The sequence below is a fragment of the Lemur catta genome, chromosome 18 (genome assembly GCF_020740605.2).
Source record: "Lemur catta isolate mLemCat1 chromosome 18, mLemCat1.pri, whole genome shotgun sequence".
Classification (NCBI taxonomy): Eukaryota; Metazoa; Chordata; class Mammalia; order Primates; family Lemuridae; genus Lemur; species Lemur catta.
The window spans coordinates 31980450-32114738 of NC_059145.1; the positions used below are offsets into that span (position 1 = coordinate 31980450).

Consider the following 134289-nt stretch of genomic DNA (forward strand, 5'->3'; position numbering starts at 1 on the left):
CTCAAGTAGCTGGGACTACAGGCACACGCCACCACTCACACCTGATTTTTCTATTTTTTATAGAGACAGGGTCTTGCTCTGTTGCCCAGGCTGATCTCAAACTCCTGGCCTCAAGTGATCCTCTCACCTTGGCCACCCAAAGGACTGGGATTACAGGCTTGAGCCACCATACCTGGCCTCAGTCAGTCTTCATGAGCCTCCATCTCTTCACCTGGGGCAACCTTGGCCCTCAGGAGATGGTCAGTCAGGTTTACAGAGAAGAGAAATGAAAGAGCAACGAACAGAAAAGTAAACAAGATGGGGAAAGGAATCAGCAAATGAAATACTGCCTGAAAAGCAAAAAGCAAAAGCAGAATGAGTCTCTAGGTTGATTACTTACAATGCAAAGTGCCCACCCCCACCCCCGCCTCCATTCTGTGGACAAAGTCCTCCCCACCACCCCAGCCTGAGGGAATGCAGAAAGAAACCAGTCTGTGTCCCTCTAGGGGCTTCCAAAACAATTTCTTGAGCACTTAAACGGGAGGCCCTACAGGTGAGCAAGGGGGACTCCATGCTTCAGCCACATGGAGGGAAGCTGTGAGGGTACCCCGGGCAGAGGTGCCCCCAAAGAGAGGACTGCTCAACCGCTATTGGAGTTCAAGCAGGTCACCTGGGCACTCAACCTATATACTCAGTGGCCATTCCAATCACCTCCCACAGCCTGGGCAACATAGCGAGACCCCATCTGGACAAAAATAAAAAAATTAACTGGGTGTTGTGGTACAGCTACTCAGGAGGCTGAGGCAAGAGGATCACTTGAGCCCAGGAGATCAAGGCTGCAGAGAGCTATGATCACGCCACTGCACTGCACCCTGGGAGACAGAGCAAGACCCTGTCTCTAAAAAAAATTACCCTCCACATACTCTTCCCAAGCTGGGGGTGGTCCCCTAGGTCCCAGGAGGTGAGGGACCCTAAAGCAGCTAATTACATTGATTATCTGGACCCAAGGCTTTGATTGCTGACCTCCTTCCAACTAACCCTTGTGGAGTATTCTACATAGCCAAGGAACTGGCCAGTGGGGAAACCAACTCCATTCTGCCTCTCTTGGTAGTGGGTTCCGTCTCTCGTGTGTGTGTGTGTGTGTGTGTGTGTGTGTGTGTGTGTGTGTGTGTGTGTGTGTGTCCCTGTCTCCCCCTTTTGTCTTTGGTCCTTGTGTCACTGGTTCACCAGCTGAGGTTTTCTTGGGACTTGGAAATGGCCTTTCTTAGCTTTTTCCTCACTGGGTGCCCCAACTCAGAAATAAATTCCAAAACAGCCTCCTCTCCCTCCCTGTAGTAGGGACTGACCCCAGTCTGTCTCCAGGCCACCCACTGCTACAAGTGACCCTGCAGCCAGCAGTTTCCAACACCTCCCTCACTTCCAGCCATGGAGACTCTTTGGTAAGTTTGATAAGCGCATTTTCCTTTCTGTAAGTTTTCTAATTACCTGTTATTGCTGACCTACTCTTTAATCAGCTTCCAAAACTCTGCTGGGAGCTACAGAACCAGAGAAAGGAATCTGGTTCTCGCCAGTGTCAAGAGAGGCCCTGTGGTAGGCCTTGGATGTCACGGTCCTCTTCACCATGATGACTCTAATTATAGAGAGTGGATCTTACCTCAGCCGGGGACTCAGAAGCTCCGGCTTCTGCTTCTAGCCCCATGAGCATCTCCGTGTGCCACCTCTGAAAAGTTTACTGGCCTGGAGACCCCTCCTAGGTCAAATGGGAATAAATCTGTCTGGCCATAGTGTCACCAGCTGGTGTGCAAAAGGCTCGTAAAACAACTCCAGAGTCTGAGTTCTTATCCTCCCTGACAGCTCAGTGCCAAAAACACTTGTCAATACACATTCAGGTCTTGGTTTATCCTCCCACACTTTTCCTAATCCAAACCGCTTCCTCTGCATGTGTTTGCTTGTTTAGCAAGAGCAGAATCCTTTGCAAAGTCTCACTCCTGCCCTTTTGGTCCAGTCCCTCCCAGGTTGGGTCCCTCCAGGTCCGAGGGCCTCTCTTTCCACACTTCTTCCTGGGTGCGCACTCCCTCCCTCAACCTGTGAGGGGGTACCCATGCACTACCCCCACCTTAAATTCATTGCTGTGTCAAGGAGTTCTACGTGACTCGGTCTGAGATATGGTTGTATTTTGACAGGGATCAGGACATGCTACCCCAAAATATGGCAACTTGTCACATTGGATATTTTAAGCTAAAGCGATTTGAGAAACAGCAGGTGCAGGAAGGAATCTCTGACCTTCCCCTGAAACCAGTCATAAGCCCCTCATATGAGAGGCACCCTCCTTATTCCCAAGGGGAAGGAGCATCCGTATCTCTGCAGATGGAGGGACACGCTGGGAAGAATCTGAAGGAACAGGCCTTGGTAAGTTCCCCAGTTTGCTGCATTTAGCTCATAGCACTTTGTGTATCACATTTTTTCATGACTTTCCACATTTCAGCACATCTAGGATAAAAACACTCAGGTTTAACCATTTCTTCAAGTCTTCATTTCCTTATGAAGGCCCCCACATCCCATAAAACCTATATTAAATAAATTTGTATGTTTTTCTCGTGTTAATCTGTCTTTTGCTACAGAGGGGCAGAAAGAAAAGGATGTTTTCCCTCCCCTACAGTTACCTTTATAGAGCTCCTATGTTTTACACAAGATGCAATTAATAATGTTTGTAAAGCTGCTGTAGTACGTGATCTGTGAATGTTCCAGGAGCTTCTGAAATGAAAGGTATGATTAGAAGCCAAGAGCGATATTTTAACCCTATTAAAATGTCCCTCGAGTTTCACAGGCAGGGGTTCAACACCTCAGTGGCTAACAGTGGGTCCATTGTCACCTCAGCAAAAAATGAGAGCATGATGTAGAGCAGTAACTATAGCAACCATGTGAAGAGCGTGTGCTGGGATTCAGAACTGTCTTACATGTGTCACTTATTCCCCATTACTGACGTCAGATCCCGAGATGACTTGGTTGGGACCCCAGCTTGCTCTCTGGCTCTGTCACTTACCAGCAATTCGGGCTTGGAGCCACTCAGAAGCCTCTTAGCCTCAGTTTCCTCAATTGTAAAATGGAATAACCAACTCATTTACAGGGCTGTTGTAACAATAAAATGAGACAATTAAAGTATAAAAGGCTCCAGCGATGCCGTACCTGGCAAGAAGTCTGCACACAATAAATTGGTAGCTCTTATTACAATAACTAATTGCCATACTGCTGATTTGAAGAGATAAATATAGAATCGAAACTCTGGCAAGCAGCAGGAGAACTGGGCTGAGAGAGAGGGGACTTTTTGAGACTGATGATTTGATTGTTCCAACAAGATCTCTTAAAACATCCATTTATTTTGGTCACAAGTTGAATACTGTCCACATTGATAATTGCTATGAATAATTAAAGAATAATGACTGCCACTGACGTTCTTTTAGCACTTGTGTGATTAGTTAAATATATCTTTTTATAACCCTTTCTGTAATAAGACACACAAACATCATAAAACTAAGTTGGCAGAGTGATGTAATTATACAAAATAATAAATGGGAAAGTAATAACTTTAAGGATCATCAGATACTTAAGTAATAACTGGGAAGAAGCAGCATCCTCATCTTGGCTGAATTTTTTTTTTAGTAAATGTTGTTACTGGTGTATAACATCCATATAGAAATATGCACAAAGTGCCTGGGCAAGGTAGTTCATGCCTGTAATCCTAGCACTTTGGGAGGCCCAGGTGGGAGAATTGTTTGAGGCCAGGAGTTCAAGACCACCTGAGCAAATATAGTGAGACCCCATCTCTGCAAAAAAAAAAAAAAAGGAAAGAAAGAAAGAAAGAAAAAATTAGCTGAGCATGGTGCCATGCACCTGTAGTCCCAGCTACTGGGGAGGCTGAGGCAGGAGGATCATTTGAGCCCAGGAGTTTGAGGTTGCAGTGAGCTATGATGATGCCACTGTACTCTACCCCTGGCAGTAAGAGTGAGACCTTGTCAAAAAGAAAAAAGGAAAGAAAGAGAGAGAGAGGAGAGAGTGAAAGAAAGCAAGAAAGAAAGAAAAGAAGAAGGAGGAGGAGGAGGACAAGGGGGAGGAGGAGGAGGAGAAGGAAAGGAAGGAAGGAAGGAAGGAAGGAAGGAAGGAAGGAAGGAAGGAAGGAAGGAAGGAAGGAAGGAAGATGGATACACAAAGCATAAATGGGCAACTTGATGATTTTTCACAAAGTAAACATATCCTTGTAACCAACACACAGATCAAGAAACAGAACATTACCAGTACTCCAGAAGCCCCCTCATGCCCCTTCCTGGCTAATATTTCCTCTCCCCTCCCCTCCCTTCCTCTCCCCTCCTCTCCTTTCCTTCTTTTCTTTCCTCTTACTTCTGCTCCTCCTTCTTTCTCTTTGAGATCTAATTTACAAGCCATAAAATGTATCCATTGTAAACATACCATTTTATGATATTTTATAAATTTATATAGTTGTGCAAACATCACCACCATCCAGTTTTAGAATCCTTCCATCCTTCCAAAAAGTTCCCTTGTTCAAGGCCAGTCCCTGTTGAAGGTCAATCCCCACTCCCATCCTCAGCTCCAGGCAACTATTGATCTGCTCTCTGTCTCTAGAGTTTTGCTTTTACTAAAATTTATGTAAAAGTGGAAGCATAATATAGTAGACATATAATAATATTATTTTGTATTATGATTGGTTTTTTTAATCATAAAATGTGTAAATATCAGTATGGCCAGCTTAGAGTTTCCCAAGTTTGGAATATGAAACAACTTTAGGTCCTCAACAAAATACTAGCAAACAGAATCCAACACATTAAAAAGATAACTCACCATGATCAAGTGGGATTCATTCTAGGGATGCAAAAATGGTTTGACATATGCAAATAATAAATGTGATACATCACATCAACAGAATCAAGGACAAAAACCACATGTTCATTTCAATAGAAACTGAAAAAGCATTCAATAAAATTCAACATCCCTTCATAATAAAAATCCTCAACAAATTGGATATGGAAGACACACAACACAATTAAGTCCATATATGACAAGCCTACAACTAATATTATAGGGAATGTGAAAAAAAATTGAAAGCCTTTCCAGTATGATCTGGAACAAGACAAAGGTGTGCACATTCACACTGTTATTCAACATAGTACTGGAAGTCCTTGCCAGAGCAATTAAGTAAGAGAAAGAAATAAAGGGCATCCAAGTTGGAAAGGATGAAATCAAATTAGCCTTGTTTGTAGATAACGTGATCTTATATTTACAAAAACCTAAAGACTCCACTAAAAACTCTTAGAACTAATAAATGAATTTAGTAAAGTTGCAGGATAGAAAAATCAACATGCAAAACCCAGTAGTGTTTATATACACTAACATTGATCAATCTGAAAAAGAAATCAAGAAAGCAATCCCATTTACAATAGCTACAAAAAATAAAATACCTTAGAAATAAATTTAACCAAAGAAGTGAAAGATCTCCACAAGGAAAATTATAAAACACTGATGAAAAAAATTGAAGAGGATGCAAAAAAATGGAAAGATTCCCCATGTTCATGGATTGGAAGAATTCATATTGTTAAAAGGTCTATACTACCCAAATCAATCTACAGATTCAATGCAATCGCTATCATAATAACAATGACATTCTTCACTGAAATAGAAAAAACAATCCTAAAATTTATATGGAATCACAAAAGACCCTAAATAGCTCAAGCAATCCTTAGCAAAAAGAACAAAGCTGGAGGCATCACACTGCCTGATTTCAAATTAAGCTACAAAACTATAGTAAACAAAACAGCATGGCACCCATCAATATATGAGTGGATTAATAAAATGTGGCATATGTATACCATGGAGTTCTACTCAGCCACAAAAAACAATGGTGATATAGCACCTCTTATATTATCCTGGGTAGAGCTGGAACCCATTCTACTAAATGAAGTATCCCAAGAATGGAAGAACAAGTTCCACATGTACTCACCATCAAATTGGTATTAACTGATCAACAGTTAAGTGCACATATAGTAATAGCATTCATCGGGTGTCAGGCAGGTGGGACAGGGGACGAGGGGATGGGTATATACACACCTAATATGTGCACACCGTCTAGGGGATGGACATGCTTGAAGCTCTGACTTGGGTGGGGCAAGGACAATATATGTAACCTAAACATTTGTACCCCCATAATATGTTGAAATTTTTAAAAAATTTAAAAATAAATTTTTAACTCACAAAATTAAAAAAAAAAAACAGCATGGTACTGGCAAAAAAAAAAAAAAAAACAAAATACAGACATAGACCAATGGAACAGAATAGAGAACACAGAAATAAATCTGCACACTAGTAGCCAACTCATTTTCAACAAAGGCACCAAGAACATACATTGGGGAAAGAACAGTCTCTTTAATAAATGGTGCTGGGAAAACTAGATATCCACATACAGAAAAATGAAACTAGATCCCCATCTTTCACCATATACAAAAATCAACTCAAAATAGATCAAGGACTTACATGTAAAACCTAGAACTATGAAACTATTAGAAGAAAAAAATTGGGAAATTCTATAGGACATTGATCTGGGCAAAGGTTGTTTTGGGTAAAACCTCAAAAACACAGGTAACAAAAGCAAAAATAGACCAATGGGATTACATCAAGTGAAAATGCTTCTGGAAAGCAAAGGAAACAATCAACAAAGTGAAGAGATAAACTACAGAATAGGAGAAAATATTTGCAAACTATCCATCTGATAAGGGATTAATAACCAGAATATATAAGAAACTCAAACAACTCAATAACAACAACAACAACAAAACAAATAATCTGACTGTAAAATGGGCAAAAAAGCTAGATGCAGTGGTTTGCACCCATAGTCCCAGCTACTTGGGAGGCTGAGGATCTCTTGAACCCAGGAGTTCAAGACCAGCCTGGGCAACATAGTGAGACTCCATCTCAAAAAAAGTGGGATGGGGCAAAGACCTGACTAGACATTTCTCAAAGAAAGACATACAAATGGCCACTAGGTATAGGAAAAAATGTTCAACATCGCTAATCATCAGGGAAATGCAAATCAAAGCCACTATGAGATATCACCTCACCCCAATTAGAAAGGCTATTGTCAAAAAGACAAAAAATAACAAATGCTGCTGAGGATACAGAGAAGGGGGAATGCTCATACACTGTTAGTGGGAATATAAATTAGTACAGCCATTATGGAGAACAATATTGAGGTTCCTCAAAAAACTAAACATAGAACTACCATATGATCCAGCAATCCCACTGCTGGGTATGTATCCAAAGGAAAGGAAATCAATATATCAAAGAAATATCTGTACTTTCACATTTATTGCAGCACTATTCATAATAACTAAGATATGAAATCAATTGAAGTGTCCATCAATGGGTGAATAAAGAAAATGTGGTATATATACATAATGAAATACTATTCAGCCATGAAAAAGAATGAAATCCAATTATTTACAACATAGATGGAACTGGAGGTCATTCTGTTTGGTGAAATAAGCCAGGCACATAAAGACAAATACTGCATGTTTTCACTCATAGGTGGGAGTTTAAAAAGCAGATCTCATGGAGGGAGAGAGTAGGATGGTGGTTACCAGAGGCTGGGAAGGGAAGGCGGGAGGGGAGAGATGAAGAGAAAGTGGTTAATGGGTATAAACACACAGTTAGATAGACAGAATAAATTCTAGTGTTTCATAGCAAAGTAGGGAAATTATAATTAACAATAATGTATTGCATATTTCAAAAAAACTAGAAGAAAAGAATTATAATGTTCCCAATAAAAAGAAAAGATGAAAGTTTGAGGTGATGGACATCCCAATTACCCTGATTTGATCATTACACATTGTATGCATGTATCCAAATATCACATGTATCCCAAAAACATGTATAATTGTTATATATCAGTTTTAGAAAAACGACTTTGGGTTGTCTATAGACAATTATTTGATATCTTAGTTGTGTATTTTGGATAAGATATATGAAAATAACTAGCACATCAAGCCCATGATGTCACAGATACTATTGCTTAGATCTAGAATAGTGTTTAAAAGTAATTAATTTAAGGAAACATTAATAATAACACAGATAGTGCATAGATTTAAAAAATTGTGAGAATGTATGCCAATGATTGAAGCCGGTATTAATAAAATAGTAGCTTCAATTAAGAGAGAGAAATGGTTTCTGAGGCCTGAAATTCTCCATATCCATCAACAGGCAGCCTTTAAAAAATAACAATCGGGAGCTTCTTACCACTTGGTTTGAAGTCTCCAGGATCTCATTCTGTACTGTCTCTTATTGTGTGACAACAAGCTTTTAAATTTTTCCTAACTTGATCTGACTTTATTTTTGACATAGCAAAAGTTTTGCTCATAAGGCTTCTTCTCTCTGTCTTTGCTCCCCTATCTTTCTTCCTCTCCCCTTCTCACTCCTTTTTTCTCTCTCTCTTGAGGAAGGGGATAAAAATAAAACTACTACGATAAAGTAAATAAACATTTTTCAAGGCTTTAAGAAAGTAATAACAATCAGAATTTTATGGCCATTGATGTGTTTTGTTGGCCATTTCAACACCTTTTTATTGAATGCCTTGTCTGTTCTAAATGCTAGATAAATGTTCATTTAGAGATTCTACTCAAACTGCTTTTTGTATTTACATTAAAAATATTCTTAAAAGGAAGTTGAGGCCGGGCGTGGTGGCTCACGCCTGTAATCCTAGAACTCTGGGAGGCCAAGGCAGGAGGATGGCTCGAGGTCAGGAGTTCGAGACCAGCCTGAGCAAGAGAGAGAGACCCCATCTACACTAAAAATAGAAAGAAATTATCTGGACAACTAAAAATATATATAGAAAAAATTAGCCGGGCATGGTGGCACATGCCTGTAGTCCCAGCTACTCGGGAGGCTGAGGCAGGAGGATTGCTTGAGCACAGGAATTTGAGGTTGCTGTGAGCTAGGCTGATGCCACGGTACTCTAACCCGGGCAACAGAGCGAGACTGTCTTTGATTCAAACTGAGCCAGAAAATGTCTGTGGAGCCTTAGGAGCAGGGTGAGGTGCTGTGCAGTTCCTTCCCCACACCCTGCAGTGAGAGGCATGAGGATTCAGGACAGGGCCCTGGCCCTGAGAGAGTCAGTCATGAGGTTGGCAAGAAAAGATACCAAGAAGATACCAGGGATGCAGTGACACACAGTAGTGCGTGGTTACGCACTTGCATGTGGCAGCTGCCACCAAGGCTTTGAGGTGACAAGCACCAGAATTCAGGGAGCCAAGTGAAAGTGTGTTTGGATGATGAGGGATTTGGCTTAAGGGAGGGTAGAATTTAGACAGACAAAGAAGAGAGGGGTGGTTCTAGCAAAATCAGAAGTAGGGCAGAGCAAAGTACATTCCAGTGTCAATGAGTTGACCTACTGACTGGCACAGAGTTGAAAAGGGTGAAGAGTTGGCGACAGGACTAGAAGGGCTGGTTGTAATGCTGACCACCCACAGACTCCATTAAGGACGAGAGACGCAGTCAGAGCTCAGGCTGCCGCGATCCTTTGTGGAACGTACAGACGATGGATGAATGGATGGATGGGTGGATGGAAGGAAAGCAGGAAGGGAGGTGGTATGCATGTATCCCACATTCATCCCTGTCTGTGTAAGGCCTAAAGTTAAAGTTCAGTATCATGTGCTGCCTTGACATCTGTAAAATTGGGAGGGCTTCCACTAGCCTAACCACAGGTCCCCCTCCCCACTCTGCCCCCGTGAATAAGGTCCCCTGGCCAGATGACCCTTCTGATTATAGGGACTAGGTACAGTTCCTGCTTATCCCTGAGTAGCAGGCTTCATTGCCTGCCAGCCCACGGAATTATTTCAAAAGCCACTCATTCCCTCCTGCGGGACTTCAGGGGCCCTTCACCTTCTTGAAACTGTAAAGCCTGTCTCTTGGAGCCCCTGGTCATTCACTCTCCTCCCGAGTGCAACCCCCATATGGCCCTGTGTGGCATGCAGCATCCTCCTCCCCAGGCTGTGGGTGTGTGTGACCAATAAACCGCTGTCAATCTTACCTGTCCAGTGTTGGGTATCGTGTTCAGTCCCTGCAACCCTGGGTAGGAATCCTGCCCTCACTAACGGGATGAAAAGGAGACAATCAAAATAATCCTCCCCATTTTTCTTTCCTAATGGAACCTGGGTTTTGTTCCAGGAGCCATCCTCCCCAGCATGACTTACAAAAACGGTCTCCTCATCCCTAGCTCAGAGATAAATCCTAATTGGCTTAATTCCCTCTTAGTGATCCCATTAGACTCTAGCACGTGACCCAATTCTGCCCATTAAAACATGAGGATATATCTGATGGGAGATTGCTGGGACAGATTTCTTGGCTCCTAAGAAGGGGACACTAGATCAAAAGGCCCCTGTTCCATCTCTGTATGTTGGTTGCTGTGTCTACGGACGATGCTTTCACCTGCTGCTCCCTTTAACCTGCAACCATGGGCATAGACAGCCTATGCTAGAGGGAGCTGAAAAGAGATAGAAAGGTCTGGGTCTTCCCTTCCACCACTGAGCCACTGAATCAACCCCCATACCTTTGGATAATGTCTTTTCTTATTGTTTACGCCAGTTCCGGTCAGCATTTTTCTTCCTTACTGATAACATCAGCTTTAAGCTGTATTGGCAAACAGAATCCCTAAATCCATCCAAAGGGATGGCATCCTTTACTTAAAGAGTTTTCAGAAGGACCTTAAGTTTAAAGTTTAAATTGATAAAATACTCTGATCAGATTGATTTAATTGACAGAGGAAGGAACTAGACTTGGGAGTACCTACTATGTACCTTCACAATATCCCGGAGGCTGGTTGTATTAGTATTATTGCTCCCATTTTCAGAAGCAGGAATGGAGGCTCAGAGAGGTAGGTGACCAGCTCGGGTCACACAAATAGCAAGTGTCAGAGCCAAAACCCCACAGTGACTTAGGCTGGGAACTGACTGGGAAGCTAGAATGAAGGAAGAGTTGGAGGAGTCTCAGTAGGCAATTTTAAAAAAAAAAAAAAGCAGAATTAGAAGTACTTTTCCTACTTTTTAGAGAAGATAATGCCGCCAGCAACCTCTCCCTTTTCTGCCACATCTGAACCAGACACAAAAGTATTTGAAAATGCAAAATCGCTTATGAGATGTACAGTCAACAAGTATTTATTGAGCTCATAACATGGGCCTGGCAGCCGAGGTGCCTGCTGGGCACTGTGTTTTCTGGTCCCACTGAGAGAGGGCCAGACTATAGTACACACTCCAGGACAAGAGGAGAATAACCACAAAAATATAATTTAAAAATCCCCCGCCAGGCTTACAGGTCCAGCGTTTTTGAAGGATCTAAGACTCAGTTGAGCGCTGCTTATAAATAAGGACTTGGACTCTAGAGTCAGGAAGCTGGAGATTCAAATCCCAGCTCTCCCAGCACTTGCTGTGTGACCTCAAGCAAGTTTCTTATCTCACTGAGCCTTAGTTTCCTGATCTGTAAAATGGAAATTATAATAGTACTTCTTTGTTCAAAAGGCTATCATCCCAGGTCTAGTATACACCTAACAGATGTTAGAGAATATTACTTTTTATCACTTTATTATTCCTTTTGAAGTAGTAGACGTCTATCATCTCCCATATGGAAAACCAGAGCTGGAGGAAAAGGGAGAGCCGGCTCTGGGCCTGGATCACACCACAGGGTGTTAATCCACACGATCGGGTCTTCCTGTGTCTCCCTTTCTCCCAATCAAGAAGACAGCTGACTCCGGGAATACCGTCCAGAGTCTGGAAGCCTATGGAAAGTGGTATAACCAGCCACTGGGACACCCTCAGAAAGGACTCCAGGGTGGCAGGAAAGCGGCAGAGGACCCTGGAGCCAAGGGGGCCACGAAAGCAGGACCTAGAGACCCCCCGACCAGCCATGTGGACTGATGCCCAGAGCGGGGTTCACCCCTCCCTACCTTGGCCTCACTTCTACCCCCAGGACCGTGGGAGGCTCAGCATGTGTGCATTGCTGGGGAAGGGGTCTGTGCCCAGGGAAGACTGCAGACAGAGGGTTCACACCAGGCTAGCACGGCCAAGGCCTGGGTTCAGAGTTGAGTTCTAGAAAAGAAAGCATGATTTCCTGTCCACCTGAGTTGTTGACTGAGATTCAGACCAGCCACAGCTGGTATGAAGACTCCCAGGTTGCTTGCTCCCAGGAGATTGGGGTGGACACAAAGGCCCACAGCTGCAGCGAGGAGAGGGAAAGAAGGTAAAGCTATAGCGGAGGCCGCCGGCCCATCCGCAGCAGGAGAGCACAAGGGCAGCAAATGGCCTTTGGTGTGGGCTTGGGCACAGACAAGGAAGCAAATGAAGGAGGAAAGGAACAAATAAACTCACCTGGCAGAAAACTGCCACTGTTCGCAGCCTTTCACACCCAATTCTTTTTAAATCCAGAGATTTGGGTTTGCAGCTAGGGTTTAGCAATTAAAACTGTTAGGTTGCGACACCTTTCGGGTTTAAAGTGGTGAAGGCATAAGGCCTGTGAATTTGTGGATTTGACACCACAGCCTTCCGTGCAAACATCTGACTCACTCTGCCCCTCCAGGGGGGGAAGAAGCCAGCTCAGGTTTCACTCTTAACCCCCAAACCCTGCTGTGAATGTCAGTTCTTTCCCAGAAGCAAACTGAACAAAGCAAATCTCTTTAAATCAGTGCTGACAGCCTGAACCCAGGTTTATGAAGGTTCAGGCCACAGAGGAGCCCTGTGCTCCGGGGTTGCACGGGGAGAGGTGAGCGGCTCCGACTGAAATGAACCAGAACCTAGACTTCACTGTTTTCATCACCTTAACATTTACATTCTGAGAGCCTGGGGAAATGGATCTTTGAGATGACAGAACATTAACCTTTGCTATAGCAAAGTCGGGGCTGTCTTCAAGTGCCTAACAAAAAATAATACGCCTTATCTCCATTCCAGCCCAAGTCTCTTGGAAAGGTCAGAACAGGGGAGGGGCTCTGACAGCAGTGACGTCTCAGGGAATCTTAGAGCCCACAGGGCCTGCAGCTACCATCTAAATCCACGCTGGCGTTTTATGCATGAGTAGACTCAGGCTCAGGAGAGGTGAGGGACTGTTTGCAAAGTCACATTGCTGGGGGGGGGTCCCCGAGCTGCCCCTGGAGTCTGGTCTATTCAATCACTGCAATGAACCGCTGCTGGTGCTTGTGTGGGGAGCATGGCAGGGAGCAGGGCCCCAAATTCTCTCTCCCCAGCTCCTGCACCCGGCCAATACGACACTCCCACCGGTAATGCCTATGGGAGATCAGAATATGCCATCCCAAATATGCCTCTTAGGCGTAAGGATTGTTGAGCTGACAGCAATTGAGAAGAAGCAGATGCAGGACAGCTCTCTGCCCTCTCTCTACTTGCCTAAAAGCAGGACACAGATTGACAAAGCCAAAAGGTATCCTGCTCCACCTTCTACCAGGGAGGACAAAGGTTAACCATGGAAGACAACTTTACACCCTGTTGGGCCTGGAGATGGTGCCAGGGGAACCTGCGTGAACAGCTTTACTAGCTAGCCTTTGTCTGCCATCTGTTTGCCTTTCCACAGGTTGCTGCCCCTAGAGCAGGAGCGGGGAACCTCCTGTTGGAAGACCGTGTTAATTTAGCTGTAATCGAATAAGGCCGCGTTCAAGAAACTTCAATTAGATATACTTAAAAATGTACATTATTTTGTAAAAGTCTAACTACTGTGTACTTAATTTCAAAAAAAGGAAAACTATGTATTAATTTTAAAGTTAACTAGCCTTTTAATGACCTTGTCGTGTCTGCTTTTTGTTAGAAAGCATTTGAATATTGGGTTGCAGCGTGGAGGTCCGCAGTTTCAGCTGATCCTCTAAGACGGGTATCAGTTATTTGTGACCTTAAGAGCATCTTGATTTGGGTTAGGTAGGAGAATGTAGATTCCCAGCAATAAGTGGTTGAAAAACAAGAAAGCATTTTTCAGGCATGTTGCCGAAGGCTTGGGTATTCTACTGCATTTTTCCATATTTCAATTGGCTTTATGTCAGCATCAAATAATGACTTTAAAATGTCATCTAGGGAGAGTTCAATCAAGTCCATCTATAATTCTTTAGGTGCCTTGGTGATATCAACTCGGTGAGTCTGAAATGCTAATTTGAGTGTGATGTCATGATTCTCAAAGTCAATGAACTTTTCATTGTATTCTCCAATTAATGGATTTGTAACAGCTGTGTATTCTTCAAATGATTCACATATATCATCCTACTCATCAACGACCTCTGCTAACTGGGGAAAATGTTCATTCTAAATTTCCTTTTGAAGAAGTGTCTTGAAAAAAGATAGCTTTTTTTAAATGCTTGGATTTTTTTGCCACATAACATATATAGACTTAATTTTACCTTGCAAAGAAATATTCAAGTCATTTTCATCTGACACATCACACAGAAATGCTGCATTCCTATAGAAATCTTCTTTCAATAATTGACACTGTTGATTCCGTCTTTCATAAAATTTAACTATCTGTTCTCTGTTCTCGAAGAGATAAAATTTTGGCTAACACCTGTCCCTGAGGTAACCAATGTACTTTAGAATGATTCGGGAAATCCATACTGCATACCTCACCATTCAGCATTAACTTGTTATGAAACTGGTAATGCTGTGTTACATTTGCATGAATATAGTTAACAAGGCTTATAACTTGTAGCAAAGTGTCACTTAAAATAGTAGCTTTAGCACAGAGATTTTGCTGATGCAAGATACAATGAAAAGAAATGAGAGCATCTGGATCTGTTAATACTTTTTTAATCTGTGCAATAAACCCTTCATGTTTTCCTATCATGGAAGGTGCACCATTTGTACAGACACTCACTAAATTTACCAAATTCAGTCCAACTTCATAACATTTATCTTGAAAGTTGTTGAAGATATCTATTCCCTGTGTTCTGTTCGCAAGAGTGCCCAAAGCAAATAACTCTTTGTAGCAAAGAAAATCATCTGTTATGACTCGAATGAAGTGTAAAACCTGTGCCGAGTCCAGTAGTATCAGTTGATTCATCCAAAGTGGTAGAATAATGCATATATTCCTTTTGAAGTATTGCATGAAGTTCTGTTAAGTTGAAGGCTCATTCATGCTGCCGATCAGTTATGGTTCTCTTTGAAAAAGGCAGTTGTTTGTACTTTGAAACGTTATTAGGATCTAAGCATCCTACAACTTCGACACTGAACTCTTTCACAATTTCTGCATCACTGAATGGCTTCCCTTTTTTCTTGAGTATATAAGCTACTTTATAAGTTGCTTCAGTGGCATTATTTCCAGGTCTTATTGCTGCTTGAAGAATTGTCTTTTCTTTTGCTTTTCATCTTTTAGTTTCTGCAATACAACCTTTTGTTCCTCTCCCTCTAATTTAAAATATTTGTGGTCCCTATGAATGTTTTAAGGGCAATGAACATTGAGTTTGTTTAATGTTGATACTGGAGTATCACAAAGCAAGCAAGTCATCTTATCTTTTGCAGAAACAAGATAATATTGCCATTCCCAATCCTCATTAAAAAATCTGTTTTCTTCCTTCGACATTCTCTTGGTCTTTGACATGATGGGGTATTAAGCAGACAATTAAAAAATACTGTTGAGCTGTGCAACTATTCACAAATTCCACTTCAAACAGAAATACAGTGCACCATTGTCAAAAGCTGATAACAGACTGGCATCCTCAACCCGCATAAACTCTCGCCAACCAGCCTTGTGTGGTAGAGCTGCCAATCAGGCGGGGGAAGTTTGAACTAAATCATGAGTATAGTAGCCCCCAATATAGCCCTTATGGCTTACTAATGTTCTAATTGTGCCAGTTAGTCTGGGAGGATTATTTCATTGAAACTTACTTTATTCTTTGGTATTTTAAAAATAAAATAAAAATATAAGTGATGAAGAGAAATGTATTAATAAAAATAAAAGGATTTGCACTGTGAAATTTGGATTCAATCAAAAGGCCACACTTAAGGACCTAGAAGGCTACATGTGGCTTTAAGGCTGCAAGTTACCCACCCCTGCCCTAGAGACATAAAGTCCTTTTCCTTTGTCTTGTCACTTCTCTAAAACTCTGCTGTTCTTTGGTGAAGATGCTATATGAGGGGAATTCTTTGAGGACAACTCATTCCCTGGGTATCTCCCATGTTTGTATAAAACATACATGTTGATAAACTTGTTTTTCTCTTGTTACTCTATCTTTTGTTATAGGGGTCTGATCCAACTAAACACTTACAAAGGCTGAGGAAAAAAATCATTTTTCCTTCCCAACATGGCCAAACTGCCCATGGTTGCCATGTTTGTTTTGTCCCAGAATAGATGACTATTCTGACCACAGCCACGTATTCTACTGACAAATTTGCCTGGTGACCGTTCACCCATTGACCAACTGACATAATGAACAGTTTGCCTCAAATTCAGACCTCTTTTGAGCATTTTTGCATTTATTCAGCAGCGCTATTCTTTTTCTTTTGGCATTTTTATGGATTAAAAAATTAATTTCCTCTAAGGGTTTCCCCTGCTAAATTTTGTATTTCTGATTAAGTATTTATGAAATATGTTGTCTTTTATAAACAATGAAATTGTTCTTATTGTGTGGGAGTCTTTTGATAAAAGATCAACCTTTAAACACACTGTAAGGGACTTTTTTATGAGCTTATATAAAGACTCTTTCTTCAAAGTTGTATATTTACTGCAAGAGACCCTTACTGAGGCCAATGTACAAAATATTAAATTCAGAAATTAATCCCAGGTTTTAAGCACAAAATGAGTGCTCTTGGTGAACAACTGATCTGACTTTAGTGATGCGGTGAGACCAGCACGGCTCCTAACAATTTTCATAATTAATGTCTGACTACAATGGCTAAGAATAGACTAAGCCAAATGTGGAATACTGGTTTCACATGCCACTCAAGTCCATAAACAAGTATTGAGTTTGACTCAATAAAAACAACTAATACTTTTTAGAGGCTACCCACACGCCAAAGCCTGGGCTGAGCTGTGTACTTACACATTCTGTTCAGTGGTGCTCCCTCAGGGCAGGGCCTTGTCTTTGTTCACCACTGTCTCCTCGGCTGGCCCATAGTAGGTGCTCTACAACTATATGCAGAATAACCAAATGGCCCAATTGGCTGGGATTGTTGTTGTCTATCACCTCCAAAGTACAGGTGAGGCAATTCAGGCTCAGGTGTTGTTACTTGCCCGAGAACCTCAGAAAGGGCAGCATGACCCTGGAGCCTGCACTCCTAACACAGGTGTGTGTGACTGTGTGACCTCATCCCTGTGCTCTAACAAGTAAAGCAGGGGAAATGGGGAACGACAGATTAAAAAATAATTTCAATGGGAGGCCCAATTTTGGGGGACTGGAGGTGGTATGTGTAGGTACAGTGATCCCTCAGTGGGATGGTTCTGAAATGGCTCTCTAAGGACCATAAATGACTTTCTTATTGGAAATGTGCAAGTAGAACATTCCAGAATGAGCCAGGGCTTCACAGGGAGCCTTGGAACAGAGTGCAAGCAGAAGACAGAGGTCAAGGGTACAACCAGGTAGCCTGTGCAATGTGTTGTAGCTTTCCAAAAGGTTAGCTTGATGGTAAGGTAGGAATCATTCTGAAAACCCAAGAAGATAAACATGGGATCTGTGGACCAGCAAAAAGATTAGTCTTGACCTTTGTTTTTTCTTCCTCTAATATACATTAAATTTATTTTTTCTAGAAAATAAAAGCGTCTTAGATCCTCATGTGCCTTTGGCCTAGTGCCATTGTGCTAACAGTTATTCAATAACATTTTGTATAAAAAGAAAACTATGGTTCGGAATATAAAATGGCACAGCGCTTTGGAAAATAATCTGGCAGTTTCTCAAAAAATTAAGCATACACTTATCCTACAACCTAGCAATTATACTCCTGGGCATTTATCCCAGAAAAATGAAAACTTACATCCACACAAAAGCCTGTACATTATTGTCTATAGCAGCTTTATTTGTAATAGCACCAAACTGGAAACAACCAAAATGTCCTACAATAGGAGAATGATTAAACAAACTGATACCATGAGATACTATCCGACGATAAAAAGGAACAAATTACTGATATAGGCAAACATTTGCATGGATCTCAAGGGTGATGCTAAGGGAAAAAAACCAATCTCATGCTGGATGATTCCATCCATACAGTATTCTCAAAAGGACACAATTGTAGAGATGGAGAACCGGTTAATGATTGCCAGGGGCAGGGATAGTGGGTAGGGAGGGCAGATGTGACCATAATGGAGTTGCACCAGGGAGAGCTCTGTGGTGATGGAATAGTTATCTTGATTGTGGTGGTGGTTGTCCAGTTGTCCAGTTCCACACGTGATAAAATGGCGCAGAACTATTCACACACATTGTACCAATGTCAATTTCCTGGTTTTGATATTGTGCTATAGTTCCATGAGCTGTGACCCTTGGGAAAACTAAGTGAAAGGTACACAGGAACTCACTGTACTAAATCTTTGCAACTTCCTGTGAATATATACTTATTTCAAAATAGAACTTTTTGAAAAAAAAGTGGTTGAAAGCATCACCTGGTTTCTCAAATTTCTCTTTATACACATTCTGCATAAGTTCTGGTGAAGTTGAAAGATGGATGTGCCTTTCATACACAGAAAAGCTTCCTTATTCTTTTTACAGCTTCATAACATTCCATTTCACAACTGTACCATATATATATTTTTTTTTGCATGTCCTTCCAATGAAGTACCATATATATATATATATATATATATATATATGTTTTTTTTGGTTTTTTTTTTGAGACAGAGTCTCACTTTTTGCCCGGGCTAGAGTGAGTGCCGTGGCATCAGCCTAGCTCACAGCAACCTCAAACTCCTGGCCTTAAGCGATCCTACTGCCTCAGCCTCCCGAGTAGCTGGGACTACAGGCATGCACCACAATGCCTGGCTAATTTTTTCTATATATATTTTTAGTTGTCCAGATAATTTCTTTCTATTTTTAGTAGAGACGGGGTCTCGCTCAGGCTGGTCTCGAACTCCTGACCTCGAGCGATCCACCTGCCTCAGCCTCCCAGAGGGCTAGGATTACAGGCGTGAGCCACTGCGCCCAGCCACCATATATTTTTAACCCAGACCCTAACCCATGAATATTTAGGTTATTTTCATTTTTTTGCTATTATACTTGCCATGAATCATCTTATACATAAATCATTTCACCCATTGTTTTTGTGACTATGTTTGCAGTACAAATTCCTTGAAGTGGCAAAACTGGTTTTCTTAAATTGTTATTGTTGTTGTTGTTATTTTATAAACCTTTGTGTGGAGGGCTGACTTTCAACAGATTGCAGTGATCTATTGCAGATCCTATCTGCTACATAGGAAACCTTGACCCAGAAGTAGGTCCTGTAGAAATGGTGTAGCCCTGGTTTCCCATGAAGGTGGGTTGTGTGACTGGCGAGGGGGCAGCCACCTTTCTGACACTGCCCCGTTCCCAGGATGAGGGGCTTTCCACCCTGGGACCATCCTGGTGTGTGGCCCATCAGCAGGAACAGCAGGGGATGCTATCTGAGACCAACCAAGGCTCCGCGGTGGTTTTGTTAATGGCTATGCTATATGGTGATAGTTATGCTGCATTTTAAGCCAACATATAAATTTTTTCAAATAGTCTTAAAATTCTGAAAATAGACATTTATATCTACATTCTGTTTATTATTATTATTATTATTTTCTGTTAGAGCTGGGGTCTCTCTATATTGCCCAGGCTGGTCTCAAACTCCTGGGCTCAAGTGATCCTCCCACTTCAGCCTCCTGAGTAGCTGGGATTTCAGGCACACGCCACCGCACCTGTTCTAAATGGCAAAAAATATTTAATTTAAACTAGTCATTTATCTACTGATATTGATTTAAATATTTTTAAAAAGGAATACACTCACTATTATAACCCAGTTCATTTTTACACAGATCAAGAAACAATGTGGTAAAATCTTGTCTCTGTAAATCTTTCCTACACATGGAAATATAGAGCTACACATAGAAAAAGAATGGTGTTATTGTTAAATAAGAGAGATATCTTCTAACTCTAATGTTATAAATCAGTTCTAATGTATTTCACAAAATGGCTTTCCTTTAGTCAAAATAACTTTTTTAATCTAGTCAAGTAATCAGCATCAAAAATGTTCGAGATACTAAAAAGTATCTCTTTGGTGCCTGGAAATGGGCTTGTTATTCATCCTCTAAAAGTTCACAGTACAGTGTGTGGGTGAAGTTTTCTGGGCAACCTTTTCCCTCCTTCAGTCGTTGCCTCTTCAAAGCCAAAATGTGGGTTCTGAGCCTGAGTTTTTCAGCCCACAAAAAATGTGGCTAAGGCCAGAGAACGTAAGTATGATTAGGTTGTTAATTATGAAATGTCCAATTTCCTTAAGTACTAAGTTTGACAGTTGATATCTCTAACATTTCACTTTGACACTTCTTATTTTATGTTTATTGTGAAGGCATATCCTCAGTATTTCAAACTCATATTTTGGCTTGTGATTATCTTTCAAATATTTTTTAGAGCAATTTTTGTGAAACCATAAGTCAAAATTTGTGTTATTTTCTAATATGAGTTCCATCGTGGAACCAGTGAAATACAGACAGCTCGAAATATCAACAAAGTGTTTGGAAAGGATATGGCTAATGAACGCACAGTACATCAATGGTTTGAGAAGTTCCGTTCTAGTGATTTTAATCTTGAAAATGAGCCATGTGGGCGACCCGAGACCAAGGTGGATAATGATGAGCTGAAAGCTGTAGTGGAAGCAGATCCATCTCAACCTATGCGTGAATTAGCAGCAAGGTTTGACGTTACTATTCCAACAATATTGGACCATTTGAAACAAATCAGCAAGGTAAGGAACCTGAATAGATGGGTTCCGCATGAATTAAATGAGCGTCAGAAGAGAAATTGTCTGAAAGCTTACCTTTCTTTGCTGTCTCAACATAAAGGCAAGCTGTTTCTACACCATATTGTTACGTGTGATGAAAAATGGATTCTTTTTGTCAATTGCAAGCATTTGGCACAACGGTTAGATAAAGATAAAGCACTGAAACATAGTCCAAAACCAAATACTCATCAAAAAAAGCTACTGGTGTCTGTTTGATGGTCCAGCGCTGTAATTAACCACTACAGCTTAATGAAACTTGGTTAATCCATTACAGCGGATGTCTACTGCAACCAATTGGACAAAATGACGAGGATGCTTGTGATTAAGCAGCCGAGACTGGCCACTAGAGACAGGCCGATCCTCTTGCAAGACAATGGTTGACCACATGTTACACAAACAACGCTGCTCAAACTACAGAAGCTGGACTTGGAAACTCTGTCATCCACTGTATTCACCACGAGACCTTGCACCAACTGACTACCACTTCTTCCAGGCTTTGGACAACTTCTTGCAAGGAAAAACATTCAAGTCTCAACAAGCTATGGAAAACACTTTTTGCGACTTCATTGCCCCTGGCTCTACAGGCTTCTAGGCTGCTGGCATAAACAAGCTACTGTTAAGATGGCAAAACTGTGTCGATAGTTTATGCACACACTTTGATTAATTGTACTGCTTCTTGTTTGAGATATAATAAACTACACTTTTGATTTGAAATCAGACACTTCATATTTAATAATCTAGTAATACTTTGGGAAAGCTGCACATCTCATGAATCTGGTCCGCTGTGTGCACCTTCTGGGCTAGCTGCTACCAGTCAAGCGAACAGGGCGCCCTCTAGGGGTCAGCCTGGGTAACAAAATAGTCACCTTCACCTGGGAAAGGGAAAGTGGGAATTCACCTGAATCTCCCTTTCCTGAACAGCTACCATTCTAAAGCTTTCAAAACCGAAATATCGGTAAGGTACCATAAATAACCAACAGGACCAAAGTGTGTGCATGCACATATGTGCATGCGTGTGCACACACACATAAACCAAGTATCTGTGGTAGGATAAGCAGGAAACTAGTATCAGTGCTGGCCTGCTGGGAGGGGAACTCCAAAAAGGAGATGGGCATAGGAGGGAAGCTCACTTTCCCCTTCCCCCAATTTTTATAATGAAAAACTTTCAAACAGACACAAAAGTTGAAAGTATAGTGCAATGAACTCACCACCAAGATTCCACGACTATTACCATTTGCCTGTATTGTTTGATTCAGACTCAAATTTCACAGTAAAGTCTTCATACTCTTTCAGTTGTATACTGTGTATATATTACCTATTCAAATAAGTTTAATAATAATAATAACCACCTCTAAGAGGAGTTGTGAGGGAGGGCTAAATTAAATAAGGAGATGTGTGTAAAATACCCGGCACATTGCCAACACAGAGTACCTGCTTGATAAATGCTAACTATAGTCATTATCAGATTTCCTTTCATTTGCTTTTAGGAACTTATCACCTTTGATTTCATGACAGTCAACGCATCACCTTTGATTTCATGAAGGCTCTGACCTTGAGCTAGAAAGCACAGATGAAGGGGACAGGGCTCTAAAAAGTTGAGTGATTCAGAGTTCACCAGGTAGCAAGGGGCTCCAAGATGCGCTTGGCATCTGGGTCTTTTCCCAGTCCAGCCTCCTCTCCACTTTTCCACACCTCTCTCAATTTCTCTTTGGCTCCTGGCAGGCCTAGAGTAGAAAGGATAATTACACCCTGCAGGAAAGTGGCAGGACCTCCAGACAACTGTCAAAGACAGGCCAGTGGGCTGGAAGGAGGCTGATGCCAGCCATGACATTTAACCCTTCCCAGGCTGCTCCAAGAAAACTGCCTACAAACAGCCACCTTTTCCCATGGGCTACCTTGTAACAAGTTTGGCTATTCTCTGATAGCAAATATTCATCAAAAAAAGCTACTGGTGTCTGTTTGATGGTCCAGCGCTGTAATTAACCACTACAGCTTAATGAAACTTGGTTAATCCATTACAACGGATGTCCCTCCCCCACTTTCCCACCCTACGCTATTATTGCCTGCAGGCAGAGACAATAAAGAACAGAAAAAAAAATGGAATACTCTTCCTCCCAACACCTCGCCACCCCCCAAACCACGAACACACACACACACACACACACACACACACACACACACACACACACACACACACACACGCTCCAGATAGGAGAGCAAAGGCTTCTCTGGGAACTCTTTCCGTCTGCACCTAATGCGCACTTCCGCGTTTCCAGCAGCTGTCTTTGAGTCCGGGCTGGGCAGCAACGAAAGAAAAAAAAATTGTCAACTCCTCCCCACCACTTTGGTGAGACTTTGGTCTCTTTCCCCAAGCCACCTACTCCCGGTTGCTTTTCAGAGTCCTCGGGTAGCTGCTCCGTGCGTTCTCCAAGGATCTGTAGTTGCGCTCATGATCGGAAGGTATCGGAAAGGGCCCGGGGATGAAGGAGCTCAAAAGAGACATCCCAGAGAGCCGCGCGTGTGCCCGTGGGCTCCCTGGTGCCCGCGTGTGCGGATGCCCCGCGTCCGAACCCCGCAGGCTTCGCGCACGGCGCTGCGGGTCCCTGACTGCCCACTGGGGGGCGCACGCGCGGGCCCGCCCGAACGGCGCCGCGGCCTCTTGCAACGCCGCGCTGACTCTGCAACCACAGCCCCGACGGCAGGTTGAAACCTTCGGCCTAACCTTCACGTTCTGGATGACCTGCTAAAATTAAAAATGTCAACATTATGTAGCCAGACTGACAAGAAATATAAAGAAAAGATTCATTAGTGAATCCAGGAATGAAAGAGGGGATGCTACTACAGACCTGTCGGCCTTCAAAAAGCTCCTAGGTGAAAATTATGAACAAGATCAACGCATTCAAACCTGGCAGTTTAGCTTAGCGCGGTGGCAAGTATCGTAGCCAATGAGGTTTATCCGAGGCCCGATTATTGCTAATTGAAAACTTTTCCCAATACCCCGCCATGAGGACTCGAAATACAGTCGGCATTGGCAATTTTTGACAGTCTCTGCGGAGACTGAACAAGGAAAAAAAAAAAAGGAACAAACTTGGCAACTTAGATGAAATGGACACATACATTCCTTGAAAGATACAAACGATCACAATTTGCCCAAGAACAAATAGATACCCTAAATAGTCCTATAGCTATTAAAGAAATTGAATTTGTAGTTAAAAGGCCCCCTCCAAAGAAATCTCCAGATGGCTTCACTTGTGAGTTCTACCAGCCATTTAAAGAAGCAATAACACCAAGTCTACACAATCTCTTCCAGAAAATAAAAGAGGAGAGAAAACTCCCAACTCATTTTATGAGTCCAACATTACCCTGATACCAAAATCAGACAAGACAATACAAGAAGACTACAGACCAATTATCTTTCATGACCGTGGACATAAATCTCAACATAATATTAGCAAATTAAACCCAGCAGTGTGTGTGTGTGTGTGTGTGTGTGTGTGTGTGTATGTGTGTGTGTGTATCTCACCATCACCAAGTGGAGTTTATACCACAAATTCAACATGGTGCATTATTTGAAAATCAATTAATGTAATCATGTTAATAAACTAAAGAAGAAAAAAATCACATGATGCAATAAATTGATGCAGAAAATACTTTTGACAAAATTCAATGACCATTCATGGTAAAAGGACTCAGCAAACTAGGAACAGAAGAGAACTTCTTAGCCTGAATAAGGGCATCTATAAAAAACCTGAAACAAACATCACACTTAATGGTGGAAGATTGACTGCCTTCCCTCTGAGACTGGGAACAAGCCAAAGATGTCCATTCTCACCACTCCTATTCAATATCGTAGTAGAAGGCCAGCAATAAGGCAAGAAAAACAAATAAAAGACAACATATTAGAAAGGAAGAAATAAGTACTATTTCACAGACCACATAATTGCCTATGCAGACCATCCCATGAAATCTACAAAATATCCTAGAAATAGTAATAATAAATGAGTTTAGCAATGTTGAAGGACATAATGTAAACACAGGAAACACTCAAACTAGGAATAAAAGGAAACTACCTCAACATAATAAAGGTCATATATGAAAATCCACAGCTAACATCATACTGAATGGTAAAAGACTAAAAGCTTTTCCTCTAAGATCAGGAGGAAGACAAGAATAGCAGCTTTTGTCACCTGTATTCAACAGAGTATTGGAAGTCCTAGCCAGGGCAGTTAGGCAAGAAAAAGAAATAAAAGGTATCCAAATGGGAAAGGAAGAAGTAAAATTACCTTTTTTTCTCAGAATAACAAGATTTTATTCGTAGAAAACCCTAAGGATTATACACACACACACACACACACACACACACACTGAAACTAATAAACAAATTCAGCAAAGCTGCAGGATACAAGATCAACATACAAAAATCAGTTGTATTTCTATATATTGACAATATAGAATATACAATAGACAATATAGAAATACAACTACACATTGTATGAGCAATCCAAAATGGAAAAGAAAACAATTCAATTTATAATAGCATCAAAAGAATAAAATACCTAGGAATTAACCAATGAGGTAAAAGACTTGTATACTGAAAACTACAAGGCATTGCTGAAAGAAATTAAATAAGACACAAATAAAAGACATCCTGTGGATTAAGATATCAATACTACCAAAGCAATCTACAGAATCAATGCAATACCTATTAAAATCCAAATGCTATTTTTTGTGGAAACTGTAAAAGCCATCTTAAAATTCATATGGAATCTCAAAGGACCCCGAATAGCCAAAACAATCTTGAAAGAGAAAAACAAAGTTGAAGGTCTCACATGTCTTCATTTCAAAACTTACTACAATGCTATAGCAATCAAGACATTGTGGTACTGGCATAAAAATAGACAAATAAGCAAATGGGATAGAAAAGAGAGCTCAGAAATAAACTCTTGAATATATGGTCACAAGATTTTTGACAAGGGTGTCAAGACCATTCAATGGGGAAAGGACAGTGTTTTCAACAAATGATGTTAAGAAAACTGGATATCCACATGCAAAAGAATGAATTTGGACCCTTACCTAATACTATTCAGCTGACCATTGAACAGCAAAGCTTTGAACTGCAAAGGGTCATAAGGACCTTTAAGGCTCATTACACATGACAGTCTATGGAAAGGATTGTCAACACTATGGAAGAGAGCCCCAACAGAGGCACATCACGAAAGATTACACTGAAAGGACTACACTATTGAAGGTGCCATCGTTGTTATAGAAAGGGCTGTGAAAGCCATCAAGTCCAGAACAATGAATTCCTGCTGAAGAAACTGCATCCAGATGCTGTGCACGACTTCACAGGATTTACGACAGATCCTATCCTGGAAGTCATGAAAGAGAGTGTGGATATGGCAAAAAATAAAAATAACAATAAAACTGGGTGAAGGGTTTCAAGATACGGATTGTGGAGAAATTCAAGAGCTCATAGACACCACACCAGAGGAATTAACAGAAGACTATCTGATAAAGATGAGTATTTCTTTCTCATTGCCAGACGATGAGGAAGAAGACATAGAAGAAGCAGTGACGCAAAACAAATTGACATTAGACAGTCTGGCAGAAGGGTTCTGATTATTCAAGATTGCTTTTGACTGCTTTTAGGACTTGGACCCTTTTATGATACAGGCACTGAGACTAAAGCAAATAGTGGAAGAAGGATTGATACTGTATAGAAACACTTTTAGAGAAATGAAAAAGCAAAACAGAAAGAAATTATGATGTATTTCTGTAAAGTCACAGCACCTGTACCTGCCTCCCTTTCCTCCTCCTCCACCTTTGCCACCCCTGAGACAGCAAGACCAACCCCTCGTCTGCCTCCTCCTCTTCAGCCTCGTCAATGTGAAGACAATGAGAATGAAAACCTTCATGATGATCTGTACTTCCACTTAATGAATAGTAAATGTATTTTCTCTTCTTTATGATTTTTTTAAAATAAAATTTTCTTTTCTCTAGCTTACTTTATTGTAAGAAAGTATATAATACATATAAAATAACATACAAAATATGTGTTAATCGACTGTTTATGTTACCAGTAAGGCTTCTGGTCAGCAGTAGGCTGTTAGTAGGTAAGTTTTGGGGGAGTCGAAAGTGACACATGGATTTTTGACTGGGTGAGGGGTTGGTGCCCCTAACCCCTGCATTGTTCAAGGGTCAACTACATATCAGCTCAAAATAGATGAAAGATCTAAGTGTAAGTATAAAACTCTCCAATGAAAAGATATGGGAACAGCTCCATGGCATTGGATTTGGCAATAGCAATAAATTAAAAATAGTTAAATTGGACTTTGTTGAAATGTAAGACTTTTGTGCAACAAAAGAAACTATCAATAATGAAAATGCAACCCAAGGAATGAGAGAAAATAATTGTATATCATGCAGCTGATAAGGGATTAATGTCCAGAACATATATACAACTCCTACAACTCAGCAAAAAGACAAACAAGCCTTTTCCGGTTGGGTGGGTCTGGCTCTCCGAGTGAGTCCCGGGCCGGGCGCCTGGCGCGGAGGTGACAGAGCGGCGCTGGGGCGGGCGGGGTGGTGCCCGGGCTCGGAGGGACCCGGGGCGTGGAGCGCCCGCTGTGTGGGGGCCGAGGGGCGGGCAGGGCGAGGGCAGTGAGGCCCGTGCGAGACGGTGAGGCTGCAGGTCCCCGCATTCTGATGGTGGCCCACGCTCCCGGGCAACGCCGAGGCAGCCGGATGGATAAAATGGCTCACAGAGGAAGGGAGTTTGGAGATCTTCAGGGGGATGAGTCAAATTGTGCTTTTTCTTTTTCAGAAGAGAGAAAAGTGTGTTTCACTCAGCAGGAATAGACGAAGTGAAAGGGTAGAGCTGTGCAGTGAGGGGGTCTCGGTTGCCGGAGGAGGAGGAAAAGGCAGGATGACACCCCACACATCCGCTAGAACGAGCCCAGCATTCGCTCGGTAGGCACTCAATTAACATTGACTTATTGATAATAATAAAAATTTTAAAAATGGGCAAAGGAGTTGAATAGACATTTCTCCCAGGGAGATATGCAGATGGCCAAAAAGCACATGCAAAGATACTCAATATCACTAACCATTAGAGGAATCAAAGCTCTAAATCATGATGACATATCACTTCAGACACATTAGGATGGCTATTATTTAAAACACAGAGACATACAAAACCAAAAAGCAGACAATAACAAGTTATCAAGGATGTGGAAAAACTGGAACCTTTGTTGTGTGTGTTGTGACTGCTCCACTAACCAGCCGTCCCCCCCCCCCAGGCCCCCACCCCCATCTCTCTCCTTGTCCTTGGAACTCTCTGTTCCCCAGAACACAGCAAATTGAAATGAGGCCAGTGAATAACCCTACAATGGGCTCGAAGTGTTCAAGGGAAAGGAAGGGACATGCATCTCACATTTTAAATCAAAAGCTAGAAATGATTAAGCTTAGTGAAGAAGGCATGTCAAAAGCTGAAACAGGCCGGGCGCGGTGGCTCACGCCTGTAATCCTAGCTCTGGGAGGCCGAGGCGGGTGGATCGCTCGAGGTCAGGAGTTCAAGACCAGCCTGAGCAAGAGTGAGACCCCGTCTCTACTAAAAATAGAAAGAAATTATCTGGCCAACTAAAAATATATATACAAAAAAATTAGCCGGGCATGGTGGCGCATGCCTGTAGTCCCAGCTTACTCGAGAGGCTGAGGCAGAAGGATTGCTTGAGCCCAGGAGTTTGAGGTTGCTGTGAGCTAGGCTGATGCCACGGCACTCACTCTAGCCCGGGTAACAAAGTGAGACTCTGTCTCAAAAAAAAAAAAAAAAAGCTGAAACCGACTGAAAGCCAGGCCTCTTACACCAAACAGCTAGCCAAGTTGTGAATGCAAAGGAAACGTTCTCAAAGGAAATTAAAAGTGCCACTCCAGTGAACACAGGAATGATAAGAAAGTGAAACAGCCTTATTGCTGAGATGGAGAAAGTGTGAGTGGTCTGAATAGAGGATCAAACCAGCCACAACATTCCCTTAAGCCGAAATCTAATCCAGAGGAAGGCCCTAACTCTCTTTAATTCTGTGAAGGCTGAGAGAGGTGAGGAAGCTACAGAAGAAAAGTTGGGAGCTAGCAGAAGTTGGTTCATCAGGTTTGAGGAAAGACGCCATCTCCATAACATAAAAGTGCAAGATGAAGCAGCAAGTGCTGATGTGAAGCTGCAGCAAGTTCACCAGAAGATCTAGCTAAGATCATTGATGAAGGTGGCTACACTGCACAACACATTTTCAATGGCGATGAAATAGCCTTCTATTGAAAGAAGATGCCATCTAGGGCTTTCTTAGAGAGGAGCAGTCAATGTCTGGCTTCAAAGCATCAGAGGACTGGCTGACTTTCCGTTAGGGGCTAACGCAGCTGGTGACTTAAGTTGAAGCCAATACTCATTGACCATTGTGAAAATCCTAGGGTTCTTAGGAATTAGGCTAAATCTACTCTTCCTGTGCTTTTAAAAATGGAATAACAAAGCCTGGATGACAGCGCATCTGGTTAGAGCATGGTTTCCTAAATATTGTAAGCCCATGTTGAGACCTACTACTCAGAATAAAAAAGAGTCCTTTCAAAAGATTACTGCCCAAGCATTGCATGCTACAGAGAAATCTTTCATGAAAGGAAGAGTCAATGTGGCAAATGTCACTGTTGTCTTATTTTAAGAAATTGCCACAGCCACCCCAACCTTTAGCAGCCACCACCCTGATCAGTCAACAGCCACCAACACTGAGGCAAGATCCTCCACCAGCAAAAAGATTATTGCTTGCTGAAGGCTCAGAAGATAGCATGTTTTAGAAATATTTTTAAATTAAGGTATGTACTTTTTAGACATGCTACTTCATACTTAACAGACTACAGCATAGTGTAAACATAACTTTTATATGCACTGGGAAACCAAAAAAATTTGTGACTTGCTTTATTGCAATATTTGCTTTATTGTGGTGGTCTGGGACTGAACCCACAATAACTCCGAGGTACGCCTTCATACCCAAAGGAATTGAAAGCAAGCACTGGAACATACTTACACACCAACATTCATAACAGCATTATTCTCAAATCCAAAAGGTAGAAACAACCCAAATGTCCATCAACAGGTGAATGGATGAACAAAATGTGGTATATGCATACAATGGAATATTTTTCAGCCTTAGGAATGAAATCCTCAGACATGCTACAACATGAGTGAATGTTGTCAACATGCTAAGTGAAATAAGCCAGACACAAAAGGACAAATATTGGAGATGCCACTTATATGAGGTACCTAGAATGGTCAAATTCATAGAGACAGAAAATAGAATGGTGGTTGCCAGGGGTGGAGGAGGGGAGAATGGAGAGTTGTTTGTGGGTACAGAGTTTTAGTTTGGGCAGATAAAAGTTCTGGAGATGGACACCTTAGAGGCTCTCTCTCCATTTTACAGATGATGAGATAGAGGCCTAGAGAGTAAAGGTCATCTCTACGCAGCTGTCCCCAAATTTATATCTCTAGCCCCACCTAGCCCTAGGCTCCAGGCTCCTATACCTAACTTGGGTATGCCCCAGTCATCTAAAGAATGCACTTTAACTTCCCCAGCTCCTCACACCTGCACCACCCCAGGCTCCTCCGCTGCACCATCCCTCCAACAACTACAAAAATCCAAAATCTTCCTCAACTCTTCCTTTGCTCTTTAATCCTATTGATTCCAGCCCAAATAGATCTCAAACCTGTCCCCCTACTCTCCACCTGGAAGCTGCCTCCTAGTCCAGCTCTCTCTCTGCCACAGACTCCCTGGGGTCTCATTGCTTCAGCCTTCAACCCTACCCCCTCCCATTCCCACTCAGCAAACAGACTGATCATCTAGTGGTTCCCCTACCAAACTGGCTCCCCAGAGCCCTTGCCTTAGACAGCCCACAAAGCCCTGATTCAGAGGTTGCAGACTGGCAGCTTGCAGCTACCACTCACAGAAGGGAATGTTTGGAATGTCTTGGGGGCAGGTGTCTTTCCTGACCCCGAAGAGCCAAAGTGAAACTAAAGACTTCCAGAGGCTGCTCCTATGGTCAGGTGTTTGGCATCTCCCCAAAAGGCCCTTTGTAAATGCAGGTTGTGATAACCTTCCCCAAGGTGGGACCCCACTTCTGCTTTAGGAAGTAGTAAGAAAAGACCACCCTTTAGAGTCAGGCCTAATTCAAATTCTGGCTCCTTTAATCAATTTCTGCTTCAGTTTACGCCCCTGCGCAATAGAGATAATAACAACACTAATTATAATACCTAAGAAGGTTCCTGTGAGAATTAGATGAGCTATACGGCATGTATCACAATGCTAGGCACACAGTAGGCGCTCAATGCGTCAAAGAATGCTTTTGCTCGCATCCTAAGTAACCAATAGTGCTATCCAGGGAAGACTAGGCTCACTCATAAAGTTTCCCATTACCAGAGTACGTGCACTCCCTACTTGGTCCCCAAGGGATTCCAGTAGCGGCGGGGCGCGGTGGCTCACGCTTGTAATCCCAGCACTCTGGGAGGCCGAGGCGAGAGGATCGTTTGAGGCCAGGAGTTCGAGACTTGCCTAAGAAAGAGCAAGGCCCCGGTCTCTACAAAAAATAGAAAAATTAGCCGGTTGTGGTGGCACGAGCCTGTAGTCCCAGCTACTCCGGAGGCTGAGGCAGGAGGATCGCTTGAGCCCAGGAGTTTGAGGCTGCCGTGCGCTATGATGACACCACTTGCACTCTCGCCTAGGAAACAGAGACTCTATCTCAAAAAAAAAAAAAAAAAAAGGATTCCAGTAGCCACAGAAGGCTGGCCTAAGTCTTAAGCTCCCTCCAGCCTAGAGAGATCATGCTCCTCAGAGTCTGACTTCTAGTCCTCGAGCTTCAAGAGACAGAGGCCAGGGACGTGCGCCCGGCGTGCACCCCGCGTGCCAGCCGCCGCCTGCTGTCAATAAACTTGATTTGAGCCGGCGGGAGGCGGAGGGGCAGAGCCAACCACACGCCACCTCGGCCGGCCCCTCCGCCCCCTCAGCCGTGAGCGGATGGGCGGGGCACGCAGGCGCCGCGCCCTGCTATTGGCCTGCGGTCGTGGGGAGGCGGGGCCTGCTCGCGTCGTCGGACCCGCTGTGTTGTCAGCAGCTAGAGGACACGGTCAAGATGGCGGCGGTGTCTGGGCTGGTGCGGAGACCCCTTCGGCAGGTGGGCAGCGGCACGCGGCCCCGATGGCCCTGCGCGACCCCTACCACTCTGCGTCCCCCCTGAGCGCCCTTCTCTCTCCCCGCCAGGTCTCCGGGCTGCTGAAGAGACGTTTTCACCGGACCGCGCCAGCTGCGCTGCAGGTAACTGACGCGGACGCCAGCGGGGACTAGGGCCGGGAGGGGCCCTTTCGCCCGGGCCGAGGCCGGGGTCGCGCCTGCGCCGTGTCCTGCGGGCGCCGCGGGGAGAGGCTGCGCCGGGGGCCCTGGGTTGGCAGACGCCCGCATCCTGCGTGGGAGCCGTGCTGCCTCTGTGGACGCCTGGCGCCAATCGCACCGGCGTGTCACCCCCCCCACCAGGCTCGTTGGAATTAGATGGGCAATTGGAGAAAACTAAGACTAAACATTTCCTCCATCACCCCCCGCTTTTTTAAAAATTGTGGTGAAATATACATAACTTAAAATGTACTTTTTAAAAGTGTATAATTCAGTGTCATCGAGTACGTTCACATCCATCAGCACTATCCATTTCCAGAACTTTTTCATCATCCCAAACAGAAACTCTATCCATTACATGGTAACTTCTCATTCCCCCTCGCCTGGTAACTTCTGTTACACTTTTCTGTGTCTGCGAGTTTGCCTATGGTAAAACCTCATATAAGTGGAATCATTTGCCCTTTTATGTCTGGCTTATTTCACTTAGCATAATGTCTTCAAGGTTCATCCATGTTGTAGCATGTGTCAGAATTTGATTCCTTTGTAAACCTGAATAATATTCCACTGTATGTACGTTTTATTTATCCATTCAACGATGGACCTTTGGGTTGTTTCGGTTATTGTGGATGATGCAGCTGTGAGCATTGGTGTGCAAGTATGTGTTTTGAATCCCAGCTTTCAGTTCTTTTGGGTATATACCTAGAAATGAAATAGCTGGATCATATGGTTCCCTCCCACCTTAATCCACCATTCCATGTATTAAGAACTCCATCCTGAATGTAGTGTTTGGCAGTGCCTGCCACCTAGTGAGAGATCAGTTACTAGCATTAGTTAGGTGTCCCTGGTAGTTCTCTGCCCCATAGTACTCCAAGTATGGTAATAAAACAACTCAGTGTATTTTCTACTTAGGAAACTGTGTGCTAGTCTGGCCAGCAAGCAGGTTTCTTAAGCTTGGCTGCAAATCAAGGAACATATTCAGTAAATTTATCATTAATACATCCAATCAAAGACTGATTCTGTGTGATAGAAATGTTACTTTTAGAATTCTTTGAACTTTTGAAGAGAAGCCTGTTCTAGTGTTAGTTTTTATATTGTGTGCTGTGGGCAGTCTAGGTATAAAAGAAGAGAATTTCAGTAGAATCTCTAAATAGTCCTGTAGTTTATCAACTATTTTCCCATACCTGTGACAGGTGACAGTTCGTGATGCTATAAATCAAGGTATGGATGAGGAGCTAGAAAGAGATGAGAAGGTATTTCTGCTTGGGGAAGAAGTTGCCCAGTATGATGGGGCATACAAGGTAACTAAAATGTGTGAAAGTTATACAAAATTGAGGAGGCTATTGGCCCAGATATACTTAAAAGTAATGGGATCAACTCTTAATTGTAGGTTAGTCGAGGCCTGTGGAAGAAATATGGAGACAAGAGGATCATAGACACTCCCATATCCGAAGTAAGCCTTCCAGCAGGAAGCAAACCTTTGAGGGGCATGTCTGTTAGTGTTCATTGTCCTAATTTTTATGGATTTTCACCTACATTTGTATTCTACTTTGCAGATGGGATTTGCTGGAATTGCCGTAGGTGCAGCTATGGTATGTGATACTTCTATGAAGCTAATCCAAAGAAATTTCTTTTAACATGACCTTTTAAAAACATTTGAATGTTGGAGGAATGGAGGGGTTGTTTGCTGTTCTTCATTGCTGTTTCTAGTCTTTGTAACATCCATGTTTTTGATTTGACAGGCTGGGTTGCGGCCCATTTGTGAATTTATGACCTTCAATTTCTCTATGCAAGCCATTGACCAGGTTATAAACTCAGCTGCCAAAACCTACTACATGTCAGGGGGCCTTCAGCCTGTGCCCATAGTCTTCAGGGGGCCCAATGGTGCCTCAGCAGGCGTAGCTGCTCAACACTCACAGTGCTTTGCTGCATGGTACGGGCACTGCCCAGGCCTAAAGGTGGTCAGCCCCTGGAGTTCAGAGGATGCCAAAGGACTTATAAAATCAGCCATTCGGGATAACAATCCAGGTCAGCAGAGTGACCCGTGGGTCTCTTTTGGAGATTGAAAAACTAAGATGAAATCTTTGCATTGAAGGAACCATTAAAGTCTTTTAGTTAGGCTTAGACATAGCATATAAAATGTTAATGATATATAGATTTAGTAAAGATAATAAAGAATGTGGTTGTTTTCTTATGTCTGACTATAATGGGGCCCGTTAAGGAGACATTTACTACACACCCACAACACTGGTTTAACCTCAACTGATAAAATTATATTGACCAAACTATAAATGTAAGAACCTAAACCATCCTCACAGCTACCAGACATGAGAGAAACAAGGCTCCCTAATCAGCACAGTGAAACTTTCCACAAGAGAAATGATATTGCCATATATACGTTCTTAGTCATTCTGCATGTGATTAGTTACTTTTGTTTAAATATTTATAATATTTTGCAGTGGTGGTGCTAGAGAACGAATTGATGTATGGAGTTCCCTTTGAATTTCCTGCTGAAGCTCAGTCAAAAGATTTTCTCATTCCTATTGGAAAAGCCAAAATAGAAAGACAAGGTGAGAGAACTTAGCATACATTTAAACATTATTTTTAATCCAGCCCCTCTATTTACATTGGTCAGATTTAATCTAGGAGTTATTGCCAATTACTGTGACTAAAAAATTATAGGATGAGCTCAACTTAAGAATTTGTGATGCCCTGATTTCTCATTCAGTTGTGCTTTTCTCAGTCTCAGTCCAGTAGATTTGTATTTTGTTTCTAGGAAGGCTGCTACATTCCTCAGCTCACTGGAATGAAGTTGAGTTGAAGACTTTATAAACAAGTAAGAGCCACAGGTGGCTGCAGAGTGGTATAGCATCTTTAGTTTCAACCTCTGATCTGTGACCACTCTGTTTCAGGGACACATATAACCGTGGTTTCCCATTCAAGACCTGTGGGCCACTGCATAGAAGCTGCAACGGTGCTATCTAAAGAGGGAATTGAATGTGAGGTGAGTGGACATTCACTTGTTCTTAAAGAATCAGAAAGGCTCCTTTTTTTTTTGAGACAGAGTCTGGCTCTGTTGCCTGGGCTAGAGTGCCGTGGCATCAGCCTAGCTCACAGCAACCTCAAACTCCTGGGCTCAAACAATCCTCCTGCCTCAGCCTCCCAAGTAGCTGGGACTACAGGCATGCGCCACCATGCCTGCCTAATTTTTTCTATATATTTGTAGTTGTCTGGCTAATTTCTTTCTGTTTTTAGTAGAGACAGGGGTCTCATTCTTGCTCAGGCTGGTCTCCAACTCCTGGCCTGAGCGATCCTCCTGCCTCGGCCTCCCAGAGTGTTAGGATTACAGGCGTGAGCCACTGCGCCCGGCCCAGAAAGGCTCCTTTTAATAGGCTCCCAGAAATAGTTCCATTACAGGTTAACTAGATGTAAAGTCTTGCTTAGTCACACATTTCTGTCTTTGCTTAAAGCTAGGAACCTGCTTGCTTTTCAAATATTAATACTTAGCTTTTTACCGCTTAGGTTCTGAATCTTTTAGAATAGTACCTGCTTTCTCAAGTTAAGATCCAGCCTTGGAGCTAGAGCTAGTGGAAAAATCAGAAGTTAATGATTCTAAGCCTCGTATCCAGAACCTACCACTTGCTAGTTATACTTGGGCAAGTTATGTACTCTAAATCTCAGTTTCAGCAGCTATAAAATAGGGATAATATAAGTACTGTTCTATCATAGGGTGGTTGTGAGAATTACACTTAGTGTTGCGTCTGGTACACAGTAAGCACTCAAATGTTAGCTATTATTTATTTTTGTAAGAGAGAAGTTAAAGCCAATAAGGATAAATGAGTCCTATCGGAACAGAGCTGCTTATAGTAGAGATAGAGGTTTTTTGTTTTAATTAATTTTTCCTTTACAGTTTGAATATTCATGTAACTGTTCATAGGCAGATAAGATTTCCCTAGACCCAAAGATTAACAAGAAACAAAAAAGGAAGTGGCATTATGGGGACAAGGATCTATTTGTGATGCGACAGCTGAGACTTACTTATTATCTGTTTAGGTGATAAATATGCGTACCATCAGGCCAATGGACATTGAAACCATAGAAGCCAGTGTCATGAAGACAAATCATCTCATAACCGTGGAAGGAGGCTGGCCACAGTTTGGAGTAGGAGCTGAAATCTGTGCCAGGATCATGGAAGGTATTTCAGAGAAACTGGTTCTAGAATACAGTCAAGCTCTAATAAACATTGTGTACCTGAATACGTACTGGATAAGGAGATTGAAAGCTAGGGGTGGCCAAATGACTTGAACTTTTCAACTTGTCATTTTGGAATGTCTCTTTAGGGTAAATGTTTAAAAAATCAAAACCAGAAACAGTTCCCCATAATTAACATTCCTTTGCCTTATGTTTTCTCTTCCTGAGCAGACACACCTCTGAGCCAAGGTGGTGGTGGTGTTCAGGGCTTTGCTTGCCTCTCTCTCTGTTAAGCCTGCCTTCTCTCCTAGGTCCTGCATTCAATTTCCTGGATGCTCCCGCTGTTCGCGTCACTGGTGCTGACGTCCCTATGCCTTATGCAAAGATTCTGGAAGACAACTCTGTACCTCAGGTCAAAGACATCATATTTGCAATAAAGAAAACATTAAATATCTAGTTTGGACTTGAATATCAAGTCATTGAAATTTATGAAATACTTGCTGGCACTTCAGCTGGATTGTACTGCAACACCTTACTATTCATAAAGGAAAATGATCTCTAAAGCAACAACAGATGTTTTTGTACTGGGAAGAAGTTTTAAATGTGTGTATGTGTGGAGAATTCTCCACTCTTCTGCCCTGGTCTCCATGCTACTTTTTGTCTGTTACAGTTGCCATGTTCTTTGAATAAGATTAATGTAAAATTTTACCTTCTTTCACTATAAGGACAAAATATGAATGTGACAGAGTCTTGTTGAAAGATATATCCAAAAAAAAAGATAACTTATATGTATAAAACGAAAGCGTAGAATCATTTACTCTTAGATTGTTTTGATAAGGAATAAAGGAATTCCTGACTATGACCAATTATATTTTTATATTCATGAAAGAATAAATGTGGGGGGAAATCCTCAAATTCTATTAAGTAGTGCCAAATGGAAAAAAAGCTGGTACTGTATAAAACCACGGCCTGTTTTTATTGAAATATCTGACACTATCCAAAAATAGCAAAACTGACTTCAGAAGGACTCAGGCCTCCCAGCCTCCATCAGGAACTAATCACCTAGCTTGCATCACACTGGGCCAGAAACTTGTCCACAGATGCTTCAAATGCCTAATTCTAGGAGGGTTCCCTTTAAAATGAAAGCAAAGTTTATGTCAGGTGTTTGTCCCATTGCCAAAAAATGATCTGTCATATACCGCCCTCTTCAGAAGTTGCGATGGAAAAGATGGGTTTAAATTGGTTATAGAAGCATATAGGTAGTACCTAACTAAAAGAGCAAGACAGGATTAGTAGCTCTTATTAAGAGGGAAAATAAGACAGAAAAGAAAACAAACAGGATAGGTAGGAAGGAAACTTTAAAGAGACCATGTGAATCTGTATGTTTACAAAAGATGCTACAAAAAGTTCTCATTTGAACTATCTAGCCACCCTACAGACAACACATTTTCTTGACATGGTTTATTTTAATAAAAAATACAGCTGACATTTATGACAGATTACATGAAACTATACACAATGACATTCTCTCTGCATAGTAACCAACACTGATGTGTGTACTTCAATTTTTAAATGGATTATTTATAATCCTTTAAAGTGCAATTTATTTAAAGGTTTAAGCAAATCATAGGATGAAGGATCTTTCTAATAAATGAGCAACATTAAAAAGATGATGTATTTTAGATAAGTCTTTCAAAAGTCAGAATTGTTTTCTATAGATGCCAAATTTACTTACATTGTAATAATGACCCCCCCAAGCCCCAAAGTTGACTTAATTGCTGAGGATTACAAAGATCCTCTAATTGGCAAGGGCTTTTTCTGATTTCAACTTTTTTTTGTCTGTTTCAACACATTCTAACTAAAAGGAACTATAGGTCTAAAGTAGTTGCTTTAGCAGCCCTGAGTTCTATAATCACAATGGTATTCCTGTTAGAACTTAAGAGAACGTTAAGCAATTTCTCCATCCTACTTGAGGGGAAAGTGAAGAACTCAGTTGCTTCTCTGACTCAGCAACAGAACCATGCTTTGGGCTACAGTGTTAATGTCTAAGATAAAGTAAAGGTAGCAAAAATGGGAATTATCTATGAAATAACCAGAAAACGCTTTAGAGAAATGAACTGTGAGAGGAACATTTCTAGGAGCTGTCTGACAGGGTAGAAGGGATTGCAACACAAAGGCCATTCACTACTGTGCCTGAACATTGTCATTGTTTTTCTGTCCCTTTCCTTTAGTTGGTGAAAATATTGATTCCAATACGCTGCTGCCCCAAAAAGATGCCCGTTAGAGGATGAATAAAACTCCTTTATAATGAGAATAAAGGAGCAAAATATTTCTTAAGGCAGCAATGCCAACCTAACTTTATTCTACTTGAATATTTTTCTCTTGAAAAACCTCTTACATGAGCATCTACAAAATAGTGCTGTGTGTGGTTGTACCAGCTCAGCAATTATTTACCCAGGAAGAGGATACTTTAGGGGGTGGGGGTGAGTAGGGAAAAAAAAAGAAATCTTCCCTCCAAGTGTAAACAGGAAGCTTCAGCCGATCTTAGGAGCACTGTGATCACAGGTTTCAGCTTTCCTCAAAGTTCCTTTTTGGAAATTCTGGATGGAGCTGAGCAAGGCCCCTCGGCTCACACCGTTCACAGCCTGTGGTGAGAGCATGTTGGGGGCCTCTGTGCTGGCGGGAGGCAAGGGAGCTGCTGGTGGAGGAGGTGGAGGTGGAGGAGGTGGAGGTAATGCAGAAATCCCTGTGGAGGAAAACGGCCAAGAGAAGACAGTCAGTAATCACCCCTCCAACTGCCCTGCACACATGCTACTGCTCGTCCTGGGGAGAATGGACTCGTGTTTTCCTCACCGAGTACTGCAGGATTTTTTAAAATACTAAAAAAAGCTAGAAGTATCAAAGGGGAACGGTTGTCATTTCCCTCAAATAACAGTCATATTAAAAAGAGTGTAGGCACAAATATTACAGATCACGTGAAACCATACACAGTGACAGTCTCTGCACAGATGAGGCTCTGACCCCATTTCCAAATTGTAGTAATGATCCCCAAAAGAGAGTTCCTAGCTACATCAGCCAGGTCCTGGGCAGCTCTATCTACTTTTGGGGCAGCAATTAAAGATAAGACATCTGTATGCATAGAGTTGGGCTACCTGAATGTCAGTTACTCATAAGGGATGAACAGTTCTTTAGCTGCTCCAACACACAGTATTTGAAGGATGTGACTTAATACAAAATAACAAACCACTCGGGATTCTTGGCAAGGGACCAGTGCCTGCTGGGTTATGCATTTCCCAGAGGAGTCCAGTCTGTCTCGAATAATCATTTCCTATTAGGTTGCATTAAAGAACTGTAAAATGCTAATAATTGTTAGCAGTGCCAAGCAGGGGGCACAGGGGTCTCTCTCTCTCTCTGGCAAGGGCATTCCTAGGGAGGAGTCTTCCTGAAGTACCATTCTTTCCACCGCAGCAGGAAAAGAATAGAACTGCATTAAACATGCATCTTGGCTGAAGTATCAGGAGAAACTAGAAAGTTCTGCTATACCCTAGTGGGCAAGGAGAGGGACACTGGACAGGTTTCTAAAACTTCCCTCAGCTTTCAGACACATGAACATTTGCAACTTGAATTTTATATTTTCAGTCAATGAATGAATTGTTCTCTCAGGACAAAATAAACACTGAGAACACAAAAAGCTCTGCCTTAAAGAACTTTCCTATGCCACAGAGTTGTCCCCATCTCCTGTGAACTCTGAAGCTCTCTGAGACTCAACCTGTGTTGCTGTCTCTACTCCTCCCAGGGCTACACCAGGGAGATGGTCCACTGTGTGGTTCGCCCCAAACGGCTACCGAGCTGTGGTGAAAACAGGTAAAGATACCGATCACTATTTGAGTTTGTATGGATGATGGTTCAGGATCACCAATAAAATACACAAATAAGGACATCATTTTCACCAAGCGTGACAGGTAACTAATGTCTTACAATTAATAGAAAATCACTTACCTTCCTTTACATCTTTACCCAAACCTAAGGCAGCTGAAATTAAAGAATCACACAAACACATATACTCATGCTCTGCAATCCTGGAATTCTCAAATAATAGAGCAATACAAATGAAAAGTAAATATAGACAAATGAACAAAATGGAATTTTCATTGGTTCTACACGATAACAACTCATGAATGAAGTTCTATTATGCTGTGGGAAAATGTTCTTGGCTTTATGTCACAGTGTTATAAAGAGAAAAAGGATTTTAAGCCTGTAGTAAGTGTTGAGGTGAGAAAACTGTGGAGAATAAACGTGACATAGCGATCAGTGACATGCAAGGAGGTGGGGAAACCTCTGTTGAAGGCCGTTGGAACTGGGTCTCTTGACTACAGGGCCAAGTGGGCCCCGAGGAGTGAGCTCTGCCTGTTTAGGGGTGAGTGGGTGTCAATGCCCTTCCCAGGCGCTCCCACCTAATGGCTAGAAAAGGGCCACAGAATCTGCACTTGACATGCAGGGCGCAGCTCTCAGAAGGTTTCTGCAGCCCAGCTTTGTGCTTTGACCCAATACAGAAGAATCACTGCAAGGTTTAGGACGAGAAGACAGGCTCTGGGCTGCAGCAGTGCTTGGGGGTTCTACCAAAGTCATGGCACTGGCCATCTGGAGAGCAGTCACCCCTCCAGGTGAGAATTCTGGGAAGCTAGAGACAGGCCTCAGGCGCTGGGTCAGGGGTACAGATTACAGTCTTAGCACAGGACAAAATGCTTGGCCTCAGAACCCACCGTTGACTTTGGCCTCATTAGCAGGCACTCAGAATTAAAAGTGCAAATGCACTACCACAGAGTTTGGAGGTTGGGAAAGGAGTTCAGTAAATGGATCTTCATTTACCAAGTAAAGGTGAAATTCTTGTCATTTTAAACAAATCCGTTTAAAAATGGAGGTAGTGTAAATAAATAAACTGCCCAGAGTCCTACAGGGTAGCCGGTGCCTGTAAAGCACACGGATGCTGAGGGCTGTGCGGGAGGACAGGCTGCTCATCCAGGGGTAAAGAGCAAGGTCACCCTGATGTCTGCTTGAGGGTGCCGGACCAGTCGCAAGGGGCTTGATGTCCCAGGAGGTCCACTCGTCCTCGCTCTTCCTCGCTCTGGTGGACCGTGACATGTATAGTCAGGGCCAGCCAGAACCCAACTCACCAGGACCAGGAGAGGAGGTCTGGGAGTCAGAAGGTCAAAACTGGAGGAGGCAGGAACACAGACCTGGGGCTCACAGTCTCTGACTCCAAGCCCCATTGACTGTCCTTGCCTTTTCCATGATCTACAAGCTTCCTTTAAAGGTAAATCGGGGCTTAAGCTACAACATGACAGTATCAATGGCGGGAAGCTGGGGGCAGGGGTAACAAAGGCCAAATGCAAGTTGGCAATTTGGCCTGAGACAAACCTGGGAACAACCGCCTGACGCCTGAGCTCCCTCCATCCCTAAAGCGCCAGTGAGCTCCTCCTGCCAAGAGGCCTCCAATAGGCCCTATCCCCAGGCCACAGACAAGAGCGGATGGATCCCATGTGAGACTGATGGCTAACTGAACTCACACCAGGATGGGGGAGGCTCCACGACAGCCCATCTTCAGTTATAACCAGCTCAGTCCTGATTTCTCCCATCTCAGTTTTCTCTTAGCCAAAAACCATGAGCACCAACTACTCTACCCTCCCCGCAATCCCCTCCACCAAACCAGACGGGAACCTGGCAGCCCAGCAGAGGCCCTAAAGAGGACACAGACTGCTGCGGCCAGAGCACAGATTGGATCTAGGGAGGAGCGCCATGCCAGGAACATCCTCGACAGACTCAGGAAAAGGACATCTGAGGGTCCCCTTTCCTCAGGCCAATTTTGGCCGTTAGCAGTGGGCATTCTACAGATCTCGGTAGCTCCAAGTTCCTTTGTGGTCCACACATGTAGGCAGGGAGGCCAAGTGGCCACTAGACCACACCAGAGCAACACCAGGCCTACGAGCTACCCTCGGGAGAGAATGGAGAGCCACGACCCCTGGAAGCAGGCAGCCCCCAGCTCTTGGGAACCACCTTTGCCCTTTGCCTCAGGCAGATGAGGAGGGGCTGTACTTGTGTCCCAACTTGCGAATTATTAAGAATGCTTAACAAAGAACTGTTTTCCCCATGATTAGTAGAAAAGCCAGTAAGTCGTCTCTCTGTAACCAAGACCTCAACTGCCTAATTCTTCATCACAGCAACTAGGAGCAAACATTTTTGCAGCAATAGGACCTCGAAAGTCATCTTTCCAAAATTATAATACACCAAAATGCCATGCAGTTGATTTGCAGGTTTTAGAGCTATATTTTGAAACTAAAATCACAGTGAAAATGAAGACTTTGAAGGTCATGATGAGGATGAAATGAATACAGATGAAGTTACTTGAGTGCTTTTTAAAGATGCTGTATTTCATTTAAATGTTCAGATAAGGAAATAGTCTCAAATCTGCCTTCCCACTTGTTTATCACGTCAGTGATTGAGACACATTGGGACCTATTTCACATACAGAAACAGAGCATCTTTAAACTTAGAGAAATCAGCATAGTTTACTTTACCGAAAATTCACGTTCAAAATGGTGCATGCTCTACTGAAAACAGCAAGGAGAAAGAGAGAGAAGGGACACAAGTCATTATTCAGATTTTAGTGTCATTTAATCAAATAGTAACAGACAATAAAATATTAGTCTGAATCACATGCTGGTTATTCTCACTGCAAAACTGGGATATACTTTAATTAACCACAAAATGTACTGGTTTGTAAACACGACTGTGACCCTTTCAGGACATGGCAAATGTACCAACAGAGTAACTAATAAACCACTTTCCTCTTCACATTCTTTTTCTTCTGAGCCAGTTAGGTGCTATTTTTATTTATTTACAAGCACAACAGTCACTTCAGAAGAGCCAGGAAGGTTTTACCCCCTCTGAAAAGCAGAATGGAGGCAAGGAGTGTACTTAGTTCTATTATTAAACATGGACAGTTCATCAAGAGGGGAGAAAAGTAAAAACTTGCCACTTTTGCCCAACCAAGTCTTCTAGAGTACAAGATTTGTCTTTTTAGCGTTGGGGAGAGCAAGAGCAGGTCTAGGGCAGAGCTCCGGGGTGGGTGGGTGGCCTCCCAAGCTGGAGCCCGTGGGCCCCTCCCCAGAGGCTGCTGTGGCCTAGAGGCTGAACTGGGCAGTGAAACTTACCTAGGGCTATCAAACCATTTTAAAAGAGAAAGCAAGGCAAATGCTTTCCTGGTCTTCTTTTTAACTGACTAGATTCTAGGTTAAATGTGAAGAATCATGCTTTCCCAGACAGTGAATCAGAGGAGAGTTCCTAATGACCCAACTCTGCCCCACCGCTCTCCCCTGGGGAGAGGCTGCACGTGGGGCGGGGCTGGGCAGGCCGACCACGCACATCTGGGACAGCTCTGGAAGAAACGAGGATGTGGGGGAAGACTCTCGGGAGAGCTCACACACTTGGGGCTTGGGCTTAGGAGAGTGGGAGGGGGGCTGTGAGTGGGCATAGCAGGCTGCCGCAGCAGGCAAAAGACACACTGCAGGGCAGAGCTATTCACACCAAAGATGGCCACTGCTTTGTGCATGTGTAGCTTTTAAGAAAGACAGGCAATTCTTATGACTAGACATCAATTTTGAGCCTAGAATGGGTTTCAGACTTTAATTTGGCTAAGCAAATCCTGGAAGCGCCAACACTGTAAATAAATTATCTTTTTTTGTTCCTTATTAAGTCTGTTTGTTTTCTTATTTTTTTTTTTTTTTACTGGAAATCTCCTTCTTCTAATTTCCTTATTAATTCTTAACCTTCTTTTCTGTTTTTTAAGCTCTCAGTCATTCTCTGTGCCCACAATGCTCTGTTTTCCCGCCTCCAGCACTCCAGATTCAAAACTTCCCTTTCTCTCCACTGGTTATTACACACTGGGTTTTCCGCAAACTGCCAGGTCTCTCTCCTCAAAATTACTGCTCAAAATATAGACTTCATGCAAAAAGGGCTAGAATTCTCTGGCTGCAAGGCATTCATAGCTTATCCTTGGTAGTACTTTACTGCTTATACAGCCTTGCCATCTACACTATCTACCTAACAAAGAGTAGGGATTCTTTTAAAAGCAGCTTCAAAGAATGGAAATTAGTTGTCCAAAGTCACAGAAAGCACTAGAGCGGTAGAGCGAAGAAGCTAGGACTCAAGCCCAGTGTTACTGACTCTACATTTAGGGTTCTTTTTGCACTAGCCAAGCACAGTGTTTAACAGCAGTGTGCCGCCCCCCTCCTCAAAAAAAGCAGGCACTCAGTAAATCAGTGGATAAATGAACAAAGACAGACAAATTAGAATTCTGGCTCTAGCAACCCTCCTAACTTGTACGACCTTGGCCAAAGTCTCTTAACCCTACAGAGCCTCAGTTTCTTCATATGTATAATGGAGCCATGTTCAAAATATGTTGGCTATGATTATTGTAAATAACTACAACAATTTAGGGTGTCCTGCTTACTTAGCTTTCCTAAAATACTCTTTTGCAAACCCATTTAAGAAAAAAGATAGCAAGGCAACAGGTGAGTCTGCTCCCAAAGGAGGATGGGAGGAAATATTTGTGTGTGTGTAAATGGTGACCTTTTAAACCACACAGCTCTATGAATACAGAGTATAAACACTAGTTGGTGATATTTACCATGAAGTAAGTCAGGATAAAGAATTTTAAATTCTTGAAAGAGTGACCTTCCTGAGGCAGGAAACAACCTTTAGCAGGAAAGAAAGTGCTAGGAATGTTCTCCCTGAAAAAAATAGGGGTCTTAGCAAAAGAGTATTAGAGAATCCCACCCCACCCAGTGGAACTGCCAGCAAACTTAGGGAAATGGTATTTCTCCCATCAATTTGGTAAGGACCTCAAGAAGAGGCCCCCAGAAAGGGAGTAGCTGTAAGGAAAGGGAGAGGCACCACCCCTCACACAACTGCTGGAAAGGGCTCCTAAGGGCAAGACTCCTTCACTTAGAAGCTTCTGTTACTTCTGCCCCATCCTAAAAGAAACTGAGATTAAGATCACCTTTAGCTCCCATAAATGTGCTTAAAATTGATGCTTTCAGGAGGAAGGGCGCTGCTGCCGAAGTCAGCTTGCTTAAGCTAATCTATTGCTGTTGATCTACCGCTGAGCAAACTGCCAAAGGGCAGAGTCCACAGCGGATTTAGAGTATATTAATTAGAACTGTGAGAGTCTCCTCCAGCTTCCACCTTTCTGCCCTTTACAGGTAACCAAAACCCAAACGTGGAAATGACTCAGTAACCAATGGCATGCCGAGGGCTCACTAAGTGCCAGGCACGGTCCTAAGCCCCTTACACATGGAACTCACAAAATCCTCACAATAACCTGACAAGGCAGGCATCACTGTTATCCTCATTTATAAACGGCAAACCTGAAGCACAGGGAGGTCAAGTGCCTTGCCCAAGGTCCCAGAACCAGCAACTGGCGGCCCTCAAGCTTAGATTTTCCAACCCACAGTGCAGTTCTTAAGGGTTCCCAGGTCAAGTTATGTCGAGATGCTACCTTTTGCAGGGTTTCTTTTAATACTAGCCCTTGAAAGTAAAGACTTTTCCTTTCATTTCTGAAAACTGCATTTCATTATAAGGCTGGAGAACACTGACTTTGTTCCCAGATAAGCATGCTTTTTTAAAAAAAACCATAAACTTGGCCTAGAAGTAAAGATGTAAATTGGAGTAAATATGATTCCTACAGCAAGACGGGCATCGTGCAGAGAGGAAGGGAGACAGAGAAGACCAGCAAGAAGCCAGATAAATGTACCTTGACTACATCTTGAATGAATAAACTCCCTGCGGGTGCCCTGTTTAGGACCCGAAATGCTAGGTTGCCAGGCAAGTGCTAAGTATTAGTGATCATTTTTGTAAGTTGCATTATAAGAAATGCCCAGCAGAGGTCAGAGTGCAGGCTGAGTCAATTTCGTCAACAGCAACATTAAGGGAGATCAAGGAAAGAAGGAGCCAGTATTTGCAAGGCATTGATTGTCCTTGGGGGCTCACGTTTTTTCCCTCTAAATCCTCAAGACTCCTTTTCAGGGTGGGCACTACCAAATTCACAGTGATGCCCCTACTGCTCCCACTCACCTCAGACAGAGTTTGTCCAACATTGATGCTAATTACAAAAGATTCTTCTTTGTATTCTTTCATCCTAAAAGCTACCTCATCGCATGCAAACTTGCCACTGTGTGAGAAAGCTCCCATTTAAAGCACAGGTAAATTAGAGAATTCCCCCTAAAAGTCCAAATAGACTGTAAATTCCCCAAGGTATTTAAAGATGAGAACTGTCAGTTAACTGCCCAGAGCCACATCTAATGCACACAGCAAGGTGCTCCGTACACTAAATAGACACCTCACTTGTTAAAGGAAGTTTACACGTTCTCATTAATTTTCTCCAATTCTCTTAATATGTCCAAGTGGAGTTAAATTAATATCCTATCTTCTAGAAAATGGCTCAACGTAGTCTGGGCAGTGGATCACCAGAAATTTCTGATTGGCCTAAACAGGTCACCTCTATGAAAGACAGAGAAGTCTATTTTCTGTCTTGATCAATATTTGGGGGCTTTTTTGTAAAAATCTGCTGACAAAGTCAGACAGGGACAAGAATGTCATCCCCATGAGCCAAGTACTTTGCTACTCAAAACAGGCCCTGGCCTCAGAACACTCTGCAATAAGCCACCAGTAACCACCTTCAGTAAGAAGAGACACCCACTAGCCAGAAGTAAGTAATTTAAACTAGTCCCCTTGCATTTGCTTGTGTTGTTTTTTTAGAAGGGTCAGTAAGAAGCATTTGAGAGTAGTTGAGTAAGGCTCTTGGTAGCTTCGGGGTGCTGCCTTAAGTATTAATAAATATGGTATCAACTCATATGTCAGCCCCCTGCCAATGACTCTCCCTTCTAACAGCTGCAGGGAGCCTTCCACGCACAGCCGGCAAGCTTGAGTGGCAGAACCAGCTCCTTGGACATCTAGAACATCAGGTTCATTCAAGAAGCAAAAGGGGATACTGGTGCCCCAATCTGTTTTTATGAGGCTTGCAATATGGTTAGGAGAGAGACCTTAGTTCAAAAGGGAAAGAAGGAAAGACAGTATTATGAGGCTACTCCACAAAATTAGAGACTATTTTTATAAATAGTCCCCAAGATGAATTCTTTTTACATTTTTCGAACAAAATTTATAGTATCTGATTTAATTCAGAGGCTAATGACAGAAAAATACTCAGATGATGAAATGCATCACAAAGCAGAACAGAGTGTAAACAGCTATCGGAAGATCAGAAACTCGGTGGTTATTTCACTCCTGCACCTCGGCATCTCACCAGTTTTGCTCTGTGACAAAACTGACGTGATGAATGTCAGGCCCCCTGAGGAGAGAGCTCTGGCAGGGCAGGGCCCCTGGGCAGCAGCGCATTTGTTTTGTTCAGCTGAGCACACACCAAGACAAGCTCTGATCTGAGGAGCCCTGTGTGAGGTGTTTTAGCCAAGAGAGCAAGCCTGAGCCAGCAGGTGGTTAGTGGCCCTGAAACCAGTTCATTCCTTGTGAAATCCGAGCTTGGAAATGTAGAACCTCAGCTCTCCCAAATGACACTACTAATTTGCACTCCCATTGGTCTCTCTCCAGAAGGCTGCTGCTATCTGACCCCGGAAATGCCTGGGCCAGGGCAGGAAGAGAAACAGCCCCGGCTCCTCCTGTTGCTGGAGAGGAGGGAGGCGTGTCACTTTACGCCATTACTAACCTGATGTAGAGGGTGGAGTCGGCGATGACGGGGACGTGAGAGGTGAGCTGGCCCCAGATCCTGCTAAGATAAAACACAGAGAAACACACTCATGGGGACCAAAGATAGACATTTGGAATTTGGCCCAAGCCATTGTCAGAGACTCTACACTTGGCTTAGCGTGTGGGCCTTGTGGAACAAGGTGATAAGAGACAGAAAATTCAGAGACTGGACCCAGTGATGACAGGCTTTTACCCCAGTGCAGGTCTGCTGCCTTCAGCAGGTCACAGAAGGCTCCTGGCCTCCCACTGCTCCCCACAGCCCACGTGGTTTAAAACCTGAACTTTGCACAATCATGGGCTTATACAACTGGCTGCCATATCTCTTCCTGACCTAACCCGCACCCCTAGGTAATGACAAATCACAGTGGCCACAAGTGGTACAGGGGACGGAGAGGTGGGGCAGCCAAGAGCAGTCTGGTGGGGCCCTCCAAGCGAAGCGAGAGCTCACTACAGCATTCACCCAGTAATGCTTTCTGTAGAAGTTCCATTTTATCAGCAGGTACATTCAATTCGATAGGGATAGGCTATTTAGTTTGTGGATTTCCCAGGCCTATATTTACCTGAAATTCAGTAAATATCCTTATTTACATTAGGACAATGTGCAAAATTCCCATATGATGCAGGCTTCTTCTGGACCTAGTAACCTTATTATATTTCTAATATTCCCAAATCCTCAGCATCTTCCTATTGCTTAGAAATCCCTAGAAAATATCCCCCTGGCCCAATGTAAATAGGAGGTTCCTACATAATCCTCTTCTATGGCGGATATAAAGGCCCCTCCCACACAGGGAGATCCTACGGTTACCTGTTAACCAAAGCTCCCTAATCTGGGGATTCTTGGGCTGACATGCACATGCTCCTAAAGGGAGGGTTGTCATCACATGGGCCTGAGAAGCCACCACTAGCTGTTCTGGTTAAGCCTCTGGCCATCACCTCACTCACTACCCACAGGACATGTTGGTGCCTCACAGTCACTGGGCATGATGAGAAATGTCCTAATTAAACCACACCTCCCTCCAGTTTAATACTTTTCCATTATTTGCAATATTCCCTCAGCTCCCTATAAAATATGAGAGGTGTTTTACTGAAAAAGGAGGTAAAACTCAATGCATGCTGTTTTCATATTGTTTATAGTGTTAACAGATTTTACTTGGGAGAAGCTTAAACTTGTGATTCCAGTAGGGTTTGGGAATGATCTGTACGTTTCCATCAACAACTGCCACTTCACTTTACTAAACTCCTTGAGGGCACAAAAGTATCATGGAGTCCTTGGAGTCCCACCTGGCTGCATGTGGCACAGGGCTTTGCAGGCAGGCTGGGTCTCGGGAAGCTGGAGAGCACAGAGTCAGGCTTTCTTGCTAAAGAATGAGCTGCTGGGCAGAATGACTCCTGGTTGGAGACCTGAGTCTCAGCCTAATGATGACAAGGACTGGTCCACGTCCATCCCAACAACCAAGGGAAAAATAGACTTTTGACTCTGAAATGACCTGCCGGCCACAACAGCAATCATCCCCAAGGAGCTCCCCAAGGAGCCTGCCTTGGTCCTCATTGGGACCTCCCCTCCTTCTCTTTTGTGGCTCTCCCTGAGCCCTTCTCCAGCCTGGACTCTGCAGCAGTGTCGACGTGCTTCTTCCTCTCCCTCTGGAGTCTATGGTCTCTCTCCATCCAACTCCTCTAATTTCCAGCCCTGCCGCACCACCTGCATTCTCCCCAGCTCGCCCAGCCCTCGGGGCTGCAGCCTAGTCGTCTGGTGCACTTCTCAGTTTCTCCTCTCACCCCAGGCAGACATCCTCCTTGCTGAACACCCTCAATTTCCTCCCTTCCTTCCACTTCTAAACATCTCTGCCTCTTCACCTGCCGCCCTTCACTCCTCCTGCCTCCAAAAGAAGATGGACAGGTTTCCTCTAAAGCTGAAACTGACAGCTGGGCTCTTGATGCTAACCCCTTGGTTTTCTAGCTTCCCAATCATTTCCCTTTTTGCATCTTCAAATTCTCCATCTCTGCTAGGTCCTTCCTCTGCCTAAAAGTATAATCAGCTATGCCTCAACCTCCAAAAATCTGCCTTTCCCTCGGCCCTCTAGGGCTGAGCCAAAGCTGCCAGGGTTTGGGTGAAACCTTCCCTTCCCTATGTGGAATTCTGCTTCACAGATTCATAAACTAGCAGAACTGGCTGGCCCCCAGGGATTATTCAATCTGGCTCTGATTTCCAAAGATGGGGACATTAAGTCCAAAGCCAGCAGGGCTGGGCCAGGGGTAGCTGGGAGTGGCAGTGAGGACACCAACTCAGGACAGTGCTCTTTGTACCATCTTGGCCTTTTAGGAATGATGCTTCCTGCCATCCCCAGACACCACTGAGTCCTTTCCTTAATCCACACAGGAGGGCACCTCCTCCCACCATGTGGGGTCCAGAGCAGAGGGCAGGATTTAATATCATTTCTGTTCATGTGGGCTCTACTAAAAACCAGGAAGCCTTGCATTAAGTCATGTCTGTTTTTCTTCCATGGCTAATGCTCCCATGCCTTTGGTTGATCAAGTCTTGCCACCAGTGAAGAGGGCAAGCTACCTAGTAACCTCTGAGGTCCCTCCTAACACTTGAGTCCTGTGAGCCCATGAATGCTGTTGCAATCCTTTGTTAGAGACAGAGTGCTTTTGTTCTCTGCATTCATTACTATACTGCCCGGTCTTTGGCCACCAGAACCTCGTAACCAACCAGAGACTCCTGATTCTAACCTCTGGGTCCTGGGTCCCACTACAATCTATAACCAGTTACCTGAATTATTGGAGTTGCTGTACTTTGCTGAATGCTCTTCACTATTTTCAATAGCAGATCGTTTTGATTTCTTCAAGAATAAAAGAAGGGGAGGGGAAGCAAAGAATAAATACACTGAAGCTTGGAGTGAGAATAAAAATATTTTCCAGGCACACTGTTAAACTAGCTACAGACAACGTCATATTTGGCCTCATAACTTAATACAGTGAAGAAGCCACAAACCAAAACTAAAGGGTGAAATAAAACCAAGAATGCTGACTTTACTATCTCAGGCCAATTATTTCCTCCGATTACGTGATGCCATAATCAGCCCAGCAAGCCAGGAAACTACATGGTCCATTTCTCTGCTCATTACTATATGGCTCTTTTTTAAAAGCTGAAAACCAGTCATCTGGAAATAATTTTAGCTTTCAAGGAGATATAGTACAAAATCTGTGATTAAATGTGCACCATTAACCTAGAACTTTCTTCACATGTAGTCAAGAATTCATAGAGACAACAGGCTTACCTTTCGAGCTAAAATCTTTCTTTTTTTTCTTTCTTCCTCAGATCCGTGGTGTGACTGAGCTCTTGTCAGTCTTCGATGCTGGTGAATCTTTAAGAGATCACAGTTCATCATAAACATAAGCATATCCCATGAAAGGCAGTTTCCTAATGAAAATCTTCTCCAACATGTTTTGCCAAATCAAATTGCATTTTGGACCAAAAAAATATCTTTCCGTTCTCAGCCTGTCTACCTCCTGGTGTAGGTCTGGATGTCTGGGTGAAGTGTATGCCAGAGGATGAAGACCTTTCTCATTCTCCCGATTTCCTTCCTGGCTTTCTCTCTTTTATATTACAGAAGAAGAATGTGGTCCCAGCATCATTAGAGAGAGCAAGGACCATGAATGCCCCAACCACTCCCATGCCCTGATCATAAAGCAGGACCATCCCCACCGCTTCCATGCCCTGATCATAAAGCAGGACCATCCTTGGTGGACATGTTTTTTTCCCCCATTGACTCAGCTCCTTGAGGGCAGGACTGCGCAGTATTCAGCTCTGTGGTGCAGTGTTTAGCCTGGGGCCTGGCTGACAGTAAGGATGCACAAAATGTCTATGGTGTGAACAATCTGTTAAAAGTCAACAACTGTAAACACCACAGCAGAGGATGGGGACACCATACTGTTAAAGGATAATGAGGAACTATTATCAACTTACTTGTTTCTGTTCTTCAATTAGTCTCTTTTCTATACATTCTTTGGCAATTCTCAATGCCTCTTTTAACTTTGTAGGGATCTGAAAGAAGAGAAAGTACATAATCCATTGAATAAAGTAGCTTGAGATTCTCCCAAGTCCTGGAGTCAAAGAAGGGGAAGTTGGTTACCAAGAGGGTCATCAAGAATACAATCAGTTATTGTCCACTCAAATCCTATCCCCACCACTTTTGGTATCCATAACATGCTCAGTTCTCTAGCAATTTTTAGCAATGAACATATAAAACTAAAACATAAATAAACATGATAATATGTTTCAAGTAATTCACACAATTCTCAAGGACTCTGAATTGTCAAAACAATCTTGAAAAAGAAAAACAAAGTTAGAGGCTTCATATCTCCTGTTTTCAAAACTTACTGCATAGCTACAGCAATCAACACAGCATGGTACTGACAGGAAGACAAATACAGAGGCCAGTGGAACAGAACAAAAGCCTAGAAAAAGCCCTTGTGTATATGATCAAATGATCCTTGACAAGGGCACCAAGAACACATAATGGGGAAAGGACAGTATATTTAATAAACGGTGCTGGGAAAATTGGATATCCACATGCAAAAGAATGAAGCTAGACCCTTACCTTACATCATATACAAAAATTAACTCAAAATGAATTCAAGATCCAAATCTAAGACCTAAAACTATAAAATTCCTAAAAGAAAACACAGGGGAAAAGCTTCATGACATTGGATTTGGCAATGATTTCTTAGATATGACACCAAAAGCACAGGCAATAAAAGAAAACTAAATTAAACTTCATCACAATTTAAAGCTTCTATACAACAAAGGATATTATCAACAGAATGAAAAGGCAACCCAAGAAATGGGACAAAATATTTGCAAATCATATCAGGGGTTAATATCCAGATATATATACAAAAGAACTCCTATACTCAACAACAACAAAAAATAAGTTACTTAAAAAATGGGCAAAGGACCTGAATAGACACTTCTCCAAAGAAAATATACAAATGGCCAACACGCATATGAAAAGATCTCTAATCATTAGAGGAATGCAAATTAAAACCACAATGAGATATCACCTCACAACCATGAGGATGGCCACTATCAAAATAAAATAACAAATGTTGGCAAGGATGTGGAGAAATTGGAACCCTTGTCCAATTTGTGCACTGCTGTTGGAAATGTAAAATGGTACAACTGATATGGAAAATAGTATGGAGGTTCCTCAAAAAACTAAAAATAGAATTACCATATGATCCAGCAATTCCACTTCCAGGCATATATTCAAAAGAATTGAAAGCAGGATCGCAAGGAGATATTTACACACTCATCTTCATTATAGCATTATTTACAATAGCCAAGAGGTGGAAGCAGCCCAAATGTCCATCAACAGATGTGTGAATAAAGAAAATGTGCTATATACATACAATGGAATATTATTAAGCTAGAAAACCAAGGGGTTAGCATCAAGAGCCCAGCTGTCAGTTTCAGCTTTAGAGGAAACCTGTCCATCTTCTTTTGGAGGCAGGAGTGCTTTTGTTCTCTGTAGCATGTGAAATCCTGTCACATGCTACAATATGGATGAACCTTGAAAACAGTATGCTGAATGCAATAAATGAGTCACAGAAGGACAAAAACTGTATAATTCCACTTGTATAAGTTATCTAGAGTAGTCAAAATCATGGAAACAGAAAGTAGAATGATGGTTACCAGGAGCCGGGGGGGAGGGGGAAATGGGGAGTTGTTCTATGGGTATAGAGTTTTGGTTTGTAAATTCTGAAAGTCTGTTACACAACAATGTGATGGTGTTAAAACCACTGTACACTTAAAAATGGTTAAGAGAGTAAATTTTATGTGATTTTTACCATAATTAAAAATAAAAAATATATAAAGCCTATTAGAACACACAAAAATTCCAGTAATAATAATATTTTATAATTTCAGATAGACTTTCTCTGTGAAAGATTTACATTCTGAATTTCACAAGAGTAAGCTTTTTCCTGTTGGGAAACACTTCTAACAACATCCCAGACTCAGTTTACTTGGGAGTCTATCACTTCTTAATTTATCAGCTTTCAAACCAGGAGGAGTCCAAGCATGCAAAATAGACACCCAGATCATGTTGAACTTTTTTCTTTATTATTCTTTAAAAATTCTAAATTTAAAAATGTTTTGAGGGGGCAATAGTCACATGGTTCAAAATCCCAAAGGTATAAAAGGGCACACACCCTGTGAAAGGCTGCCCACCTCGTTCTCCTCCATGGAGGCAGTTCAGCATGGAGGCCGACTACATTTCCCAAGAAGTTTCAGTGAGGAAGAGAAGAATATAGATGTTTTTTCTCTACTACTTCAGATCCAAAGAAGCTACTATTGTCAGAACTCTGACTGGCAAAATAGGACAGAAGAAAGCATCTCTCTCACCTATATAATCTTCTAACCCCACCTTGGCTTTCTTTTTTGTTGTTGTTGCTTTCTAAATTTATTTTCATCATAATAGTATTACATGTTCTTTTGGAATATAGAGAAAAGAGAGAGAATTACCCTTCCACCTGCCACCGAAGTCACACTACCAGTGAGCACTGATGTGAGCCAGGCCCTGAACAAGTTTACATAGATGACTGCAGCTGTCTAATGACAACAGACAGGCATGACTCACCAATTTTACACACAAGTACACACAAACTCAAAGCTTAAGTACTTGGCCGTTGGTCAGTGGCTCTTAAATGAGAGCAATTTTGTACACCACCCCCAGGGGACATTTAGTAATGTCTGGAGACATTTTTGTCACAATGCGGGAAAGGAAGGCAGGGAGTATCACTGGCATCTAGGGGGCAGAGGCCAGGGATGCTGCTTCACATCCTATACTGCACAGGCCGGACCCCAGCACAAAGAATTATCTGGCCCAAACTGTCAAATGCTGTGGCTGACAAATCATGCTGTAGATAATCACTAGTGCTTTAAGAGCAGAGTAAGGTATTAATCTGGTTTTTTGGGTTCCAAAGCCCATTCTCTTTCTGTGACATACAACACCACTGCTTTCCAGGAGACTTCCTTCTAATCTTGTTTCTAAATACAGATATAGGCCAGGTGCGGTGGCTCACACCTGTAATCTTAGCACTCTGGGAAGCCAAGGCTGGAGGATCGCTCGAGCTCAGGAGTTCGAGACCAGCCTGAGGAAGAGTGAGACACCGTCTCTACTAAAAATAGAAAAAATTAGCCAGGTGTGGTGGCATGCATCTGTAGTCCCAGCTATTCGAGAGGCTGAGGCAGAAGGATTGCTTGAGCCCAGGAGTTTGAGGTTGCTGTGGGCTAGGCTGATGCCACGGCACTCTAGCCCGGGCGACAGATCAAGACTCTGTCTCAAAAAAATAAATCAATACAATACAACAAATAAATAAATACAGATACATTGTTTTAAATGCTGTCTTTTTTTTTTACTTTAGCCCAGATCATAATCATTTTCCATACTACATATTTCCATCTTACTACTCTTTATAAATTTCACTTTTATTGGATAAAAATATTTTATCAAATAGATACTAAAAATTATTAAATTTTGGACATTTATATCACTTTCAAATTTTCCATATTATGTGCCTTCTTTTTTAGGTTAACAAAATTAAAAAAGCTAACTTTCAAAGTCAACTTAGTTATGTCACAAACCAAAATGTGATATAATTTGCTTTACCTTAAACTGTGGTTTTTCAGAAGTGGTTAGTAAAACATCACTGAATAATCTGTAAAGAAAAGAAACAAACAAAAAAATCTTTCTTGAGCCAGATGCACTCTCAAAATAGAATTAAAGAGATTAAGACACCTTTAGCATGAGGTCACATGAGCTCTCCCTCCCCTGCCCCACATCCCCAGCCTCTGAGCCCAAGCCACCATTCCACGTTCATCATCACACACAAAGGAATGTGTATGTCTCCCAGTGCGACCCCCTCCCCACCATGTGACCAGGGGTCTGGGCCAGCTGTGTGCTGAAGGTGATTTCCCCACTGTCAGGCAATATAATATTTTAAAAAGATAATTTTTGCAAATACTAATTTGCAAAAATATTGTAAATAATATATACGGTAGATATTTCTAAACAGAATAACTGGTTTTCTTCTTTTTTTCTTGCCTCAAAAGAAGATAAAATTTATTCTAGAGCTCAAAAATGTTCAAGTAAATAGAAAGGAATTGCCCTGATTGGAATCTAACAGGAAAATAATATTCTTCCATTTCTCATGCTTCATTTTAAAAAATAGCAGTTTTTGGAGTATATCAATTCTCTCTTCAAAACTATGTTATTAAAAATAATACCATGAGCTGGCGTGGTGGTGTGTACCTGTAATCCTCGCTACTTGGGAGGCTGAAGCGGCAGGATAGCTTGAACTCCGAAGTTTGAGGGCAGCCTGGCCAACACTGCGAGACTCTGTCTCGAAAAAAAGGGGGATGAGGCCTCCTGCTTTGACCTCTGGAGTAGCTGGGACTACAGGCACATGTCATTGGACCTGGCTGAATATTCCACTTTTGAAAGACACAAGTAGAAATTACAGGGTCAACTTTTCCCCAGAGTCCTGTCTGTCCTGTCCTGTCTGTCCCTCGGCCACATGCCCATTTACTTCCAGACAACAGAACACTTTAACAGAACATAGTCCACACCTCTCCAAGTGCTCTTTTCAAGGCTGAAGCCCATAGGATATAAAGACTTAGGTAAACAAAAAATATTCGGATTCTTTTTGTTTACACAAGGTCTTGCTCTGTTGTCTAGCCTAGAGTGCAGTGGCATCATCATAGCTCACTGCAACCTCAAACTCCTGGGATCCAAGTGATCCTCCCGCCTTGGCCTCCCCAAATGCTAGGACCACAGGTGTGAGCCACCATGCCCAGCCTTGGATTCACTGTAGAATTGGAAGACTGGGAGAAAAACGTGAGCGCTTTGGAGTGGGGAGTGCAAATGCAAAGTCAAGTAAATCAACCTGCATACAGGCCATTCGCTAACTATTATAGAAGTGCATTTTGTTCTAAAAGTTTGTGAGAAATTTGTTTTGTTTTGCAAACTGGATCTATTTTTCCATATTCACATTGTGATTAATGGTTGATGGACTGGAGACGGACGCTCTGAATGTCATAGCCACAAGGCAGGGGCTTGGTTTCCTCTGTTCATCACAGCCTCCCCAGGGCCGAGAATGGCACCTGGCCTCTAGTAGCGCCTCTCTAAACACTTGTGGGAAGAAAGAACAAGGAATCTGAAGTTATCACTACCTCCTCTGAACGCTGGCTGCATGCACTTCAAGCTGTCCCCGGCCTTGTTTCCCCATATTATTGTTTCCAGAGTATATCTGTTATACAACAAGCTGGTATATAGACAAAGCATGGAGTATATTGCCTGGTACATGATTCTCGAAAAATACCAGCTGAATCAACATTAAGCATAACTAACACTTCATACGCACTGCTTAAGTGCCTGGCACCATCCTAGGAATCACCTCACTGAGTCCTCCCACCATCTTCTGAGGTGGGGACCATTATCATCAAACCCATTTTACAGTTCAGGAAACACCACTTGCAGAGGTTAGGAACCTTGCCTGAGGTCACCCAGGCACAAGTGTGAAGCTGGGATCCACCCCCAGGTCTGTCTGACCCCAGCTGCATCCTTAACCATTCTGCTGCCTCTCCACGAAGGAATAGGAAATGTACCTAAAGGAAAGGCCCCAAAGCACTATTTCAACTGCCTCGATGAACTATTCATAACCCTGCATAAGAGAAAATGTCTTCTGAGCTCTAAGCCCCTCGCACAGTACCTGGTACATGCTGGATGTTTAATAAATAGTACTCAGTGAGTAACTGACAAAAGCGTGGGGGCTCAGAAACACGGTGTCCTTCTCCTGGAGGGCAGCCCCTCCAAGGCCCTGTGACTTGTGAACTATCCACAGATGGGGGCCAACTGGTTTGCTGATCCCGGGTCAGAAAAGAGAAACACCGGGGAGGGCGGTACTGAGGGAGGTATTTCCTGAGCTAGGGCCTACCACATGTATACACACACTGCCAACACTGATGGAGGAGAGACATATGTGAAAACGACACTGATGTTAAAGGACAGCAATCAGACTAGCAGAGAGGTCACAAAGCAAGTGTCATGATACCATGCTGCGAGCGCCCATGTCACTTTGACTCTGCAGGGACCCGCAATTGAGTCTTTACTACAGTGCCAGGTGCTCGGGCTCAGTGGTCTGGTGTTCAACACAGTTATCAAGATCACAACCAATGCATATGATTGACTTACGGCATCTGTAAAAGCCGGGAGACGGTAGGCATGCCATTTTTACAGGCTTCACAAGACAGCGTAGACTCCAACACGGCCACTTGAAATGAACAGATACACATTTTAGTTCCACAGAACACACTGGCAAATCCACTTGCTGATGAAAAGTTTGACACCGCTTTGCAATAACTGTCTGCAGGCGGATCAGGACAGTGTCAAAACTCTTCACACACAGACAGATGGCATACGTGGGGGGGGGGGTGCTGGCAACACTGGTGTTACTGATGACTCAAAAGAAAGGGCTTAGAAACCACATGCTGACAGAAAGCTAGATATGTTTCAAAGGTAATTAGACGAAGGATTCAAGATATCATTCATAAAAGTGTTTGTTCTCCTAAAAGAGAAGTAAACACTACACAGAAGGAAAATTCTGAACTTGAAAGACATTTTGCTGCTTGCCTGCTTTTAATCAAAACCAGCATACAAAATGCCAATTGTTGATATCTCATCATCCAACACTTTGGGTGCTATAAACAAGCAGCCAGATTTTCCTACCTGCAGGTCACTGTTCAGTTTCAGCGGTTTAAATGCAACACACAATAGTCCCCGAGCCTGTTCTCTTGAACTGCCTCATTTGACACAGTAACACTTGGTGGAGGGTTGACTCTATGCCTCCAAGGCACAGTGGCCCAAGGGCTACCCACCTCCCCACTCCCCTGCTCTGGCCATGAGTGCTGAGCTGGCTGTGGAGGGGATAATGGGGTCCCTGGATGAGTCTGCACCAGTTCCTATGTCCCTCCTTCCTAAAGGTGCTCGTGGATCCAATTTGTCTGGGTGTCTGCATTTTTGCCTGCCTGCCCTACGTCTGGGCTCAGTTCGCTCTTATCTACTGGGCTTCTGGTCTATGGCTCTCTTGTTCCTTGCAAGCCCCACTCCAGCCTTGGTCTGACACCTGCCTGAGTCCTCAAGATTGGCTTCCAGTTGCTTGGCCCTGGCTTCTGCTTCTGCATCAGACTCACGCTGGCCATACTTCTCTTTACATCCTCCCACTTCCAAAATGTTCATGCACTTTACAAAAAGTTCCTGCAAGATTTCTGATATCCCGACAAATGGACAAGCCACTCAGTTTCTACTGAAGTACATTTAAGTAAATTACTCAAATTTGATCTACTTTCAAGTTGGATAAGAATTTCTGGCTGTGGAGGATGGCAACTTCCTCTGGGCCTTTCCTGGACTCTGGAAAGAGGTGAGTAGCCCTACAGACCACCAGGGCCCAGAAGACCCCTCCCCGTCCCATACTGACCCACAGCCATGGACGGGGCAGGAGGGAAGGAGTCTACAGGCACCGAGTCTGGTGGTCGTCCATAAGTCATTTCATATAGTAAGTGGCCAAAGCAGTGGACGTCCACACTCTCCAATGTCTGTGGAAGAAAGAGAGCAGCAGCACGTTCATTCTTCAGTGTGGCCTTGTGGGTCCCAATGCTCCTGCCCCAGGCTTCCTCTGAGAAATAAGGCCCAGGGCAGCCCCACTCCTAATTGGCAGTGAAAACCAAACTCCAAAGCCTGTTGTAAAAGCTCACAAGGTACTGCTCTGACCAGAGGTCTTGGTCCTACCCTCCAAGGTTTCTCAATCAGTTCTTCTACTCTCCTCCTTACCCCGCCCACCACTTCAAACTTAGCCTCTCAGAACTACAGTGAAGCTCCGTGGGACAAACAGGGAAAAGTGGCAAAGGCTACCCCAACTGTACCTTTCATAGCTTAGTGTGTATTTCCCACGTGGGCATGGGTCCTGCCGGGGGGATCATTTACACCCAACAGCGAATCTGCTGCTTCATGACTTTAGCAACTTACATTGATTTTCCTGAATTGTGAGCAATAAGATCGGTAGAAGGATGGAAGGCCCAACAAGGAATTCTCAAGGTCTAGCAGCCGGCAAGTGTCCCCATCTAGCATCACGTTGGAGGCATGAAGATGCCCATAAGGGAAGCCCTTGTCGTGAAGAAACTTTAGTACCTATTAAAAAATATGTATAGGTTATATTTCCCTGCCAACTCACTCAGATACAAGACAAGTTAAACTTTGTTTTTCAAGTCAATATATTTTGAAACAAAATCAAACAGATCACGGGGGAGAGTCCTGAAGAAAAATGCCGCCTGCACCCATTTCTTCGGAAAAGGAAGCGAAGTTGAATGCTTTCCAGCTGTGAGACACCACCAAGCTCCCTCTTTCCCAAAGAACAGAGAAGCAGCCTGTGTCTGCTTAGAGTCAATGACTTTGATGCCAAAAGGCTCTGCTTTAAGCACTTTCTGATCCCAATAGGCCAGCTCTCTTCAGGGCACAGTCTTGATCCTCCTGAACAGATGAGCGGAGCTATCATATCAACTTCCGCCAATTTTTCAGAAAAAAGGGTTGAGTTAAAAATATCTCCAGTCCAATCTCTCCTCAGAATATATTTAGCTGTTTATTAATAGAAACACACAATGAGCTCCCACAAAAAGAAGCAAACTTTTCAGCTGCCATTTAAATAAACAGTGGCTCACCCAGTAACAGAGATGGCTGGATACAGCCTTACAAAGGCCTGGTGAGCTAGAGCAGCGCCAGCCCAGGGGAAGCTACCGAGGACTGGAAGGAAACACTACAACTTCTCTTTTTAGTTGTTGTTTTTAAAAAATCTTATTCTTTTTTAACTTAAAATGTACAAAATAATATTAGTAGTTGTACATGCATATAATTTATAGTTCAATATACATATAACATGGGGGGCTGGTTATGCTTAAATTGGTTATTGCTGATAAGGTTGCACAATCCCAGGAACCTGGAGAATACTGATCTAGAGGGTGACGTGGGAAAGGCTTTCGCTGCTGGTTACACTTCTGTAAGGGAGCCATATGGGTATGTGCATGACATAACAAAATAAAATATTTTGGCACAGAGATAAAGATCAACCAAAGATAATACAAAAGTTGATATCCACATTATAAAGTTCTTAAACTCAGACATTAAATTCCAATAGCTAAATCTTTTGGAATTTTGTAGATCTAAATTACTGTTACCTTAATCTCAAATGTTTGCTTGTTGGGGTAAAATATCACAATGCCATCAGTTTATAAGTAATCAGACAACTTAAGCAATTTTGGATATTGCCTGAGAATTTTTCCTAAAGCCTAATATGATTTTGGATGAAATTCCAATGCAACTTAAAGAAAAATACTTCTTACCTCTAATATCTGTCTTCCATAGGTTTTTATTTGCTGGAGTTCAAGGCCCTGAATCTTCTTAGGGTTGCAGTACTTCTTTAAAAATGGGTCTTTTGGTTTTGCCTTTGGAAAAGAAGAGGCAAGACTTTATAAAGGCTGGGGGTACCAGAGATGGCCAGCCTGAAGGATATGGGTTTTTAAAATACAACAGTTTATGCAGTTGATAGAAAGAGGCCGACCTGGGTTCCGTCCCTTCTCTAGCCCAGTGAAGATGTCCCTAGTCTTGGCCTTATCAGACCCCAAAGTCTTGAATAGTGCTAGAATTCTTCAGTATTGCTTTCTTAAGTGCAAGGTACAAACTTTAAAATTGACCTAAGAGAGCAGCCTACAATGTAATGAATATACTCATTAAATGTTCAACCTTCCCTGGTGTGGGGAAAGAAATGCTCTTTAACCAAACTGGGTAGAGTTTTTACTATTAATAGAATAAAAATAAATTCCAAATGAAATAAAAATTAAAATAAAATCCTCAGGGCATCTGGAACCTCAGGCATTAAGTATCAATAACAGGTTCTAAGGGGACTTGAGAACTTCTTTATGACCATGAACTTGCACCGCAAGTACCTTGTAGATCAGATCCTTCAAAGTTCCTTTTTCGTTAAACGTCCTAATTAACAATGCTGAGGATTCATTAGCTGTGGCAAAGGTAACCCGATAGATGTAAGGGTGCTGCCAAAACAAAAAAGAAATTCACATTGAGTTGCATTAGGATCTAGGTCTTTTTAGATCCAGGATCTAGTTATGCCGAGTCAAGTACAACCTTTTAGTTGCATACAAATGTGATGCTATTCCCTGAACACATGACATTTTCACATTGTTAAATGATCAACTAGTTGCTCCTCCTTCAGATAGGGGAAGGGGAGTTAACTGCAGTGACAAAAGGGAAGTGGATAACTGACCTGGTAAGCTCTACATGTGAAGCGTCTGCTTTGGTGTGTGCATTCTCATAGTTAGGCAAAAGTGTGGCGGAAGAGAGAAAAAGTCTGAGTTTTTGGAATAATGCTTTTAATATTCTGCCTCTGTAAATCGGTAAAGAATACAGCCAAACCTCAGAACAGGCAAGTGGGGATCAGGATAAATGTGTCTTTGCTCACAGCTTTGCCTAACATTCCACACTGCTGTTTGGGTGCCAAGCCAGGGAGTATGACGGCCAGAAAACAAGCAAAAGTAGCATCTTCAGGCATCTCAGCCCTTTTCCAAAGCAGCTGGCATGAATCTTCCGGCCCTTCTACAGAAGTTTGCAATATGATGATTCACAGTGTCCTTCTCAGATGGGGACACTGACGTCAACCAAGTGGAGTGGGGAAAAGACAAATGATTTAATGACTAAAAGGGAAGTACCCATATGACCTATTAATAGAATTTTGGTTACATTAAACAAACTGGCTCCAGACAGGTATTTCAGTGCTCATTAGCACAAAGGAGTAATCATGAAACTTTGAACCCATGGGAGCTGAGCCATGCAGGGATCTTGAGGGCTGGCATGGAGTGGGCTGTGGGGTGGAAGGGTATACTCAGGAAAACAGAGTAATTGATCATAAAGTTTCTCCTGATCATCACATCAAAACAGTTGCTGCTTTTTAACAGCTTTACTGAGATATAATTCACATATCATTACAATTTGTCCATTTATAGTGTATAATTGAATGGTTTTCAATATATTCACACAGTCATGCAACCATCACACAATCTAATTATAGAACATTTTCATCACCCCCAAAAGAAACTCAATGAGTAAAATAAAAGTGCTTGAGTTCATACTGATACAAATACATAAAGAGGGGAGAATAGAAGCTCTTCTTTATGGTAGAACGCCAACTAACAAATACAGGAGGCTAGGCAAGGTGGTTCCCGCCTGTAATCCTAGCACTCTGGGAGGCCGAGGCAGAAGGATCGCTTGAGCTCAGGAGTTCAAGACCAGCATGAACAAGAGTAAGACCCTGTCTCTACAAAAAATAGAAAAATTAGCCAGGTGTGGTGGTATTCACCTGTAGTCCCAGTACTCAGGAGTCTGGGCCAGGAGGATTCCTTGAGCCCAGGAGTTTGAGGTTGCAGTGAGCTATGATGACGACACCACTGTACTCTAAATGGGGCGACAGAGTGAAACTCTGCCTCAAAAAAAAAACACCAGAAGGAATGATAGAGTTAGAATATCACACTGAATGCTAAAACTGTGATAATGAACAGGATATTTATGTAGTCTCAAAATAACTCCCTACACATTACTTATTAAGTAATTCTAAATATTTATCTTAAGAAAATAATTAAGGATGGGTATAAATGTTCAGCTAAAATTGTTCACTATAGCTTTTATTTTCTTTTTTTAAATAAGAGTAAAAGGCAGAGTGATCCAAATGTCTAGTAGGTTAGTTGAGTAAACTAAGGTACAGCTAATGATAATTCTTTTTTTTTTTTCCTTTTGAGATAAGTTCTCACTCTGTCACCTGCAGTAGAATGTAGTGGCGTCATCATAGCTCACGGTAACCTCAAACTCCCGGGCTCACGCAATCCTCCTGCCTCAGCTTCCCAAGTAGCTGGGACTACAGGTACAGGCCACCGTGCTTGGTTAATTTTTTTATTTTTTGTAGAGACAGGGTCTTGCTATGTTGCTCAGGCTAGTCTTGAACTCCTAGCCTTAAGGGATCCTTTCAGCATGAGACACAGAGCCAGGCACAACCAATGGTAATTCTATGTAGCCAGTAATAATGATATGTTACTATATTTACTGACAACTAAAGATACTCATGGTATACCATTAATTTTTTTTAAAATCAGGTTTTAAAAAACTATGTAACAATTTTTTTAAAAATCATAAAAATTCTAGAAAAGTAACAACTCAACATTTTGGTTCATACTTCTGGTTGATTGGGATTACAGGTGAGTTTTATTTTCTTATTTTTGCTTATCCGTGTCTTCTGACTTTTCTACAATTAATATGCACCACTTGTATGCACTATCTTTGGTTTTTTTTTTTACTAGAGATGGGGTCTCACTATGTTGCCCAGGCTTATCTTGAACTCCTGGGATTAAGTGATCCTCCTTCAGACTCCCAAGGAGCTGGGATTACAGGTGCATGCCACTGCACCTGGCTATACTATCTTTTTTTATAAAGCATATCCATTAAAAGAAATTTAGCTGGGCATGGTGGCTCATGCCTATAATCCTAGCACTTTGGGAGGCCAAGAAAGGAGGATCACTTGAGGCCAGGAGTTTGAGACCAGCCTGGGCAACATAATGAGACCCTGTCTCTACAAAAAATTTAAAAATTATCTAGGTGTGGTGGTGTATGCCTATAGTCCCAGCTACTTGGGAGGCTGAGCTGGGAGGATCGCCTGAGCCCAGGTGTTCCAAGTTGCAGTGAGCTATGATTACACCACTGTACTCCAGCCTGAGCAACAGAGCTAGACCCTCTAAAAAAAAAAAAAAAAAGAAAGAAAGAAAGAAAAGAAAAGGAAAAGGAAATTTAGAACTGGGTGCTGACATCCTGTGTCACATACCCAATCAAACTTGAAGTGAGTAGCATTTTTCTTGGGCACACATTACACCTCATTAAAAGCTTGGTTTTGCTAGTTTGACAAGACACTATATCTTCAAAGATGAACTTGCCAACCTAGGTGGACAAGTCAGCATAATTGTGCTCAGTCCATGAGTGCCTCATTCTGGGGACCTACATCCTCTTGCAGACAACAAGATAAAGAACATCAACACAAATTCAATTTCCTGGCCAGATTAGTCTTTGCTGAAAACAAAGTGCACATATTTTGAAATATATCAATGTGGTTCTTTCCACTGAGAGTCCTGGATTCGAATTGTGTATGAGCATTAATAATGCCATGTACTCCGAAAGACCAACTAGTTAGCCTGTGAGAGTAGTAACTCAGACAGTAAAATCGCTATTTTGCCTTTCCCTCATTCAGTTTGTCCACATCCTTATGAGTTCTGTTTTCTCAGGCTAGAAACAGATCTTTCAGTACCGCTGATGTAAACACCCTCACCAAGAACAAGTGGCTCGGAGAAGTGGCTGCTTTCCTACTCTGATATTTGCTTAAAATACAAAGGCTATATTTAAATTAACACGTTTCATGGATTGTGCAGATGTCATGAATGCCATTTCAAATGGCCTGTGATCTATGGTAGTAGCTCTGCACGATTTCAGTCTGAACTGAAATCCACTGTACCTTTCTATTGTCTTAGGCTTACATAGCATTTTCAGCTCTTCTGTCCATGTTTACCCACAAAAAACATTGTGTATTTGTGATCAGCACTGACAATAATAGAAGGACTTGTACTCACCAAACAGGAAGGAAGAAGTTTGATTAAACACTGAAAATCTTTATCTGACAAGTACTTGTCCGGGCCAAGGTCAGCCTGAAAACATGGGAGGAAATAATTCAGGGTACTGCCTTGGTCATCAAAAGGAAAATTCCTTATAAGTCTTTCTCTTTAATTTTATTTGTCCAAATAAATAACTGTAAACCAAAGATGAAAATCACACTAAGTCTTGCTGCTTCAAGACCTTTCTGGAGAGTAGCATATAAAATACTAGGACTTAACTGTAATCTTATCTAATTCTATTAACCAAATATATCACTAAAACTCCCAAAGTGAAGAGATAAAGTAATACCCAAGTATTTTTTTGGAGGTAAACTCCAAAACTGTCAACCCTAAAGAGATTCCAGGATCTATTTTAAGCTATTACTATTTCTTTCCAAATGTTTACTCATTGACCAAATATAATTACATCTATATACCCAAATGCAGAGCAAAGTGACTTAGAATGACTCTCCTTTGATGTGGGACCAAGGAAGCCTTTACATCATCACTTAAGAGCACAGTACAATTTTGTCATTCTTCTGTCATTCTGTATCCATTAACCCATCTAAAGCCCCTAAAATGAGACTGAAGAAAAAAAAAAAACAAACTAACTTACCCAGCTTAACACCAGCCGTTCCTTTGGCTGATTTTTAATCTTCATCAAGAAATATTTCTTCCTTATCCTCCAACCTGCAATAGAAGCAGAAATGTGTTAATAGCTGCACAATTTTGCAATAATTGATATGTTTCATTAAGTAAATAAAAATTAAGTTTGGCAATATTATCCACAGCTATGTAGGCACCAATAGGAGAACCATTTGATAATGTTGGGATACGAAAAGCTACACTAAAAAAAACAATAAAGAAATTACTATAGTCATGGAAATAATAGGAAAACAGCACTTCAGTTTAGATTTAGTAAAAAAAAAAAAAGATAAATGAGGAATGAATGGTAGTTCTGAAAGTAACTATCATCGAAATCCTCTGACAGGGCTTTCACCAAGATTCATTAAGTATTAAAGGTTAAGGACTGTATCTTCAAGCAGTAGGGAGGCAAAAAGAAAAAGAAGTCACCTGCATTCAAGAGTGTTCTTGGGATACGTATCAGAAAGCATGACTAAGAATCCAGTTCTGTGATCTGCCTTTTTAACAGAATGAGCATGCCAGTTTCTCACCTATGTCTTTCAATGGTTCTACCACCTCCCACTTTGGTTCTGATCGGAAGAACATGGAAACCTGTTGTAAGGCAATCTCTGCAATGACATTTTAGAAACTCATTAGTCAAACATATCAGGAAAGAGCCATATGCTTAAAATATTATTCTTGTAAATGAAATCCTTATAGTCTATCACCTTCTTAAAAAACTTAATTACTAAAAAAAAAAAAAAATATATATATATATATATATATATATATATATATATATATATAAAAACACAAACTAAAAGCAATGTGGGATTTTAGATTGGATCCTGGACCAGAAAAAGCACGTTAGTAGAAAAACTGGTAAAGATCTGAATAAACCCTGTAGTTAATAGTAACATGTTAATATTAATTTCTTAGTTTTAATAAATGTACCATGGTTATATAAGATGTTAACATTAGGGGAAACTGGGAGAAAAGTATATGGAAACTCTCTGTAGCATCATTCCAACTTCTAAGTTAATCTAAAATTATTCCAAAAATAAAAGTATATTTTAAAAAGCATAATTATTAATAATGTGAAAAATATTTTTTTTTAAACTAGAAAATCTAAAATATGTAAACTAACTGGTCAAAACCAAGAATTCAATATATGCACTACACTACAACCCAAGCCCAGGACTCAAAACATGTTCTAAGCTCAGCGTTTAACGTCACTCCAAGTGATATTTATCCCATCTTCATTCCTCGTGGAATTATAGCTTTCACCAACAAAAAAGTGATTAGCCTTAAATATATATTGGAAATAAAAGCCAGTGTACAGCAACAACATGGTTCTATTATGGGAAGTCACTGAGTGCCTATTTACTGGAAAAAAAAATCCATCCTTCTTTTGGTGTTCATTTATTATGAGAATGTTTCCCCTTTTTAAGACAACAATGAGAAGAGGAAGTTCTTTAACGTTCACTGTATTAAGAAATTATCAGAATAACTGTGCTTTTACATTTCCTGTAAAAAGCAACATCTGTAATTTGCCGTTTCCCCTCAATGCAGGGAGTAAATGAAGCCACTCCAGATCCTTGAAAGCAAACAGCAATCCTCCAAATGCACTGTGGAATTTCACTTCTGCCTAGCATTAATTACATTCCAGGCAGACTGGTGAGGCATAAGAGATTCGGCAGAAATGTTCTCCATATGTCAAAATGACCTTGTTTGAAATTACCATGCCAAGAGCTTGGCAAACTATCATTTTGATATATTTTTTCATACATTATGAGTTAAGAGATTTGGAGAAGAAAACAATTTACTAGCTATTTGTTTACTGACTCAATATGTAAAGTGTCATTGGTTTCTGCTCAGAAGAAAATACGTGGTGACCAAATACAAAACTGGCTCCATTTACCCTTGTTCTAACTACCCCAATATGTGACAAACCATTTGGAGTGACTGGGTACAGCAGAAACTATAAATTTTCATTGTCAACACTAGTAACTCTGTACCTCCACTATAATTAGTGCCAATATAAAGTGTTTTTAGTATTTCCCAAATATAATAACTTCAACATAAACAAACTTAAAAGGAAATTAAGTGAAAATTATGCATATCAACTTTGAGAAGGACTGTGAAAAATAATTTTCTAATGTGTACAATGTCATTCCAAGAGATTGCAAGGACAGTTGTTCAAAACTAACCATGACTTATAATTCCCCACAAAATCATTATTCAACAATATTTACTGTATGCTACTATGTGCTATATGTTGTTTTAGGAATGGGGGAAATAGCTGTGAACAAATGGAACTCTCTAGATTTGTTACTGATAAACTAAAGACTGGAAAATAGCTTTTTTTTTTTTACCTTAGGGGTCAGGGAATTTGAGAAAGGACATTTTCTTCACATTGAACTATGATTTACTGTCAAATAAACTACATGACTACCATATTCCCAATATTAATCTCCTCTCACCCCAGACTCAGGCAACATATTTCAATCCTAAACATCTACTCCTCTGCTGAGAAGGCTTTACTGGCTCCCCACTTCCTTACCAAACCAAGACCAAGCCTCTAAACCTAGTACTCAACCTACGTCTGGCTTTAACCTACCTTTCTGGTTTTATCTTCTACAGTGTGTGGGGCCTCACTGTACTCTGAGGTTCGCCTACTATGGGCCCTAAAGACTGGCCTGCCCCCCCTCCCTTGGCATTTTCTATCTGACCCATCTATCCTTCAAGGCTCAGCCCAAATTTGCCGCTCCCCTAGCAGGACTCCCTCCACTCCTCTCCTCTGTACACGCCCAGTGCTACGCCTGTTCCTCTCTGACGGGACTATCCACCATATGTCCTGTATTAGGGCTATTCTCTTTCTCTTGACTATAACCTCTGGCTGGAAGGATACATCTTAATCTAAGTATAGCCCAAAGCCATATGGAAATACTTCTCTCTCTTCTCATGCTACTCTGCCTGGAGCACTGGCCCCTGACTCTTGGCTTGGCTAACGTCAACTCAGCCCTCAGAACTCTGTGTAGGTATCACCTCTACCGGGAAGTCCTCCTCTGTCTTTAGGTCTGGATCATCTGTGTCCCCACTGTCATCCCCAAGGTGCCGCCTACTGTCCTGCCACAGCCTTCACCTGTCAATCTCCCTGAGTAAGTGTCTTGGGATAGGGGGTCGGGGGCCTATTGCTTCCTTGTTGCTGTATACATAGCACCTGGCACATAGCAGGTGCTCAATAAATATTTGATGAGGCAAGAACAAAGGGTTCAATACATGATCAATGGATGTAGAACTTCTCTCCCATTAGAACATGAACTCCAGGAAAAGGAAGGCATCTGCCCTCTGTTTCTTCAATACTGACTGACACATGCAGAAAAACTGCACACTCAGAAAAAATGCTGATAAACAAGCTGGAGACAGGAAATGTAGAGCAAAGCCTTCAAGTCCATCCTGTCCTTCCCACAGAGCTCAGATGTGCGCGGTGCCCCCACTGTGTGCAGTCTTTGAAGTCCTGGATCCCAGCCCCCTGGAGTGACAGCAGAGAACAAACACTGGCTCCTGCAGGCCGGGAACTGGGGTCCAGACCCCCAGTCTACTACAGCAGGCCATGTTGCAGAGAGGCCTGAACCTCTCCAAAACATCCTGCTCTTGTTCTGAAAATAACCCCCACCCCAGTCCCTCCTTCCTTTTATCCTGGAGTCCACTACTGTCCTACCTATTCAAGGGATTCCTGGGGTTCTCAGATTATAAGGAAACTTCAGCACTCCCTGGTCCACTTCCTGCTCCTCAACCTCTTGTTTTACAGGTCAGGACCCTCCGACCCACGGAGGGAAATGCTAGCGATGACAAAGCTGGGACCAGGATCCAGGCCTTTTGATTTCTGGTCCAAATGACTTTTGTGTGGACATGAAAACCCCTTTACTCTGAGGGGGTATGAGGTTTGAGGCGGGAAGATGGCTACAGGGCAGTAAGGCTCTTAAATGATGGAAGTGCCTTGTTAATAAGATGAGTAAGGGCGGGTGCAAGATTCTCAACATAAACACCTCATGACTAGGAGACACCTGCTTTCCCTGTACAATAGCTGAGCCTCAGACTTTTCAGTTTTATTTATTTTTTTGAGACAGAGTCTCACTCTGTCACCTGGGCTAGAGTGCTGTGGCATCAGCCTAGCTCACAGCAACCTGAAACTCCTGGGCTCAAGCGATCCTCCTGCCTCAGCCTCCCGAGTAGCTGGGACTACAGGCATGCGCCACCATGCCCGGCTAATTTTTTCTATATATTTTTAGTTGTCCAGCTAATTTCTTTCTATTTTTTTAGTAGAGACAGGGTCTCGCTTTTGCTCAGGCTGGTCTCAAACTCCTGACCTCAAGTGATCCTCCCACCTCAGCTTCCCAGAGTGCTAGGATTACAGGTATGAGCCACTGCACCCCGCCTAGACTTTTTAATTCAAATGAACACCTCACAGCTCCACAGAAGACTGAGGGCCTATATTTCCTTTCTGTGGATTTGCTCATTTGGAGAAAACCAGAAAAAGAAAGACAGGCTCAGCAATCCCAGGCTGGGGCCCCAGAGAAGAGAGAAGACAGCTGCTGATGTCCTGAGAGCTCCTCGTTACCCATCCCCTGGGGACCAGGAGGCCTCACAGTCCCCCTCCAACAAGGCACCCTCAACCTAAGTCAGAGCAGTAAACAGGAAAAGTGGCTTTGTTGATTTTGGCCACCATTTGAACACAGAACTCAAATCCTGCTGAAGTGAAGCTTGGTGGTGACCTCAGACTGTTTGGAAAACGAGAGGAGGTAGAAACATGACCCACGTGGAAAGAGAAAAGGGGTTGGCCCTGCCTAGAGAAGTGCCACAAGTTGGGAGGTGTGCGGGGGACCCTCAGGGAGCCAGGAATGGTTCCGCCAGGCTGGCATGAAGGTGGTGCCTGTGCTTCCTTCTCCTGAGGTGGCCGGCGAGTCAGCCTAGCAGCAAGACAAATCCCGACATTTCACCCAAAGGGGAAAATCAATCAGGCTGGTTCTGGCTCTAGCAGGAGTTTCTGGGGGTCTTTTTATGCCCCTGCCCACATTTGCTTTGGACTCCTCCTGACCATCTGCCAGGCCGGGGGCAGGGAGGGGAAAGATGAAGGACTGCAGCAGCATGTGGGGGAGGTACAGACAGAAATACAGAGATCCAACAACCCGAGTAGCATTTTAACTTGAAAGCACTCAGACCAGACTGAAGTCACACCGACGGGCAACCCCAGGTAAGGCCCTCCCTCTCTGGGGGCCTTAGTTTAGCTTATCTGTAAAAAGAGAGGGTTAGTCTTGATACATCTGCTCTACGATCTCTTTCAGCTCTGACCCCATGTGACTCGATGTAGCTCTAGTACAAGCTCCCTGAGAGTAGGGAGCACATTTGCTTTGTGTCTGTGTCCCCAACACCCAGCCCTGCACACATCGGTGTGTGCTGAATGAATGGCATCGTTACATCTGCCCGACACCTTGATGCTTGCCCGCGGGAGAACATTAGCAGGCACTCTCAGGAAACGATGTAGACAAACCACTGAACAGGGCTGGACTGGGGCTGACTTGGTAAGTCAGTCCAGATGGCCTGCTGGCTGACAATTTTAGGAACAATCATGAAGTATGGAGAAATGAAAGCCACAAAAGATGCTACTCTGACAGCATCTGAACTGTCCCAAGAGCCCCAGTCCTATCTGTGATGTCTTTGATGTGAGCCAAAAAAACGAGTGAGGGAAGAATGGAATCCTTGTTAACAACTCAATGCTCGATCTTGTAACTTACAGTAAATGTGAGTTTCAAATAAACTTTCCTTCTTTTGGTTACCTTGTGGAAAGGCATTTTCCTTAGCCCCAGGCAGCACGTCCATTACAAAATGGCAGGTACGTTCTAGAGCAAGGCTTCTCATGCTTTCAAGTGCATGCAGATCACCTGGGGACCTTGTCAAGCTCAGATCCTGATTCAGGAGGTCTGGGATGGGGACTGAATTCCACACTTGTGGCAGGCTCCCAGAGACGCCAATGCTGCAGGTCAGAGAACCACACTGCGAGTAGAAAGCCTCAGGGGCTGCAGTTGTCAAACTTGGCTGAATACTGGAATCACCTGGGGAGCTTTACAAACTACAAGCCCCACCCACAGAGACTGTGACGTAATTTGCATGCATGCAGCCTGGGCATTAGGAGTTTTTAAAGCTCCCCAGGTGATTCTACTATGCAGAAAAGTTTGGTGCCTGACAAGTAGGCCTCTATTTCCCCCTCTCTGAAGCAGGAGTAAGAAGTGCCTCCCTCTAATTACTTCAAAGGCAATGTTTTGAGAACTCAATTATCTGATACAATCTATTCTCTTAGCAAGGAAGTTAACAATACCCAGAGTTCCACTTAGAAAGCCTCTGAAGCATGGTTTGGCTTTTAACAAATCAGTTAAATGCTATTCATTGGTTCAGTTCTACAACAGTTTCTATTGGTCTCTTCAAACCCACACCAGAGTGTATTAAATATTTAGTTCCTCATTCTTCGGACATCAGGCTTAGGTTTTGATGCTGGCTTTGTGTGTGATTGGTATTGGAAGAGAAGCCCTTTCCACCTCAGCCCTTGGCAGCTGCCCTGATCCAGGAAAGATCTGGAAGAGAACTACCTCCTGCGCATTGCACTGAGTGGATCTCAGGGGGCAAATGGGAAGACACAGAAAGGACCCTTCTCAATCAGTGTTGTGTTTAAATTAAATTCTCAGGAAAACCACACACACTACATATTATATATACAAAAACAGAGCCAAATACAAATCAAGTTGAAATTACTGTATACATTATTGTGGATTATTTACTCTCTCTTCTGTCAGGGGAGATAATAAAGACAAGACCGTAAGTACAGACACATGCCAGTTTCTCTTGCATATTTTTCTGTGCAGACATTACAAACATTTTGGAAGTAAATTATTTTCTTCTTATACATCTACAGTAAACTACAATTAAGTAAGTCTTAGTAAATAAATAATACCCTAGAACAAATTTCCCCATTTGGAAGTAGAGTTTCTCCCACAAGCTGTCCAGCAAAGTACAGTGCCTCTGTAGCCATGTAAGCACAGCTCAAAGATCTCTTTGCTTACCAGTGTAGTTTGCAGAATAGTTGTTTGGATCTAAAAACTTCTTAACCAGCTCACAATTAGACAAAATATGATTTGTGGTGATAACATTGAGATAGTTCTGAAGACCTTTCTGCCTCTCAGCTATGAATTCACGATCCATGTTACCAATCAACTTTTTGGGAGGAAGAGGTAGACTTAGGCCTGCAATCTAAAAAAAAAAAAAAAGGTATTATACTCATGCCACCCACAAATAAGATTCAATATCAAAATCCTGAACAATCAAATTCATTATATCTAAGACAACACAGATTTTAAGATACATCCTAATTACAGTGATATTATAAAAATGTGAAAGAATTTGACATATTAGAATTGATAAAATACTATATTAAGCATAGTAACTTTAAAACTTTATTTTTAAAATATGTATTTTTATTTTTACTAAAGTTATACATGAACATAATTTCAAGAACAAATAGTTTAAATTATTATTATTGGCAGTCCCACCCCTGCCACCTACCCCTGTCCCCTAAGATAGCCACATTCAATTCTTTCAGCTGATCTTTTGACATTGGGAGATGCTCATTGTTAGTTATATCTTGATTTTTCATTTTTATGCATTATCTGTAAATTTCCCATAGCAGAAGATGAGGATCAAGTTCTCTTTCACAATCCTGACCTTATACCACAGACATCCTGTCCCTAATCCTTCTGATATCCTTATATTACAATTTTATGTAGTGCAATATTCACATTTACATTAGGTAAATGATATTCAGAACTGAGCTAAAGAGCTATGCTTACTTTTCCTTTCCAGCAACCTGTGGTCTTTTTTTTGGGGTTTCTATTCAAATCCAAACTCTCTATCCAAGCTTTCACTCAACACACTCAGCTACACAGATATATCAATTTTATCTTCTTGAGGAGTACCTTCCGGAGCCCACTGGCCTGCTCCAAGCAGGACTGGTGATCTCTACACTGCAGCAGAGCTGGCATCCTGGGATCGCCCTTCATCCTCATCCTGGAGATGCTTTTGCCTTTCTCTTCCTGAACCCCATTCTATATCCCATACTTTCCTTTTTCTGATATAATTCTCTTGTTTTTGGTAGAGCATACCCTCTTGTCATCTTTTAAAAGGAGAGCAAGGGAGATAAATATTGTGAAAGCTTGCATGTATAAGAACGTCTTTTTTCTCCCTTTACACTTGATTTATAGCTAGTCTTGGTGTGGAATACCATATTGGAAATAGTTTTTCTTCAGAATTTTTATGAACTACTTTACTGTCTTCTAGCTTACAGTGCTGCTGTCAAAGCTTCAAGAATATTGATTCTTGATCCTGTTTTGTTGTTGTTGTTGTTTCTGCCTGGAAGCTTTTAGGATCTTCTCTTTGACCTCAGTGTGTGAATTTCATGTGCCTTTATGTAAGTCTATTTTCATCCTTTATGCTGAGTCCTTGGCCCTTTCAATCTAGAAACCAATACCCTTCAGTTCTTTGGTATTTTCTTGTATTAGGTCACTATTTCTTCCCCTCCAAGCCCCCTGCTTTCTTTCTCTGGAACTCCTATTTTTCAGTGTTGGACCTCTTGGACTGGTCCTCTAATTTTCTTATCTTTTCTATTTTCTATCATTAAAAGATATATATATTTCCTCTACCTTTCAGCGCTTCTAAAGAGTTTTCACTTCTACTATTATCTTTTTTATTTGTAAGTGCTCTTTTCTATTCTTTTTTTTTCTCCCTAATAGCATCCTGAATGTAATGCAATTTCTTATCTAAGATGATAAAAAGATAGCTTTTCTGATGTGCCTGAAACATTCTTCTTACTACATACTTTCTGCTTCCTGGAGGTTCCTTTTTTTCTTATTTGTTTGGGTTGCTATCTTTCATGTTAAAAGTGTTTCATAGTGGGAGTCAGGTGTGAACAGGAACTGGCATTTAAACGCCACACTTTGGGGGTATCCCAGGTCTATTTTCTGTCAGAAATGATGGGAAGATAATGTTGTGGGATGTGAGCAGTGGAGTTTAGAAAAAAACAGAGTAGCCCTACAAAATATATTCACAGGAAGAAAACTAAAAGAGCAACTTACACCAAGCAGGTGGAAACACTAATGCTTCAGTAAGAGATGAGGAAGAACACAGCAAAATGTTACCAAAGGTAAATATGGAACATGGAGAAAAAGTGAACTGGTTCTTAGGTATAAAAATAAAAGGATGTCAAAATATATTAGCAGCTGATCAGACTAGTTATATATCTGTATACTATTTAAATGAAGTTCAAATCCAATCAGAACATTGAAATAACAAACAAGTGTTCTGTAGGAGTCTGGATCCTTGGTTATCTGCTCACATTTAAGAGTGGGGCACCAAGAGCTGACTGGGACGTCTGGTGAGTAGCAGGGGCTTATCTACTGTAGGCTTTATCTTATCAGATGACCCCACTCAGCTGTTTCATTGCAGGAACCTTTAGCTCTTTCCTCTGAGGCTGGGAAGATTCCCCCCAAAAGAATCTTCTAGTCTCCTTCCTGGAGGGTCTAAAGCCTGACTGCCAGAACTCTGGGAGCTAAGAGGAAGGAAGTTTGTGGGGTCCGGGGAGTGCTCGCCCCCGTAAGTTATGTAAATGTTGTCAACTGTGTGTGAATTCCCCAGCCTAAAGACTGTTTTATCCTCTCCAGAGATTAACTTCCAGTTTTTTACTGGAGGGAGGAGGGCAGGTGTAAGTTGCTCAGATGTGGGAAATCTGGGGATCTGACTGCTTCTTAAACAGACTTTCAACCCCTGATTCTAGCTTGACCTCCTCCTCACCTTGGTGCTGCCAATGGCTGAACTCTTTGGAGGTTCTGTAATGTACATTGGGACCCATAGGATTATCTGCTTCCCATCTCAGAATTCTGCTTTCCTATATCTTCCTAATTAATTAGCTTTCACCCACTGGATTTTCAGCTTAAAACGTTCTATTGCATTTTTTTCCTCTCACATTCTATTTATCCTTGAGGGCGTGTGTGTGTGTGTGTGTGTGTGTGTGTGTGTGTGTGTGTGTGTGTGTGTAAAGTCAATTTACTATTTATTGTTTTAGAGTGGTTTGGGAACAGAGGAAAAGTAAATACAGATGCTCAATCTACTATCATTTTCCAGAGCATTAAATATTTTGAGTTTATTTTTTGAACTTTAAAAGCAAAGCATCAAATTGGCAGTTTAATTTAATTAGCAAAGTCACTTTCAAAGACTAGTGCTATTCTACACTTGTGCTTATATTAGAGCAGTCTGGTGGCATGTGCATTGATCGAGGATAAGAGCTAAAGAGAAGGGCATCTCGAAATCAGAAAAGGATGTACTCTAAACCACTCATGTGGGCAAACCTAACTTAGACTGTTCCACTCTGTATTTTTCAAACAACAATGATGCAGCCAAATGAAGACCTTGAACTTGATACTGGACAAGATGAAAAGGTTGGCTGACAATTCTTTTTCTTTTTTTTTTTTTTTTTGAGACAGAGTCTCACTCTGTTGCCCAGGCTAGAGTGCCGTGGTGTCAGCCTAGCTCACAGCAACCTCAAACTCCTGGGCTCAAGCAATCCTCCTGCCTCAGTCTCCCGAGTAGCTGGGACTACAAGCATGTGCCACCATCCCCAGCTAATTTTTGTACATATATTTTTAGCTGTCCATATAATTTCTTTCTATTTTTAGTAGAGGCGGGGCCTCGCTCTTATTCAGGCTGGTCTCGAACTCCTGAGCTCAAACAATCTGCCCTCCTTAGCCTCCCAGAGTGCTAGGATTACAGGCGTGAGCCACCACACCCGGCTGGCTGACAATTCTAAATTGCCTATTTCTCCAACATAGTTATGAAAATTGTCAGAGCATACTTAAATTTACTACCATGGCATAATTCATTTCCAAATAAGACACTTAGGTTTCAGGTCATTTTCCTTATTCATACAATTAGGCTTTATCTAATAGCAGTTTCTTTATTAGTTAAAATAAAATGCATACTTATAAAGAAAATAAATCACTCAGCTATTCCACATCCAAGCCAATAATTTTATTTTATTTTTTTTGTTCAGGTGCATGAAGTATTTAATCAAGGGTAATACATTACCTAAAACACAACTGATATATCTTTCTTAAAACCATTTTATGAAGCTGCAGAATATTATCTCGTTGGGGTGTGTGTGTGTGTGTGTGTGTGTGTACAGTAAGTCCTCCCTTAATGTTGTCCATAGGTTCTTGGAAACTGTGACTTTAAGCAGAACAAATAACACAACCAATTTTACTATAGACTAATCAATATAAACAAGAGTTAAGTTCCTATGACATATTCCTGGTTACAAAACATCACCAAACTTCTAACTAAAGACCCAAAACATGTCTACTGTTAAACACTGAAATAAATGCAAGCTATATGTACATTTAAGAAAGATTAATAAAAACAAGATAATTATTTACTCCATTTTCCCAGTTCAGGGTCACAGGTAGCCAGAGCCTATCCTGGCAGGTCAGGGTGCCATTCTGTTGCAGGGCATGCTGACACCTACACTCACTCAGACTGGGACCATGTAGACATGCCAGTTCACCTAACCTGCGCATGTTTGGGATGTGGAAGGAAACAAGTACCCAGAGAAAACCCGCGCAGACGTGGGGAGAATGTGCAAACTCCACCCAGATAATGATCCCCGCCAGAAATTTGACTTTTTCTTCTCATCAGTTACAACCAAACATTGTTGAATGAAACAATGTTATTCAAAGTCCTGCTGTATAAGCCTGGGGATATGGTTATATAGGCACAAGAATGTCTAAAAGGATTCACACCAACTGCTTAATGCTTAACAATAGTCACCTCTGGGAGCAGGTTGGTTAATTTTTATTTCTCCACTATGAAATGTTGATGGTGTTCATTTGTTACTTTTTTCAGTTAAAAAAGAAAGAAAATAACTTCTGTTTATCAAACTGATTATATACCCAGCAAGGATTTTAAAAATTACCACTAACCAGTATTAACAGATCTGCCTGCATACCTACATAACAGCAGACCCAACTGAATCCCACATTGCTCAGAATAGAGTCATGTCTGATATCATCACATTCAAATCCCAATATTTTGCCTATTTTTCATTCATGGTGGGAATGTGGGAACAAATTTGATAAAGTACCTGTTTTGAACTTTGTGGCCTCCAAGCTTCAACCAATCTATTTTTTCAAGCTTCATTTTGCTTTAAAAAATGTACTGATCTGCCCAGACATCCCATCAGTTCTTGTTAATCATCAAGTGAAACAAAGATGTCTTTGGCCAACAGCTATAGTGTCCCTGCTAGGCTGGCATGGTGGCTTACGCCTGTAATCCTAACACTCTGGGAGGCCAAGACAGAGGATTGTTTGAGATCAGCCTAATCAAGAGTGAGACTCCATCTCTACTAAAAAAATAGAAAAAGTTAGTTGGGCATTGTGGCACATGCCTATAGTCCCAGCTACTCAGGAGGCTGAGGCAAGAGGATCACTTGAGCCCAGGGGTTTGAGGTTGCAGTGAGCAATGGTGATGCCCACTGCACTCTACCCTCGGTGACAGAGTGAGACTGTCTCAAAAAAAAAAAAGTGTCCCCGCTAATGTCAAACAGAATGGAGCTGGTTTTCCTGCCCTAAGTTTAAGATCTCACAATAAATATTCCTAAAAGTATTCAAACTATGCAACATGTATATTATTTTGAAATCTTCCCTTTTAAAAAAGATTAGCGTTCAAGAGACACTAATTTTCTATTTCAGCTTTTTCCTAGAATTTCTAAAATGCTTCCCAATTACAGGATGTAAAATTTAAAACTCCAATGACTAATTAGAAGGGAGGAAAAGGAATACTGGCACATGGATGATAAAGTCACTAAGCCACTGGTTTCCTGGACACCTCCACTTGATGACTTCAAGCCAGGACGTCCCACTGTCTCACTTTTGCTACCTTTCCTCTTTAACATGCCTATATTCAGTCTCTTATATTAACAGAAGGAAAAGAAAACAAGAAAGCCAGAAGTCCCTGAGTTCCATATATAAAAACTGCCAAGTGACAAGTAAAGGGGGAATGATTCCCAAAGTAGGGTCTAGAACAACCCATCATTTGACCTATGCTAGCCTAGTAGAAGCCTCTAAATTACAAGACAAACTATATCACAGTTTCCAGAAAAGTAGCTTTTATCTAGAGGGAAAACCTCCAGGCTCAATCCTGTCACCTCTCCTTACTCACTTCCATCATCAGGTCTTAATAATCTGCCTTCAACCATATTCCAGCCAGTATGCTAGGGAATTCTAAGCTCTCAACAAACCCTCCATTGTTCCAATTTCCCCCTGGCATAAGTAAAGTCATTCCAAGGTCAACAATGGGCAGCAAAATTAAAATCACAACACACTTGTGTTATAAGACACCTCAGAAGTCATCTAGTTCAACCCCTTCTTTTCAGATGGGGAAAGTGAGGCCGGAGAGAAGAAATGACCCAAGGTCTCAATGCTGGTAAGGGGCAGAGCCGGGCTTCCTTGCCAACTCTAAGGGCAGAGTCTGGGTTTCCCTCTCGGCCCATTTCCCAACATTTCAACTTCCTGCTTCTTTCCTTTTTGTTATTGTATGCTGTCTCCCTATGCCGTTGCTAATGTGCTGTTGCATTTAAAATAAGGGGGTGGTTTTTCTTCGTCATTACCACAAAATATGCTCACTATCAAAAGTTGGGAAAACACAGCATTTTTCTATTTTTCTAATTATATAGCTTACACATGTTTGTTTGCAGAGAACTTGGAAAGAACAGAACAGAATAAAGAACCAGAAAAAAAAACATAACTCATAATCCCCCCACCTGGGGATTACCATTAACATTTTGGCATATTTACTTCCAATCCTTTTTTTCTAAGTGTTGCATGTAATTATGTTATATTGCATGTACAATTTTACATTCTGCTTTTTTTCACTTAGACATGTTCCAATTGGACTCAGACAATTCTGCGTATGTGTATTATATTTCTCTTTCTTCAGCAGGAACTTGTTTATCTGTCAAAAGGGTAATCAGACACTGAAAATCATGGTCACAGTTTTATTCTGAGGCTTTTGAGTCTTTTTGGTCTGTTTTATAGAGATTGTTTTGAAATTATTTTGTTGCCAAAAAGCTGTACATACTTTCTTCTGTTTGTTTACTTGGTTCCAGAAAAACCTCCCACTGAAATGATGTCTGGCCATATTCTGCCCAACACAAGCCAACATCAATACATGGGGATATCTGCGTTTGAAATAAGATTCACATTGAAATTGACCATTTTATTTTATTTTTATATAATGGCATTTTAATAGCATCTTCATTAGTTTGGGCTATTATAACAAAGAACCATAGACTGGGTAGCTTATAAGCAACAGAAATTTACTTCCAATGGAGGCTGGAAGTCTGAGATTAGGGGGATAGCATCGTTGGTGAGGGCCCTCTTGCTGATTCACAGGTGGCCATCTTCCTGTGTCTTCTCAGGGTGGTGACAGAGAGACCAGAAACAAGCTCTGTTGTGTCTTTTTATTATTATTTGTTTGTTACAGGCACAGTCTTGCTCTATCACCCAGGCTGGAGTGCAGTGGTGTGATCATAGTTCACTGTAACCTCAATGTCCTGGGCTCAAGCAATCCTCCTGCCTCAGCCTCCTGATTAGCTAGGACTATAGGTGTGTGCCACCATGCCTAGCTAATTTTTTTTTTTTTTTAATAGAGACAAAGTCTTGCTATGTTGCCCAGGCTTGTCTTGAACTCCTGGCCTCAAGTGATCCTCCCACCTTGGCCTCCTAAAGTGCTGAGATTATAGGCATTAGCCCAAAAGTAACCATTTTAAAAGGTAAAATTACACTGAAACAAAAATAAAATTTATTATATTAAAAAGACCATAAGTAAGCCAGGCGTGGTGGCTCGCCCCTGTAATCCTAGCACTTTGGGAGGCCAAGAGAGGAGGAGCACTTGAGCTCAGGAGTTCAAGACCAGCCTGACCAACATAGCAAGACCCTGTCTCTACAAAAAACAGAAAAATTATCTGGACATGGAGGTGTGTGCCTGTAGTCCTAGTTACTCCTGCTAAGGCAGGAGGACGCTTGCGCCCAGGAATTTGAGGCTGCAGTGAGCTATGCTGATGCCACTGCACTCCAGCCCTGACAACAGGGCAAGACCCTGTCTCAAAAAAAAAAAAGAAAGAAAACAAAAAAAGCCATAAGTGAATAGTTGTGGAGGTTCAACCTTATATCTCCAAAGTATGAGCAAATGGGAGATAAAACCTTCCTCCCCACACTCTATTCTCAGAACCTAGGTCTAGGCAATGTCAATTTCATAAACATTTCTCCTATAATTCTTACTCAGCTCTGGCTGAATGACATTATACAAAGATCACTCCCCCTTCTTTAATACTGGGCAGAGGTTCACCTGTGCATAAAAGTAGACACACTTAGTAGGCCCAGTGTTAACTCCCAAATGCTTACACCAGGGTGGAAATGTCCTGTGGGCCACTGCATAGGGGAAGGGAGGATTGAGGAGAAAATTCGCCACTGGAATAAACTGCACATTGTTGCCTTATCTACAATGTCATCATAGGCCCAGCTTTTGTCTCAGTGCAAAGACGATGCCATTAAAATCCAAAAATAAAACCAATTAAACCCAACAATGAGGAGAATTCAATCCTTGCCAATATTCTATCTGCAGATTTAAACTGGTCATACCAATTCCTCCAGAAGGAAAATAAGGCATTCATGCTTTCAGCAGTGTTGTAAGTAACATTAAAGTTTGGGCTCTAAAAATGCTAAAAAGTCTGATCAACAAAACGTGGCCTTTTGAAGGAAAGGAAGCATTACGCTCCCTCCTAGCCCACAGTCCTCCTGACCTTTGGGGACAAGATCAGAGGTCACTCTGCATTAGTGATGATGGCTGGTTGCAGTTCACCAATGAAGGGAGCAGTTCTTTCCCTCCTGGCTGAGCTGGTCATGAGCCAAGCACTCTGGCTCGGATTAAAGGGGTTTTATTTTACCATCCAAATCTGCAGTAAAACACAAGTTCAATGGCCTTCAGTAATCCTCAGCACTTGAAGACCATTGTGCCAGGTAAGACACGGCTGGTATTGCCAATACTTCCTGTGGTGCTAAAGCCCCTCTTGGACCCTTCAACCATTACCACACTAGCTGTGTTTCCAGACAAAGATTTTGCAGTCCGTCCTTCTTTCCGTTATGGCCATCAGGTTAGAAACATTTAAACCAAAGGGATTGCAAAATACATATGTAGGAGAAAAACCGTTAAACCGAAAATGCCGAAAATGCCGAGTGTCTACAGTTACTGTTGCAGCATGCACCTGCAATGCTGACTGTGAGCCTAATTTAGTGGACAGAGTCCCAGAGTCCCAGCCCCAACTAGCAATCCACTTCATCATTCCTAATCTATGAAAAGGAGATAATACATCAGCGCCCTACGATTGTGGTAAGGATATTGTCTGGCACAAAGGTACTCAGTTGCAAGGTGACTATTAATTATAAATCACATGTTTATTCCCAAAAGTTTATTTTTAGAGACACACATCATCTGTTTAAAGTATGAATTTATCTTCCTTGCCAGAGAAATGTGCTCATTTCTTGTTCCTAATACTGGTATTTCCAACCAGTTTCTGAGACACCCCAAGCAATCAACATGTATCACTGCAGTTTTAAAACAGTTACCTGCAAGCTGTTGTTCAGCAAATCAAAGTCACTGTATCTTCTAACAATCTGTAAGAGACAAGACAATGGTGTTTTGATTCAGCAAAGACGATCTCTTTTCATTTTCTTATTTAATATTTACTAATATTAGTAATATTGGTATCTAGAGCTAAGGCACTTGTGCTAAGGGCAGCAGGGCTTATACCTGGTGCTTAACTTAACTTGACAAGACCAAAAAACAGACCTAGCAGTGCCCCAGAGTTGGCTGGGCCAAGGGGAAACTGGGTAATGCCAGCTAAACTCACAAGATATCAACAGGTGACAGTATTTGTTTTCAGGGCGAATAGCTCTTCAAATATCTTTCTATTAACCAGGTATCTAGAAAGATGAATGACTTATAAGTTTTTGGTTTTTTTTTTAATTTTTACTGAACATGGACTCAAAGCAAAAGGAGGTAGACACCTTTGCTCTAGATAAAACGTCCTCCACCATGCTGGAGACTGGATTACACCTGCAGGCAGAGCTGTCACACCTCACCCTGATGCCCCAGGTTTCCCCCTCTTGGCAGACAGTCCACCTTCCCTTGTCTACAAAGCTCTTCTGGCTCAAATCAAGGAAATTATTTTGCTTTACAATAAATAGTTTGTCTTCATACTTTATCGGTGATTTTCAAATGTTAGTGTGCAAAAGAATTACCTGGAGATCACCTGCTGGGGCTCAGAAAATGTCGCCCCAAAGTATGTGCCACTTTGCACTAAGGGACATTAGAAAGCCTCACAAGCAAGGTCTTTCTGGCCTTCTGCTCTCCTTTCTCCAGCCCCTCTATCTTCCCCAAAGCCAAGTCACAGAAACCAGAATCTCTCTTCCCCAAGGCGGTCATAGAAACTAGAACCCCTCTCTCCCAAAACAAGCCATAAATCCTAGAAAGGTCACTCTCTCCCTTCTCTCCTGAAGACCCTCATTCCAAAAGAGTGCTGCCCCATGCCTAGGAGGATGGGCTGTTACACAGAGAGGTCAAGGAGAATCTGGACAGGTCTTGCTGGGTCACCCCTCCACCCCCCTCAGTCTATTACCCTTAGCTCATACCCCTTTTGTCCAATCACATTTCTATATAGCTGTCCATTCTTTATCAAATCTAAGCATAAAAATGGACAGTTTTCCATTTTTACTGGGTCCTTGGAGCTTCATTTCTAAAGGCTACTATATCATGTAAAACTTTAATTAAATAAATCTGTTGTATTTTCCCTTGTTAACCTGCCTTTTGTTATAGGAGTGTCGGCCATGACACTTACAATGGGGAAGGAAAGGTATTGATAGGATTATACCAGCCCCGCCCGCAGAGAATCTAATCAGTATATCAAGGATGGGGCCCAAGAATCTATATGCCCCCAGGTTTCTAATGTAATGGATCTAGAAAACTGCATCAAGGGTTGATTTTTCTGATAGGACATTGCTGTTGGCCCTGCTTGCCAAATACACATCCAAAAGTTAAATATGAGGCCATCCCTTACAAGAGCCAAGAAGCAAAAGACTGGACAGTGGTTAACCACAAAGAATACATGAATTCCAATGCTGTTCTGCCAATGATCTAGGTGTGACCTCTGACAAGTTACTTACCTCTTAAATGTAAAAAGGGGATAATACTACCATATAGGTCTTTTTTTTTTTTTTTTTTGAGACAGAGTTTTTCTCTGTTGCCCTGGCTAAAGTGCAGTGGTGTCAGCTTAGCTCATTGCAACCTCAAACTCCTGGGCTAAAGTGATGCTCCTGCCTCAGCCTCTCAAGTAGCTGGGACTACAGGTGCATGCCACTGCAACCAGCTTGTTTTTCTATTTTTTTAAGTAGAGAGGGGGGTCTTGATCTTACTTAGTCTGGTCTCGAACTTCTGAGCTCAAGTGATTCTCCCTCCTTGACCTCCTAGAGTGCTAGGATTACAGGCGTGAGCCACCTCGCCCAGCAGGGGACTGTTTCTAAAGGGTTAAGTGAATTAATGTGTTTGAATCAGTCCTGAACGCTCAATAGAGGTTAAATATAATAATTATTCAAACAAAAAGCAGTTTTAAATTTCAGTCAAAGAAAAGATCAAGTGTGGGCCCCTGTGGTCAGAGACTGCTTAAGGTTTGAGCTGGGCTATGAAAGACAAGGTAAGATTTTTGGATGCGGGGAAGGGGTGAGGGGTGGTAATTATAATTACTAAGATAGGAAAGAAATGGCCCCTATACAGAATTTAGCCACCCTCTTCAAGTCAACTGGGATGGGAAGGATCTCTAGATCTGTCCAGAAAGTCTTTTTTTCTCTGAGGCCACCACTGAAGAAAACAAAGCCTGGGGCACCAAGAAAGCCCTTCCTCAGAGAAAATGAGGGAGCCAGCCCCAGAATTGCCCATGAGTGGACTTAGGAGTCCACATAATGCAGTGTTCCAAGCTGTGCAATATTCAGGATGCTGTCTCACCTGTCTACCTGGTAGACTAATTCCAGGAACAAAACAAGTAATTTGCATATACTGCTTGCTCTGGGTTGAGTTGGAGAACAAATTCCTAGATACTCTCCATGGTAACATCACACACAATTTAACCAAATTGGGAACAGAAAAGTCTGTTATAATACTTGTCTTAAAGCCAAATTTTAGAAGTTTATAGCTAAAAGAAATAGGATTTAGATTTATTCATGTTCTGATTTTTCCAGATTTTTAGATGCCACAAGTCAAGGTTTTAGTCACAAATTTAAACATTTTTCTAATTGATTAAAAAATGCTTACCTGCCAGCTGTTTTCTACAGAAATTCCTCTTTGCACCCGAATGATATATTCCTTTAAAAAAAAGGGGAGGGGGAAGAGCCTCAGTTATAAAATCCCCAAATCAGAAAATCAAAAATAAGTAAAAATATCAGATAAAGCAGACTTCAGAGCAAAAAAAATTACCGGAGACATTACATAAAACAAAAGGGTAATCTACCAGGAAGGCAGAGCAATCCTAAATGTTCATGCATCAAACAACAGAGCTATAAAATATGTGAAGCAAAAACTGATAAAACTGCAAGAAGAAATAGACAAACCTACAATTATAATTGGAGACTCAGCAATTGATAGAACAACTAAACAGAAAACCAGTTAGGATATAGAACTCAGCAATAAATACCATCAACCAACAAGATTTAATTAGTGTTTATAAAGCACTCCATCCTATAATAGCAGAATTAGATGAAATAACACCTTTTTTTCAAGGACCATGCAATATAGACCAATATGGATCATATCCTGAGCCATAAGATAAATCTTAAAAAATTTAAAAGAATAGAAATCAGGGCCGGGCATGATGGCTCATGCTTGTAATCCCAGCACTATGGGAGGATTGCTTGAGGCCAAGAGTTCCAGACTTGTCTGGACAACATAGCGAGACCTTGTCTCTACAAAAAATAAGAAAAATTAGCTGGACGTGGTGGTGTGCACCTATAGTTCCAGCTACTCGGGAGGCTGAGGCAGAAGGATTGCTTAAGCCCAGGAGTTCGAGGCTGCTGTGACCCATGATCACACCACTGCACTCCAGCCTGGGTGACAGAACGAGACCCTCTTTCAGAAAAAAACAAAAAAAAAGAAGTCATACAAACTAGAAATTGATAATAGAAAGATAACAAGAAAATCTCCACAAACAGTTGGAAACTAAACAACACACTTCTAAATGATTCATGGGTCAACGATGAAACCTCAAGGGAAACTTTAAAAAATATGTTGAACTGAAAGAAAACACAGCATATCAAAATTTGTGGGACGCAGTAAACTAGTGCAGAAAGGGAACTATAAGCACTAAATGCTTATGCTAGAAAAGAGGAAAAGTATCACATCAATATCTAAGCTCTACCTCAAGAACCTAGAAAAAGAAGAGGATAACAAGAAGATGACAATAAACTCAAAGTAAGCAGAAAAAAGGAAATAAAGAGCAGAAATCAGTAAAATTGAAAACAGAGAAATAGAAAAAAAATCAATGAAACGCTTATTCTTTGAAAAAATCAATAAAATTGATAAACCTCTAGCAAAACTAAGAAAGAGGTAAGACAGAAATTACTATTAGGAATGAAACAGGATACCACTACAGACTCTGTAGGCACCAAAAGGATAAGGAAATGCTATGAACAAACCTACAGACATAAATTTGACAACTTAGATGAAAAGGACCACTTCCTCAAAAAACTCTAAGTACGAGAATTTACCCAGTATGAAACAGATAATTTGACAATCTCTGTAACTATTAAGAAAATTAAATTTATAACTTAAAAAACTCCCAAAAAAGAAATACCCAGAACCAATGGTTTCACTGGAGAATTCTACTAAGTGTTAAAAAAATTAATACCAATTCTACACAAATTCTTCCAAAAAAAAAAACAAAAACAAAACAGAAGGAACACTTCCCAATTCATTTGATGAAGTTAGTATTACCCCGATACCAAAACCAAGGACAATACAAAAAAGAAGAACTACAGACCAATATCATTCATGATGATAGACTCAAAAATCCTTTCCAAAATATTAGCAAACAGAATTCGGCAATATATAACAAGAATTATACACCATGACCAAGTGGGGCTTATTCCAGGGACACAAGGCTGGCTCACTATTTGGAAATAACACACCATATTAACAGGCTAAAGAAGAAAAATCACATGATTATATCAAATGATACAGAAAAAGCATTTAACAAAATTCAACACACTTTCATGATTAAAAACTTTCTGAAAAAAAGGAATAGAAGGCACTTCCTTAAGTTGATAAAAAGCTTCTAGGAAAATCCTATATCTAATATACTTAATGGTATATTAGATACTTTCCCCTAAGATCAGGAACCAGGCAAGGATGTCTGCTCTCCTATTCGTATTCAACAAAATTTGGGAAAGTCTAGCAAATGCAATAAGGCTAGGAAAAGAAATAAAAGGCATACAGATCAAAATGAAGAAGTAAAACTGTTTCTATTTGTAGATGTCATGATCGCCTGTGTAGAATATCCAAGGAATTTACAAAAACTAATACATAAGTTCAACACAGTCCTACCATACAAGATAAGTCTACACATACCAATTGGGTCCCTATATACTAGCAATGAATATATAAACATGAAGTTAGAAATATAATACCATTTCAAATTACTCAAAAAAAAAAGATGAATACTTGGGTGTAAATCTAAAACACACATAAGACTTGTATGTTGAAAACTATAACACTGATGAAAGAAATCAAAGCTCTAAATAAATAGAGAAACGTAAAGATGTAAATTATCCCCAAATTGATATACAGGTTTAACAAAAACCTTATCAAAATCCCAACAAGATTCTTTTCTAGATACAGACAAGATTATTCTAAATGGAAAGGCAAGGAACTAGAATAGCTAAAACAACTACAAAAAAAGAAAAAGAATAAAGTAAGAGGAATTAGTTTACCTGATTTCAAGACTTATTATGTAAATACAATAATCAAGACTATGTAGGATTAGTAGAGGCATAAAAATAAATTGCTGGAACAGAACAAAGAACCCAGAAATAAACCCACATATATGCTCAATTAAATTTTGACAAAAGTACAATGGAGCAAGGACAGCCTTTTCAACAAATGGTGCCAAAGCAATTGGACACCCACAGCAATGAAATGAACCTCAACCTAAGATTCACACCTAATATTAATACAAAAATTAACTTAAAATGAATCATGGACTTAAGAGTAAAATGTAAAACTATAAAACTTTTAGAAAAAAAGAAAAATCTTTGAGATCTAAAGTTAGGCAAGGTGTTCTTAGACTTGACAGCAAAATCACCATCCATGTAAGGGAAAATTGGACGCCATCGAAATTAAAAACTTTTGTTCTATGAAAACACAAACTCAACAGTAAAAAAAGAAAATCCAATTAGAAAATGGGCAAATGCCAAGAACAGATATTTCACTGCAGAGGATATACAGACGGCAAATAAGCACATGAAAATATGTTCAACATTAACAGCCATCAGGGAAATGCAAATGAAGGTCACCATAAGATATCACTATACACCTGTCAGGATGGCTGAAAGAAAAAATTGTAATAACACCAAATGCTGGCTAGGATACAGAGAAACTGGATCACACATACACTGCTGATGGGAATATAAAATGGTAGAGCCATTTCCGAATAGTTTGGAAGTTTCTTAAAAAACTAAATATGCAACTACCATACAACCCAGCAACTATACTTCTGGGCATTTATTTCAAAGAAATGAAAACAATGTTCACAAAAAAACTTGTACACAAATGTTCATAGCATCTTTATTAGTAATAGCCCAAAAGTGGACACAAGACAGATGTCCTTCAATACAATAGGTGGTTAAATTATGCTATATCTGTACCATGGAATACTACTCAGCAAAGAACAAGAAATGAACAAGAATATATACAACTTGGATGAATCGCCTGAGAATTATGTGGAGTCAAGAAAAACAATCTCAAAAGGTTATATACTGTATAATTCTATTTATATAACATTCTTGAAGTAACAAAATTATACAGATGGAGAACAGATTAATGGTTGCCAGGATTAAGGGTAGGGTAGTGAGATGAGCATGGGGATAGGGGGTAAAGAGCATGTGGCTATAGAAGGGCAAAGTAAGGGATGCTTGCACTGATGGATGCTTGACTATCAATGTCAATATCCTGGGTATGATATTTTACTACAGTTTTACAAGATGTTACCATTAAAGGAAATTGAGTAAAAGGTATATGGGATCTCTGCAATATTTCTTACAACTGCATGTGAATTACCAATTATCTCAAATAAAAAGTTTAATTAAAAAATAAGCAAAATGCAGATTTTTTTTTTTTTTTTTGAGACAAAGTCTCACTCTGTTGCCCAGGCTAGAGTGCCGTGGCGTCAGCATAGCTCACAGCAACCTCAAACTCCTGGGCTCAAGCGATCCTTCTGCCTCAGCCTCCTGAGTAGCTGGGACTACAGGCATGCGCCATCATGCCCGGCTAATTTTTCCTATATAACTTTTAGTTGTCCAGCTAATTTCTTTCTGTTTTTAGTAGAGATGGGGTCTAGCTCTTGATCAGGCTGGTCTCGAACTCCTGAGCTCAAAGGGTCCTCCTGCCTCGGCCTCCCGGAGTGCTAGGATTACAGGCGTGAGCCACCACGCCTGGCCAAAATGCAGACATTTAAAACTAGGTGTGGTAGCAGTCAGAAGACTAAGAGCCACCATTGTTAGTGTTTATGTGTTATACACACAGTAAGCCATCAAAGGCCATGATTAACAAAACAAGTAAAAAGATGTAGTAGATACGCACTGATGGCATTTCCCAAAGAAACCTGATCCAGGGATCCCCAAACCTGCCTGATCATAAAAATCACCCAGCTGGGCAGGGGAGGGGTGGTTGATGCATTCGAAACACACATTCCCAGGACTTACACCAGACCTGTTGAACCAGAAATCTCTAGAACAGAAACCTAGGAATTAGAAGTTTCAATGGCCTACCCAGCTAACTCTTACTAATAAGTAAGCAAGAAACATAGACCTAGTCCAGCCTCCTGCTTATACATACAGGGAGTTACAATAAAGATATAGATTAAGTCATAAAAAATGTTAATGGTTTTTCCCCAAATGCTCAGACTTGTTTTACTAATGCTGAATGGTATGATTTAGGCATTACTCACAGTCACTATTCAACAAATGCTTATCAAGCAGTACTCAACAAATCCTTTCTACTGAATTAATTCCACTGATTTAAATAGGTTATTTAAAAATTAAAGCCAAATAAGCATGTTAACCTGGTAACTGAATTTTAAAATTGACCTTATTACCCTTCCATTCATTTCTGTTCTATTTATTTAGCAAAGGCTGATAAAGTCCACATAAGCAGCAATTTCTGCCTCTTCTGGAATATGTTAAGGATGGTACATTCAACAATATCCACTCAATTATTACGAGTGAATCAACAATGTACCTAGCACCACGCTTAGCTGGTTTCATATGGGTTTATAAAACATTTCAAAACTGATTTGTGTACTTAGCAAATCTCTTCAGCAATATGCTAATGCAATTATTTCTGAATACATAAAGATAAAATGCTAAAAACATCGGTCTTACATTTGGGGATCAGTCCTTTAGCTTCGAAATGTTCTTCTCAGAATTGTTTACTGACAAATTTTCTGGGCTTTTACATCCCTATAGTAGAACTGTAAATTAGCACATATAATGAAGTTATTCCAAAGAACTACACATAGACAAGTTTTTTTGACATCTAAAGTAGAAGAAAGATGTTGATCTCAAAAGTCACTTTGAGCATCCATTGTTTCATTTATCAGAGAAACAATATTAATTTTAAAAATTCCAGCTCAATGTTGGGCACCTAGTAGGTGCTAAGTAACCATTTGCTGGCCTCCTTTAGATAAACTTACATAAAGTACATAAACTTTGGGCCAGGTGTAGTGACTCATGCTTTAATCCTAGCACTCTGGGATGCTGAGGCTGGAAGAATTGCTTGAGGTCAGGAGTTCAAGACCAGCCTGAGCAAGAGCAAGTCCCCTGTCTCTACTAAAAATAGAAAAATTACAGGTGGTGTGTGCCTATAGTCCCAGCTACTTGGGAGGCTGGGGCAGGATGATCACTTGAGCCCAGGAGTTTGAGGTTGCAGTGAGCTATGATGATGCCACTGTACTCTAGAGCCAGGGTGACAGGGGGAGACTCTGTCTCAAAAAAAAAAAAAAAGACGAGACTCCAGAACAGAGAGTAGAATGGTAGTTCCCACACGATGGGTGTGGGGTGGACCAGGAAAGAGGAGATGTTGGTCAAAGGGTACGAAGTTTCAGTTGATAGGAGTGATTTAGTGATCTACTGTAGAGCTTGGTGACTGTAGTTAACAATAATGTATTGTATATTTCAAAATGGCTAAAAGAATAGATTTTAAACATTCTTACCACAAAGAAATGACAAGTACATAACGTTATGTTATTTAGCTTGCTTTGGTACAAAGTATTAATATTAATATATACAGTATTGTACCACATAACATTTCAATCAATGATGAACCACACATATGAGGTGGTCAATGAGATTATAATGGATTATAATGAAAAATTCCTATCGCCTAGTGATATCTTAGCTGTCTTAAAATCGTAGCACAGCACATTACTCATGTGTTTGTGGGGACACTGGTGTAAACAAATCTACTGAGCTAACAGTCATATAAAAGTACAGCATATGCAATTATGTATAGTACATAATACTTGATAATGATAATAAATGACTATGTTACTGGTTTATGTATTTACTATATCATACTTTTCATAGTTATTTTAAAGTGTACTCCTCTCACTTACAAAACAGTTACCTATAAAACAACCTCAGGCAGGTCGTTCAGGAGGTATCCAGACGAAGGCATTGTCATCATAGGAGATGACAGCTCCGTGCATGTTATTGCCCTGAAGACCTTCCAGTGGGACAAGATGCAGAGGTAGGAGACAGTGATACTGATGATCCTGACCCTGTGTAGGCCGAGGCTAATGTGTGTCTTTGTGTCTTCCTTTAAACAAAAAAGTTTAAAAAGGAAAAAAAAAATTAAAAATAGAAAAAAGCTTATAGAATAAGGACATAAAGAAATAAAATATTTTTGCATAAGTGCACAATGTGTTTATGTTTTATGCTATATTATTACAAAAGAGACCAAAAGTTTAAAAATTAAAAAGTCTATAAAGTAAAAAAAACTTATAATAAGCTAAGGTTATTTTATTATTGAAGAAAGAAAAATATTTGTTAATAAATTTAGTGTCACCTAAGTATATAAAGTCTATAGTAGTGTCCAGTCATGTCCTAGGCCTTCACATTTCACTCACCACTACTGACTCACCCAGAGCAACTTCCAGTCCTACAAGCTCCATTCATGGTAAGTGCCCTATAGAGGTGTACCATTTTCTATCTTTTATAATGTATTTTTACTGTACTTTTTCTATGTTTATATATGTTTAGATACACAAATACTTGACCATTGTGTTACAATTGCTGACAGTTTTCAGTACAATAATGTGCTGTACAGGTTTGTAGCCTAGGAGCCATAGGCTATACCATATAACCCAGGGGTGTAGTAGGCTAGACCATCTAGGTTTGCGTAAGTACACTCTGTGATGTCCTCGCAACAATGAAATGACCAATTTCTCAGGACCTATCCCTGTTGTTAAGCGACACATGGCTATATATATAACATCATATCACACCCCATAAATATACACAATTACTATTTGTTAATTAAAAATAAAACAAAATCTAATTTAATTTTTTTAAAAAAATTACAACATTGACCAGACATATTTGTTAAGGAACCAAATAAAACTACTAAAAAAAAAAAAAAAAAAAAAAAGACCAAAGCTCCAGTGTGGCCCCCAATCCCATCTGCCATGTGGTTACAGATAAGAAATAAAATGGGAAACAAGGTGAGGTGATTTAGCTCAGAAATATTTCTATTCCACTTCAGCGGGACCATCTGAATTTTTTTTAGATTGCTTGATACCACCATCCAGCCTGACCAAAAAGAAATACTTTAACCTCAAATTTCCAATGCTATAAACTAAAAAAAAAAAAAAAGTAGCACAGCTGCTTACTGCTTGCAACCAGGCTGTTGCTCTTATTAAAGCAAAGAGAAGAGAGCCCTGGAGACCAATAGAAATCCAGCATTTGAAGTCAGGCCTCTGCCTCTCAAGCTGGAGTCAGCAGCCCAGAATCCTCCAGTGAATCATTCCTATCTTTACCACCCTCTCTGATGTGGAACAGAACCTACAGTGTGTTTAAAAGAGAAGATAAACCACCAAGGCCCACCAGGCATGGAAGGGAGAGCTAAAAGCCCTGCAGGGCAGCCCTAAGTCAGATGAATCTGTGCCTGCCACCAAACCCTGCCATCTGCTGCCACTTCCCCAAAGGGTCCTATCCTTCCTGCTCCTCAACCTGACATTACACCCCCTATCTTGGCACGCCAGGGAGGCTGCCGTGGCAAGCCCTGGCCTTTGGGCATTCTGGCAAGTCAGTGTGGTCTGGTGCTGAAGTTTTTCAAACTGGAAATGCACTAGGACCATGTGATTTCTGACGTAAGTGAAGGAAGAAAAGAGAGAATTAATGTAAAATGAGCACTGACCATGTGCAAGGAACTTTGCTAAGCCTCTAAGCCAACACTTCTCATTCAAGCTTCACAGCCACCCTAGAGGGTAAATCTCAGCTCAGCAAGCTTAAGTGAGCTGCCCAAGGTCGCACGGCTAAGAAGCAGCTGACTGGGAACCGGAACCTGAGTCCTGCTGACTCCCAAGACCCTTCAATCAGTCAGACATGGCTGGCAACCCCCAGTGACCTGGGGAAGCCCTGAGGCCAGGCTCTTTCTGCAACCCTGAAAGATGGGGGTCCTCACTAGTCCACGGAACTTAGCTGGTTCACCCCTAATGATGTAGACCTATTGACTCTTACTTTGGGGCGGCAGCTGTCATTTCTACAACTGTTGATTAATGCTCCCAACACAGACCATTTTCCAAGTAAGCATTCCCACAGGAAATTTATTTTCCTGAGTTTCTGAAAGGGTATTTAGGATTGCACTGCACAGTAGCTGGTACTTAAAGATACCTTGGTTTAATGAAATTTTAGGAAAACTTATTTTGACTCTGTCTGACCTCAAATTACTTTAGTGAGGCTACAAACACAGCTTACTTTGAAAAAAAAAAGTGTTAAGAGCTACAGCAAACCTTCAAACCAGCCTAATCCACATAATTCGCTCTCCCCTTTTGGCACAGCGATCAGATTTACCCTGAGACACAAAGTACAGAAAGATACGGGCAGCTGTTCAGAGATGTTTTGCAGATACCTGTCAGTGTTCCCATCTCTCTACCTCTAAAGCAGAAGGTCTCAACCCTGCTGCATTCTAGAATCCCACAGAGAGCTTAAAAAGAAAAGATACCTATGCTTGGGCCCAATCTCTTAGGGATTCTGAATTAATTTGTCTGGGCTGGGGCACAGGCATTAGTGAGTCTTAAAAGTTCCTCTGGTGATACCAGCATGCAGCCAGGGGCAAGGATCAGTGTTCTAAAACCTGTTAAAGAAATCGGAAGCAGCTCCACACCACAGAAATAAAAACCTTTGCATGAGGGGAAGGAAACAGATGAAGCAACCACCCACCAAAGCTCATGGCATCCTCCACCCCTCACGCCATACCTCTCTGCCTCTTCTTAATGGTTCAGCTCTTTTGTCTTCTTGCGCATAGTTTGTACCTGCCTGAGCCCTGTATTGGTGGCTCCATAGGAAGGACCATTGCCCTCATGTCACAGGGCAATGAGTCTCTGAAGCATAGATGCCTTGACTAGGAAGTGGGGCACCTGGGACAGGAGGCAGGCCTGTTTATGTCCAGTGTCCACCAGCCACAACATGCCTCTGGGTTCACTCCCAAATTCACTTCTCTCCTGGCACTTTCTCTTCATAGAAAGGCCTGAAAAGAATGCTGAAAATAAGTGACCTTGCTGGACATCCCCATGCTACTTCTCTGCTCTGGAACCTTCCATGGCTCCCACTGGCCATAGGATAAACCCAAACTCCTTAGCCAAGCTACCATGGTTTTCTACCACCTGACAAAACTGCCTTAATCCTTTCTTTCTATTCAAAACCCTCCTCTACCCAGTTAGACTCTTTGTATTCTAAACACCCTTTACTTACCCCCCTTGCTTTGCTGTTGTAAAATCTAAGAAGCCCAGCTTTTTAATCATGTTACTGCTATGTTTGTCCCATGTCTGTCTATGTTTGGGAGGGGGATCTCTCCAACTGGATTAAGTTTTTCAAGGGCTAGAATTACACATTTCTTTGTGTTCCGAATAGCACCTAGCAAAATGTCAGGCCAATAGTAGAAGCACAGCAAATACTCATTGATGGGTATTTGTTGACTGCTGGCACCTGTGGGAAGGAGGAAACCTATGCACCTACAACTAGGTAAAGTTAAATAGCACTTTAATCTCCATGGGATCACTTAAAGCTCAGACTTTTCATCACTTTATAAGAAATCAGTGTTCAAAATCAGTGTTATTATACAGCACAGCAGCTGCAGCTCACAGGCAGTTTTGAGTATCACCCTAAAGGACAGTAAATTTCTAGGGGAAATTCTCATGGCAGGTTCAGCTTGTAGGGCTTCTGCTCAGCTCACTAGCCACTTGCTTAGCTGTTTACAGTCCTTAATATTTCAGTTAAAAGTAATGATTACTACTAGTTCTGCTAAATATTCATTATTTATTGTTCTTTCATCTGTAGATTTTCAGTGCTAGAACCTACCTTTGTTTTGTTTCAATTGTCATGCAACCCAAACTGCCTGAAAACAAATGAAAACATTAAGGGTTTTTTAAAAAGGCAACTGAAGAATCACCACTATCTTAACCTAAATTTTTGCAGGTGAGTGAAGCCAAATGCATCTCCTTTTCAACTAAGTGAAATAAATTTCATTTAACATCTAACTGACCAAATCATAGAATCGTGTGCTTTAACTTTATGCAAAACAAATTCCCCAGTCTCTATTCTGTGTTGACAGCACAAGAAACACATCACACACACACTTTGATCCCTGCAGGGAGATGAGGGGCCACGATCATGCATGCTTCTTCCTTCTCCAGGCCTTTTGAAGTCCACACTCTCTTTGTGGGAGGGTCCCCTGCCTTGCCAGGAGAGCTGGTCTCCACACCCACTTCAAAGACAGCTGATGTTCCAGGTGGGAGAAATACTGCAAATAAACACTCCAAAATCCTTTTGACCTCAGACGTAACTACAGAATGGATATGGCATTTGAAATAGCCAGTTCCTGCAGCATTCTATAGTATAATGACCCTTAAAGGATACCAAATTAAATTGCATAATTTGCTAAAATGGAAAGCCAGTAATTCCATCTTACGGTAAAGTAAAACAACAAAAAAGCCCTCAAAAATCTAAGGCCCAATTAAATAGTAATTAAAAATGAAATGTAACCCCTTGTTCGATAATCCACACAACGCCCTAAAACCGTAGAAATGGATGAAGTAAACATAGCCTCACTCACCACATATTTAACTGGTTAGAAAAGACAGTTAACCATACAAACTCCGATCAGGTTGGAAACAGTGGTTGTTGTGGGGTTCTGGTATCTGAGTTAGTCAACTCCATCCCTTGTGCCCTTAGCTAGTACTGTGCTGAGTCCCTGCTCAAGACTGAAATGCTCCCTCCTGGGGCTGTGTCTTGCCTACCGGCCTTTTCCATTGCCTCGCAGACAGGCCACCTGGGAGTCCTTCTGGGGCCTGAAGGAGGAGCTGGCCACTACGTAATGATCAGTCACAACGTGCCATCCCCCCTCCCTGCCACAGCCACAAGTCCCCAGGGGGAGAGGGCACAGGCTTTCCATTCACAGAGATCTGGATTCAAAGCCCAACCGCCACTCACTAGCTTTGTGACCTAATATCTCTGAGCCTCAGTTTATTTACCTGCACAATCACACCTTTCCAACAGGGCTATGATGAATATTAAATGATAGCGAATATTAAATTGTTAATAGAGAATATTAAATTTAGAGCAGTCAGCACGACAGCCAGCTTTGTAACTGTCAGTTTTCTTCCCTGCTAGGAAAATATCAAACACAAAGTATCTGCAGGTGAATATATCAGGGCTTTAATTGGCAAGCACAGGAGACAGAAGCAGCACTATTAAGAGTACCGAAAGTAAAAACAAAAAGCAGCCATTCTCTTTGAATATGAGAAACGATTTTATCAGTCTCTGGTTTCTAAAAAAGAGTAACATTACTCCAGCCTCTGTTGTGCCAGGTTCTATGCCCACTTTTGGCTATTTTTTTTCTGTTTTTCAGCTTCTCAATAAACATAAATTAATTTTACTATCAGGAAAAACAATTTTTAAAAAAGTTTCTCAGTTTGCTACACATGCAATTGAAAACATGCTACTTTAAAATAAGGAATCCTGAGTGGTAAGATAAGGATTGAGATCATCTGAGTTTAGATAAGAGCCCAGTGTGTTATCAATAATAAATGCAGTTAATCACTCTGTTTTCTTTGGCACTTTACTACTCATCAGCACTTTTACTATGCTGGGGAGACTGGGATAACAGAAGATGAAAGTAAAGTAAATGAACTCTTCTACTTGTATCAGGGTTGGTAAAACATTTGGTGGGAAAGGAGCTTGAAATTATGGGAGAAGTCAAGCTAGAGGAGTAGGGACTGGTTTTAGTAATGGTCACCATCACTAAGGAAAACAGAGTTGACTACACGTAAATCTACCTAGCCTGAGAATGTCACTGTGTCATCCTCAGACACTGGCTCCAATTTCATAAACAAACATGTCCATGACTGTGGTACACATGTCATGCTGCCATACATTTCCTCAAAGTGGAAGGTGGTAACTGCTATGCTATGGAGCACTTACTCTCTGCCTTCTAGCTGTCAGCTTACTCCATCTCCCAACAATGTTTGGAGGGAGGTGTCACTACCTCCCTTTTATGACAAAAACCCCAAGGTTCCAAAAGGGTAGATACCTTAAACAAGGGCACAGGGCTAGTAAGTGATGAGAATGGACTCTGCCCCAGGCCTGTGTGACCCAGGGGCATAGCCATGTCTACATTCTGTGGCCTTGGGCCATAGAATACTTTCCATCACATAAGGTCTCATTCTGATGAACAGAGGTCAACTGGGCAGGCAGAACCAGTCTATTAGGTCAGGAGGAAGCTGAGAAGGTGAGGGGTAAGGACAAGAAGGTAGGCCTGGGTAATTAATATGAGTTAATTTAGCCATAGAGCTCTCAGGACACCACCTGGTGAGTTGCCTAACTTTAATACCCTTGCATTTTGCAACCCACCTACAAGGACACAAACTACTGGAGCTGAATGTAATCTCGGCATCACATAGAAGTTATGTACAAAGAAAACTGCTTCTTCTCCACAATGTTAAACAAGCCCCACCGTGAACATTAGGCAGGTTATATGAAGAAGCAGAAATAAGCATTTTTATATGAACATGCCTCAAGTGGACATCAGGTTTATGGGGTACACAGCAATTTGAATGGCAATTAATTTCAGCTGTACAAAAATGGAACAGGGTCCTCGAAGAGGCTGTTTTGCTTCCACACCATGTTCCTTTTAAACTCCCCAAGGTACTAACAATGGTTACACATCAATAGGCTTCCTTCCTGTGCTTTATTCTGAAAAACCACAGAGGTTCTGGGGCTCAGTGATCACAAAGTCCCGATGGTTACAGGGCTAGCAGGTCTTACCCTCTAGTTCAGTCTTTCTCAACCAGTTCCGCAGTCTGGAGAGAGCAGTGATCTAAGACTTGACATCCAATATGGCGGCCACTACGCACATGGGACTACCGAGCTCTTGAAATGTGGCTAGTGTGACTAAGGGACTGAATTTTTTATTTTATTTAATATTATTAAATGAAAGTAGTCTAGTGGCTATAGTACTGGGCAGTGCCGTTATAGACTATTTGCAGGTATAAACATGAATATTTATGAAAATGAAAGCATATTAAACATAGTATGTTACAACTTGTTTTTTTCCCACTTAATATAACATGGATCTCTTTCCATAAATCCATGCATTTGGATATTATTGGATATTACTATTTATTATATTAGCCACAAGCCCTATGTAGCTACTGAGTGCCCAAAATGTGGCTAGTCCAAATTGAGATGTGTTGTAATTGTAAAATACATACCAGATTTCAAAAACTTTGTATGCCGAAAGGAATGTAAAATATATTAATAGTTTTTATATTGATTACATGTTGAAATTATAATATTTTGGATATTGTGTTAAGTAGACTATATTATTTAAATTAATTTCACCTGTTTCTTTTTACTTTTTTAACGTGGTTACTAGAAAATGTAAAATTACATATGCGGTTCGAATAATATTTCCACTGGATTGTGCTGCCCTAAGGCCTCCAATGGTATGTAATGAATTAACTCCACCCCTATGCAGCCAGGATGGGAGAACTGAGAAAATGGTCACCCAGACCACTGTCTGGCTCTGCGGTTCACAGGGACCTCCAGCTCGTCTTCTTCTAGGCCTAGGCTTAGTGGAGCCATCAATCAGGTTCACCACTCTGGGGGCCCTGAGGGCAGATCAGCTTAGGGACGGCTCCCAACTCATCTCTTTCATTCAAAGTTCACCGGTGTTTTGCAAACCTTCATTCTGCCACTCCCAGCCCTATGGCCTAGGGCAACTCACTTATCCTCCCTGTACCTCATTTTCTTCAACTGAAAAATGGGGACAATAACAAATGCAATTCAGAATTGTCATGAGAGTCAAATGAAAATCTAGAACACTTAGCCTATCACCCAGCAAGTCCATTCCTAGGTATTTACTCAAGAGAAATGAAAATATATGTCTACACAAAGACCTTACCCAAATGTTCATGACAGCTCTATTCATAATAGCCCCAACCTGGAAACAACCCAAATGCCTACCAGCCAGTGAATGGATAACAAACTGTGTCATATCCCTACAGTGGAATACTACTCAGCAATAAAAAGAAACATACAACATCACGGAAGAATCTCAAAGCTTTATGCTAAGTGAAAGATGCCAGACAAAAAAAGGTCACATCCTAGAAGATTCCACTCATAAATGACATTCTCGAAAAGATGAAATGATAGTAACAGAAAGCAGATCAGTAATTGCCAGAGACCAGAGGGAGGGTACTGACTGCAAAGGGACACCAAGAAAGCACTTGGCGTGATGAAAATGTTACACAGGTTACACAGGCATATTTATTTGTCAAAATTTATCAAATTGTATACTTAAGATTAGTGAGTTTTACTGCATGTAAACTATACTTCAACAAAGTTGACGAGAGAATGAATTAGATAATTAACATTATCTAACTATATTATCTATATTAACTAATTATATTAACTAGTCTATATTATCTAATTTATATTATCTATATATTATCTAATATATTTATATATTATCTAAGTATATATTATCTAAATTAACATAAAGCACTTAGCTTGGCACATAGTGAGTGCTTAAACAATGTCAGCTGTTATGACAAGTAACACTCCCTTTTCAGTATTAATCAAAATGTCTAAAACCAAGTTAGACTCACCATCTTCCTGGGAAGACCAGCTACTCCTCATTTACTTGACGCTATTTCTCTAGTCATTTCTGGTGTCTCTTTCCCTGACAACCTCTACCTGGCAGACCCCTCCTCTGTCGTGTTGTTCCTCCCATCCTACTCTCCCTCCTGCCATGGAACTGAGATGGGGCTTTTCTAGCCACTGCTCCATTATCACCCTCGATGCCTCTTCCTTTGCTTCACCCTCCTCACTTCACCTTGCACATTGACAGCAATTTTATTTCCTAAAACACCACTTTCAGGAGCCACACGTCCACTCAAGTCCCCTCACTGCTTCAGATCCCTTAGCCTGGCATCCAAGAGGCCCCACAGTTGGCTCTGGTCTCCCTTTTCTATCTTTTACCTCACACCAGAATCTTCAAAAATAAGTCCATTTGGAAGAATGTATGAACAAAGGACAACAGGGACCAAGTGTGTCTTGCTTAAACCTGCACCCCAAGTGCCTACAACATGCCAGGAACGCAGGCCATCCTCACAGCAGCATCTGCTGAATGAACTAATGAACTCTTTTTTTCTCCTCCCAGATATTATGGAAAAGTAACTAATGAACTCTTGAAGTCTGCAAATGCACACTTGGCCTCTGAGAACATAAGTAATCACTCTTTATTTAAACTGAGACCCTTATAGTAGGTTAGCAACAGTTTGGAATAGGATGAACTAGGGGCTTCAGAAGGTGTTTCAGGATTTACATGCCAAAGGCCATAAGGCTTCTGTTTCTTTTCTTTTCTTTTTTTTGAGACAGAGTCTCACTCTGTTGCCCTGGCTAGAGTGCCGTGGCGTCAGCCTAGCTCACAGCAACCTCAAACTCCTGGGCTCAAGCGATCCTTCTGCCTCAGCCACCTGAGTAGCTGGGATTACAGGCATGCACCACCATGCCCGGCTAACTTTTTCTATATATATTTTCAGTTGTCTATATAATTTCTTTCTATTTTTAGTAGAGATGGGGTCTCACTCTTGCTCAGGGTGGTCTCGAACTCCTGAGCTCAAACGATCCACCTGCCTTGGCCTCCCAGAGTGCTAGGATTACAGGCGTGAGCCACTGTGCCTGGCAAGGCTTCTATTTCTATTTCTACTTTTTAAAAACTCTTGTCAGTAAAATAATAATTTAAATATTTTCTCCCTTTAACTCAGAATAGATTAGGAGCCTCCAAATGTGCATGCAGGACTCATGGGAGAGGTTGTGAAAATCATGAATTTGTTCATACCTCAATTGGTTTATCAAGTTTTGACCATTACACAGTATTTCAATTGATATTGCTCTTAGTCATATATGGTTTCATTTACATCCATAATGAACCACTGGCTAAATGCAGTCTTGAGGAACACCAATGGCAAAATGCATGTTAGTGAGAAATTTAGTGAGAAATATGAGAAGTGAGAATCATCATAAAAATGGTAAGTGCTTGGGTGCGGTGAGGCCAGAGGATTGCTTGAGCTCAGGAGTTCAAGACCAGCCTGAGCAACATAGCGAGATCTTATCTCCACAAAATATTTAAAAAAGTAGCCGGGTGTGGTGGCATGAACCTGTAGTTCCAGATACTTGGGAGACTGAGGTGAGAGGATTGCTTGAGCCCAGGAGTTCAAGGCTGCCGTGAGCTATGATGGCACTACTGTCCTCCAGCTTGGGCAAGAGAGCTAGATCCTGTCTCTAAAACAGAACAAAATAAAACAAAAAAGGCAGTAAGTATGCAAATTGTCTGAAGATCTGAAGATGCTATTTCTCAGTGCTTTAAGTTATATGCATCTTATCACAATTTCTTACCATCTCTGATATTTTTAAAAAACAGTATAATTCAGATCCTGAACATTAACATAATTTTTAATAATATACTATTCTAAATCATGTTTTTAAATTTAAAATCACTTCCAGAGAGAGTTTTTATCATTCAATATTATCATGAAAGGAGTTTGCCAGTTAAAAAAGCAGGGGATAGCCAGGCGTGGCACACACCTGTAGTCCCAGCTACTCAGGAGGCTGAGGCAGGAGGATCACTTGAGCCCGGGAGTACAAGGCTGCAGTGAGCTATGACTGCCCCACAGCACTCCAGCCTGGGCAATAGAGTGAGACGCTGTCTCTTATATAAATAAATAAATAAGGCTGCGGAGTGCTGATTTAGAATGTTTTCTCTGAAATGCTGGCTTCTCTATTAACCTCTCCTAGTTCTCTAAGCCCCAGGAAGGACCTCATCAGCCACTTCCATGTGCCCTCACTCTTCCAGGCAGACGGGCCCTTTCAATACCTTACTTCACCTTTGGCTTATGTGTTTGCCAGGATGTAAGCTCCCTGCTTCATTCATCTTTTTATCTTAATACACAGCACTGTGCCTGGCATCCAGAAGACTCTTCGTAAGTGCGTGTTAATGCTCCAGAGGTCAAATGTGTGTGTGCCAATGCTGGAACCACTCCAGTGATGAACAAGAACTAGGAGGGGAAGAGTTGAAATGGGCATTTGCTAGGGGTTACCTCCTTCAGGTCAGGCCCTGGGAGCTCATGGGCCAGGACCACTTGTCTCTTCTGCCACTTTTGAACACCAACAGCCAGCTCTGCAGCCAGGCAGGCCTGGTAAGGAGACTGTGTGCTGTACCTCCCAGAGCATGGCTGTCAAAATGTGGTACTCCAGCGTACAAAGGAAAAAAAGGGAGGGAAGTTGCTCTTTAAAATGTCACTGATCTTTTTTGCCATTTATTAGCAAAGTGGACACAGTTGACAGTGAGACAAACTTAAATAAATAATTTGTATTTATTTATTTACAAGCATATACAGGAAAGAGGAGTTTATTAATTTGCTGGGAAATGAGGAGGTTGACAGACTCCTGTCTCAAAGTACCAGTGCACACCTACTGTTTCTTACTACCTTGTTTTCTATTTATAACCCCCTCTCCCACATAAGTTTTACTGTATATACTCCCACTTACGTGGGAGAGGGGGTTATAAATAGAAAACGAGGTAGTAAGAAACAATAGGTATGCATTGGTACTTTGAGACAGGAGTCTGTCAACCTCCTCATTTCCCAGCAAATTAATAAACTCCTCTTTCCTTCTCCTCGAGAAAAAAAAAAGAAACAATAGGTGTGTAAAGTGTTTATATCCTTGGGACAGATATGCTCTACGGGAATTTCAGAGGAAGGAAAATTATATCCGGCTTGGCAGGTAAGAGGTAGGCAGTCCCCAGTATCCAGCTTGGCATGCATGACAGTAGGACGCAGAACACAGGAAGGGTTTCTTGAGCTGGACCTCAAATAACTGCATTTGTTCAACAAATTTACTTACTCAGCAAATACTTGTTGCATGCTTACTATCTATATTCAGCGATGGTGCTAGCTTGAAACTGAATCGAAATAGCAATACATAGACAATAGAGGCTGGATTGAGAGTACAAATACAAAACAAACCTCAAAGAGAAAGACATCAACAGAGGCAGAACAAGATGTCCATGTCCATTATCATGTACAGAGTGGGAAGGGGCAGGGGTGTGGCTGCTACACACATACCCACCTCTCCACCCTCAACAGCCTGAGAGCCCCTAGATCAGGGACCACTCATCACTGCATTGCTAGAGCCAACCACAGTGCCCATCAAAGAGCCGGAGCTGAAGAAGTCTGTGGAATAAACGAGTGCCAGGCTGCTGGTGAATGTGATAATCCACGTGGTCACATAAAGAGTTCCCTCCAGCATGGCAGTGTGCCACCCAGCCATTTCCTGTGTTCTGGTACACTGGGGGGTGCAGTTGTGCTGGCCAGACCTATGGCCTGACACTAGAGGTCTGGTGCGAGCAGGCCCGCTTTCAGCTTCATTTCCCTCTGCTTCTGCAAAGAGGAAAATGTGCAGGACTAAAGTGCAATGAGCCCCTGCCCAGGAATCACTTGTCACCTGGGTGAAGAAAGGCTCAAAACGAAGCTCCAGAATGAACAATAGTGCTTTCCCTTTTCACCACTACAGGGGGTTTTTAGACATTTTTAGATATGGGATGAATCTAAACACTCCATTCTTCCCCCGCCACTGAAAAAAGCCTCAACTGAATTAATGAAGAGAAATGACCTGTTTCTGATGAGCCACATCAAAGAAACATGGGCAGTTTTGTTTAAATATTATAAACATAGGTGCTGTGACAGCAGGCGGAACTGCGGCTAGTGCTCAAACACCCTGCTTTCCAGCACAGAGCCCTTTGCCCTTCCCCTGTGCCACTAATAAGTTATCTGTGCACACATACCTAAATGCATTAGGCAAGCCTCAATCTAGAGTAATTTATTATCACACTAACAGGACATAGTTCATCTATTGTTCTAAATATGGGGTTTTCTTAAAGTAGAGTATATGTGGTATTGTAGTACATTTTTTAGATGCACATATTTCATCAACAAAAATAACTAATTCTCCAAATTTACAGTTTTTAAAATTTTTTCCAACAGTGATTCTTACCCTAAGATCCACAGCCTAGGATGGGCATCAGGTCAGTGAGGTTCTGAGAGGTTACAAGGAGCGTTTATGGAGAGAGCAGCAGTCCCTCTAATGAGATCCTTAAAGGAGCTGGGCCTGAAGAGCTAAAGAACTTGTGCTTAGAATATATTCTGAAACAGTTCCAATAACAATAGAATAATTCAGTTGTTTCTTGAAGCTTGGTAAAGAGGTATTTATATGAAAGTAGTTTAGTAGCCTTGTAGATTAAAACAAAAAGAATATATTCTAAGCTTAGTATACTGCAATATTATAAAACAGGGTGACCTAAGGGGTGTGAGGCTTCTTTTTAGGGTAATGAAAATGTTCTAAGATTAATTATCATGATGGATATGCAACTCTATAAACAAAAGCCATTGAATTACATGTTTTAAATGGATAAGTTGTATGATATGTGAATTATGCAAAGCTGTTACAAAAAAAAAAAAAAAAGAAGAAAAAAGAAAAAAACTTTCTGCCTGGGCATGCTGGCTTCTAGCACTTTGGGAGGCTGAGGCAGGAGGACTGCTTGAAGCTAGGAGTTCCAGACCAGCATGAGCAACATAGCAAGACCCCTTCTCTACAAAAAATAGAAAAATAAGCCAGGTGTGGTGGCACACGCCTGTAGTCCCAACTACTTGGAAAGCTGAGGCAGGAGGATCACTTGAGCTCAGGCATTTGAGGTTAAATTGAGCTATGATGACACCATTGCACTCAGGCATTGCAGCCTGAGCAACAGAGCAGGACCTTGTCTCAAAACAAACAAACAAACAAACAAAACAACACTTTCCAGGAAGATTCCTGTTACTCTGCAATAGATTCCCCAAACTAACAAGCAATTATATTAATAAATAGGAGAGTGCTCTCTTAGCCACCAAAAAATGACTACTTGATTATTTGAAGACAATGACAATGGATTTCCCTTTAGCTTTCAAGTGTACTCTTTTTTAGTATGCAAGAGGGACCACCTAACATCTTAATCTTTAGCTAAAAATGGCCACTTACCATAAATTTGGCTGTCGGCAAAGTCAGCTGGAGACTAAATGGTCAATCTATAGAAACCCTTCCCCTCCCGAGGTCAAAATATTTACTCAAGATAAAGCACTAGTCCTTTAGTCCTTAGCCAAAAATTTCAAACCACAAATGAAGGGCCACTGTCATCTCCTCTGAAGAGGAGTCACACCTTAACTTCCCCCACCATGTGCTTGGTGCTTGCAAAGTAAGTCATTGATAAGCATGACTTCCAGGGCCAGGCACGGTAACTCAAACCTGTAATCCTAGTAATCTGGGAGGCCGAGGTGGGAGGATCACTAGAGCACAGGAGTTTCAGACGAGCTTGAGCAAGAGGGAGACCCTGTTTCTACTAAAAACAGAAAAAACTAGCTGGGCGTGGTGCATGCCTGTAGTCCCAGCTAGTCAGGAGGCTGAGGCAGGAGGATTGCTTAAGCCTAGGAGTTTGAGGTTGCTGTGAGCTAGGCTGATGCCACAGCACTCTAGCCCAGGCAACAGAGTGAGACTGTCTCAAAAAAAAAAAAAAAAAAAGGAATGACTTCCAGCTTAAGGGAAAAAACAATAGAAAAAGTCTATTATTACTGCCCCCTCCACCCTCAAACATTTAAGCACTTATGAGTTCTAAAACAATGTTGAAGTCCAGCTCCCCCTTTCTCAGGATGCCAAAAGTTAGAACATAAAGGAGCTTCATTTCCTATGAAGCTGCCCCAAACCTCTAGCAGCTTGTAAAGAACCACTGCCTGCCCTACAGTGAAGAACAGGGTTTATTTTGCTTGCTCTGAATGAACCCACTTAAACCCTCAATCAGCAATCTATATTTTGAACAATGTCAAGATGACAATCCACATGGAAGCTATGTACACATGGGTGGCTATTTCTGCTATTCCCCAGGGAAGCAAAGCAGGTAACTATCTTGTCTCTCTTTTCACATAAAAAAAACTTCAGCCCCAGAATCTTATATTTCTTCCCAGTAATTACAGCCAAGTACTTGGATTTTTATTCCTATTACAAGAAACCTTTCTCATGGGATAATCCTCAAAAGAGGTGATATATAAGGACCAGCCCCTAAATTAGGCTGCAAAAAAATCAGCTTCTTCACCAGGAAGATACTACTTACACTCTCTAAATGAACTAATTACCAGTCTCTAAAGGCTTCCATCTCAGGGTTTTCTGACGGCATTCATCTCAGGTTTTCAGGACAAGTGGGGAAAAATACATAATCACCTAGAAAACAAGTGATTAGAGTCCCAGAAAACATTATTATCTTATTATAATGTGTGGAAGTGCTGCAAGCTAACTTTCGTACAGTCTGCATTTGTCTATGCAAACAGCTTTAAAGAATTTATTAAAGTGTTTAGTATAACTTGGAATTCTAAAGAACCTTCCAAATAGCATCCCAAAAGGGAGTCCAGATGGATTCTGATACTGAGTATGGAATCACCTTAAAATTTTAGGATCTAAAGTCAATGATGTCTCCTAATTTGGCATCACATTTGAATAGGTATTCTGGTGATATATAAATACAGTTTAAAATTCCATCAAAAGGGTCACTGTTTAAGAAGCTGAAGCTCAATAAACCAAGCCACTGAAACCATCTGTGTTGTGACAGGTAAAGATCCTGTTTGACTTGTATACACCTTGGAAAGCAGAAGACCTCAGAATCTGATAGAACAAAGGCTCCATGAAAGCAAGAGCTGTCTAGTTCATTACTCCATCTCCAGCACGTGCCTGGAACATAGGCACACGATACGGTTTTGCGGAATTAAGGAGCATAGTTGAATAAATAAACCATGCAGGAATGCAGTTTCCAAAAATCAAAAGTTCAAGAGGAGATTCATTTTCAGTAAAGATTTTAACATGTAAGATTATCTTTTTCACAGAGTTTTTAAAATGTTCTCTGTTATGCCTCAAATATCACTAAAATTATCTGTTGTTTCTTAAGAACAAAATGCACCAAATGGAGGATAAATGAGCCCTGATCCAGATAAACCCCACAGAAGATTATCTAAAAAAGAGAAAACTGAGGTGAAAAGCTATCATAAGGCAGGGTGAGGTGGCTCATGCCTATAATCCCAGCCCTTGGGAGGCCAAGACAGGAGAATCTCTTGAGGCCAGGAGTTTGAGACCACCCACCCTGGGCAACATAATGAGACCCTGTCTCTACAGGGAAAAAAAAAAAAAGCTATCACAAATAGCATACCAACCAGCAAAAATATGCACATTTGATAACAACCCTTTCCAAAACTGTCAGTTTCCTCTGGTTTCTATTTCAGCTAGGTAAGCAGTTTTTTTTCTTAGTCTAGTGACTTTAAAAGTTTACACTTTCATGGAGCCAAGAACTTACATTCCCTGGTCTTCTCTCAGTCCTCCCAAATTTTCTCACAATTCGCCTGTGTGGCTTCTTACCAGAATTCCTTTTGTTTGGAAAATTCCCACTTCCACTGACCCCCAACCTGAAAATATCCTGCCCCGAAATACTGGCCTTTCTGATTTTATGGAAGCTTCATATCCTTGCAGCAGAGGCCTAGTCTATCTTCTAAAGCTAAATTCATTGTGGTCCATAAAAATGAAAATAAAATCATTCAAACCACAGCCAGGCACTGAATCAAGTACCAACACGGCAGTGAGTGGCTCATCCAAATATGTCTTTCTGGTGGTGACCTTGTGTTTCCTTCATCCTTCTGGCGTCTGTATTTCCCAATCCACAGAATTTTTCCCTACCAAGTTCATACAACTTAAATCATTTTCTGCTATAAATTCTGTTTCCCAAGGCTAAACAACCTTGATAAATGAAAGGAACTATGAACAGAAATGAGCTTATTTGCAATAATATACTTTAATGTGTTTAACCCTTTGCACAAATGTCGGAGAGTAAAGAGATGGAATAACGAAGGAATGTGCTTTACAAATAGTTCATAAAGATTAGTTCATTTGATCTTTGCAATAACCTTGGGAGGCAGTCAGGACAGGCATTTATTACTCCCATTTACAGATGACAAAACTAAACATCAAAAAGGTTTAAGTGACTTGCCCAGCCAATGTCACATGACTAACAAGTATCTGCCTAGGCCTGTATTAAGGTCTTGTGTCTACTAACCGAAAGGTTGTCTACTACATGTTCCCACCCCGTCTACAGCCAAGGAACAACTTCCTAGAGATACGGCATTTCAAAGGGAGGGTAGATCTCTGACTTTTGGGACACCATCTCCCTTCTGCTAACAAGCTGGAAAGCCATCAAATCTTCCCAATAGAAAACAACGCCTTTCTCTTTTACATACCACTCTTAACGACTACTTCTTTCCAAAATAATTTCCAACAGTTCCTGTTTTAAAAAGACTTACTCATAAGACACTAATACTCCAAAAAGTTTGCATCAGCATATGATTTTTCTCAATAAAGTTCAGGGCTGATGTAACATTTCTCAGCCTCAAACTCTACAGCTAAAATGACAGGAACATAGAACAGTTAAAAAATTATGCAAGACAATGTTACATTTTTTTTTTTTTACTCCACCACATCTGCCTCTATGGGTCTCCTGTGAGTCATTGTCTCTGTGTTCAGTCATTATTATAAGAACTGCCTTTTTTTTTTTTTTTTTGAGACAGAGTCTCACTTTGTTGCCCGGGCTAGAGTGAGTGCCGTGGCGTCAGCCTAGCTCATGGCAACCTCAAACTCCTGGGCTTAAGCGATCCTCCTGCCTCAGCCTCCCGAGTAGCTGGGACTACAGGCATGTGTCACCATGCCCAGCTAATTTTTTCTGTATATACTTTTAGTTGTTCAGATAATTTATTTCTATTTTTTTTTTTTTAGTAGAGACGGGGTCTCACTCAGGCTGGTCTCAAACTCCTGACCTCGAGGGATCCACCCACCTTGGCCTCCCAGAGTGCTAGGATTACAGGCGTGAGCCACCTCACCCGGCTAAGAACTGCCATTTTTCTACCCTAAATTATTTTGTTTTAAAGAAAAGCTCCGCAATAAAAATGGAATCCTATTACATCTTTCACGATCTAGCTCAAGCACTGACCACAAAGTTATTGTTCCAGTTTTCACAATTACTATTTTATACAAGCAAAAAAGGAGACACAGTAAGATTGCAATTTAGTTATTCACTCAATAGATGCATATGAAATCCAAAAGTGAACAAAAAGTGTCTCCTCTCACAGCCTAGTGGAGAGAAAAAGTAAAGTAATTACACAATAAACTGATCAAGACTAAGGAGGAGAAATAAAAAAAAGATTTATGTGGGGTAGGCACATGGCCTGGGGCAGTGGAAATCATGGAATGCTTCCTGAAGGAAGTGGTCTGTGAGCAATTTATAAGCATCTATCTCTTTACTCTTAGTACAAAATAAACCTAATAGACTCAACTCTGTTCCCTAAAAGGCTATAAGAATTACTTGCCAATAGTCAAGTCAAAAATCTAATAGCAGAGTTAGGGCATACTTTTTAAAATAACTAAGAGTGGAAATTGGAATGTTCCTAACACGAAGATAAATGCCTGAGGTGAAGGATACTCTAATTATCCTGATTTGATTAATTCACATTGTATGCCTGTATCAAAATATCACATGTACCCCATAAACATATGAAACCATTATGTACCCATAATAATTAAAAATTTAAAAATCTAATAGAATTATTCTTGACTCCCAATCCTAAATTTCAACCCTTAACTCATACTCTCTTATTGTACCAAGTTTAATAAATTCTGTCCTATATGTGCCTACTCACATGTCTATAGAATAGGATTAAAGACACATAAATTGCACTTTTTAAAAAGATAATAATTTTCTTAACTGGAAATGAATGCTTTGAACAATCCAAGCCCTACAAAGCATAGCTGGTGGAAGAGGAAAGTGAGGTTCAAAAAAGTCTCACTTTAATAAAACAGAATGAAAGGTCTCTTTGAAGTTACCAGAAGAGCTTGAACAAAAAAAGAAACAGAAGGCTATTGTGGGGCTGTAGCCTCCAGATGATGAACCCCACACTGTAATGGTAAACAAACAAGCCTCTGAGCCTGAATCTGATTCGGTGGCTCAATAAAACATTACAATTTAAGGAATCTCTCTCTCCATTCATTACTTCCCCCAAAAGTCCCACCGGCTGGCAGCTCCAGGTTTTTTGCTGGTTCCTGGGTTTATTGCTTGTAAATTATAATGCGTAGTGTGCCTTTCAAAAAAAGGTACAGGCAAATGAAAACAACCATGGTTTTAAAGCCCCATAAAAGACAGTCTATGTAACAGAAATGAACTCTGCCTGCGTTTACTATGAGGACCTATTACTCCTTTATGCTACTCCAGTGGATTTTAAACTCAAATGAATGCTACCACTGCCCACCAAAGAGCAGGTTAGAAACGGGAAGGAGCACATTCATACACCTGCCTCAGCAGGATCCCCGATTGCCTCCCTCACCGTTCTTCCCCTAACCCCGGCCAAGGCCAAGAGGCTGACCTGGAAACGGGGCTGCAGACCCAGCCATTCACTCTGCTGCCCCAACAAGTGGGCTCTAAAGTCGTCCTTCCCTCCGGCGTGGCACACCCTCCCGTCGCTCAGACCTTCAGCTGCAAGGAGGAAACTCTATGGCCCCAAAAAGGCTGGCGGCGGGCAGAAGCGGGTGAGAGGGTCCTGAGCGGTCTCTTTGCCACTCCCCGGCCCAAGGCGAGCCCGGGAATCCAGCACCCGCCCCCCAACTCGGAGTCGCTTTCCGGGGCACCGCAGAGCCCCTGCCACCGTCGGCTCTGGGGGCTGCGGGTGCCACCCCTGGCCCCTCCGGAGGGCCGCAGCGTTCGCCTGGGCCCCGGGGGCCTGACCCGGACCCGCCGCCACGCCAGAGCCCTCCCGGCCTGAGCCGCCCGCCCGCCGCCCCGGTCCCGCTCCGACGCCCCTGCCCGGCCCGCGCCGGCGGCCCGCAGCGCTCTCGCGGCCCGGGGCCGCCCCCGCCGCCCGCCCGACCCGAGGGCCGCGCACCGTGTGCGACTGCAGGCTCTGGCTCGCCTCGATGGCTGCTGTCAGCGGCACCGTGTCGTCCAGCAGCACCTTGCCGGCCGGCGGCTTCTCCATGAAGGCCATCCCGGGACGCCCGGCCGCCGCCGCCCGGGGCGCGGGGCAGGAACCGGAGGCGCAGACTCCCGCCGCCCGCCCGGCTCCACCGCCGCCGCTGTCAACACGCGCCGCCCCGAGCGCCGCCGCCACCCGCCGGCCCCGCGGGGTCCTAGCGCCGACCGTCCCCGCCTCCGCTGTCAACCCGGGCTGCCCTAGGCGCCGGCGTCTCCCGTGGGGTCCTAGCGCCGACTTTTTGATTGGCCCCGTGGCTGTCAATACCCGCCACCTGCCCTTTACCTTCCGCCCCGCCACTGCCCTGGGCCCCCGCCTACTGTATCCTTGCAGCTGCGCCGCAGACCTGGTGCTCTTAGCACCGGGCCTTGGACCCGGGAACACTCCACCCTAAGCCATCACCACCAGGGATCCTCGGAACCGAGGACACCTTGTCCTGAGCCCTGGGATACAGGAAACTTCAGGCCGAGATTTCCAAACCAAGCCTCTCAGAACTGGGCTTTTCAGATCAGGCCCTAAGAAACTGTCAGACTTAAAACCCTTACAGCTGGACCTCTCCCCACTCAGGCCTTCCAGGCCTAAAGACCCTAAGACTCAAAAAAAGGGCCTTCAGGATGGGACCCTCAGTTTGAGCCCTGCAGACCCAGAGACTTTCTAAAACAAGCCCTTCAGATTCAGGATTCACAGGGACTCTTGAACCTGGCTCCTCAGACCCTAGAACTTAAGAGCTGGACCCCACAGTTGGAGGCCTTGGACCCCAGAACCTCCAGACCCAAGCTCTAAGAACTGGGGACCCTAAGAACTGATCTAGAGACTCCCGGCCTCTACTCTTGGCCCCCACTCTCTGCTCATCCCACAGACCTTCAAGCCCCAGAAATTTCAACCAAATTCCTCAGACTTGGGAGTATTCAGTCCCACTGTACTGGCTCCAAGAACCTCAAACCTAGAGCCAGAGAACAGTGGAGTCAACTTCTCAGCCCCAAATCTGCCCCACAGTCTGCCTGAATACAAGGCCACAATCCTGGCACCACCCCATCTCTCCATCCTTCCCACTCCACCAACACCACCCACCGCACCCTTCCCTTGCCCCCCACCCCACACAGAAATTCTACCCACACCACCCTCTCCCAGGGCAGCATTCCAGGATGGTGAAGAGTTAAACTTCCAATCAGATGACCAGGATCTCCGGGACTCCTGCATTTACCAGCTGTGTGATCTTGAACAAGTTACCCAACCTATCTGAGCCTCAACTCCCCCATCTGCAAAATGGAAATAATATCTGTATGAAAGGTTGAGGAATACAGTAAATTGGGAAGGGGCTTGACATATAATAAAAGGTGAAACAATATTAATTTCTTCTTTCCCCTACAGTTCATAGAATAGAGTTAAGACAAACTTAACTCTTGAGTTTGTCTTTGCTAAATTTCTGCATTTCAGACAAGGGAACAAAGTTTCCTAGTAATCCCACCACCACCACCACCAAAATTTGACATCACAGGAAAGGACTAGATGGTATCTAAAGGGTCCCCTCTGCAGATCTCAAGCTTAATGGGAGTATTGGGTAACCCCAAATAGCCAAGTGGCCATGACAGATTGGCTTCTAGGGACAAGACCCAATAGAGGGCGATGCAAAGAAGGAATCATGGAACTTCATGATTTAGTCCTAAAATAATCAGAACTCTTCCTCCATTCCATTTTTGTCCCAGTGTGTTTAAAAGCGGCAGTCTCTTAAAGCAAAACCATATGTCATTTAGAAAGGATTCAACTTTTTACTTCCATTTTGGTTTAAAGCAAATGGATTATTTCATTGCCAGAATCACAGAAACCAAAATCCTGTTTCAATCATTACTGCTATCATGATGTGGACTGAGCAAAACAAGGTTCTTCTCCCATACTCCTGGTGGGAGTATACATTGGATCAACCTTTCTGGAGGGAACTCATTCATTCATTTAACAATTATTTATTCAGTATCTATCATGTAATAGGCCTGGTGCTAGGAGCTGAGATTGGACAGTACATATTAAGTGCTTTGAAAATGGTCTCACCCCGTGACTCAGTAATTTTGTCTCTAGGAGAGTATCCTAAGGAAATAATGGGATATCAGTGCAAAAAAAAATAATAATAACATGCAAGGACAAATATCTAACAATGGGGAATGAACAAATCTTGGTATACAATCATGAATTTTTTGCAATGTTAAAAATCATATTATCAACTGGGCACGGTGGCTCAGCCTGTAATCTCAGCTACTCAGGAGGCTGAGGCAGGAGGATTGCTTGACACCAAGTGTTCAAGACCAGCCTGGACAACATAGCAAGACCTTGTCTCTACAAAAAATAAATAAAAATAAAAACTCAGATTATCAAAAATATTTATGATGTTGGGAAATAATAGTAAAAGATGTAATAGTAAATGAAAAAAGCAATATATGCATCTGTATGGTCCCAATATATCTATGGCAAAAACACCATACGGAAACATCAAAATGTAACTGTGGGCCTCTAGGAAACAGAATCATGATTTCTTTTTTATGCTTTTCTGTATGTTTCAAAATGTCTCAAATGAAATATTTAATACGATTAGAAAAAAAATAATGTTATACAACTGGGAGACATCTAGTGCTCTGATGACCAGCCACTGGTTCCATGAGATAAATTTCTGAGAGTAAGAGGAAGGCTTCTCTGAATCTAGCCATCTGGGGCTTAGCTCCATTTTCGCTGTAATCTGTACAAACACACAATCCAATGGTTTAGTACGAAAAATCAACTTGTCCATAGTTTATATCTTACAAGCAATTTCACATGTTCTGAGGAATGTATTTTGCCTACTGCTTCCAAATTAGATTTTATTTATTTATTTTTTGAGAGTCTCACTCTGTCACCCAGGCTGAGAATGCAGTGGTGGGATCATAGCTCACTATAACCTCAAACTCCTCGGCTTAAGTGATTCTCCTGCCTCAGCCTCCCCAGTAGCTGGGACTACAGGTGCATGCCACCACACCTGGCTAATGTTTAAATATTTTTTAGAGACAGGGTCTTGCTAAGTTGCCCAGGCTGATCTTGAACTCCTGGCCCCAAACAATTCTCCGGCATAGGCATCCCAAAAGTGCTGGTATTACAGGCATTACCCAGCATGCCCAGCCCCCAAATTAGATTTTTTTTTCATTTAAGATTATGTGATTGGAGGATGACACTCTCCGTGCATGTGTTTTTGTCAAATGATGACAATATTGGTTTTTTTTTTAATAAGTATTACTTGAGGACTTTTGATGTTGTTGAGGTCCTGTGGAGAAAAAAATGGAAAATATGCAGAGTCCTTTTCCTCCAATGATTTTTTAGGAGGATAGGAAAGATTGTCACAGAAACAGTGACTCCAAGGCAGCCTGTATTGAGTGCTGGAATTGGAGCACCAGGTACCATGAGAGGATAAGGCAGAAAAGAGTAATGACAGCTAGAGTAGACTACGGGGCAATTCACAGAAGAGTTGGGGTTTGAGTAGGGTCTTTAAGGATGGGAGAGATTTGGATAGCAGGATATGGAGAAAGAACATTTCACTCATTCTTTCAGCAAACTCCCTACTGAACATGTACTAGATGCCAGACGTTGTGGCAGGCACAGGAGAAAGATGTCACCTGCTATCAAGCTGCTTAGCCACATGAACAACTGGAAACCTATATAGACATGCAGTGACAGGCTAGTCCAGAGCTTTATGGGAGCTCTGGGCATCGTAAAGCCAGGTAGACTGGAGGACCAAGAGTAGGATGTGTGATGGGCTGAGCAGGAGACACCTAAGAGAAGGAAAGGTGGGAAAAGGAGCCCTTTCACACTCTTCTGTTCCTGAGCTCTGTCATACCTTCTGATAGCCAGTAAAGGACATTTTCAAGAAAGCAAATATCTCTGAGGTTTGACTACTCTGAGGAGCCACCCTGAGACTACAGTGGCTACTAACACACACTTCTGGCCTGGGCTCTGCTGCTTCTTGGAGGGAAACAGGTAAAAGTAGTGTATGGGTAAGGGGACGAGGGAGGTAGGTGAGGATGTGGGGAGAGGTAGACAGATAGGTAGGGGCAGGTTTGCCACTCAAGAGAAAAAAGACAGAATGCTAGATTCAAGAACTAGGCAAAAAGCTGCCTTAATAAACCAGAGGAAGAAGCTAACGATTGTTGGTTGTGGTTACAAGCCTCAAGCTCCAAGGTAACTTGGGTTCATACCTTGCTCCACGGCTCACTGGCAGCCTAACCTCTCTTGGCTTCAACTTTCTCATCTGAAGAATAAAGATAATGATAGCCTCTACCCCACAGGAATATTGGGAGGCCTGAATGCACTCATGTAGGCAATGACCTGGAAGACAAGCTGGTACAGAGATAATACAGAGTAAGCATTAGCTCTTCCATTATAAAGGAAATCAGCAGAAGAATCACACAGGGAGAGAAAAGTTTTTCTACTGAAAAGTATTTAAGTACTTTTCTCTCTGGAAAAGAAGGGAACTGAAAAGGAATTAGAATTAAAGATCAGAATTGCAAATGTCGTAACAACATTGTCTAGTCTTCCTCACTAGGAAAAGGAAACTGAAAGTGAGAAATCAAGTATGTGACGGAATGAAGCCAGAGACAAACTCTCAGTTTAGCCTTTCCCTTTCTCTGGAAATTCTCCCCAGAAGTAAGCACCTTAGAATAAATGGTGAGCTATGGTGAGCCTCATAATTTATTTTTATCTACCCAAATCAGTGTCTTGTCAGTGATCCCCTGAAGATCCTGGACTTAACCTGGATCCCATGGTCCACTGGGAACTGGGCCCCACACCCCTAGACAGCCTCCATATTCATTTGGTTTTTGAAAGGGCTCAAGCTGAATGCTGAATGCGGGGAAACTCTCCCCAGGCCAGAGCTGATCTGTATCAAATCAGCTTTGCTTCCACAGTCTCAGGCTCTGCAAAGCTAATAAGGAATGAGGGAACCTCAGCTTCTGCCACCTACATAACTACTCAGGGCTAGCAGACAAAAAATATATATATATTCCCCCATGTTGCCAAATGTTTAGATGGCCCACAGGTTGTTTATCTAACAACTTGATGTTTGGCCAGATTGACTATAAAGATAATGAGTTTTAGTGAGACTGCTTCTAGGCCCAGCAACTGCTCTATAAAATCAAATCATAGAAGCTTGTGAAAAACTCGGTGTTTCCTAAGCAGCATGGCCTCTCAACTCAAAAAGATTTGATTTCTTTAGATATTCATGATCTGGATGTAATACAACCAAATTCAACTCACAATCATTCTTATTTCTCTCACATGTTGGTATTTTCCATCACATCACAGGGGAATTTCCCCCAGGGTTTATAAGGTCATTTGAACTGCTTTATAGCTAAGAACCACCTTAAAAACTAACAGTTCGTTGGTTCCCCTATTAATCGTGTCCTATTTATGTAGTGTTAACATTAGTTTTGGGTTTCTTATGATTTTGAATTTAAATTTCTTCTAGCTCCAACTCAAAATTTCTCTGAAGATGCTGAGAATTCTTGTGTCTGCTATGTTGGTAACCCAAAATAAAAGCAAGGATAAGAACAAAGGAAGTAAAACATTTGGGACCCTGGAGATGCTCAGGTGTGGCCCAAGATTAATTCAGCACCACTTCCATTCTGCTCAGAGCTAGACAATAAATTATGCCGACTTGTGAAACATTCACAGAGCCACAGTCGCTCAGAGTGACAGTCATCTCTGGGTAGAAAATGTTTTAATATAAAAACTTAATAGATATAATTTAATAGCAATTTTCTTTGGAAGTAAATTAATCTCTGAATCATACTCTAAAAACATAAAAGAAAAATGACCAATAATTCAGCACAAAATGAAAACCTGTGGTTACCTAAAAGGTATCGGGGTATGCATTTAGCAATTTCTTTTTTCTAGACGAGTACACACGTCAGGTCCACAAGACAAATGGTGGCTGTGGCAAGGCATTCCCCCCGTTGCTACTCAAGATTTGCTGCTCAGGAAAAGAAATGAGTGGCCTTTCACCAATATGGAAATGTTTCTAATAGAATATAAAAATCTGTTAAGCAATTTTCCAGTACATTAGGCTGAAAGTGCTTAAAATGGGTATTTCTGTGGCAATCAAACATCACATAAATTGCAGTCTTATAACGCCCCTGTGTGGAGAGTGCCCGGACAGTTTGGCCTGTCTCAGTCATTACTTTTGTACTCTCACACATGACCGGGAACAGTCAAGGCCACCTCTCAGTTATCTGGGAGAGATTTTCTAATTTGAGGGTCACCCAAGCTTTCATTACAGTCACTCCTGAGCAGTTTGTATAGGACTCAAAATGAGAAAGCCAAACGGTCAGGTTTAACAAATTATGAGTGGTTTGAAAATCGTGGCTTTGGGTGAAAACGACAAGTCATCATCCAAAGAGAAGTATCGGTAACTTCTTATCTACTTTTCTGTTTCAACTTCTTATTGATTTACAGTCATCAAAGACCATGACTCTTAGGGAGCATAAGAAATGTGGCAATGCTCACATTGAGAAGCTACTTTTGGAAGTTACACAGTATAAATCAGCGATCAGCCAGATCTGACATCCCTCCCCAACCCCATACTTGGCCCACATATAACTTTTTATATTTAGACTAACCCTTTTAGCAATTGTGAAGACAAATAATCACAGACTGTCAACTTAGAAAAAGGGTAGGTGATGTGCATGAGTGGAAGCCATCAACTAATTGTATACAGGAAAATCCAACAACTCTAACAGTGAAGAAGATCTAGAACATTCTGAATGTAAAAAGATTTCTATAGAATGATTCTAATTGCTTTAATGCCACATAACAAGATGCTATTATAGAAACTGACAGTGCTCCAGTTCCAGTACTGGGAATGAAGGAAATAAAAATATTTCACCTCTAAATAGCTTTCCTTGACATATTTTGAGATGGCTGTTCAGAGAGCCAACAAACAGAAGTAGCCCTGCAAAGCTGTCTTTTGTGGGGGAAGATTTGCATCTGTAGCAAATTTGCATTATGTAGCCAGGCCCTCCCTTTTCGGGATCTAGGGAAGATTAACTGAGTCTGACACCTTCAAAGGTCTGAAAGAAACATTTACCATCTATTCTCTTGGAGGGCTGCTAGCTGTGAGGTTTCATATATGCCACAAGACCACCTTTGCTAGCCAGGCCTCATATCCAAGCTCCCATTCTTTCTCTAATCTCAAAATGGTACATAAGCTTCTAAACCCCATTAGGAGCTTGGGGGTAATCACTTGGTAGTTCTCCCCTGTGTGCACATTAATAAATTTGTATGCTTTTTCTCTAATTAATTTGCCTTTTGTCAGTTAATTTTTCAAAAAACATTCAGAGGGCAGAAAAGGAAACTTTCCCTCGGCCCCTAAAGGAACACAGAACCCACGGGGTGATAGAAAAAGCCAGGCAGGCCCAAGTTTGAATCCCAGCTGCACTGCATGTTAGCTGTACAAACTTGGGCATGTGAACTAAAATAAAATTTTAAGGCTCACCCCCCCCCCCACCATAGGCTGACTGTGGACCCCCTCATGGCCAAAGGAATATCCTAAAACTAAATTGCCTGCCAGGAGGAAGGAAGTCAGACATGCCTTATCATGACCCCCCTTCCCTTCTTGGGGACATCCTTTGTAACCCATTAACAGGCCTAAGGGTATGCAAAACAAACCTGCAGGTCCTCAATTTACACAACAATATATGTCCGGAGGCTCATCTCAGATAAACAGCTATGTTAAAACATTCCAAGCCTTTAGACAAAGGTTCATGTCTTTAACCAATTACAAGCCAAAGAATCTTTAAACCCACCTATAACCTGTAAGCTCCCCCCCCACTTCGAGATGGCCCACCTTTTCAGGCCAAACCAATGTATGCCTCCCACGTATTGATTTATGACTTTACCAATAATGCCTGCCTCCCTGAAATGTATAAAACCAAACTGTAACCCAGCCATAGTGAGTCCCCTTGCTCAAGGCTTCTTGGGTGTGGCTCTGGGTCATGGTCATCAAATTTGGCTCAGAGTAAATCTCTTTAAAATTATTTTACAGAGTTTGGGTTTTTTTTCCATAGACAGGCAAGTCACACAGCATGTCTGTTTCCTCACTTATAAAACAGGACATTAACTTCACAAAGTTGGAATAGAGTTAATGTAGAAAACTAGTTTATCAGGCACTGAAAAAATAGTAGCTATTAATTATTACATCACGCCCCATTTATGGACCCACAATTTAAGACTGCTGTTAAGTCCCAGAGAATGAGTTCTACAGGAACAAGCAGTCTTCGCTTCCAGTCCCCATATTGTGCCCCAAGTTCCCTATTTTGTTCTGAAGTTATATGTATTTTCAGTATGTCTAGCGATTCACTGTAAGTCTTCTTTAGGTGGATCTGAGACTGCACACGCTGCCATTCTGAGGCTCACGAAAATTGCATCCTTGCTCCTGAAGTTAAGTTTGGGCTTGTCTTCCCACCTTCACAAACTAGAGTATGGTACATCAAACAGTTTCAAAGTACTCACTTTATACACATCACTGCCCTCTAGTGACCAGAATAATCCTTTCTAGTAATCTGTTCAAGTAATCTCCCCTTGTAAAAAACAAACAAAAAATACCCCCCAAAAAAGAAAAAACGAGTTACTTATCCACCAGCAGGAGGAAAATCTCTCTTCTAGGGAGTCTGATTGAGCCAAGCAGTTGCACCTGAACTTATCTTCTCACTCAAAGCATGTAGCTGTGGCAAGCACCGCTATCTAAACCAGAGAGCACAGGTGGACCACTTGTATGTTCTGTTATAGATGCTTGTCTTAAAAGTGTTGGCTGACATTAGAGAAATGTAAATCATAACCAAAATGAGATACCACTTCATACCCAACAGTACTTTGAAAAACAATTTGACAATTCCTTAAAATGTTAAACATAGTCACATGACCCAGCAATTCCACTCTTAGAGAGAAATGAAAATATGTCCACATAAAAACCTGTCCTAGAATGTTCTTAGGATTACTCATATCAGTGAAAAAGTGCAAATAATCCAAATGTCAATCAATTGATAGATGGGAAAATACAATGTTTTCTATCCATACAATGGAATATTACTCAGCTATAAAAAGGAATGATGTACTAACACATGCTGTAACACGGATGAATCCTGAAAACATTATGCTATGTAAAAGAAGGCAGTTACAAAGAACCACATATTGTATGAATCTATTTATATGAAATGTCCGAACAGGGAAATCCATAAAGACAGAAAATAGATTGGTGATTACCTAGGGCTGGAGATAAGGAGAAATGGAAAGTGACTGCTTACGGGGATTTCTTTTGGGGGTGATGAAAATGTTGTAAAATTGATTTGGTGTTGGTTGTACAACTTTATGGATATACAAAAAAAACAAGAGGACTGTATACTTAAAAAAGGTGAGTTTTATGGTATATCTCAATAGTTATTAAAAAAATGAGAAGAGTGCTGGCTGTGTTGGGGATGACCATTTGTACTAACACATTAGGCACATCTCCCCTTCAATACCCCCCAACTCTTAAGAACTCGGCCTGCACTATCTTCAATTTTTTATTTCTTACAATTTTTTTTACAGTATGCATATTTTATAGAAATGGGAAGTAGAACCACATTTTAAAGGGAGGGAGAAAAGAATCTGGACTCTTAAAATAGGAACCTTGCATTCAAGAACACTAATACAGATTGGCTGACACCCTGAAAGACTGGTTATCTGTTTAACTGTGGGCCAGTGGACTTCAAACTCAGGAAAACCCCTAACCTCAGTCACAGAAGTGGGCAGTAATAGCAGCTATTGTTCACAGGCCCAGCCCTGGGCTTAACCCTGTGTCTACCATCTCCAACAACAGTCTTGCGTGGTATATGTTATCACCATTTTACAGACCAGACACAGTTTACACAGCTGAGTCCCAGACTGCGCATAAGCTCTTCTCCAATAGCATGAACACTACCTGAAAGGCAAGGCCCACCTGAAGGCTGAGCAAGATGCCACCCTGGTGTTAACAATAACAAATTATAATAAACTCTGACCCAGAAACTGCTGAAGAACAGGGTCTAATATTTACTGGTAAAGAGGAGATATTCAAAGATACCCAACTTCTGCTGTTGTTGTCTTCAATAACTAAACGCTAGATCCAGTCGGTGAAACTGACTCTACAGAAATATAGGTAGGTTTTTTGTCATCCAAAAAACCTTTGTTATCTAAATTTGAAATCCCAAAAGTAGAGCCTTTAGACAAATAACCTTCCCAATACTTTTTGAATTTAAAGAAACCTAGACAGATGATGATATCCCGCATATATTCAAGTCTGTGTGAAGCATAGGGCCACATTAAAGAGGGGACACATGAACACCCCCATACCTGCTCCCTTCCCCTAATACAGGCTTCTGGGCCTATCAGACATTCCTTGGTGAAGAGCAGCAATCCCTGATTCACCAGCTACTCTTGAGTAACAGCATTGGTGTTTGAACTTGCATCTTTAAACACATATCTCAGGATTTGGGAATTTCTGGGACCATAACTTTAACCCAGCCTTCCATAACAGTTTTTTTACTCTCTATTACAGAACATGACACTGCAATAATAGCAATGAACCGCTTCAACTTTTTCACTTCTGCAGAAGCTAAAACAACTTCTCCAATATATAAAGGCGCTGGAAAGTTAATTTCCTGGGAAAGAAATACACAGCCTGGTCCCGGCATTTTAGTACCCAGCAGAGCTGAGATAAGTCCATTGATCAAAACTCCATGTACAATCGTCTTTCCAAACTTGGTGTGTTTTGCAAAATCTTCATTTAAATGCAAAGGATTGACATCCCCCGTTAATTCTGAGAAGGCAGCCACATCCCTCTGTGTGAAGGCCCTGCTAAGTTCAGCCCGGTCTCCAACTTTAATGTGCATATGCTGAAAGTGCTGCCTGTTCAGCACTGGCTGGTTCAGGCAGACTCTCCTCTGAAGCCCACCCCAACAAAGGCGATGGCTGGAAATTACTGGGAACATCTTCGGCACCCTCAAATTTCATCAACGAGGCTTTTAGCCTGCTTCAATCTTCAAACATCAGGCAGGCACCAAAAAATACTTTTGAGAGCGGAGAAATGTTTTTGAAATTGAAGGCTATTCAATCCAATACTAGTTCCCTACTATTACCAGATAACGCAAGGAGAAATGGAGAAACCTACAAGAGAAAGAAAAAGGTTAAGACAATATCGGGAGAAAATTGCACTGAAATACAAGGCAATGAGGAAACACACCGAGTTTTACAGGAAGAGCAAAGCTTACACAGTAGCATTTTAAAAAGCATCCTGCGAGGAAGCCTTAGATAAACAAGTAGTCATAAGCTCAGAAAGAGCCTTCCTATACATATAATACACTTGGCATTAAGCATTAAAAGTTAAGGCTTTACCAAAAGAGTTCCAAGTTTTATACCAAAACATCTCCCATAGAACCTAAAATCTAAGTGCTTTGTCTCACTTTTTTGGAAACAATCAAATCCTGGATTTTTTCCCCCTAGCTAGACAATGTTAACCATATTACATTTAGGCAAGCACAAAATGAGACACTTACATTAAGAAACAATTGATCCACTACTCAGTCTTGTATAAATACGTGAAGGAACTGTCTTTACCTGAATCACTCTGAAAGCACATTTTTTGCCTTTATAGGATCCTAATAGGATCAAAGAACTCCACAATTTGACAAGACCACTGCAGAAAGATCCAGAAAATGCATAATGTGTCACAGGCAGAGAAAAATATGAACTAAGAATGTTTCTAAAATATACATTTCTGACTTTGCAACCACAATCATCAATTGGGAAACTCCACAGTTGTAACGAAGTTGTAAGTTTTGCTCTCTCTAGAGTTTAAGTTTCTGGTGGAATGCTCATATTCACCCCGGTTTAAACTCCCAAAAGCTGCTCAGAGTTCACAATGATGAAATTATTCTTATTCTCAGAAGAGAGCATTTTTGTCCTATTTCTCCACCAGTCTCTCTATCCTGTTGTACCAGAAATGTTCCACTGTCTGTCATACCTGCTACATATTCTCAAGATGGCTGACAAGGTCTTCTCTTCATAGGTTAGGACGTCCAAGGGTAAGGCAGCATCAACCTACGTATGGAATAACGCTATTAGCAGACTATTACCACCATTACTCTTGAACTCTACTAATCCTGTCAACTCTTTTTGAGTTTTTCTCCTCCACAAAAAGCAGTATTTTATTTAATGGTGCTGGCTGCCCCTTTAAAGTTGCCTACTTACTTACAGCTCCTCCTGCCTGGAATGCTCTTCCTATACCTTTTCCTATGGCTGATGCCTCCTCACCCTTCCAGTCTTCATTTTAAATTGATCCTTCCTTGATCCCCAAGATTAGACTCAATCTGCTTGCTATACAGGACACCAAACTTCCTCTTTCATAATTCTCATCATTCTTATCACTAATTCTTTAACATGTTTTCCTACTACAAGAACCAAGACCACTAGTTCATGGGCAGAGACCTTGTTTGTTAACAGCCATAAAAACCCCAAGAACAAGGTTTTATACCTGACACATAGAAGGCGCACATTTTAAAACTTTTCATTTAAAAAACGTATAGATTCATAGGAGATTGCAAAGGAATGTACAGGGAGGTTCCATGTACCCTTCACCCAGCCTCCCCCATGTGTCAACATCTTGTATAACTATATATAGTACAGTATCAAACCGGGAAACTGGTATTGGTACAATCTAAAATTTATTCAGATTTTACTAGTTATGCACACACTCCTTATGTGTGCGTGTGTGGTTCTATACATAATTTTACCACACAGGGAGCTTCATGCAAGTACTACCACAGTCCAGATAAGGAACTGTACCATCACAAGACACCCTTGTTCTACCCCTTTATAGCCGTACCCACTCCTCTTGCCCCACCCCTAACTTAATCCCTGGCAACTGGAGTCTTTTTTCAGATTATATAATTACAGTATTTCAAGAGCATTATATAAATGTAACCACCCAGTATGTAAGCTTTTGGGATTGGCTTTTTTCACTTCCCATAAGTCTCTGGAGATTCATTCAAGTTGTGTAAATTAAAAGGCCATTCCTTTTTATTGTTGAATATATTCTATATTCCATGGTATGAATGTAACATAGTTTAACTATTCACCCAATTAAGGATATCTGGGGTGTTTCCACATTTTGGTTATTACAAATAAGGCTGCTATGAATATCTGTGTACAGGTTTTTCTATGAATGTAAATTTTCACTTCTCTGGGATAAATGCCCAAGAATGCTAATGCTGGGTTGTATGGCAGGTGCATGTTTACTTTTTTCAAGAAACCACCAAACTATGTTCCAGAGCGGCTGCACCATTTTACATAGTCACTGCACGGTACAAGTGATCCAGTTTTTCCACATCCTTGCCAGCATTTAGTGTGATCACTATTTTTTATTTCAGTCATTCTTCTAGGTACATAGTATCTCATTCCAATGCACATTCTGTTATCAACGTGCATTTCCCTAATGGCTAACGTTGTTAAACATCTTTTCATGTGCTTCTTTGCCAACTGTACATCTTCCTTAGTGAAATGTCTATTCATGGTTTTTTGCCCCCTTTTTAATTAGATTGTTTGGTTTTTTACTATTGAGACTTGAGAGTTCTTTATATATTCTAGATATTAGTCCTTTGTTGAATATGTGGTTTGCAAATATTTTCCCCTAGTCTGTAATTTGTATTTTCATCCTTTAACAGTCTTTTGCGGAATAAAAATTAAATTTTGATGAGGTACTTAGCAGATTTTGATTAGACAGATTATATGAATCAGGAAATAATCTCCTGAGAATCCTCTGTGTTCTCTCTCAACTTCCAACACTCTACTCCTGTTCTCAGTGGGTGCTAGAACAAAGCTGCTCAAAGTGGTCTGTGATAAAATAAGTTGACCCAGAATGTAAATCAACAATACCATTAAGAATACTGTTTAGAGTTCAGCTCACGTTTTTTTCATTAGGGGACTTTTTCACTAAAAGAGGTGGTACGCTGGTTCTGGTGCAAACCCCTTATCTCTTCAAGATGGGCAAAAAACCAGTTTGCAGGCTGCCAGTCTAGATCATACTTTGAGTAGCACTGTGCTAAAAACAAACATTTGTCTAACAAGTTCATGTCAGGTAGAAGGCACATTAGAACAAACCTACCAAAAATTCACCATTTCTGAAAGTCTGCTTCTGCAATTTCAAATAGTTTTAAAATGATGTTTGGAAAGCGTTCTTTCTGTATTATTTACAAAGACCTTAGGAATGTTCAGTCTACCAAATGAGTCCATACCTCTCCAAACAGGTCCTTCAGGGCTGAAATTAGCAGCTGTTTGAACTGTGCAGCATTCAGTCCAACTCCATGATCTTGAAATTCTCTGTAAAATAACATTAAAAAAGACACTGTATTAAATTTCATGCTATTCAGCCTCATTTTTAAAAAGTAATCCATAAAAGAACTTAGAAAACTGAACTTACAGGCAGACTTTCATGTAGTGATACTCAGACGGATTTTTGTAAACTACTCTTTCATATGTGGTAGCTGGAGCAGGCATCTTTTCCAATGCTGATCACACCTACAGTAAGTCAAAAGGGCTAGAAATTACCAGGGTACAAACTATTTTTCAGTTTTAATGAGAATTTGGCCTATTCGGTTTTCTAAAAACCTCCTAGTACAATAACTCATCTAATTCTGATTAAACTAATGTTACCCATATAGATACAAAAGTTTCTAGATTTTTTATATGCCAAACCACTGTACTCTTATTTAAGTCCTAATAGCATAATCCCAGCTAACAATTTTCCTTACTGAACACCTAGTTCTGTTAAACATTACAAATGCCTTAGTTTCTATGTCTTCAGAATGATCCTATGAAGTAAATGTTATTATTATTTCCATTTTTGAGCAGACACAGAGGCTTAGCAAAGGTAGCTAAACCTGCCCAAAGGCACCCAGAGATTCCAACCACTCTTGAGCCCTCTCAAGACCACTCTGTCATGATGCCTCTTAATCCAAAGAAAAAGTAAAAGCACAAAGGAGTAAAATCTAAGACTTGAAGGCCCTCTTCTTGTTTACTCTCACCAGGAGAAGGAGCGGTAGTAGTTCTGCTAACCCCTGCCATTCTGGGTCTGCCTGTTCCCTCAGTCCAGAGGCCAGGTCTCTGCAGGACTATTTGGAGCCCTGTGAAAGACTGAGCTTGAACAGCAAGGGGTTTGAGAAGAATTTCTGGAATGACCACTCAATGCCATTTCTAACAGAGCTGGAACTTTCAAGAACTTAGAACATGTTGATCTCCCTGTAGAGAATTCCTCTCCTTGGCTCCACTTTCACCTTTCCCTCCCCCTGGATAACCCCTACTCATCCATCCAGTTTCAGTTAAATGTCACCTCTTCAGGGAGGCCTTCTCTGACACCATGCTCTAAGTTAGGTACGCCTGTTATGCAATCTCTTAACGTTGTCTTCCATTTGTTTAATATATGGATCCCCCACTACAGGGTCCAAGAAACTGAGGCCCATCCAAGGAAAGGGACTTATCTAAGGTGACACAGCTATGAACCAGCATTTCCAAAACCTTCTCTGAGTCAGGCACAGTTCCAACCACTCCCAGATGATGACCTCTGGAGAAAAGAAGTCAGGGTCAAGGAGCTACGCCTACCCATTCATTCACCAAACATTAATACTTACTGCATCTGGCACAAAGTAGGTACTCAACAAACATTTATTGAACATATGACTGAGAGAACAATGGTTGTGGTAGGTCTATAAATTCAAGAGTATCTTTGGTTTTGGGACATCAATAGTTATCTGGTGCTTCTTTCCCAGTCACTAGAGTCTCCCCTGACTAGAAGAGCAGGGAGAACAGAAACCTCATCTGTTTGATTCGTTGCCTGGCACATGATAAGTGTTTTTTAGAGTTACCGACTGCCTTAATGGACCTGGCTGCCTAAAATGAGGGAGTGAAATTAGGTCTGGGGTTTAGGATGCCAATAACAATTAAGACTTAAGGGGCATTAAGGAGATAAGAGAGTGATGATGGCTGCACAACCAATGTGAATGTACTTAATGCCACTTAATGGTACACTTAAAAACAGTTAAAATGACAAATTTTATGTTTCACATATTTTACAATTGAAAAAACACCTATGAAGCAAATGTTTATTAAGCATCCACCTCTCCACAGGCCTGAGTCCTCAGGGTCGGTGACTACACTGCCCTCTGCAGGCTGTTCTAACATTAAAGCAGAGGACGCCTGAGAAACCCTCTCTACAGCCTGGTATATTCGTCACGCTTACCACCAAATGTCATCCATATAGTTACTGTCTTCATCCTCTTTGAAGTCCGCCTTTTTAGTGGCTGCAGGATGCGCAGTTTTTAATAACAAATGTCTCTACTTCCACCCTTACTTCCCTTCTCAATCTATTCTCTACACCGGCCAAGAGGCCTATTAAAATCTACTCAAGCTGCGTAATTCCTCCGCTCAAAACCTCGCAATGGTTCCCGTTTTACCCCAAGGCAGGCCGAAGTCGTTACAGCAGCCTGCAAGGCCCTGCCTGATCCGCACCGCTGCTCTCCGGCAGCTGCCCGCACGCCATGCCGTTCTCCCTGCGCTCAATCCCCTCCACCACGCAGGCCTCCCAGCTCTTTTTCGCACGCCAGTCTTGTTCCCGCCTCTAGGCGTCGGCTCTGGTTTCCCTACTCTTTTTTCTCAAAGCATTTGCCACCTTCTAACATAACTATGTAACTCACTCTTTACTGTGCTCCCCCCCCGCCCCAGGAGGATGTCCACCCCACGAGACACGGGTCTGTCTGGTTCTCGGCTGTTTCCAGGACCTAAAACAGAGCGTCGCACACAGAAAAGCGTTCAATGTATAATTAATGAGCTAAATCAATAATTTAAAAAGCTCAATCCCCTACTGTTGGGCACTCAGGTTGTTGTCAACTTTTGCGAGTAACGACCGCCTTTGACTTATCGCCCACCTCGCGCCTGGCGCATGCAGTGTCCCGTAGTCCCGTGCAGTCCTCGCTGCCACCCTCTGCGACCGAGACCTTACACCGCGGAGGCCCGCGGCGCCCTCGGCCCGGGCGGAGAAGTAGCCCAGGACGCTCCGCACCATCCGCCCCAGAGCTCCCGCCTTGCGCATGCGTGCACGGGGCCACCGGCGCGGCCAACTGAGACCGCTCCCGGAGAGTAGCCGCTCTTCTCTGGGCTTCCGCTTACCAGCTCTCTGCGGGACAATCTGACACTTCCCCTGACTCCTGTTCGCAGCAAGGGTCCGCCAAGGACTGGAGCTGTCCCGCAGTGGCCAGAGCCCGGGACCCGCGAAACTCCCGGTGTATTTACGTTTGGCTTCCCCCTGTCCCGCCCCCCGCTGCGTGTCGCCCAGGCGGATATGACGTCACCGCGCGGCGCCCTCCTAAAAACCCAGGAGTGACTCCTGATCAGGAGCTGAAACCGGCCGAGCTCAGCGCCCTCTGGTGCCCACTCTGGAGAAAGCCGTGTGTGCAATTGCCTGTGTAGGGTGCAGGTTAGGGGCGTGTTTATTGCGCCCTGGAGAGTGTTTCTTAAATCATTCATTTCTTCATGCATGCATTCACTCAACACATGTATATCTAGCATCTCCTCTTCTGAACATCTCGCATATCAGGCACTCCCCAGGGGCAGGACCCACTCTCAATGTCCCTGGTGGCTCCCTGCACATAGTAGGTGTTCTAGTTGGGTTGACATGAAAAAGCCCAGCTGGCCCTATTTCCGAAAGTAAGCCAAGTTTTGTCTATACATATATTCACTGAGTACTTGTTGAGCACCTTTTATGTGCTAGGCACCAGGCACTATTCTAGGTGCTGGGAACTCAGTCGAGAACAAGGTATGTCCCCTGTACTCAAGGAACATATAGTGTGTATATTTAACAATAATAATGGCAGCTAATATTAACAAGTGCTTACTTTGTGCCAGGCACTGTGCAAAAATTTTCCGTGTTATCTCATGGAACTATTACAATCATGAGGTAGCTATTACGATCATCCCCATTTTACACAGGTGGAATCTGAAGCACAGAGAGGCTAAGTTATCCGCCCAAGCTCACACAGTTCTAAGCGGTGGAACGGGCTGTCTGATTCTAGCCAGTGCTCTCCACACTGCACCATATTACTACCAGCTGAGGGGCTGGGCAGGGAAAAGAACCACAGGTGAAAGCCCCATGAAGAGGGGGCTTGCCAGTGATGATTCTCCACTGCATTCCAGGGCCCGGGCCCCAGTATGCACTCAACACCGACTTACTGAATGCGTTAGTTCATAAATGGATGTGCTTATTCTGCTTGGGTCGGGGGCCAAAGGGTTGCCTTGCACAGCGAAGTCTGAGGCTGGGTCAGCAGGTACCTCCCCCCTCATTTCCTTTCTCAAAATCTCATTGTCTGCTGTTTCCGGAAGCTTCCATCTTGGCCTTGACCACACTTTGCAGTCCTGTGGCTCCTCCTGCTTCCCTTTCTTCTTCCCTCAGGGGAGACAGGACGTGTCCCAGATAAGGGAAGAAGTGGAGGAAATCAACATAGACCCTGCAGACAGTGGCATTTTCTTTCTCAAAAAAGCTTTATTTCAGAAGCTGCTAGAACTTGCTTCGAATCCATCCTTTGCCACTTATCCAGCTCCCTCATCTTTTACCTGGAGAGATTATTAGCATCTACCTCTCAGAGTTGTGAGGGAAAAAAAATAGTTGAATGTATAAAGTGTCTGGCACCCAGAAAACACTCAGTAATGGGAGAGAGTCCCCCTAAGCCAGCTTTCTGGCAAACCCATTCTACCAGGCTGTGGCCCAGAAAAACCAGAGCAGCTCATGCATTTGGGTGTTTTTGTTTGTTTTTGACCGCCTATCCTCAAGTTCTAGCAGCTCCTGCGTTTTGGACTTCAGAGAACTTTGGGTAATTTTCACTGTCCTCCTCTACCAAACCCTGAAGATGAAGTGCCTTCCCAGTTGCCAGAATTCTGTCAGTGCTGTCTTATTAAATCCAGAGCTGAAAGTAAAAGATGAGGGCCGGGCGCAGTGGCTCACGCCTGTAATCCTAGCACTCTGGGAGGCCGAGGCAGGTGGATCGTTTGAGCTCAGGAGTTCGAGACCAGCCTGAGCAAGAGCGAGACCCCCGTCTCTACTAAAAATAGAAAGAAATTATATGGACAACTAAAAATATATAGAAAAAAAAAATTAGCCGGGCATGTTGGCGCATGCCTGTAATCCCAGCTACTCAGGAGGCTGAGGCAGGAGGATCACTTGAGCCCAGGAGTTTGAGGTTGCTGTGAGCTAGGCTGACGCCACGTCCCTCACTCTAGCCCGGGCAACAGAGTGAGGTTCTGTCTCAAAAAAAAAAAAAAAGAAAGAAAGAAAAGATGCCTTTGGATGATAAAGACATAGTTGGTTGACTTTTGTTTTTCAACGAAATTTTATGTTTTGAGTAGGTACCATACGCTTATGGCATACATTTCAAGTGATATAAAGGAATAAAGCAGGAAAAGTGAGTCACCCTCCCCAGCCTGCCTCTCCCCTCTCCAGAGGCAACCACTGGTATAGTTTCTTAAGTGTCCTCCCAGAAATATAAGATGTGGGTTTTTCTCTCTTGATAATATATCTAAACATCACTCCAAATCAGCACACACAAGCCTGCCTCAGTCTTTTTTTTTTTTTTTTTTTTGAGACAGAGTCTCGCTCTGTTGCCCGGGCTAGAGTGAGTGCCATGGCATCAGCCTAGCTCACAGCAACCTCAAACTCCTGGGCTTAAGCGATCCTCCTGCCTCAGCCTCCCAAGTAGCTGGGACTACAGGGATGTGCCACCATGCCCGGCTAATTTTTCTATATATATCTTAGCTGTCCATATAATTTTTCTATTTTTAGTAGAGACAGGGTCTTGCTCTTGCTCAGGCTGGCTGCCTCAGTCTTTATAAAAGTTGCCCTGCACTGCATTGAGTGGAGTTAGTTGGCTCTTGAGGAGACCATTCAGAACACCCTCTGTGTCTCTGTGTTTCCAAGCAAAGCTATTGGGCAGGTCTGTGAGTATTTTATGTTCCTAAAAGGTCTGGCAGGCAAGAAAGAGTTAAGTGCATACTTCTCTGCTCTGTGGCTCCCCTCCCTTCCTTGCTTACTGGTGCAAAATGGATTTTGCCGAAGTTGAGGAACTTTCTCAACTTGGGGAAGAAAAGACAAAAGATGGGCCCAAGTGGGATCCCAGACCCACAATTCTCCATTGAATGGAAATCGCATCCTCCTATGTCAGCAGATTGTGAAAGTAGGATGAAAGAAGTGAAAATGATCAGAGATTAAAAGCTTTGGGACTGCAGCTGTTGTTTCCATCTAGGGAGGCCTGCCAAGTGCCAGATAGCTGGCATTCTCCCATCAACCATGCAATGTCACTACTATCACCACTTTCACGGATGAAGAAAATGAAGCTCCAAGCAGTTAAGTCATTCATCTAAGGTGGTGAGAGGCTCCAGAGCCTAAGCAGCTGTATTCCATCCCTCCCTCGTGCAAGATGAGGCTGGGAGCGGCTCCTTTGGGGCAACTCTGAGCATCACCTTCAAACGAGAAACTCTGCAAAGCGGGCTTTAGAGTGCCTGGAAGCCAAGCCTGAGACCGGGACCCTTGTGGAAGAGACTTATTGGGAGACAGCTCTTAAGTGAAACCTGTAAGGGGAGAGGGAAGCAGGCTAGAGCAGGGGAAGAAGCCAAGCAAAGATGTGGGTTTGGCCGAGTTTAGTGTCAGCGGAATCTCACGGGGAGTCCTGGAACATAAATGACACCAGCAGGCTTCCAGTCTTTGAGGCAAGGCCTCCTCTGTCACTGGCTGCAAGCTATAGGGTTGCCAAATTTAGCAGATAAAAATACAGGGTGTCCAGTTAAATTTGAGTTTCAGATAAACAATCAATGGGGCATCCTTATACTAAAAGAGTACTCATTGTTTATCTGAAATTAAAATTTAACTGGCCATCCTGTATTTTATCTGGCGACCCTAGGAGGTGAGAGGAGAATGAGCTCTAGCCTGGCAGGCATCCACAGCCATTGGGATTGTCACCTTAGTGCCAGTTACTGCCCCTAAAA

At 42.0% G+C, this 134289-nt stretch overlaps 4 protein-coding genes and 1 non-coding gene across 11 annotated transcripts; 2 read left to right on the forward strand and 3 right to left on the reverse strand.

Annotated features, from left to right (window-relative positions):
• Window positions 1–23869: 23869 nt before the first annotated feature.
• On the forward strand, window positions 23870–24011 carry LOC123623725. The gene has a single exon (XR_006730003.1). It is a non-coding gene; the product is annotated as a U4 spliceosomal RNA (small nuclear RNA).
• Window positions 24012–32077: 8066 nt separating this feature from the next.
• PDHB (pyruvate dehydrogenase E1 subunit beta) lies at window positions 32078–37416 on the forward strand. Its single transcript, XM_045530732.1, has 10 exons — window positions 32078–32159; window positions 32246–32299; window positions 33562–33669; window positions 33759–33821; window positions 33925–33960; window positions 34111–34396; window positions 34828–34938; window positions 35281–35372; window positions 36422–36563; window positions 36871–37416. Exons 1-10 carry the CDS (start codon window positions 32118–32120, stop codon window positions 37014–37016), a joined length of 1080 nt encoding a protein of 359 aa, XP_045386688.1. The 5' UTR covers window positions 32078–32117; the 3' UTR covers window positions 37017–37416.
• Window positions 37417–38005: 589 nt separating this feature from the next.
• On the reverse strand, window positions 38006–113304 carry PXK (PX domain containing serine/threonine kinase like). 4 transcript variants are annotated; one of them, XM_045530729.1, is made up of 18 exons: window positions 113101–113304; window positions 86322–86372; window positions 83585–83632; window positions 73925–74111; window positions 67358–67435; window positions 66799–66872; window positions 66162–66236; window positions 62433–62537; window positions 61830–61931; window positions 60463–60624; window positions 59915–60032; window positions 58633–58711; window positions 56050–56098; window positions 52344–52421; window positions 51655–51741; window positions 51147–51216; window positions 48336–48395; window positions 38006–39305 (listed from the first exon to the last, which is right to left on the reverse strand). In XM_045530729.1, the coding sequence occupies exons 1-18, from the start codon at window positions 113200–113202 to the stop codon at window positions 39094–39096; spliced, it is 1737 nt and encodes a 578-aa protein (XP_045386685.1). In that variant the 5' UTR covers window positions 113203–113304; the 3' UTR covers window positions 38006–39093. The 4 variants fall into 4 exon arrangements, with proteins under 4 accessions (XP_045386685.1, XP_045386684.1, XP_045386687.1 ...); XM_045530728.1 differs by having other exon boundaries at window positions 48336–48398; XM_045530731.1 differs by having other exon boundaries at window positions 39277–43167.
• Window positions 113305–122593: 9289 nt separating this feature from the next.
• Window positions 122594–124202, reverse strand: HTD2 (hydroxyacyl-thioester dehydratase type 2). The gene has a single exon (XM_045530427.1). It carries the CDS (start codon window positions 124200–124202, stop codon window positions 123696–123698), a length of 507 nt encoding a protein of 168 aa, XP_045386383.1. The 3' UTR covers window positions 122594–123695.
• On the reverse strand, window positions 123738–130558 carry RPP14 (ribonuclease P/MRP subunit p14). Of its 4 annotated transcripts, XM_045530431.1 has the most exons (6): window positions 130188–130335; window positions 127688–127785; window positions 127503–127587; window positions 125234–125310; window positions 124828–124906; window positions 123738–124377 (listed from the first exon to the last, which is right to left on the reverse strand). In XM_045530431.1, exons 2-6 carry the CDS (start codon window positions 127762–127764, stop codon window positions 124321–124323), a joined length of 375 nt encoding a protein of 124 aa, XP_045386387.1. In that variant the 5' UTR covers window positions 127765–127785; window positions 130188–130335; the 3' UTR covers window positions 123738–124320. The 4 variants fall into 4 exon arrangements, with proteins under 4 accessions (XP_045386387.1, XP_045386385.1, XP_045386386.1 ...); XM_045530429.1 differs by lacking the exons at window positions 123738–124377; window positions 130188–130335 and adding an exon at window positions 130429–130558 and having other exon boundaries at window positions 124403–124906; XM_045530430.1 differs by lacking the exons at window positions 123738–124377; window positions 130188–130335 and adding an exon at window positions 130429–130558 and having other exon boundaries at window positions 124403–124906; window positions 127688–127804.
• Window positions 130559–134289: the final 3731 nt, after the last annotated feature.

Bases quoted from the DNA above. Each gene is read 5' to 3' on its own strand.
- RPP14 (XM_045530429.1), bottom strand. From the start codon at position 127,764: ATGCCTGCTCCAGCTACCACATATGAAAGAGTAGTTTACAAAAATCCG. The intron at 127,588-127,687 runs GTAAGTTCAGTT...GTTATTTTACAG, and splicing joins CACTACATGAAAGTCTGCCT to AGAATTTCAAGATCATGGAG. The intron at 125,311-127,502 runs GTATGGACTCAT...TTCCATACGTAG, and splicing joins TGAAGGACCTGTTTGGAGAG to GTTGATGCTGCCTTACCCTT.
- PDHB (XM_045530732.1), top strand. From the start codon at position 32,118: ATGGCGGCGGTGTCTGGGCTGGTGCGGAGACCCCTTCGGCAG. The intron at 32,300-33,561 runs GTAACTGACGCG...TACCTGTGACAG, and splicing joins CCGCGCCAGCTGCGCTGCAG to GTGACAGTTCGTGATGCTAT. The intron at 33,670-33,758 runs GTAACTAAAATG...TCTTAATTGTAG, and splicing joins AGTATGATGGGGCATACAAG to GTTAGTCGAGGCCTGTGGAA.
- PXK (XM_045530728.1), bottom strand. From the start codon at position 113,202: ATGGCCTTCATGGAGAAGCCGCCGGCCGGCAAGGTGCTGCTGGACGAC. The intron at 61,932-62,432 runs GTACTTGCGGTG...TCTTTTCCAAAG, and splicing joins TGAAGGATCTGATCTACAAG to GCAAAACCAAAAGACCCATT. The intron at 58,712-59,914 runs GTCAGTATGGGA...GTTCATTTCAAG, and splicing joins TGCCCCGTCCATGGCTGTGG to TGGCCGTGTTGGAGTCTACG.
- HTD2 (XM_045530427.1), bottom strand. From the start codon at position 124,202: ATGTTCCCAGTAATTTCCAGCCATCGCCTTTGTTGGGGTGGGCTTCAG.